This window comes from Schistocerca americana, chromosome 11 (assembly GCF_021461395.2).
Source record: "Schistocerca americana isolate TAMUIC-IGC-003095 chromosome 11, iqSchAmer2.1, whole genome shotgun sequence".
Taxonomy (NCBI): Eukaryota; Metazoa; Arthropoda; class Insecta; order Orthoptera; family Acrididae; genus Schistocerca; species Schistocerca americana.
The window spans coordinates 147630834-147756482 of NC_060129.1; the positions used below are offsets into that span (position 1 = coordinate 147630834).

General features: G+C 40.4%; 1 protein-coding gene across 2 annotated transcripts; it reads left to right on the forward strand.

Annotated features, from left to right (window-relative positions):
* The first annotated feature begins 19130 nt into the window (after positions 1–19130).
* Positions 19131–94128, forward strand: LOC124554024. 2 transcript variants are annotated; one of them, XM_047128049.1, is made up of 6 exons: positions 19131–19798; positions 25002–25657; positions 47304–47592; positions 73399–73589; positions 82396–82607; positions 93647–94128. In XM_047128049.1, the coding sequence occupies exons 2-6, from the start codon at positions 25010–25012 to the stop codon at positions 93789–93791; spliced, it is 1485 nt and encodes a 494-aa protein (XP_046984005.1). In that variant the 5' UTR covers positions 19131–19798; positions 25002–25009; the 3' UTR covers positions 93792–94128. The 2 variants fall into 2 exon arrangements, with proteins under 2 accessions (XP_046984005.1, XP_046984006.1); XM_047128050.1 differs by having other exon boundaries at positions 19131–19354.
* The last annotated feature ends 31521 nt before the right edge of the window (positions 94129–125649 follow it).

Consider the following 125649-nt stretch of genomic DNA (forward strand, 5'->3'; position numbering starts at 1 on the left):
ATCAAGTTCCAAATTTCATAAATGAAAAAAAAGAAAAAAAAGCAAAGTCCCTTTGGGAATAATGTTGCTTGAATAATAGCACGTAGATAGAAAAGGAATTCAGTACCAAGTAGGTTAGCGTTTTGAAAAAGAAAGAAATAAAAAAGATAGAATCCCATTAGTTTCAAAATAAAATCATAGTAGACCACGAAGTGCAGTCATTAGAGATCACGGAGTAGGACGAACCATCTCAAAGAATACTCCTTATGATTACTCTGAGAATCGCGTGTAATACCTAAGAAAGGACCGTGCACTATTACTGCGTTACGAGAGTTTGCCGGAGCAAGGCGTACCTCAAGCCGTCGGCACACGGGCCGTGCTATCGAACGTTAACGTTGAGCGTGCCAAGTTCAACGTGCTGCTGAACGCTCAGGAACGATGCGACTCGTGCACACGGTACGTGGGCCCCAACGTGGTATACCCGATCGCAACGTACTCCAATGGCGCCGGCCGCGGTGGTCTAGCGGTTCTAGGCGCTCAGTCCGGAACCGCGCGACTGCTACGGTCGCAGGTTCGAATCCTGCCTCGGGCATGGATGTATGTGATGTCCTTAGGTTAGTTAGGTTTAAGTAGTTCTAAGTTCTAGGGGACTGATGACCAGAGATGTTAAGTCCCATAGTGCTCAGAGCCATTTGAGCCACTCCAACGGCAGTTGAGGGATGTTTTTAGTTCGTAAATCACACTGTTTACTCAAAGGGCGCGCGTAAAACTCATACATTAGCTCTATTAAAACGCACATTTCCTCCATCGTCCACGAAAAGGAAATTACCATGTCCAATCAATAAGGACACAGATTTATAATAGTTCCATTAAAAACAAATTTGGAATACTTCTCCGCATAAGAATAACATTATTTCATCATTCCCACATTTTAGTAAAACCCCAAGGTCAGTCTTACTTGATCAGTGTTCCTACTCAGTAGCAGAATCTTTGCAATATGTGAATTACGAAGCGTAAAAGAAGGAGCAAAATACCTTTATACAAGTAACGCAAGCTGTCCTGTAGATTAAGCCAATCGAACAAAGTCACCCCTCAAAAATTGGTGAATTTATATGTACATAACTTAAAATATTATAGTATATAGTTATATTAAACTAATAATAAAGTACCAGAACCTAATAAAAACGCGAATGTTACGAAAAAAATTTGGAAGTGGCACGACGCGAGCGAACGCCCAATTAAACTCTTCTGTAGCGTGCAGAGACGCTAGTCATTACGCTACAGCAATTACTTAACGTGTCTAATCATAGTATGTTAGCTCTTACAGAAAACCTTAATCGTAGATATGTTACTAATTGAAGTTTAATTATAACCAGTTGTACCAAGAACAATGCGTTTTGGGTAGATCTTCAGTGTGTCGCTGGCTTCAAATAGGCTACTCTCATAATACGCAAGTTACAGTAATTCTTTTGCCAGGAATATGATGTTTCTCATTATTTTATTGGAACGAATCACACTGTTAATAACAGGTTTTCCAGTGATTCTCAATTTGCTGGTGCTCAGAAAAGGCATATATACATATAGGCTTGAAATGAATGCCAATATGGCGCCTCAAAACTCTGTACTGAAGGAAGATGGCATGAGTGTGACGTAGGTGGCGTTGTGCTATTTCATTGGTCAACGCTCAGACGCACGCTCAGAATATCTGACATGCCAGATATTGCTCTGCACGTTCGGAAAGACTCCCGAGCGTGCCCTTCCACGCTATGACGTCAGAAACTCGGCACGCTCAACGCTCAACGTTCGGATGCACGGTCCGTGTGCCGACGGCTTCAGCATGTGCTCGTATACGTGGGCGCGACGAGATTTTTTTTTTTAACGCTAAAGATTTGCGATGTACCACGACACACTGCACTTGTAAGAAGTAAATCGGTAACTTCGAATAGGATATCACGTAGAATCCAGATAGTGAAACATTCGAAATTGACTTAAATTGAATATTTTCAATAAAAGACTGGACATCACCCAAAGTTAGAAACTATTAATAATGGACCGATATAGGGACTAAACTTTGAGACCGAATTATGAGAAAAGAATTAACTTTTGTAAAATCAGTTATGGACTCTGGAACTTGCATAATATCTTGGACTGAAGCACCAGGTGATCAAAAAGTCAGTATAAATTTGAAAACTGAATAAATCATGGAATAATGTAGATAGAGAGGTACAAATTGACACACATGCTTGGAATGACATGGGGTTTTATTAGAACCAAAAAAATACAAAAGATCAAAACATGTCCGACAGATGGCGCTTCATCTGATCAGAATAGCAATAATTAGCATAACAAAGTAAGACAAAGCAAAGATGATGTTCTTCACAGGAAATGCTCAATATGTCCACCATCATTCCTCGACAATAGCTGTAATCGAGGAATAATGTTGAGCACAGCACTGTAAAGCATCTCCGGAGCTATGGTGAGGCATTGGCGTCGGATGTTGTCTTTCAGCATCCCTAGAGATGTCGGTCGATCACGATACACTTGCGACTTCGGATAACCCCAATGCCAATAATCGCACGGACTGAGGTCTGGGGACCTGGGAGGCCGAGCATGACGAAAGTGGCGGCTGAGCACACGATCATCACCAAACGACGCGTGCAAGAGATCTTTGAAGCGTCTAGTAAAATGGGGTGATTTTTTGATTCTAATAAAACCACATGTCATTCCAAGCATGTGTGTCAATTTTTAGCTCTCTACCTACATTATTCCGTGGTTTATTAAGTTTTCAAATTTATACTGACTTTTTGATCACCCAGTATATGTATTTAATTCCACCCAGATAGGAAAAACTATTTCCTTACAGCAACGTTAGGATGTGGAAATAGTGCAATAAACCAGCATTCAGAGTTATTACTGCGACAATAACTTCTTCCAATCCGTTCAATATTGTGTATTCAGTAAATAACTATCTGTATGACGACATTGATCGTCCAAGGAACGCACCGTGCGTAAGTACTCTTTGCTGCATTAACAGATTATCGTTCTGCTACGAACTATTAGGCTCTTGTAAACTGGAAAACTTTAGTGGAGATATTAGTGTTGTGCATGTAATGAAGCTATGATTAATACCGGAATAGAAACTGATATATGCCTACCTGTCGCTGTGTTTAATTACGCTGGGGAGCACATACACTACTGCCCATTAAATGTGCTACACCAAGAAGAAATGCAGGTGATAAATGGGTATTCATTGGACAAATAGATTATTCTAGAACTGACATGTGATTACATTTTCACGCAACTTGGGTGCATAGATCCTGAGAAATCAGTACCCAGAACAACCACCTCTGGCCGTAATAACGGCCTTGATACGCCTGGGCATTGAGTCAAACAGAGCTCAGATGGCGTGTACAGGTACAGCTGCCCATGAAGCTTCAACACGATACCATAGTTCATCAAGAGTAGTGACTGGCGTATTGTAAGCCAGTTGCTCGGCCACCATTGACCAGACGTTTTCAATTGGTGAGAGATCTGGAGAATGTGCTGGCCAGGGCAGCAGACGAACATTTTCTGTATCCAGAAAGACCCGTACAGGACCTGCAACGTGCGGTCGTGTATTATCCTACTGAAATGTAGGTTTTTGCATGGATCGAATGAAGGGTAGAGCCACGGGTCGTAACACATCTGAAATGTAACGTCCACTGTTCAAAGTGCCGTCAGTGCAAACAAGAGGTGACCGAGACGTGTAACCAATGGCACCCCATACCATCACGCCGGGTGATATTCCAGTACGGCGGTGACGAATACACGCATCCAATGTGTGTTCACCGCGATGTCGCCAAACACGCATCCGAACATCATGATGCTGTAAACAGAACCTGGACTCATCCGAAAAAATGACGTTTTGCCATTTGTGCACCCAGGTTCGTCGTCGAGGACACCATTGCAGGCGCTCCTCCTCATGTCAGCACGTTGTAGGTGTCGCCACCGTCGCCAACCTTGTGTGAATGCTCTGAAAAGCTAATCATTTGCATGTCACAGCATCTTCTTCCTGTCAGTTAAATTTCGATCTGTAGCACGTCATCATCGGGGCGTAGCAATTTTAATGGCCAGTAGTGCATTATTGCTGTGTCAGAGCCACAGATGGCAACAACACTCTTCAACACATTTTCTTTTGAAGCGAAACTAATTACTTCTACAACAGTATTTATGTATTAGAAAGTGGAGTGAAGCATAAAACTGCGAAACATTACGCTCCCTACAAAGTTTTTTTTGTGTCAAGGTAAGTACCTGACATAATAAGGACAACAAAAGAACTAGATTCATCTTATGCGCAAAATATGTGTTTACGTTCCCTTGTTTTCAGCGGAGTAAGCTGCAGTTATACAAATATTCGAAAGTATTTGTTCATCGTTAAGTTATAGCTAATGTCACTCAATCAGGGAGATTCGGTTGTTTTTACATGAATCTCATGGTCATTCATGTCTTTTGATAACTTATTAACGCTTGGAGCGCAAAAACGTAATAACTATTTCGCGAATTAACTAGAAAAATATTGAAAAACAAACTTTAATTTTACGGCTGCTTTCTCGCCACTTGGGGCGCTACTGTCGCACCAACTGTCAGACAGTAACAATTTACACAGTAGTTACACAGTAGTTACACAGTGCCACCAATATTACGTCTCCCGCCGTTTTCTTACAACAAAACGTAGCAATAACGATGCATTTTCGAGAGATCCTTGATGTACTGATGCTTTGAAATAGCATGTATTTATAGGACATAGGTTACAAAATAAAACACACCAACTATGGGCTTCAAACAATTAGGGCGAAACCGAATATGGCGTCACCTAAGTTCCGCTTTTGATGTAGACCTGATGGAGCGTGCATGAGGCCCTTAGGAGCTGTACTATGCAGAAGCCACACCCCCAAACCTCTGCTAGATAGAGCTAAACAGCGTTTCAAGGTGTAACCTGTTTCAAAAGCATCACATGATATAATAACAGTTCCCTGAACTTTGATTATGATTATGTAGATTTGTTCCAGAAATAATTTAAAAGCGCCCTTATAATTTAACTTCTGTCGTCCATTAAAGAGAAATGTGTTTTAAGGTATATTTTGGGGCAGCACAGCTTCAGAGCCATTAACTCGGAGCCACACCTGCCCTGTATGCAAATTTCAGACAACATCATGCAAAACCTTATGTTTTTACAAAATTTTTCAAACAGTTATGTAAAGGGAAGCTGTATTCACATTGTGCATTTTTCCTCAATTCTATAATTTTTGTGATTTTGTTTCGAGTAATTGCTTCTGGAAGTGTGCTGTTTATCAAAACAGATATTTCACTATGTCTTACTATTTGCACTGAGGAAACTGATAGTGAAATTCCTTTGAATTAGGGGACTGTGCAACAACATTTGTAATAGTACAGAATTTCGGAATTTAGCTGAAATAAATTAGGAACTTTTCTGAAACGCTTTAGAATTGAGGAATTTTCTGTATCCTTGTTGTTTATAAATAAGCAAGTGTGCATACAACTAATTTTATTAGAATTTTAATAATACTTTAACAGAACAAGAGCACTTTAAAAAGCTGTTGTTTGTATGTCGTTTTCCAAAGGTGTTTCACAGAGGACGACTGCACTGTAGTTCCTTCTGTAGATTGTCGCACAGGTGAGAAAATGGTAGATATCGAAATAGATGAGAGTGGGATAGAAAAACAATTAAAATCGCTCAAAATAGGAATGGCCTCTGGACCTGATGGGATACCAGTTCGAGTTTACACAGAGTACACGAAGGAACTTGCCCCCCTTCTTGCAGTGGTGCAACGTAGGTCTATAGAAGAGTGTAGCATTCCAAAAGATTGGAAAACAGCACAGGTGATCCCCGTTTTCAAGAAGGGACGTCGAACAGATGTGCAGAACTATAGACCTATATCTCTAACGTCGATCAGTTGTAGAATTTTGGAACACGTATTATGTTCGAGTACAATGGCTTTTCTGGAGACTAGAAATCTACTCTGTAGGAATTAGCATGGGTTTCGAAAAACACGATAGTGTGAAAGCCAGCTCGCGCTATTCATTCGCGAGACTCAGAGGGCCATAGACACGGGTTCCCAGGTAGATGCCGTGTTTCTTGACTTCTGCAAGGTGTTTGATACAGTTCCCCACAGTCGTCTAATGAACAAAGTAAGAGCATATGGACTATCAGATCAATTGTATGATTGGGTTGAAGAGTTCCTAGATAACAGAGTGTAGCATGTTATTCTAATGGAGAGAAGTCTTCCGAAGTAAGAGTGATGTCAGGTGTGCCACAGAGGAGTGTCGTAGGACCGTTGCTATTCACAATATACATAAATGACTTTGTGGATGACATCGGAAGTTCACTTAGACTTTTTGCAGATGATGTTGTAGTACATCAAGAGGTTGTAACGATGGAAAATTGTACTGAAATGCAGGAGGATCTGCAACGAACTGACGCATGGTGCAGGGAAAGGCAACTGAATCTCAATGTGGACAAGTGTAATGTGCTGCGAATACATAGAAAGAAAGATCCTTTATCATTTAGCTACAATATAGCAGGTCAGCAACTGGAAGCATTTAATTCCATAAATTATCTGGGAGTAGGCATTCGGAGTGATTTAAAATGGAAGGACCATATAAAATTAATCGTCGTTAAAGCAGATGCCAGTCTGAGATTCATTGGAGGAATCCTAAGGAAATGCAGTCTGAAAACAAAGGAAGTAGGTTACAGTACACTTGTTCGCCCACTGCTTCAGCACTGCTCACTGGTGTGGGATCCGTACCAGATAGGGTTGATAGAAGAGATAGAGAAGATCCAACGGAGAGCAGCGCGCTTCGTACAGGATCATTTAGTAATCGCGAAAGCGTTACGGAGATGATAGATAAACTCCAGTGGAAGACTCTGCAGGAGAGACGCTCAGTAGCTCGGTACAGGCTTTTGTTGAAGTTTAGAGAATATACCTTCACCGAGGAGTCAAGCAGTATATTGCTCCCTCCTACTTGTATCTCGCGAAGAGACCATGAGGATAAAATTAGAGAGATCAGAGCCCACAGAGAGGCATACCAGCAATCTTTCTTTCCATGAACAATACGAGACTGGAATAGAAGAGAGAACTGATAGAGGTACTCAAGGTGCCCTCCGCCACACACCGTGAGGCGGCTTGCGGAGTATGGATGTAGATGTAGATGTATTTAGATGATAATCTTTTTTTTATTCGCCAGTCTTTTGAGTGGTTTGATATGACCCACAATGAATTCCTTCCTCTCCTGCACCAACCTCTTCATCTTAAAATTGCACTTGCAACCTCCAGCTTCAATTGTTTACTATATGTATTCCAATATCTGTCGTCTGCTTCAATATTAACCCTCTACAGCGGCCCCTAGTAGTATAAAACTTATTCCCTGATGTCTTAACAGGTGTCCTCTCATCCTGTCCCTTCTTGTCAATGTTTTCCCTATATTCTTTTCCTCATCAATTCTGAAGAGAACCACCTCATTCCTCACCTTATTAATCCACATAATTTTCAGCATTCTTCTATAGCACCTCATCTCAAATGCTTCTATTCTCTTCTGTTCCAGCTTTCTCACAGTCTCTGATTCATTGCCATATAGTGCGGTGCTCTAAATGTACATTCCCAGAAATTTCTTCCTCAAATTAAGGAGCATGTTTGACACTAATAGATTTCTCTTGGGTATGAATGCCCTTCTCGTGATTACTAGTCTGCTTCTGAAGTCCTCCTTGCTTCGTCCATCATGGGTTATTTTGCCACCTAGGTAGCAGCATTCCTTAACCACATCTACTTTGCGATCACCAATCCTGACGTTAAATATCTTGCTGTTTTCATTTATACAATTTCTCATTATTTTCGTCTTCCTTTGATTTACTCTCAATCCATATTCTCTATTCATTAGATTATTAATTCTGTTCAGCACAACCTATAATTCTTCTTCGGTTCCGCTGAGAGTAGCAATGTCATCAGTGAATCTTGTCATTGATACGCTTCCACCTTGAATTTTAATTCTACTCTTGAACTTTTCTATTGTTCCTGTTATTGGTTCTTCGATGTATAAATTGAGCAATAGGGATGAAAGATTACATCCTTGCCTTAAACAGGTTTTAATCCGAAAACTTCAGTCTTGGTCTTCCACTCTTATTGTTCTCTCTTGGTTTTTGCACACATTGTATGTCACTCATCTTTTGTTATAGTTTACCCCTACTTTTCTCAGAATTTCGAACATCTTGCACCAATTTACTTTGATAACGCATATTCCATGTTGAGAGATCTTATGGACATGTCTTGATTTTTCTTTAGTCTTGCTTCCATTATTAACTACAATATCAGAACTGCCTCTCTAGTGCCTTTACCTTTCCTACATCCGAACTGATCTTCAGTTAACACATGCTCAGTTTTCTTTTTTATTCTTATGTATATTGTTCTGGTCAGCAACATGGATGTATGAGCTGTTAGGTTGATTCTGCTGTAATTTTCGTACTTGTCAGCTATTGCAGTCTTTGGAATTGTGTGGATGATGGTTTTCTGGAAATCAGGTGGTACATCGACAGACTCATACCTTCAACATACTTACACGAATTGTCGTATTCTTGCCACTTTCTCTAATGATTTAAAAATTCTAATGGAATGTTATCGGTTCCTTCGCTTTATTTCATCTATGTCTTCCAACTTTATTTTAAATTCTGATTCTAATACTGGATCTCCTAGCTCTTCTATATTGAAACCAGTTTGTTCTTCGCCAGCCGGAATGGCCATGCGGTTCTAGGCGCTGCAGTCTGGAACAAAGCCACCGCTATGGTCGCAGGTTCGAAACCTGCCTCGGGCATGGATGTGTGTGATGTCCTTAGGTTAGTTAGGTTTAATTAGTTCTAAGTTCTAGGCGACTGATGACCTCAGAAGTTAAGTCGCATAGTGCTCAGAGCCATTTGAACCATTTTTCTTGTTTGTTCTTCTATCCCATCGTCATACAGGTCTTCCCCCTCGTAGAGGTCCAATATACTCTTTCCGCCCATCAGATCTCTCCTCTGCATTTAACAATGGAATTTCCATTGCACTCTTGATGTTAGGGCCCTTGAAGGTCGTTTTGACTTTTCTATATGCTGAGTCAGTCCTTCTGACAATCATTTGTTTTATGATTTCTTCACAATTTTCATGTAGCCATTTCGCCTTAACTACCTTGCATTTCCTATTTATCACATTCTTAAGTGATTTTTATTCCTGTACTCCTGAATTTCACTGAAAAGTTTTGTACTTCCTTCTTTCATCGATCAACTGAAGTATTTCTTGTGTTACCCATGGTTTCCTCACACTTACCTTCTTTCTACCTATGTTTTTCTTTCCAGCTTCTATGATTGCCCTTTTTAGAGTTGTTTCTTCCTCTTCAACTGAACTGCCTACTTAGCTATTCCTTATCACGTTGTCTATAGCCTAAGAGAACTTCAAGTGAAGCTCTTCTTTACTTAGTTCTTCCGTATCCCATTTCTTAGCGCAATGCCTGTCCTGAACTAGTCTCCTAAACCTCAGCTACTCTTCATCACTACTAAATTGTGATCTGAATATGTATATGTTCATGGGTATGCATTAAAATCCAGTATCTGATTTCAGAATCTTTATCTGACCATGACGTAATCCAACTGAAATCTTCCTGTATCTCCTGGCCTTTTCCAAATACATCTCCTCCTCTTGTGATTCTTGAACACAGTATTACTAGCTGAAATTTATAACAGAATTCATTAGTCTTTCTCCTCTGTCACTCCTAATACCAAGTTCATGTTGTCCAGTAACCCTTTCTTCTACTCTTTCCCCTACAACTGCGTTCCAATCTCTCATGACTATTAGATTTTCATTTCCTTTTACATACTGGCTTACTCTTTCAATATCCTCATATACTTTCTGTTTCTCTTCATCGTCTGCTTGCAGCATCAGCATGTATACCTGAACTATCATTGTTGATGTTGGTTTGCTGTTGATTCTGATAAGAGTAACCCTATCACCCTATCACTGAACTGTTCACAGTAACTCACTCTCTGCTCTATCTTGCTATTCACAATGAATCCTACTTCACTTATACCATTTTCTGCTGCTGTTGATATTATGCTGTACTCATCTGTCCAGAAATCCTTGTCTTCCTTCCATTTCACTTAACTGGCCCCAACAATAACTAGATTGGGCCTCTGCATTTCTCTTTTCAGATTTTCTATCTTCTCTACCATGTTCAAGCTTCTAACATTCCATGTCCCAATTAGTAGAATGTTATCCTTTCGTTGGTTATTCAATCATTTTTTCATGGTCACCTCCCCCTTGGCAACCCCCTCCCAGAGGTCTGAATGGGGGGACTATTCTGGAATCTTTTGCCAATGGAGAGATCATCATGACACTTTTCAATTACAGGCCACGTTCCTGTGGAAGCGTATTATGTGTCTTTAATGCAGTGGTTTCCATTGCCTTCTGCATCCTCATACCACTAATCATTGCTAATTCTCTGCCATTAGGGAAGTTTCCACCTCAAGAGCAAAAGAGTGCCCATATCTCTGCTCTTCTACCCTCTTTGACAAGTCTGTTCACTGGAAGTCTTTGGCCGCCATTGCTGATGATTTTCATTCCAAATTAAAGCAGTGAAAGAGTTCAAACCTGGGACCAAGGACCTTTTCATTACTAATCAATGATGCTGCCTGTGGATCATGGGTGCAATGATGTCCTATGTATATTCAAAAAGCTGCTTCATGTTTTTATTTGTTTGGTGTACTCCTAAGATAAGAGATGGTGTGTGACAGCAGAAATCTTTAAATTCCAGCTAGAGCTACCACTGCTGTACTGAGTTCCAAGGAGGACCTCATAGTATATCGAACATATAATTCCAGGAGTGTGAAAAACCACAATACTAACGAAAAATGTGATTTATTAAAATTTTTCGTTTAGTACAAGTTTGGCTACTGCTCCATGCAGATATCTGTACCGCTTAAATTTAATAACAGTTCATCAACATTTAGAAATGGAGGGATTATTTCAGTCAATGAATAACAGAAAAATAAGAAATTACTGCATCACTATTTACGTAATCTGAATATTGAAAATGTTAAAAAGCGAAGCGGTATTAATTTGAGAAATAAATTAAACAAGATGTCTGATTTTGATGTGCTACACAGTTGTTGTTTCTGATAATGCGGAAAAGAGAAGAGATTTATTGAAAATCAAATGTTAAACCATTAACTCTGATGTTCACCTTTCACATTACAAACCAATTGGCACATATTACAGTTAATACAGAGTCGTGAGACACAGTCTGAAAAGCTTGAAAGTGTGTTGCAGAGGATGTGCTGAGAAATAATTGTTAAGAAGAAATGGGTATGTTTCTTCGTTTCTGAGTTAACTAGCATTAAAGTTCACCAATCAGGCCGTTTTTCAGGCTGATTCAAGTGGCCCAGCAGATACAATTTATGTCAGCAGTTCTCATATCATAGATTATAACACATGTGACTGTTCACAAGTTGGCACAGATTCCATATTTCCTATCGCCTCCTGTCCAATTTTTGTATCACTCTCTTGTTTCGTTTTAGGAAACCAAATGAAGAACACAGTCTCTGGCCTTACTGCTTGAATTAGTGTGCACAGTGGTCTGATTGGCGATTTTAATTCTAATTGAATAGAATTTTTTCTTAAGAGTTATTTCTCAGCACAATCTACCCTGAAACACCCTTACATCCTCTTCAGACTGTTTCTGACCTCATGTCTATGTTGAAATTCAAATTCGAATGTGGTAGTTCAACCGTCTCTCTCACAGGTGTGCGATGTTTTCATATTGAAGGCTCAGAGCTCAAACTTGTGTAGAGCAGGCTACAGTGCAGACTTCGATTTTTGTCGACAATAGTGGACTTGTTGTGTTGAGTTATTTTAGTAGCTTCATTTTCCGTTTTTGTGGTGTGAGTGCGCCAGATATATATGTTCTTTCTGTGTGTGGCCATGTTCTATGACATTATAAAATTATATCTTTGTTTTTTTGTTTTGTTTTTATGATTAAGGTGTAACTTTTTTTGCAATAAAGAAAGAGCAATAAATTATTTTTACTGAAATTTACCGTATTTTGCTCTGTGATATTCAGCCAAACATAATTAAAGAAATCAGGTTATGGGCCCAGGCAAACGCATACGTATAGCATCTGTATCTGTTCTGTGAATTCATTGCTTTTGATCGGAGTTTTATTCGCATGAACCGTGACGCTCAAGCTATGGAACCATCGTATTTCATTGGTCTGTTGTGGAAAACCTTTGTTTTCGTTTTGAAATGGGTATTTTAAGTTTGACTTACATTCAGCCTACACGAAGATGAGTAAATTGAAAACATACAGTATCCAGAAATTTGATGGTAAAAATTTCCAACTGTGAAAATATCAGTTGCTGAAAAAGTGCTCGATATCGTGGAGGGGAAAGCGAGGCCAAATGAAGTAGATGAGAGTCAAACCGCTTGGGACAACTTAAAGGCGAAGGCGATACTCATTCTATATTTTGCGATGGAATTTGACCAATTGCAATTTGTTATGACGTGCACAAATGCAGTGGAAATGTGTGCCAGACTAAAGACGATTCATGAACTGTGATCCGCAATTAATAAAATGGTCTTGAAGCAGAAGTTTTTTGATTACAGAATGTCGCCAACAGACACAACTTCACAACACATCAGTCCAGTTGAGTCCGTGGTACAAGAATTAGCTGATGTTTTGAAACCTGCTACAGAATTTGACAAAATGGCTAAAATTTTGGGAAGTCTGCCAGTAAAGTTTGAAATTTTTTCAACTGCCTGGGACTCATGTGCTAAAGATCAACAAACGTTTGATAATTTGACTTTAAGGTTATTGAAAGAAGGACAAAAAAACTTTAACAATGTGATGAAAACTCAACAGCCTTCACAGCCGTTAATGTGGACAAAACGCGCAAGTTCGGTTCAAATATCGTCAACAACTGTGCGTCTGACATGGTCAGTAGAAAAGACGTTGAATGTTATTACTGTCACAAAAAGGGATGTTTTAAATCTGACTGCAGAAAACTTTTAGCCAAACTTAATCCGCAAACTGATACCTCTGAGCAACAAGGTTTGAATGCAGAACATGTATATGTTTTTGCTCCAGGTTGCGAAAACATTAGCTGGCAGGGCTGCATCAAAACATATGATGTCACACAAAGAGTGGTTCAACACACTTAAGCCATTTCAGTCGGATGACTGATTTGTTCAAATTGGAGACAACTCTATCGTCAGCATTCTTTACAGACGAATGGAAAAACTGGTAGAAGCGGACCTCAAGGAAGACCAGGTTGGATTCCGTAGAAATGTTGGAACACGTGAGGCAATACTAACCTTACGACTTATCTTAGAAGAAAGATTAAGAAAAGGCAAACCTACGTTTCTAGCATTTGTAGACTTAGAGAAAGCTTTTGACAACGTTAACTGGAATACTCTCTTTCAAATTCTGAAGGTGGCAGGGGTAAAATACAGGGAGCGAAAGGCTATTTACAATTTGTACAGAAACCAGATGGCAGTTATAAGAGTCGAGGGGCATGAAAGGGAAGCAGTGGTTGGGAAGGGAGTGAGACAGGGTTGTAGCCTCTCCCCGATGTTATTCAATCTGTATATTGAGCAAGCAGTAAAGGAAACAAAAGAAAAATTCGGAGTAGGTATTAAAATTCATGGAGAAGAAGTAAAAACTTTGAGGTTCGCCGATGACATTGTAATTCTGTCAGAGACAGCAAAGGACATGGAAGAGCAGTTGAACGGAATGGACAGTGTCTTGAAAGGAGGATATAAGATGAACATCAACAAAAGCAAAACGAGGATAATGGAATGTAGTCAAATTAAATCGGGTGATGCTGAGGGGATTAGATTAGGAAATGAGACACTTAAAGTAGTAAAGGAGTTTTGCTATTTAGGCAGTAAAATAACTGATGATGGTCGAAGTAGAGAGGATATAAAATGTAGACTGGCAATGGCAAGGAAATCGTTTCTGAAGAAGAGAAATTTGTTAACATCGAGTATAGATTTAATTGTCAGGAAGTCGTTTCTGAAAGTATTTGTATGGAGTGTAGCCATGTATGGAAGTGAAACATGGACGATAACCAGTTTGGACAAGAAGAGAATAGAAGCTTTCGAAATGTGGTGCTACAGAAGAATGCTGAAGAAAAGGTGGGTAGATCACGTAACTAATGAGGAGGTATTGAATAGGATTGGGGAGAAGAGAAGTTTGTGGCACAACTTGACTAGAAGAAGGGATCGGTTGGTAGGACATGTTTTGAGGCATCAAGGGATCACAAATTTAGCATTGGAGGGCAGCTTTGAGGGTAAAAATCGTAGAGGGAGACCAAGAGATCAATACACTAAGCAGGTTCAGAAGGATGTAGGTTGCGGTAGGTACTGGGAGATGAAGAAGCTTGCACAGGATAGAGTAGTATGGAGAGCTGCATCAAACCAGTCTCAGTACTGAAGACCACAACAACAACAACAACAACAACAACTATCGTCAAAGCAGAAGGCATTGGATCAGTTGAAGTATTGTCATTAGTTGAGGGTAAATGGCAATCTCACACTTTGGAAAACACTTTATATATTCCTAACCTGAAAAAAAAAAAATTATTTTCAGCGGGAGCAGTCACAAAAAGAAGAATGAAAGTTATTTTTTGCGACAAGAGGGTGGAAGTTCGCGGTTCAGGTCTAACTGCAGCAGGAATTGAGATGGACAATCAGTGTTATCAAATGTTGTTTAAATGCCCAAATGTGGAACAGGCAAATCCCTGAATTCCACCATGATCTGGCATGGGAGACTTCGGATCATTAATTTCGGTAGTCTCAAGAATACTACTAATCTGAACTTAATACCTGGTTTCAGTATGAAGAAAGTTGAAAATCTTCATGTGAACCATGTCAGTATGGCAAGAGGAAAAAAAATCTTTTAATTCAAATTTGCAATCAAAATCCAAAGTCCCTGGCGAATTTATTCATGTAGATTTGAGTGGATTGATGAGAAAACCGTCTCTTGGAGGTGCACATTTGTACATAGTTTTCAAGGGTGATTGCACTACATACATGTTCGTGTATTTTCTTAAAAGGAAGCATGATACTTTCGCTGTGTTTTTGGAATTTCAGAGACTGATTGAAAAACAAACTGGAAAAAAATCAAAGTTCTGAGAAGTGACAATGGAGCCGAATTCATAAATAAGCAATTTGAAGATTACTTCAAGCAAAATGGTATAATACATGGGAAAACAAGTCCCTATATACCACAGCAGAATGGCCTAATTGAACGAGAAAATAGGTCCATCGCTGAGTGTGCACACACTATATTATTAAGTATGATGTGTCTCACGAATTAGGGGCACAGGCAGTAAATTGTGCTGCATGTATCTTAAATCGCCGACCATGTAAATCAAATGACAGTGTTACGCTGTGTGAAAAATGGTTTGGAAAACCTCCTTCCTTATAAGTTTAGATCAAAATGGTAGAGTAAATCAAAGAAATCGATCATGATTGAATATGATGGGTATAGAACCAATTATCGCCTCTACAATCCTGAGTCAAAGAAAATTACAATCTCCTGCAATGTATCTTTCAATGAAGAACAAACCCATAGCTTAAACATAGAACAAAGATATACTTCTACGGAAGATGTTCAAGAGGAATCTGAAGAGGATGATACTGGTGAACAAATGAAAAAATCAAGAAGATGTTCGAGAGGAATCTGAAGAGGATGATACTGATGAACAAATTAAAGAAAATCAAAGGATGAATCTTAGAGGTCAGTCTAATCTGCGAGCATCTGCTCGTTTTTGGGACCAAGATATAGCTTGTTCTACCATTATCTTTGAACCTCAAACTTTTGAAAAAGTAATAGTGTGGAAACAAGCAATGGAAGAGGAAATGACATCCTTGAAAAAGAACATAACTTGGGATCTAGTACCATTTCCACACAGCTGCAAGGCAGTTTGATGTAAGTGGGTCTATCGTGTGAAGCAGAATTATGACGGAAAAATTGACGGCTTTAAAGTTAGATTATGTGCAAAAGATTATTCACAACGAGAAGAAATAGATTGTGAAGAGACATCTTTCCTGTGGTCCGATATGATTCAATCAGAGTTTTATTAGCCATAGCAGCTTCACGAGATATGGAAATTAGGCGGTTTGATGTTAAGACTGTATTCCTGAAAGGGGATTTAAAAGAAGAAGTTTACATGGAACAACCGAAAGGTTTTGTTGTAGAAGGCTCAAATTATGTTTGCAAACTGAAGAAGTATCTATCTGGACTCAAATGATCACCACGTTGTCAGACTAAAAAATTTGTACATTTTCTGACAATGTTTGGCTTTGTGCAACTGAATGCAGACAAATGTGGCTTCGATGCTTTAACAGATGGCACTGATGTTTATCTGATGCTTTATATGGATGATTGCTTGCTTATTTGTAAATCTCGAAAAATACTGCAAAATGTTTTGACAGCGCTGGGATCAATGTTTGAAATTACTCTGGGCAATAGAAAATAATTCTGCGGATTGGAAACTGAACAAAGCCCTTCTACAAAAGAAATCTACATAGTCCAGCAAAGATAGATCAATTGTTTATTTCACAGGTTTAACATGGATGAGTCAAAAAATGGTTCAAATGGCTCTGAGCACTATGAGACTTAACATCTGAGGTCATCAGTCGCCTACAACTTAGAACTACTTAAACCTAACTAACCTAAAGACACCATACACATCCATGCCCGAGGTAGGATTCGAACCAGCGACTGCAGCTGTCGCGCGGTTCCAGATTGAAGAGCCTAGAACTGCTCGGTCACAACGGGCGGCTCATGTATGATTCAAAACCGAACTTCACTACTTATGATGTTGGAATCATGTTGCTCACCGGGCAATCTCCCGCAAACCAACATGAGATAAAGGGGATGGAAAGCAGATCATATCGGCAGGCAGTCGGTAGGTTAATGTTTGCACCAACTGTCTCACAGCCAGCCACCGTGTTCGCTGTGAGTATGGTAAGCAAGTTTTTTACGTAATCTGGGTCTCAACCACTGTCATGCTGTTAAAAGGATTATGAAATACCTACAGCGGACCAGGGACGTGACCATAAGGTACAAAGCTGACTCTACTGGACTGGTGGTCTACCCAGTTGCCGACTTTGCTGGTCTACTCAGATGCCGACTTCGCTGGTGACTGTGACACTCGTCGGTCAACGACAGGCAATGTGAATTTGTTAGCAGGTGGGTCTGTGACTTGGTGTTCACGTCGACAGAAATGTGTAAGTAGATCAACAAAGGAGGCCGAGTACATAGTAGCTTCAGATGCTGGTGCTGAAGATATTTGGTTGCGTGGTTTTCTCAATGAACTTGGTTTTCAGTTAGACAAACCAACAACACTCCATGCTGACAATCCAAGTGCTATTCACCCGATTAAAAACACAGAACACCACAAAGATACCGAGGACATTGACATTAAATAGCATTATATACGTGATCATGTTGAAAATAATGAGACTGAAGTTTATTATGTTTATTCTAATAAACAGTCGGCAGACTTATTACAAAACCTTTAACTACAGACAAATTCATATTAAACAGAAAAGCTCTGTTAATGATCTCAAAACAAACTCAATAAAACAAGACTGGGAGTGTTGACAGCAGTGAGGATGTTGTACCTAGTTCTTTTTTTTTTTTTTTTTTTGAGGGGGTTTCATTTTCACTTTTCGTGGTGTGAGTGCGCCAGATATTTATTTTCATCCTATTCGTCCACGAGACTCAGAGGGCCATTGACACGGGTTCACAGGTAGATGCCGTGTTTCTTGACTTCCGCAAGGCGTTCAATACAGTTCCTCGCAGTCGTTTAATGAACAGAGTAAGGGCATATGGACTATCAGACCAATTGTGTGATTGGATTGAAGAGTTCCTAGATAACAGAACGCAGCATGTCATTCTCAATGGAGAGAAGTCTTCCGAAGTAAGAGTGATTTCAGGTGTGCCGCAGGGGAGTGTCAGAGGACCGTTGCTATTCACAATATACTTAAATGTCCTTGTGGATGACATCGGAAGTTCACTGAGGCTTTTTGCAGATGATGCTGTGGTGTATCAAGAGGTTGTAACAATGGAAAATTGTACTGAAATGCAGGAGGATCTGCAGCGAATTGACGCATGGTGCCGGGAATGGCAATTGAATTTCAATGTAGAAGAGTGTGATGTGCTGCGAATACATAGAAAGAAAGATCCTTTATCATTTAGCAACAATATAGCAGGTCAGCAACTGGAAGCAGTTAATTACATAAATTATCTGGGAGTACGCATTAGGAGTGATTTAAAATGGAATGATCATATAACGTTGATCGTCGGTAAAGCAGATGCCAGATTGAGATTCATTGGAAGAATCCTAAGGAAATGCAATCCGAAAACAAAGGAAGTAGGTTACAGTACAGTTGTTCGCCCACTGCTTGAATACTGCTCAGCAGTGTGGAATCCGTACCAGATATGGGTTGATAGAGGAGATAGAGGGGATCCAATGGCGAGCAGCGCGCTTCGTTACAGGATCATTTAGTAATCGCGAAAGCGTTACGGAGATGATAGATAAACTCCAGTGGAAGACTCTGCAGGAGAGACGCTCAGTAGCTCGGTACGGGCTTTTGTTAAAGTTTCTAGAACATACCTGCACCGAAGAGTCAATCAGTATATTGCTTCCTCCTACGTATATCTCGCGAAGAGACCATGAGGATAAAATCAGAGAGATTAGAGTCCACACAGAAGCACACCGACAATCCTTCTTTCCACGAACAATACGAGACTGGAATAGAAAGGAGAACCGATAGAGGTACTCAGGGTACCCTCCGCCACACACCGTCAGATGGCTTGCGGAGTATGGATGTAGATGCGGATGTGGATCCAGTATACGGCTGTCTTTCGTGACATTATAAAATTATATCTTTGTTTTAACTTTTGGTTACAATAAAGAAAGGACCAATAAGTTATTTGTACTCCAATCTACAGTATTTCGCTCCAACATAATTAAAGACATCAATTTTCGAATCGAGTAAGACTTCGAGAAGATCGTCGAGATTTACCATAGAATATAGATCTAGTTTCTGATCGACTTTGAAATGACAAGATGTCAGAGCGAAATGGATTGGAATCTTTGGCCAAATTTAGGAGGGAAGTCAAATGGGGATTTTTGTGAAGTGCCGCATGTGTAATTGTAGAAAGTGAGCGAGAGAGTTACAGTTGTGGGAGGTTGACAAATCGATGTTTTTTATGGTATTGCGATGTGTGATATGTTATAAAATACCACGCGTTCTAGTACGCAGAAAAACAAGATAAATCCACACGGGCGAGTATAATTGTAATTTGTGATTAGCGTCTTATCAGTGTTCGGTAGTGAAAGTTTCATAATTTTGATTATAGATCCACTTTTTGTCTGCGTTTCAGTGTGGTGGATATGAATGTAGTATATGCCAATAACTTTAATCGCTTGTGAACCTCTGTGTTTATTTTACCCTTTTGCATAGTAATACGAATAGAACTGTTCCGTTCATAACCACGATATGCTTGTGTTGTCCACTTTTTATTAATGTTTTTTGAACCCACACTCAAACGCGTTGCTAAATGTACGTTTAGGATTAGATTGGGTTGGAAGGTGATCATTTGTGACATGGGGACGCCAACGATTGTAATCAAGTAATGATTGTGAATGTCAAGTAACTGTTGTGACACAAACATTAACTGGAGCATTCCATTTATTAGTCCATCTGCGACGAAGCTGTTTGAGTTACAGGTAATGACATTAATGTAAACGTGCAAGTATAGGTTATAGTATATCTGCAGTTTGAAACCCGTACTCGTTCCCTTCTAAATCATGAAGGAAATTTTTTCCGTCCTTGTATTTCTAAATTTCAGTTTTCTACTGTGGATAGTGATGTCGTACTGAACAAATTTATAGTATTTTTGAGTAAGATTGTCAGCGGTAATTCTGTTTGGTGGATTGTAAATGTTGAGTGCATAGGAATGGACTGAAAAGTATTGGCTCCCGTTGGTACTAGTTGCCAAGTCCTTGGTGACATTGTTGGCATTTATTGTGGATGTAGAGTGGAGTCCTGTTAAAAAGTGCTCCACTTTCGTAGAGCGGTACATATGGGCCATAATGTGACTGAATGTTGTATTTCATTCATAGTTGTAGAACGCCTGAATCGGTGCTTCAGTAGTGGATCATTTTGTGTTTATGTCTGCACATGTGGACGCGTTTGGAGCGATACATTTAGAATAAGTCACATAAATTTTAATGTCGAGAATGGATGACACCCTGAACTTACAATTGAAGAAGCCACAATCACAAACGTGTCATGTACATTGTGGTAATTGGATTACCAGTATGCCTCTTTGTTACAGGTGTGACAAATGCACATTACTTTGCCAATTCAGTGTTAAACTGTGAATATGTAGGTAGTATATGAAGTTTGTAATACACTAGAAACTTCACACATCTTGTATAAACAATACAGGAACTGCATTTTTCAGAATAAAAGACATTACATCATTATAATCCTGTTGGTGTGACAGCACACTAAAATTGAATAGTTAGTGAACTATTTGTTTTATACTAACGTAAGAAATATAATATTCATGCAGTTAAAAGTTGTGATATCTTTCTGACCACAATTCGGGCACATCATATTATTTACCCACCTTAGTCATCGCTGTGACATATGCTCTCCAGTATAAAACTTATCAGATTGTTGGAGATGCCTTGATAAACGAATGTTGAAGATTGTCACTTTTTGGCATTTTTTTTGTTCCGGTGGATGAAATTGACATGAATACTTTAATGTTTTGTATGGAGACCCTGAATTGCTTGTATAGTCTCCCATAGTTCAGAGGTGGCATAAATAAGTGCTGTTACGGTTGTGACTCCTTGAATGTTTGTTTGCACACAGAAGTTAATGTGTACATATGTTAAACTATCATCTCATTCTGTACAGATGAAACATATTATTCAAAATGTGGAGGCTTCTAAGTCACTTCGCATGTCTTGCACAGTTCAGCTGCATGAAGGTGCTGGAAGAGATTATTTTATATTGTTCCAATACAATTATAAAATTGGTTTGAATTTATCTTCGAAACGAGTTACAATGTAAATGTAATCAGTATACTTTAGTTAACACATCTTACATAAGTCATAATATACTGCTGTTTTAATGTTAGTGTGGCACAAAGCTAGTGACAAACATTTACATCACTACATTTACATCACTTGCTTTACAGAAGTATTGTCACAATTTGTACAGACAAATGTGGTAGGGGAAGCTGCAGTTGTTGATCCACCTGCCTTATACTTACGAACCCTTTGTTTTCTTAGTACCTGATGAAATTTGGTTGCATTCTATTAGCAGAGGCCTCTCTAGAATGCTTCTGATAATATTAAGCATACCACTGAATTTCTGTATGGTGAAGTGTTGTGTGTTCAACCTCAGCTAATTCATAGTTAGATTTGGAGTTAAAGTTGACAGGGTACAGAAGCCATAATTGACATCATTACTTGTAGAAAGCACATTAACTAGCACAACACTCATGTTTTATGATCAAATCCATAAGGAATGTTGTAAGCATTAGTACAGTGTTAAGTATTATGATCTTTTCCCCTCAATACCTTTTTTTTTTTTTTTTTTTTTTTTTAAAAAAAAAAAAAAAAAAAAAAAAAAAAGGGGGGGGCCTTAGTTTAAGTTAGTGAAACTTCAAAAGAAAGTAGTCAGAACAATTTTGACAATTTTATTCGAACACCAAAGAGAACCATGCGCACCACTATTTAAGAAGCCAAATATATTATCCCTTTCATGCCAATACATACTAGAAATACATTTCACTAAGGAAAGCATTAACAGACTTCAGAGGTATGGATCACCACCCCATGAAAAAAGTTGAAAAACCTCTTTAAGACTAATTCACCCATCCAACAAACTTATACAATAATGGTGTTAAATGTATGGGAATAGAATTATGCTATCACCTTGCAACATCAATAAAAGGAATTTGGGAAGTGAAAAAATTTAAAATGCATGTAAAATCTCTGAATAAAATACTGTTTTTACCCCATCCAGGAATTTTTGGAATCTGACTTGTCCTAGTAAATAAAAGTAAATCAAAACAGTCATCACTTAAGATATTTTCATGCGTGTCTTTATGCCTTCTGTAGAAATTAAAGTAAACAGGTTAGAAACTGTTACTGTTTGAGCATGTCATTTTGTCCACTCCTGCAGCACATAAGATGATAAACTACATGATGTTGTAGAATTACAACCTTTGCTATCCAGGTAAAAATAACACAATCAGCATTATAGCGTTAATGTCTGCTGTTTTAAAGAGCTCTTAGCTAATTTTTTTTGAAAATGCTGTTTGATATTCCTCGTGTAGGCTATTTGTTGTAATATGCATTTTTGTATTGACTTAACGCGTCAATTGTACAAGTTACTGTACTGATTTTATCCACAGGACTAATAATAAAAATAGTAAATAATAATATAATAATAATAATAAATAGATTGTCATATGATCACATGAGATCCTTTTTTTCTTATACTCATGTACTGTGATTATTCTTGATGTTGACTTTGTCTCCATAGACTGAAATCTTGAGGCTGAAAACTTAAGTGCAAACTCTCTCTCGAATACACCGAATAAAGATAGGGGGCCTATATCTTTTTTATGAAATGTTATATGTTAACTCAAACAGTGAAAAATCTGTGGTGGAATAATGACACTGTTATGAAAAGGATAGAGAACTGTTGCTGGCAGCCAGATGCAGTGGTCATGTATGTGGTAGAGCTGCTTTTGTGTGAATGTGTGTGTATGTTGTCTATTTCAGAAGGCGGCCTTCTGTCTGAAAGCTAACATGTTTGTTAGTCTTTTCGTTGTGCCTGTCTGCGACTCAACATCTCTGTATATGGCGAGTAGCAGTGTATCCTTTTCATAATATTGTATGTATTAATTCGAAATAACTCGGGGAAACACACACTGTAATACATTTCTGTCATTAAATAGAACATCGAAGACACTGAGCTGTTCTCGTGATTTCATCCTTTTATCAACACCAGTGTCCGGAGTGCTGTGTATCTCCGGGAAAGGGCCTACCTCCATGGAGCTACTGCTGAGCCGGCAAGTGATGACCTGTGATAAACTATTATCGGATGCCCTGCCTTGTAGAAATGCAGTGTCCAGCCTCCCCATTTCACCTACACACAAATGAATTTTCGAACAATATGCGAGTTCACATTTATTAGCCACTTGACAAAATTTGTATGTGCAGGTGATGATCGTAGTTTATCAACAGATACAGGTAGTAACTTATTGCTTGAAACTTGCCCACGAAAGGCAAAGGTCCCGAGTTCGAGTCTCAGTCCAGCACACATTTTTAATGTGCCAGGAAGTTTCATATCGGCGCACACTCCGCTGCAGAGTGAAAATTTCATTCTGGAACTAATAAGTTGTATGAAGTGGTTACTTACACTTCAATGGGACTATGTTTGGAATTTTATTAATTCTCACTTTGTTCATTCCAGAGGCACTCCTCTTTCTTTTAAGGGTGTAAAAAGTTCAAAAATTACTGGAGTCTGCTACTCAAAGTTAGTCAGAACATATACTTGTGCCATATAGTGGCATTTAATGATTACCAGCCATAAACAATGTTTTCTTAGATCTGTGCTGAACTTGTTGCCAAATGACAAACTGCCTATTGGCTTCTGTCTCGGGTTCTTCGGCCGACGTTCATCTAATGATTTTTATGATATTTTGCCAGCACGAGTGGTTGGCATTGTCAAAGCTTCACCCTCCATTGCCAGTGGTGAACTGGAGCCGAGCTAGCGGCCGCAGACTATATGTACCTGGTGCGCCAACGTCCGAGGGCTTCTCCGCGGTCATTTCTGGTGCGGTTCTCCTCTTGCTACCTGCGACGGTCGTTCACTGCAATACGGGAAGCCAGGATCCGTTTACCTTAAGGCTTTCCTCTTTCTTGTTCAAACTGTTCGCGTGTTTTTGTATTTCTACAGCTTCTCTGAACAAGCGCGTGTGATAGTGCTTCTCTACAGCCAGAACTTCCATGTCGGCAAGTTTTATTACGTGGTCGGTCTCATTCAGTGCGTGCACTGGAAATGACCGCGGAGAAGCCCTCGGACGTTGGCATGAGAGCTCGGCTCCAGTTCACCACCGGCAATGGAGGGTGAAGCATTTGACAATGCCAGCCACTCGTGCTGGCGAAACGTCAGAAAAATCATTAGATGAACGTCGGCCGAAGAACCCGAGACAGAAGCCAATAGGCAGTTTGTCAACAAGTGGCCACGAAAGCCTTAACAATTTTGTTGCCAAATGTTTCACACTAGATGTGATTGTGGCGTAACAGTTCCAAAAGTGCTTTTTGTGTTCATGAAATAGAAATATTTCTTCTATTTGTGCTTAACAGAAATGAGCTACTGCTATAGTAATTTAATTCTTTTTGAACACTATTGAAAGATTTTTTTTTTAGAAAATCATCTGTGTTGACTGGAGCTTTCAGGTTCTTTTTTCTTTTAAACATGAAACGTGATGTGCCATTAGACGGGTTCAGGAAGCTTTCTCAACATCTGAGTGACAGTATGTCACCACACACCCTTTGATGGTCTGTATGTCATCGGTTTGAAATTATAAATGAACATGCCGAGGCCACCTCTATACCCATTGTAGGGTAATACAATAAAATTTTCAAATCTCACATTTGGAATTTCAATTAAGGCTCTTTTGTAAAGAAAATGTAATAAAAAGGTCAAAAATAGTTTACATTCCAAAATATGTGTCCTTCGACTTTCGCAGTATATTCCCATTAAAATACTGATCTTCATCCTGGCTCGGTACATGCAATATTTCAGACATGCGTGTTAAAAAAATTGGTTGTAATGATTTTTTGGAGAAACAGTTTTAGTAACATTACTCCCGAATGAAACATTTTTCTGTTTTAGATACCAGTATGTATTCAGATGTCGAGGACATCGAAGTGGAGGACACCTCGACAATCCTCGCGAGGAGACAGAGGGAAGACGAGCTTTCTGCCAGGATGCAGGAGCTGATTGCTAATTTTGACAAATATTTGGAGGAAAAAGAAAAGCGCGTCACCGAAGACGATAAAAAGGAAGTGGATTCGCTGGTGGAGAGTATCTGCAAGAGTGGGCCGAGTGACATTCAGGAGAGCTGCACAATCGATGCCGCCTCGTGGAAGCCACCGGAAGAGGTCGTGTGCGCGCGAGACTGTTTCCGCGTCTTCTCTGCGGACACCCTGTCACTGTCGTGCTTCCCGGAGGTGGGGGCGGCGCGCTGCAAGTACTGCGAGCATCTGACCGGCCCGGGCACCTGGCAGCAGGTCTTACCACACGTCGAGGCCTTCGCCCAGCAGACCCACGTGCACCGATGTGCTGTCGCAGACACCTTCCCCAAGTTCCTCTTCTACCAGGTGTCCGTCTGCGACGACGTGGTCGCTGTCAGGCGCTTCTACCACGCCCTGTGTGCGTGCCGATTCGAGCCACCCTTGATGCTGGACGATATTTTGACAGTGTTCTACAACTGGGGCTTCAATAAGAATCTAGTGGATTACAGTTTTGAAACCAACGCAAATGTGCAGGTTAGTTATTTTCATATTCTGTACGTGATAGTTGCAACCTCTCTCTAAAATGACTCGGGATTACAATTCCAATTGTAAAGATCGTGCTCTCTTGTAAGATGTGATCAGTTTTTTAAAATTTATTGGTACTTCACATATTAGGCCAACCCGTAAATTGTCTGTGCCGTGCCTTTTTTTTCTGTTGCAATATGCGTGTACGCCGAAGTTTCCAATAGCACAACTACGCTTGTGTGTTTCTGTGTGCATACTTACCTAAAAATGGGGGGCTGTGCATGCACATTCCTTCCCACCTTTGTTTCAGTAGGAATCTTTGTGCTTTTTCAGCAGATGACTGGCAGGTGGGGCCTGTGTGTGTTTCATTGTGTAATATGTTAAGGTTATGCCGAGAGGCAATTTGTGTGTGTTGGTACGTGTTGACTCGAAAGGAAGCCCGTTTAACTTGGTAGATGCTTACAGACAAAAAACAGCCACATGGAATGCAGTTACCAAAGATGATTTGAATAAAAATTTGGGATATGATGCTCTGGGTATCAGTTGTCAGGTAGAAGGCTCCAATCATAAAAAGTTACTGTAAGTTTCAAAATGCAAAAAAGGGAATGAGAAGTTAGAAATTTATGAAAAGTGTGTATGACAACTGTGGATGAATATTTGAGCTTTGGTGGCTTAACAACACGTGTCTGAAGAAAAGAAATGATAGGGTCTGTGTTGCTCCGCAACAAACTATTAGAAATTTAAATGAGATACAAAATTGGAGAACAGAACTTTGGCACCTAAGCAATTCCTAAATATAATCTTTCATGATTAAAGTGGAGTAATCATTTTTTTATAAAATAAAATACAAATGAGACACTGAAAGTTAATTAAGCTTCACATAACGTTTAAAACTCTTTGTTAAATATTTCTCAGTTTCAGAAATAATCACTAAAATGCTTTGTTTTGAAATTTAAATTAAATGGTACTAGCTAATGAAAAATTGCCAGACTTAGTGCTACAGCTTCCGCAGCTGAAAGACTAAAATCTTCCTGTGACTACCTCATGAAATTTGCAAACAAAATATAGTCACTTTTTATTTCTTGTACCTTTGTTATTTAGCTACTTCTTGACCCACACTAGCTTTTGCAATTTTTTTTTGTCACCTTTTCATCTTAGCAGATCCAGCAGAAGCTCCCAAGAAAAGAAGGGGATCCACAGTAGACGGCTTGGGTAATGAGGCAGTGTATGTACATGGGAATGTCCATGCGTACATGTGTTCTTTCCACAACTTTTTGTGCCTGTCCTTCCATTCCCAGGTATCTGTGATTGCACATGAGGAAAGTGACCTTGTGTAGACATACCATTAAGTTATGTAAGTTTGCAGGGTTTCGTGGCTGTTATCACTGAAGTTAAAATGTTCTGGGTTATTAGGCCGCATCATGTTTCATCTAAAATGATAGACGCTTCGACCCCTCTGCTGGTATCTTCCTCAGGATCTTCTGATGTCCACTACTGTGTTCTAGCAGTAGTGGACACCAGAAGATCCTGAGGAAGATCCCAGCAGAGGGGTCGAAACGTCTATCATTTTAGAAGGAACACGACGCAGCTTAATAACCCAGAAGATTTTAACTTCAATAGTGTTAAGTTGTTAACAAGTTCCTTTAACTGACAGGAAAAATAGTTTTGTAGCTGGAAATGATTCATTAAAATATTGATACTTTTCTTTACTTATTGATGGTGTCCATTGTTGTTAAGAGATAGGACATTGTTCTCGTTTGCTGCTAACGTTCTAGGCTTTTAGCTTTTTGGACTGCAGTGCATTTATTCGTACACAAATCTCTTACATTCTGAAGTAATACTTAACACACACGATTCTGTAATTTTCCACACTTATTCATTAAACAAATTAAGCCAAGAGCGCACAAAAACTGGGCAGATACTGTTACCATGCAGCCACAGCTGCGGACATTGATGTAATCTTTTAATTAGAAGAATAAGGCTTACTTCTTTGTTGAAACTTGATTGTATGAATAGTAGTTTTACCTTCCCTTTAAATATGATCAGAAGTTTGCAGAGTGAACTGTTAATCATACTTATAACCTTGTCACAGGTGGGACAGCGAATGGATATAGCATTGAACATTGAACCAACATTTTACAAGAACTCTGTGAACTTTGCACTTACTTTCTTTTGAAAACACTAAATTCACACTATTGAAGCAATTCTCTGTGATGAAACATCAATAAAAACAAAGGTATCTATAAAAGTAGCAGTCAAAACAGTCACGGATGGGATGAGGACTTAGCACGGGTGGGACTAACGCAAAGTAGAATCTGGTTTTGTAAGTTAAAATTAATTTTATTATATTGACTTATAGGAAGGGCAAGTTCCCATCTCCGGAGTTCTGACAGGTTGGTGTTAGTGGGAAGTATCCAGATAACCCGGACGGTGTAACACTGTGCCAAGATGTGCTGGCCGTGCATCGAGGCGTGTTTAGCCACAGGGTGATCCTCATTACCAACAAACACTGTCTGCCTGTGTCCATTCATGCGAATGGACAGTTTGTTGCTGGTCATTCCCACACAGAAAGCTTCGCAGTGTAGGCAGGTCAGTTGGTAAACCACGTGGGTGCTTTCACACGTGGCCCTGCCTTTGATTGTGTACACCTTCCGGGTTACAGGACTGGAGTAGGTGGTGGTGGTGGTGGTGGTGGGAGGGTGCATGGGACAGGTTTTACACCGAGGGCGGTTGCAAGGGTAGGAGCCAGAGGGTAGGGAAGGTGGTTTGGGGATTTCATAGGGATGAACTAAGAGGTTACGAAGGTTAGGTGGATGGCAGAAAGACACTCTTGGTGGAGTGGGGAGGATTTCATGAAGGATGGATCTCATTTCAGGGCCGCATTTGAGGAAGTCATATCCCTGCTGGAGAGCCACATTCAGAGTCTGATCCAGTCCCAGAAAGTATCCAGTCACAAGTGGGGCACTTTTGGGGTTCTTCTGTGGGAGGTTCTGGGTTTGAAGGGATGAGGAAGAGGCTCTGGTTATTTGCTTCTGTACCAGGTCGGGAGGGTAGTTGCGGGATGCGAAAGCTGTTTGCAGGTTGTTGGTGTAATGGTTCAGGGATTCCGGACTGGAGCAGATTCGTTTGCCATGAAGACCTAGGCTGTAGGGAAGGGACCGTTTGATGTGGAATGGGTGGCAGCTGTCATAATGGAGGTACTGTTGCTTGTTGGTGGGTTTGATGTGGACGGACATGTGAAGCTGGCCATTGGACAGATTGAGGTCAACGTCAAGGAAAGTGGCATGGGATTTGGAGTAGGACCAGGTGAATCCGATGGAACCAAAGGAGTTGAGGTTGGAGAGGAAATTCTGGAGTTCTTCTTCACTGTGAGTCCAGATCATGAAGATGTCATCAATAAATCTGTACCAAACTTTGGGTTGGCAGGCCTGGGTAACCAAGAAGGCTTCCTCGTAAGCGACCCATGAATAGGTTGGCATACGAGGGGGCCATCCTGGTACCCATGGCTGTTCCCTTTAATTGTTGGTATGTCTGGCCTTCAAAAGTGAAGAAGTTGTGGGTCAGGATGAAACTGGCTAAGGTAATGAGGAAAGAGGTTTTAGGTAGGGTGGCAGGTGATCGGCGTGAAAGGAAGTGCTCCATAGCAGCGAGGCCCTGGACGTGCGGAATATTTGTGTATAAGGAAGCCCTTTCAACATCTTTGCCTCTTCCGCCTCGACTGACATCTCTGCCCAAACTCTTTGCCTTTACAAATGTCTGCTTGTGTCTGTGTTTGTGCGGATGGGTATGTGTGTGTGTGTGTGTGCGCGCGCGAGTGTATACCTATCCTTTTTTTCCCCCTAAGGTAAGTCTTTCCGCTCCCGGGATTGGAATGACTCCTTACCCTCTCCCTTAAAACCCACATCCTTTCGTCTTTCCCCATCCTTCCCTCTTTCCTGATGAAGCAACCATTGGTTGCGAAAGCTAGAATTTTGTGTGTATATATGTGTCTGTTTGTGTTTCTATCGACCTGCCAGCGCTTTCGTATGGTAAGTCACATGATGTGACTTACCAAACGAAAGTGCTGGCACGTCCTTTTGTCTTTCCCTCTCCTTCCCTCTTTCCTGACGAAGCAACTGTTGGTTGCGAAAGCTAGAATTTTGTGTGTATGTTTGTGTTTGTTTGTGTGTTTGTGTGTCTATCGACGTGCCAGCGCTTTTTATATATATATATATATATATAAAATCAAGCTCTTTTTAGGCGTTTGTGTGATCATGAGCCGTTTGAGAAAGACGAATGTGCAGGGAGTCAGTGAACTGTGCCTACACCAGACTAGATTCTACAGGATGTAGAGAAGAAACCTAGTACAAGCTCCATGAGTGGCCTGCCAGTGTGGTGTAAGCAAAGTACAATTATTTGTATCCTGCATGACTACTACTACTATCCCCATCACATGCTATGAGTGAGTGCAATTGGTTATCAGCAGTGGATTTACCTTTATGAGGAGGATTTTGTCATTGGTTTTTGCACCAGAGCATCACGATCACGGGATTTCAGTCATTGGTGCCCTTTACTGACAGAGCTGCTTTTACCAGACCTGGCATCATGTCTGCATAATTGTCATTTGTGGGCTGTAGACAATCTTCGGGGAATGGTTGAGATGACTCGTCGACATTGGTTTAGCATCAGCGGATTCTTGTGACCACCTAATTGAGCCAGTTCCGCACTGCACGTCAACAGAGGAATGTAAGTGGAATAGTCTACCTTTGCCTTTGGCAATATGACAGGTTATGATGTTTATGCATGATAGAGCACCACCCTACTTCTGCATTAGTTGTAGACGTATCAGCATCAACTTTCCTGGGTGTTAAATGGGATGTAGAGGTGGTGTAGCATGGCCTGCTAGATCACTGGACTTATTTTAAACCCCCTGGATTTTTACCCCGGAGAGCATCTGAAAAGCATAATGTATGCTGAACCAGTTCTTGATGTACAGATCCTTCAACAGTGTGTTCGCAACACCTGTGACACTGTTTGGAGAGAGGCTGGAATGTGCAAAAGAGTGTGGCACTCCGTGATGTAACGTGTGAATGTGTGCATTGCATCCTGTGAAGGCACTTTGAACATCTGTTACGATTTAGGTGGGGTCACAGCTCTGTATCTTGTTCCAGGGTGATTTGTTGTTGTTGCACGCACGCCGTTCGTTTCCAGACTCTTATTCTTAGGACCTTCTTTCTTCTATTTCCACTTAAGAATCTGCCTGAGCAGTTAGTTGGTTTTATTAATGTTCATCCTGTGTACATAGAGGGCGAACCTCGACAACACAGACAGTTTATCTGAGTTTGTTCATGGATATTTTCTATTTGCATATGAGATACCTGGGGTCTCAAGTGGCTCACAGCTGGCTTACGACATAATTGTGATTTATTCAGTTTATTGCACAAGTTTCCTGTGTTTCAGTCTAATTACCTGCACAACAGTGATCCTGCCCTGAAATTTAGCATTCCATGACATAATATTCTGTAGCATAATCCAAGGTCTAGGTCAAATTGGTAGGTGGTATTTCAGATGAGTTGATAACACCAACAAATGTAAATGTGAGATAAAGGTTGTGGCAACAGATTGATCTGTAGTGTAGCCTGATATCTACATTCATTCCATACTCAACACACTGTCCCATACTTGGCACATTTTCACTATAAAAGCTAAAACAGATTAATTCCAATAACTTATCTAATATTAACAGATGTTGCCAGCCGGGATGGCCGAGCGGTTCTAGGCGCTACAGGCTGGGGTCGCAAGACCGCTACGGTGGCAGGTTCGAATCCTGCCTCGGGCATGGATGCGTGTGATGTCCTTAGGTTAGTTAGGTTTAAGTAGTTCTAACTTCTAGGGGACTGATGACCTCAGAAGTTAAGTTCCATAGTGCTCAGAGCCATTTGAACCATTTATAGCAGATGTTGACAAGTATTTTGATGCTTATGTACATACATCATACATAAACTAAGGTGAATTCTGGGGAAAATGAACACACTACAGTGATAAAACAACCCTATACTATGATATAGTTATTATCACTGTGGGAATAACTCCATATTGTGTTGTCTTGCTGCTCTTGTATTGCATTCGGTGAACTTGTGTATGAGGTTCATTTTGGCCAACACTTCATTTGTAAATGTATCGGTCTTGCAGGACTCGCTGTTGACATATAGCTGACCTTGTAGTGGAAAACAATCCCCATACACATCCAAGCAATACTGAATGCAAGTTTAAGAGCAAAGTGGGCATTACTGTTGTCAACAGTAAGTACAATGAGTGAATGGAACATGTTTGTCTCCAAACAAAACATACAATGCATACTCTCAGCATTTGAATTGTCGTTGCAGGTGTTTTAAGTTCATTACAGAAACAAAGATAAATGGGGTAAGAAATCAAACGATATGAAATTACATAATGAGCCATTGAAGACCATGGGTTGCGTATACTATTTTGTTGTAGTGCTCTTCAGTCCAAAGACTGAGTTGATGCAGCTCTCTGTGCTGCTCTATCCTGTGCAAACCTCATCTCCCAATAACTGCTGCAACCTACATCCATCTGAATCTGCTTCCTGGATTGATCTTTTGCGCTTCCTCAATGATTTTTAATCCCCCCCACCATGCTTTCCTCCAGTACTATGGTGAGCCTGTGATGTCTCAGAATGTATCTTATCAACCGATTCCTTCTTCTAGTCGGGTTGTCACAAATTTCATTTCTTCCCAGTTCTCCTCTGTACCTGTTCATTAGTTAAGTGTTCTACCGATCTGATATTCAGTATGCTCCAGTAGCACCACATTTAAAAGCTTCTTCTCTCAGCTGTTTATCGTCCATATTCACTTCCATACAAATACTTTCAGAGAAGACTTCCTAACACTTAAATCTATAGTCAGTGTTAGCAAATTTTTCTCCTTCAGAATCACTTTTCTTGCCATTGCCAGTCTACATTTTATATTCTCTAAACTTTGGCCATAACATCTATTTTGCTGCCCAAATAGCAAACCTCATCTGCTATTTAGTGTCTTGTTTCCTAATCGATTTCTCTCGGCATCACCTGATTTACTTAAACTGCATTCCATTGTCCTTGTTTTGTTTATGTTGATACTCATATGTTCCTTTCAAGACACTATCAGCTCTGTTCAACTGCTCTTCCAGGTCCTTTGCTGTCTTTGACAGAATTAAAATGTCATCGGGAAACTTCAAAGTTTTCATTTCTTCTCCCTGAACTTTAATTCAAATTTTTCGTTGTTTTCCTTATTGCTTGCTCAATGTACTGATTGAATAACATCAGGGACAGGCTACAACCCCTGTATCACTTCCTTCTCAACCATTGCTTTCCTTTCATACTCCTCAGCTAACTGTTGTCTGGTTTATGTGCAAGTTGTCTACAGCCTTTTGCTCCTTGTATTTTATTTCTGTTACCTTTAGAACTTAAAAACATGCACTAGTCAACATTGTCAAAATCTTTCTCCAAGTCTACAAATGCTATAAACATAGATTTCCCTTAACCTCTCCTCTAAGGTCAGTCATAGGGTCGCTATTGCCTCCTGTGTTCCTACATTTCTCTGTATCCAAACTGATCTTATCCGAAATTGGCTTCTACTAGTTTTTCCTTACTTCTGTAAGGAATTTGTCAGTTTTGACCACCAACATACTCGGAAAATATCCCTAAACAACATTGGAAGTTTTCTGTGTGTTTACCCTGCATACAAAACTCAACTGTAGGGCAATCTGGTTATCATCTGAATTCATGATATTCACTGCAACATATGCTAGAAATGATTTTTTTTAAAGACATATGTGGGATAGCATTTAGTAATGGGTTGAGCTCTGTGAATATGTAGAGTGGCAGAATTTCATTTGTGATGCATCATGACATTACCGCTATGATGATATGAAACTAAAGCATAGCTATAGAGCCAAACTTTTATGAAATATACATAAAATATTTTAGTTGGTTTAAGCCGCTGGTCTACTCTGTCCCTTCACTTGTGGCATATTTGTTTAACACATTTATTTCAGAACAACACAACACATATGTCACAGAGTAAGTTGACAAGCAAGACATGTGTACACATTAGCATTCGAATAAGCACTGAGTCCCAGTCTAGCGGCCGCTGCTCGGCTGGCCGCATAGGTGGCGCAGCTGCTGCATGGCTGGCAGACAGCGCCGCATGTAGAGGACGCGCGTAATTGCGCGGCGGCACTTTGAATAATCGGCGAGTCACAATGCTTTTCCCCCCTTTGAAATTGTTGCACTGGTCTTGATGGAGGTGTCCTGGAGGTGGCTAATATCCATAGGCGTTGTTTGACTCGCCGTAAAGTCTCGAGGAGGAGGCTTCCCGTACTGACGGAAGTGTCCCCGATGATAACGGGTCGAGATGACAGGAGACGTAGGGGCGAATCTGCTGGGGCCCCATGCATCAATCTGCCCGTTGCGGCAAGTCCAGTTAATATGACAGGAGACGTGGGCGATGTGTCGGCATCCGTTGGAGGAGGGGGAGGCGAGTAGATTTGCTCTGACAGAGGATGGTCATCCGGTTCCTGCATGGGCACGTCTCCTGGTGGCGTCCATTCTTGCGCTGGCATCGCGATGACGGTGAGAGGGCTGTGTTGTGAGTATTGAGAGATGCCAAGATCCCGAACGTCAGGTAGGGCCAAAAGTGGTGTAGCGGCATTCGGAACAGGCGTTGCTGGCACACGAGGCCGAAGCTGGTCCGAATGACGCACTGCAACACCCGTGTCCGTCTGGATTTCATACAGGCGTCTGCCACGGTGTCTTAGATGCGGCCCGGGCTCCATTTTGGCCACCTGCCATATCCCCGTACCCAGACGAGGTCGTCGGCGGTGAACCGGCCAAGTGAAGGTACCCGCGGCCGTGAGGTGGAAGGCGGCAGAAGATGAAGTAGCGTGCGGGGATGTCGGCCATGTAAGAGCTCAGCCGGGCTGTGGTCGCCCATGGGGGTGAAACGATAAGACGCCAGAAACTGGAGAAGCGCATCGTCAGCAGCAGAAGAAGTCAGAAGTTTCCGCATCTGAGCCTTAAATGTGCGGACCAGACAGCAGAGGGACAGAGTTACTACTACTACTTGCTCACCTATTGCTCATTTAGTATTTGCTATCAATAATGTATTTTAATTTTGGACACATTTCTACTGTACTAATGATTTATTTAGTCATAGTTATTAAAAGCTACACCACAAGGCCATTTCGACATTTTGCTATTATTAAGCATACATCGTAGCTGGTATGATGTGGTCCATATTTTGTTTGTGTGTGTGTGTGTGTGTGTGTGTGTGGGGAGAGAGAGAGAGAGAGAGAGAGAGAGAGAATATTTAGACTCAAAGCTGCAATATGGACCTTATCGCACCAACTATGACTTGTGCTTCATAATGGCAAAATACCAAAATGAGCTTGCAGCAGAAAGCTGTACAAAAAATAAAATGGTCTTTGATCTCATGCAAGCTGTGGGCCCAGTATATTATATTAAAATTACTTGATAGTTGACACTTTGTGTTGGAAGGGTCTCCCTCCAATCAGAGCACTTAACGTCATGCTCAAACTGTTTGTCGTTGCCAAACTGTCCCATCAACTGGTCAGGTCACTTCCAATTCCTTATCTGGCTTTTTCTTCTAGTTGTGTTTGGATCCCAAATCCTGGGTCTAGCCTTTTTATTTCACATTTCATCACACGTGATTAACATGCCCAAAACAACACATACAAAATTATGTTAACGAAATAACGCACATTTCGTACACACCACTAGCCAAAGGCTACTGGATTGAATTGCACAAGGTGAGATTTGGCTTCATGTATTCAATTATCATCACAGAGATCGGCTTGCAGCAGCTAAACTTCATATGACATGTAATGAAACCGAACTTTTTGAAGGCAGCAAATGATCATTGCAACTGGTACTTCAGACAAGAAGACCATAGTTTGACAGTTTACTGTAGCATGGTGGTAAAATCATAGTTTAAGCTGTAGGAGGTCATGGGTTTCAGTCTTGTCAGGTGATAAATTTTTTTCTTACAATTGTATTGACCAACTAGAATTATATTAACAACTTCAGTTCCTCTTCTTCCTTTGTTGTTGTTTTACTATTTTTCCAGTATTCCCTCATTTTTTCCCCATGGAGTCTCTTCCTTTTCTTCTGTCCACATTGTTCCTGTTTTTTTTTTTTTTTTATTTTTTTTATTTCTTCTGCTTTGAAAGCCTTCCAAATTTAGTATTTTATTTTTAAAAAGGTTTCTTTCTGCTATTTCTGATTCTTTGTTGTTGTTTCTTTCTCAATCTTCCCTTACTTCTGTAATCCATGCTATTGTTGATTTCTTCTTCCAGAAATATAGGAATATTTGTTTTGTTAGTCTGTTTCCATCCATTCGATAGAGGTGTCCAAGAAAGGTTAATCTTCGTTTGGCTGTTACTTCAGATATTTTCTCTATATTTTTGTAGATCTCTTCATTATTTCTTATTTTCCAACCATCTGCAGTTTTTACTGCACCCATTATTTTTCTAATAATCCTTCTTTCCAGTACCTCTAGTTTGTCCATCTTATAGTTGATTCTTAGACATTCAGATCCATATAAACATTCTGGTCGTACCACTGTGGTGTAGTGTTGTAGTTTTGTTTTTCTAAATATACGTTTCTTGTATATATTTTTGGTCAAACCATATGCTCTTTCCATTTTGTTAATTTTTACATCTATTGCAGATTTTTCTAGTCCAGTCCATTCCATTGTATAGTTTCTCCAAGATATTTAAATTTATTTACTTACTCCATTTTGCCTATTTGTGTTTCTGTGAAATTTTGCCAATTTTTATATCTGTCATGAATTTTGTTTTTTCATCTGAAATTTGGAGACCAGTTCTGTTTGCTATTTTTTCCAGAAGGTTATTTTTTATTTTTGAAGTTTTATCAAAATGACTTTCGTTATCATTACTTTCAATTACTTGGTTTCAATGTAATTGTTTTATTTCTAATCTTTCATGGCATCATTTTCATCATAGTGTTCAGTTTTTTATTTGCTCCTATTTTTCTTGCTATCGTTCTTTTTTCATTTGGAATCTGCCTGGGTCACCCATAAATTGTAAATGAGTTCAAACAAAGACTGTTAATCAGTTGGTACCACATCACCTTGCATAGAAAAAGCGATATGTTGCAGTTCATTTGTAGCACTGAAACCGAATTTTCTCTGTCTTGAGTTTGCGTGTATAGGTCAGCCTTAATTGCCAGTAAATAGTGTGGAGGAGAAACGAGTTACTTGTAATGGAGAAAATTGAAACCATTCGTTTGTTTGTATGCCATTACTGACAGTAATTATATATATTTTTTCTTTAAGTGCTCATGATTTATCAAGAACACATTTGAGGGAACCACCCAAATTGTTCATTTCATGTGCAGGTCTAATTTCATCAGAATTAATTGTTAAAGACATAGTTTCCCAATGACTAATAATTTAAGAAGTATCACAAACACACACAGAGAGAATTTGGAGTGAACTAATAAATAAATCCAAATGTAACAATAATTCTGAACTTCAAGTCCTGTGGTTCCTATTTCCAAGAAATATTTCGTTTCTCGAAAACCTCTTTCAAAAGTTTTTCCTAATTATTTTCGTCTTAAGAATATTCCATTTTTAACTAGTGCATATTTCCAAAATTCAGTGATATAGTTTTGTAGCCCTAATTATTCAATCTGGAAAACTACACATATTAGCCAATGTAGGCAGGAACTGAGAATCCCCATGGGGGTAGACATTGTATTCACAATGTAGAACCTGCACTTTTGTCAATTTTCCCATTATCCATTCCATAGTTAACCAGATTTCTTCTTTCATTGTAAATCTTGTGACCACTAATTTTGCTTGCTTATTCATATGCTTTTCTGTATGTGGGAGTTCTGGATAATGATCCAGGCAGTACCTGTTCAGTTGTCAACATGGGAACACCTCTGTGTCAGAGTAACATTTATGTGGTAACTTCATTGTGCGGAGAATACCTAAATGTACTTTATTTTCCATTTTGTGTTTTATCTAAACTGCATAGAAAAACTGAATTTAAAAATTGCAGCTACTGTAAAGTATTTCATAGCAGAATGTGTGTGTTCACACATGATGAATATACTATACAAATTAATTGGACAAGTTTAATGTAATGTTAATACTTGACAGTGGTCAAGTTAAGTAATGCAGTGTTGTATTCATCATTTCAAAATTGTCACTAATCCAAAATTGCCAAAATGCCACTGATCAGGTGAGGGACATTGCAGACAAATAAAAATGAGTGGTAGCAGCAGTGATACTGTTCAGTATTCTGTAGACAATTCTAGTTGCAGCTAGTGATTGGACAACAGACTGTTTCTAGCAATAGATTAATTGGTTGATTGTTTTTAAGTTGAATGAAACAACCGATTGAAATTAGTCTCTGTAGCCATCTACATCTACATGATTACTCTGCAATTCACATTTAAGTGCTTGGCAGAGGGTTAATCGAACCACAATCATACTATCTCTCTACCATTCCACTCCCGAACAGCGCGCGGGAAAAACGAACACCGAAACCTTTCTGTTCGAGCTCTGATTTCTCTTATTTTATTTTGATGATCATTCCTACCTATGTAGGTTGGGCTCAACAAAATATTGTCGCATTCGGAAGAGAAAGTTGGTGACTGAAATTTCTTAAATAGATCTGGCCGCGACGAAAAACTTCTTTGCTTTAATGACTTCCATCCCAACTCGCGTATCATATCTGCCACACTCTCTCCCCTATTACGTGATAATACAAAATGAGCTGCCTTTTTTTGCACCCTTTCGATGTCCTCCGTCAACCCCACCTGGTAAGGATCCCACACCGCGCAGCAATATTCAAACAGAGGACAAACGAGTGTAGTGTAAGCCGTCTCTTTAGTGGACTTGTCGCATCTTCTAAGTGTCCTGCCAATGAAACGCAACCTTTGGCTCGCCTTCCCCACAATAATTTTTTAACACCCAGGTACTTAGTTGAATTGACAGCTTTGAGAATTGTACTATTTATCGAGTAATCGAATTCCAACGGATTTCTTTTGGAACTCGTGTGGATCACCTCACACTTTTCGTTATTTAGCGTCAACCGCCACCTGCCACACCATACAGCAATTTTTTCTAAATCGCTTTGCAACTGATACTGGTCTTTGGATGACCTTACTAGACGGTAAATTACAGCATCACCTGCGAACAACCCAAGAGAACTGCTCAGATTGTCACCCAGGTCATTTATATAGATCAGGAACAGCAGAGGTCCCAGGACGCTTCCCTGGGGAACACCTGATATCACTTCAGTTTTACTCGACGATTTGCCGTCTATTACTACGAACTGCGACCTTCCTGACAGGAAATCACGAATCCAGTCGCACAACTGAGACGATACCCCACAGCTTGATTAGAAGTCGCTTGTGAGGAACAGTGTCAAAAGCTTTCCAGAAATCTAGAAATACGGAATCAACTTGAGATCCCCTGTCGATAGCGGCCATTACTTCGTGTGAATAAAGAGCTAGCTGTGTTGCACAAGAACGATGTTTTCTGAGACCGTGCTGATTACGTACCAATTGATCGTTCCCTTTGAGGGGATTCATAATGTTTGAATACAGTATATGCTCCAAAACCCTACTGCAAACAGATGTCAATGATATAGGTCTGTAGTTCGATGGATTACTCCTACTACCCTTCTTAAACACTGGTGCGACCTGTCACTCGTTCAGGGGGTTTGAGTGGTTTCATTCAATGCAAGAGAACCGACTGACTTTTCACTCAGTCTCTGGGTTTGAGTGATTCTTTACTTACACACTTTTCCACCTTTTTCCGTGGGGTCGTTGTGGTGGGCACACGGTGTGAGTGCCAGTGCCAGGGTAACAGCTGGTGTGACGAGGTCGCACAGTAGCTTGCGCGACTGCGCCACTGCTGGGACGTGCGCTAGTGGCAGCTGGCCACTGCGCCACCTCCTTGTGCCAGCTGTGATCCTGGTTCCGGCGGCTGCAGCATACTGACACGAAGCTTGTGCAATGCAGGCACTCTCAAATTTTCATTTTATTTATGGATATCATCTCTTTTGAGTAAAACATAACATACAGTCACACAAATGTCAGTGTTCCTTTCTCCTTCGTATACCCCTAAGAGAACTCCTTTGCTTGCTCAGTTTTGTACTCCCAACAAAACTTTTAATAGTTAGGTGTTAATCGCACATATAACAGTTTAATGCACAACTATCTATTTATCAGTTTTAAATGGTGGAAAGAATAATTAAGCTTTCAATACATAATGAAATGCATGTGTCTATTGCTTGTCTTCGCAGGCACCTGTGGATGTGTGTATCCCGGTTTGTATTACATATCAGTGCTTTGCTTCACCTGATAAAAGTACCAATAGACTGGTTTCACTCAGAAGAATAGATAGATAACTCGCTCAGCTGAAGTGCCAAACAAGCTTTCAATTGAATGAAACAAAAAATGCAAGCTCTGACCAACAGAAAAACTAGACTGCTTTCACCTCAAAACGAAAAAATGAATAACTCATTTCGGTTGCTACCTCAGACTGGTTTCAAATGAAAGAAATGAATGAAGAAAAATCGCATCAATGTGTAAAACCTACAACCGACTGATTCGATTGTTTCCGTTCGGTTGCTTTCATTGACTGGTTTCACTCAAAAGAATGAATGAATAATTCAACCGATATGTCAAGTCAATTGACTTCAACAACAGATTTAAAAGAAATTTGCAACACAGAGGATGACGAAGAAGAAGAAACAAAGGAAGAAGAAGAAGAAGAAGAAGAGCAAAATGATGTTCCTAGAAAAATTAATAAGCTTGAAGTAGCCATTGCGTGCATAAACGATATATGCAATTTACAGCACACACAAATTCTCCCAACTTGTTGGAAACAGGAAATTAAAACAAGTTTCCCTCCTTGATATGTGGCAAAAAAAGTGAAATGTAAAGCAAATAAACATGGGAATAATATGTATGTACATAAAATAATAAACAAATTTAAAGTTTGAGCAAAAATAAAGAAATGCCCTGTTATTTATCAATTAGTGTAACAGTCCAGTGTTCTAGAGTCCAATACACGGTAAATGAACATCTACTGTGCTGGAGTGAAGGTACGTAAATACAATATATGCATAATTAAAAATTTTAATTGCACTTTTGTGCATCATACCTGACAAATTTTATGTAGCCCAGTCAGATTTGTGTAATCCGAAAACTTGTCCAATTTGGAAAATTATTTTAGTCCCAGGCGATTCTGTTTTGAGCAAGTTTTACTGTACGATGATTACACTGATGTGACAAACAATAAGAAATTAAAAAAATACATTTAAACAAATTAATTGAATAAAAATAATGGTAGTCATTTCGATAATTATTTAAAAATACAAAAATTTCACACCTCGTGAGATTTGGATCCACAATCTTCTGCACATCAGGCTTGTATGCTAACCACTACACCATAATGTATCTGAAGTAGAGCTGACTATTTGAAGGTTCTAGAACATTACACAAAATAAGACATTCTTTTTTCGTCAGTTACTCGCAAGTGAGTGCCCACCAGAGTGAATGGCTGCAGAATGAAATACCTGGGACCCTGCCTAACCTACATGAGCTTATAGACAGTTTCTAAAAGTCGGTCCTTCCCATGGAGGTCTCTCCTTTTAAGTTTCCATGTTTACTTACATTAACTTAAGATTTTTCAGTTCTCATTTAAGTACCGCATACTGCATTTTTTTTTATTTCAATCTAGCACATATTTTCATGGTGAACATTAATTGCTTTTAAAGTGAGTAATTATTAAAATGTTTGACATATCCTTAGGCTCCAATGAAGTGTCATGTCCAATGCGATTTCAACAACTTTTCATGAATTTGAAACTACATCCAGTTCCATTAAACACTCTTTGTGAACCACAAAATATAGTAAGGTATCATTTTCCTTTCACTAAATCACATTTAAGAAAAGTGAAAACAAAATTGTTTGGAATCATGATCACTACTTTAGTATACACAGTTTTCTTGTTAGATCATGAATTCATATTAAGAGAGATTCTCAACTTTCCCATGGTACTCTGCATTTTTCAGCGGTAAAGAACTGAGGTTGAGGCTGCAGCGAGCGATGAGAACAACCGAATGTAAACAGTTGATTGAGTCGGTTGTTGGAAAACAATTCACTTTGAAAGAAAGTCTTCACTTCAAATGCAATCATCTGCACTACATGAAATGTTTCACATTTTCATTAATTCAGCAATTGCTGATGCATTTTCTTGAACTTTGATGGCCACTGAAGTGTCTTGTTCTTGACCCCCCCAAATCCCACTTTGTTGATGCATTTGGTGATAGTTTCTGGTTTTATTTCCTTTATTGCCAAGCGAATCCAATTTACTGTGTCCAGGACAGAAACTGACTGTGCAAGAGCAAACACTCTTTTGGCTTCTTCAACACTAAGAGGCAGCATCAGTCATCATCTATAATGGCTCTCGAATGTGTAAATAACCCCTTCGGTCCACGGGTTGTGTGAGGCTGGCTGAATCTGGAGGGAAGCAAGACAATTTCACATTTGATAATATTACTTTCAGGTGGCAGGTTGCATTGTCTAGAAAAAGGTGAACTTGGTGAAATCCTCTCGTTATTTTGGCATTGAAAAAAACCAGCCTTTCTTCCATAAGACCGCTCACCGTCCACGCCTTTTTATTGCTTCGTCATGTGACTGGAAGCTTACTGACATCTCTGTTTTTGAAACCATGTGGTTTTGCCACCTTTCCAATCACCAGTGGCTTCTCCATTTCATCTAACATGTTTCCACACAGCAGTACATTGAGTCTTTTTCTGGGACAGTTTTCTGACGGTGCATTTTTCACCTTGAATTGCTAGCGATTTTGAAGGCAGCGCACAATAAAATTGTCCTGTTTCATCAGCATTGAACATGTTTTTCAGGTCAGAATTCACAGTTATGTTGGACTGTATTGTTTACCATTCTGTTGCTACACTTTCGTGCACATCCTTAGCTTCTCCAAACACTTCATTCCACACGACTTTGTGCCTAGCTTTTAAACTGTCCAGCCATCCTGTGGATGCCCTAAACTCGATAATTCTAAGCTCTTTAGCGACTTTCAGGGCCTCACTCTGCAATGTGGATCTAGATAAAGGTAAGTTTTTTGTCCGCGCACATATGAACCGTTCCCGCACTATTTCGTTAATTTCTCCATTTCCGGTCTTCTTCGCCTTTCTTTTCATCAGCCCGTTTCCTTTCATCCATTCGCCCTGAATCTTATCCTTGTTTCTTAATCTCATAAATTTGTGACTTGCCACATTTGAAACGCACAGAGAGTTTCTCTCTCTCTCTCGCCTCGATTACATTAAACTTTTCGTTAAGTGTTAACAACATATACCGTTTGTTTGACATCATGTTACTGTATCTCTTAGTGCTACTAGTAAACTGAAACTTGCAGAAAATAATGACCTTGCTGGGTAAAACCAATGTTTAACGGAAAAATACCCATCTCTTTCACTGCGCACATTGCATGTGTTGGTAGATGCGCAACAATGATTCCGTATGCACCAGAATGCGTCAGTAATGAGGAAAGCTTGAAAGCTTACAGTGTGTTGATGAATGAAATGTTTCCTTTGATCTATGGTCGTTGTTGCATAGAGTGGCACGGTTTTAGGTCCACACCAGCAGCGTCGTGCTGCGCTGGACCTATTTTCTTTGTTTTGTGCCACTTTTAACAGAGGTGTTAAAAGTAACATCCTTGAAGAGTCATGAATAACAAACCGTAATACAGTAGTACTGTATAGGCTCTTTTCTGCAGTATACAATGAATTATTAAGTACGTTCTAAGATTTGCTTTCCGTTTCTATGTTTGGCACATTCTGCTTTATACAAAATATCGGCATTTAAAAGTGCACTGAATGTGTTGGGACTGAAATACTTGTACGGTTTGGCCAGATTTCCAAATTATACACGTGCCAATTTGAGCAAGTTTTACTGTATTCTCTTTATTTGCTCTTATTTTTTCTCCCAAGCATTGTTTTCATTTAGAACTTCGTGCATGTGATTTTAATTACTTTTTTACCTATCGCAATATTCAAGCATTTGAAAATGCTTATCTATTGGTTAAAAAGCAAGACAAAATAATCCGTTTATATTGACTGTGCAATGATATCAAAAAGTATTTTTTGTTATGTACAAAGTGTACATTTTTTATACATTAATCATACAAGCATTTGAAGCATAAATTCCTGTTGGCATTGTGAACAAAATAATGCAGTTGCAGATTTAAATGAAACTTGGGATTATAAATAAATGTGCAAAATAGTAAATGCAGTAATATGGCCGAAAATGTATTTAACACAATGGTTAAAATAACATGACAAAGGGTTAGAAATTTAAAGACATTTAAGACAATTAATTGAATAAAAACAGCGATAAGTCTTACCCCTGTTAACTACAACGGGTACATTTATTCTGTAGTGAAATTTGTTCTCAAGAACATAGACCAGTTTAAAAACAACAGTGGCATTCATGATTATAGTACCAGAAGACAGACAGACTTACACTATGCTTAACCTATTGTTGGCACAGAATGTGTAAAATATACTGCTGTAAAACTTTTCTATAAATTAACAGATGAAATAAAATGTCTGACAGCAGTAATAGTTTCAAAAACAAATTGAAATCATATTTTCTTGACAACTCCTTCTGTACTACAATAGATCAGTTAGTGAATAGGAATAAATAAATCTTTAGGTATAATATATGCATTTTATGCCATTTAAGGGAATGGAGTGGGTGATAAAGCTTTTAAGCACAAAAAAGACCATGATTAATGTGTTCATTTCTTACACACTTGACACGCTCCACATCATAATTGTTACTGTGTGATTGATCAATGGAACACATAACTAAGTCCATCTTGTTTGACAGTTCCTCAGAGAATCATCATCTTATTAGGCTGTTGCCTGTTCTGAACTCTCGAACAAAATCATGCCCATCTTTTGCGAGAGGTCTTCCAGTGTGTCTTTTTTCCCCATTGAATGACCTGACATTCTCGTGAAATGGTGTCTACAATTCTCATGATACTGTTGAACTTTTTCATTCATGTTGAAAATATTAATTCTGTTCTAATATAGTCATTTCCAATTGTTTCTCTTCTTGTGCAGACTGATCTTTGGAAGTCGCCTTCATTCTTTTTGAAAAATATCATCCTCAAACAAAAGCATGTTCAGTTACTCGTCATTCACTACCTTAAATTCCTTGGTTTACTTTACATTTCGATTTGTGAAGAACGAAATTGATGTAAATATTAAAGACTAAGTGATAATCCACACCATTGTTTTACGGATCGGTTAATAACCATTTCTTCTAACTGATTCCTACTTGTGTTTATTACAGTGCATATGAGCTTTTTTTATATAAAGACTTCCCTCTTTCTCTATTTGATGATACAGGTATCCACATTTGGACGTAACCTCCTACTGGCTGTAGAGGCTCATTTGGTCGAAAATCATCTCAGGGTCAGTAAAAAAGACTTGGTTCTAGATTAAATTCTCAGAGAATGAATGCATCATGTAACTTGAATTTCAAACCTACATAGGATGCAAGTACTATCTGGCTTATGAGTTGTATTCATAAAGTTTTAATTATCGTCTCAAAAAAATAATTTTAACTAGGTGATAATTAGAACTTGACTTTCCCTCATAGTTCTGTGAGTTCTAGAAGGAAATGTGTGTGCGTAAGATGGGGGTAGTGTGTGAAACTAATTTAAAAAATCTGAATTATAAGAAGTGTCACTGAAGAAACCATCCACGCAATTCTACATGTACATATTGTCAAGGTGGCGATGCGGATAGCCTCTGTTGCTGCAAAAGTATTGTAATTTTAGTAATTAACAGTATTCTGAGTGTCTCTTCGGTGGTGTTGAACTACAATTTTCGCACTATGGTCATTGTCAACTCTAAGCAAGGTAGTTCGCATAATCGTACCTTGCATTGATATCAGTAAGAAAGAACCGAAGCTTGAAGAATTTTGATGTGTAACCCTGTGTTGGCCTCTGACTAATGATACTCGCAAACAATACGAGGGTATAATGAATTACTATATAGAAGAGTACAATTACTGCACAAACTTGTCATTTACTTGTTGTGTGAGAAGTCATGTCGAGGGATGAAGTGTGCCTTCCAGATAGTGTTGAGTGCAGTAGCTTCGTGAGCTCTGCAGGCACTGTTGGTATGCTCCGTGTACACCTCTCCTATGATGGGGTAGTGCATCAGCCTAGGAATAAATGCCAAAAGTATTGAGTTTCGAAGACTTACAAAGATTGTCCTGTAAATTTATTCTTAATCCCAATTTTGAATCCTGATGTTCTTGCAATGTTCTCAATTTTGTTGTGAGGCTGATAGCATTTTTAATGTGTGGATGAAAACCTTACATCAAAATTGCAAATTTTCTTTGTTCATTACCAGTTCCAGCTCAATGACGAACAGTCTTCAGATCAGTCTAAAACGATGTTCAGTGTGTTCAATTATTACCCATCATAATATTCTCAGAGCGAAGTACACCTGCAAAGGTGAAGGGAGATTGTAGAAAACTGCTTGAGGGTGACTTAGCTCTAAGCATACAATGTACATCACAAGTAAATGATAAGTTTGCACAGTAATTGTAGTCTTCTACATAATAATTCATTATACCATTGTATTGTTTGCGAGTATCATTTGTCAGGGAGGCCAACCCGGGGTTACACATCACAATATTTGGGCTTCAGTTCTCTTTTACCGATTTCAGTGCAAGGTACTACTATGCCAACGACCATACTTAGTGTTGACAATGACCATGGTGCGAACAGTGTCTGCTTTGAAACTGATACATTGCTGCTATCAAAACCTGTTGGTACTACAGTCCATTGACAACAGTTGAAAGAATGTTCCTGTGAGTATTTCTCGTACGTGCTCTAGGTTGTCCCACAGTGACGTAATGTGGTGACTGACTACTGAACAAAGGAATGTCTTATATGTTAGAGTGCAGGTTCTCAAACTTTTCCTTTGACACTATGAGAATCCCGATACTTTGATGGAACACCTTGTTTATTTTGAAGGTTCCTGAAACTAATAATTAAAAAAAAAAAAAAGAGAGAGAGAGAGAATTTGTTTTATTCACGATACTTCTATTTTAGATCGTTACTGATGACACAGAAATCATACAAATTTTAATAACTTAGAAAAACTTGGAAAAAAACACCATGTTAGTAATAGTTTTTTGTGAAGCACTTATTCACTTCCCTTAGGAAACCCTGCCTTACAGAGGTGCTGATAAAATTGTAAATCCTAACTGAACTCTAAGTAATCACTAATAAGTGATGCAGCAACTAAAAGAGAGAGAGAAAGAAAGAAAAAGAGGTAGTGGTATAATCATTGATCTTACATGCAATAAACATTGGGTTAGGGAAATCTAGAATTTAAACCTGTAAGTCTCGGGGACATTCTTTCACTAAACAGTCACCAACTTGTAGGTTCTATGTCTCACCTGTGCTTTTGCCAAATTATAATCATTTAATTTTTTTTGACACAGAGAAATTAAATGAATAGAAATTGTACAAATCTTAGTATTAACTAATTAATGGCGCAGGTACTGAAATCAAAATGCGGACACGAAGCTGACAGCGTAGCAGCTGCGAGTGCCTCGGAAACGGATCCTGGTGGCAGTGTGTCGGGCTTCCCAGTCAGCTCCCACACTGTGAATGACACATTGAAGTTCGTCCTGCTGAAACTGCCTCATCTTGGCGTATCATCGCAGGACGAGGGCAAGGTGCTTGCTGTCCTGCGGGTGTTCGCTGCCGCTCTGGCAGACAGTTCGCTCGTCTTTGCCGGCATCTACCTTCGTCCGTTGATGTACAAGTTGTTGGACTGCTTGCACAGTAAGTGTCAGTACAGTGTTGTGTTAGCAGCACTAGTGGGCAATGTAGTAAGCACTGGATGGGAAATACTAACACAAATTATTTACTGAAGAACGGAAAAATGTATGGAAACAGACCTCGGGGAAGGGTACTTTGTGTTCTTGAAACTGACTACTGAATAGAAGACAGGTCTATAATCTGTTTATAATTTAATTCAGTCTGTACACTGAGCAATCAATCAGTCTAGGAAATGGAGGACAAATATCAGAAGGGATTACGGTTCACTGAGGAATGGGAAAAAAAGCTTTGATGTTTGATGACAGTATTGTCCTAGTCAGACTGCAAAGGACGTGAAAGGGCATTTAAATGGTGGTGTCTTGGAAAACGATATGAAATGACTATCAACAAAGGTAAAGGATATTGGAATGTAGTCAGATGAAAGTAAATGATGCTGAGGGAGTTAGATTAGGAAATGAGATACTAAAAATAAGGCGAGTTTCACTTTTGGGGCAGAAAAAACTGATGATGGTTTAAATGAAGGCTGGCTATAACAAGAAAAGCATTTTTTTAAAATAAAAATTTGTTAGCATGTAATGTAAATTTAAATGTTGGGAAGCCTGTTCTAAAGGTATTTTTCGGGTGTGTAGCCATGTACAGAAGTGAAACATGGATAAAAAGCAGTTCAAACAAGAAGAGAAGGTTTTGAAATACAGTTCTACAAAAGAATTTTGAGACTGGATGCGTAGATCAAATAATTGAGGAAGAGGTACTGAATCAAATTTGTGAGAACATAAATTTATGTCAAAAATCTGAGTAAAAGGAGGGATTGGTTGATGAGAGACACCCTGAGGCATCTTGAGGAATTGTCAGTTTGGTAACAGTAGGAAATGTGGCTAGGTAGAAATTGTAGAAAGAGACCTAGACATAAATGCAGCATGCAGATTTAATTGGGTGTACATTACAGTAGTAATGCAGAGGATAGACTAATGTGGTGAGCTGCACTGACCAGGTCTTTGTACTGAAGACTACCACAAGTGGACAGTGACAGTCCAGGGAATAGTACGTCGTTGAGCTGTTGTACTTAGCTGTAAAATCCTATTGTGAATTCTGAAAGTGAGTTTATTTATGCTGTTAGGTTGGTGCATAAGTTTGTAGCGGTTTTGTTCTGCATGTTGGTATCCTGATTGCTGTGGGTTTATTTATTATCATTTTTTTTATTTGTAGTTCACTGTTCAAGTTTATGTAGTCATTTTGTCATGTAGAGATAGTGAGTGGAGCTGTGGATGTGAGAAAATGGAATGCCAAGTGGAGAAATATGAATGTGTTCGACATGTTGTTCTGTTATTTCAGTAGAGGGATGACAGCAGTGGAGGCAACCAGAAACATTTGCCCCATTTTTTTGTTTTTTTTTTTTGGGGGGGGGGGAGGTTTTGTAGTGCCATCATACACCGTAGGGCAAGAAAATAGTTTTCTCAGTTTAAGGAAGATAGTTTTGATAGTAGTGCACTCCACGTTCAGGAAGATCCTCAGGGTTTGATGGAGATCATTTAAATGCATTAATCCACAATTATCCACTTCATTGTACTCGAGAACTGGTGCACGTGATGAACTGTGATCGTTCCACCATCGTGACACTTGCTTGCAATGGGGAAGGTTCAAGAATGAAACATATTGGTACTACATGCTCTCAGACAAACTCACAATAATTAGCATGTGGCCTTTGTGCATCTCTGCTTGATCATCAGTTGCCTCGTGAACAACACCAACCATTCCTATGCCGCATCATTACTGGTGATGATAAATGGTGTCTTTATGCTAACATAAAGAAAAGGCAGGAATAGTTGAGCCCAAACTGTTCTTGCTTGATGAGACACTTGTAACTAATTCACTTTACCTGTATTGTTGCTCTCGGTAACTGGCACCTCTTCTCTCGATCTTTATAACCGACTGAAAAGTGATGGTGACAGGTGGATAGTTCGAATAATGTGGCCCACACTGTATGTAATGTTTGATATTAGTCACTTCTAATGCCACTTTTGAAGTGTTAATGGTTAATAGTCAGTTCAGAGTTTATAGTTCTTTTGTGAATGCAGATAAAGGAAATTGACACACTATGATTGGTTACAATTCTTTCTATACAGGTTTAGTGCAGAAGACCTACTCTTGATTAAATAATTAGCAATTGTTTATAGTGTGGTGAAACATGAGTCACAAGATTAACCACAGTGTTGAGGTGAAGAATAATTTCATCAGGATAACAGTGTTTCACATTGAGCAAAAAAAAAAAAAAAAACACCTATTAAATGAGGCTGCCCAGGTATATACATTAGCACTAGTTACCATTGCCTATTGCTTCATTAAATTGTTATAGCAACAGTATCCATTGACAAAATTAATCACAGTCATCTAAGTTGAATGCAGATTTACAGTGCAAAGTAATTATAAGATATTTTCATTGAGTTTATAAATGACACACAACAGGGCACAGAATGCTACTCGAAAACAGAAAATTTTGTGAGCTGTTAAAAGTGTGGTGAACTTTCCTGTACCGACCAACATAATTGTAGCTTCTGTGATTTCTGGCTCCAGACTACAGATTCCAGGGCCCATATGGCCTTATGAAGACTAGCATAAGAACAAATTATTTTGTTAACTGCATGATAATTTGAAAATGGGTAGGTTAAATTTGGCTGTTTTAGGTGAACTGCAATGTTTTTCTAAAATCTAGATTACAAAAAATGTTACTGGTTAGAAGTTCAGAAAAAATGTGTATACTGTTGTACTTCTGTGCATAGTAAATTACATGAAACTAATAATGAGTGCTGTTCATCACATCCTTATATATAATATTCTCATGCGACAGTGTTAGTTGCCATACTCCTCTGATACGGCTTGATCGATTCTGATGAAATTTTGCATGTACATTCGGTAGGTCTGAGAATCGGTTGTAATCTATTTTTCATACCCCTAAGTGATAAGGGTGGTCCACCCTAAAAAGAAATTTCTTATTTTTTGGATAGAACTTTTTATTTTTATTTTTTTACAACGCCTATTTTTTAATAGCGGTTTTAGTAATTTAATAATTTTACCCCGATTGATAACTGATCAATTATCACTTGATCAGTTATTCCCGCCAGGCGTCTACCAGTGATAGTCTTTCACTATTCAGTAGATAGGTAATTGAAGAAAACGTACCAAAAGCGGCGACTTGAATATCCCTCTTTCAATTGACGTAACTAGACCGAGAAGTTTTAGGTAGCATGCGCCATTTGCCAAACCGACATTTAGGCCTAGTGCACACTCATCGATTTTTATCGTACCGAAATATATTGTACGATCAAATTATTTTAGTGGAACAAAGAAGTTCCTATGCTCTCCTTTGTTCCTCTAAAAGAATTTAATTGTACAATATTTTTAGGTATGATTAAAAATCGATGCATGTGCTCTTGGCCTTATTCATAATGCTGGCAAACACGTTTAGACACAAACATGTTTGTATGTTCATGGACGAGCTGTGTATCGGCTGCAGTTGTTAAATCTGCACGATCTGCTGTAGAAACGCTAGACCTAATAATGGCAGATACTGCCGGACTTCCCCCTAAGCCTTTTCTCGCTCCCTACACAGTTTTCGGCCATTGTTGTTGTTTGTGTCATGAGCTTCTGCCAAGAGCAGCTATTGTGTTACATGTATACATTATTCTTATAGACTAGAGATAATTTATATGGCAAAACAACGTTCGACGGGTCAGCTATAACATATAAAGATTTTCAGAGGCAGAACGAAGTTTGCCGGGTGTAGCTAGTTGTACAGAAAAATTAAGGTAGTAAAAGGTCAAAAATTTAACTGTGGTTAGGGCAAAATCTGCAATAAAAATTGGTAATAGGTCAGAATTTAATTATTTCAGAACATATTTAGTTTCAGGTAATTAGAAATGTTACTGGGAAGTTGGAATGCTTAGTTTTTGAATGGTGTTGGTCATTATTGGATTCTGTCAATTAGCTTATCGTTTTTTCCACTTAATGGACTCTGGTATAATCTTCAATTAACTACACACATCAAAAAAGTTTATCTTCAATTAACTACACACATCAAAAAAGTTTTGCATCACCCTGGTTCCCAGAACTCCTGAAAATAAATGTTGACTGCAGATATTGTATCACAGACCCAGTCCCTTTGAGTGTTCAGAGATGTCACTAAACCCGTCCAAAGATGTAAAAAACAATGCTTGAGCAATGCCTATTAGATGGAGGAGCTCCGACAGCCGATCAGTTCCAGTCATTCCACCAGGAAGGAGGTACATGGCTCATGTTGTCTGTAGTTAAACCATGGCTAGATGGTCAATACCATGGTTCGATCACGTCCGCATTGTTACTTTGTGCCAGGCAGGGCTCTCAACAAGGGAAATGTCCAGACGTCTTGGCGTGAACCAAAGCGATGTTGATCGGACATGGAGGAGATACAGAGAGACAGGAACTGTCGATGATGCACCTCACTCAGGCAGCCCAAGGGCTACTGCTGCAGTGCGTGACCGCTACTTACAGATTATGACTCAGATGAACCCTGACAGCAATGCCACGATGTTGAATAATGCTTTTTGTTAAAGCACAGAACATCATGTTAAGACTCGAATTGAAGACAGCAGGCTGCAGTGATACGCAACTTCACTCCCAACGTCCATGGTGAGGTTCATCTTCGTAACCACAACACCATGCAGCGCGGTTCACATGGGCCCAACAACATGCTGAATGGACCGCTCAGGATTGACATCACGTTCTCTTCACCGAGTGTCGCATATGCCTTCAACCAGACATGTTTGGAGGCAACCCGGTCAGGCTGAACGCCTTCGACACACTGTGCAGCGAGATGGAGGTTCCCTGCTGTTTTGGGTTGGTATTATGTGGGGCCGATGTACTCTGCTGGTGGTCATGGAAGGCGCAGTAACGGCTGCATGATATGGGAATGCCATCCTTTGACCGATACTGCAACCATATCGGCAGCATTTTGGTGAGGCATTTGTCTTCATGGATGACAATTCGCACCCCCATTGTGCACATCTTGTGAATGACTTCCTTCAGGATAACATCATCGCTCGACTAGAGTGGCCGCATGTTCTCCAGACATGAACCCTATCGAACATGCCTGAGATAGATTGAAAAGTGCTGTTAGTGGACGACGTGACCCACCAACCACTCTGAGGAATCTACACTGAATCGCTGTTGAGGGTGGAACAATCTTTACCAATAGTGCCTTGATGAACTTGTGGATAATATGCCACGACGAATACAGGGATGCATCAGCCACAATGAATACAGGGCTGCATCAATGCAGGAGGATGTGCTACTGGGTATTAGAGGTACCAGTGTGTACAGCAATCTGGACCACCACCTCTGAAGGTTTCGCTGTATGGTGGTACAACATGCAATGTGTGGTTTTCATGAGCAATAAAAAGGGCGGAAATGATGTTTATGTTGATCTCTATTCCAATTTTCTGAACAGGTTCCAGAACTCTTGTAACCGAGGTGATGCAAAACTTTTTTAGATGTGTGTATAACTTTTGATTAACATAATCTACAGCCAAATCAATGTCATCAATGGAATCAGTGCAGTAAGAATAAACTGTGTAATAAATTTAAACTGATTGCAAGTTTTCATGTACCTGTCACATGTTACACAAACAACTATTTTGGAGGTATTATAAATTTGGAAAAAAAAATATTAAATTTTAGGAGGCCAATGACGTGAGAGAGTACTCACTTGTTACATCTGACTGAAGATCCTGTATTGTATGGATTTATTGTGATTAAACCAGGACTATGAAATTGCACTCATTAAGAGTTGTATGTAAAGGTTTAAAGTATTATGATGCCTGGATGGTCAGTGTGTTGTTGTTGCTGTAGAAAGCCAGTAATGACATCAGCATATTGGGGTGGGCGGCTGATGTGAGAAACCAGTTTCTTCGCTGCCGTCGAATAGTAAATGCAGTGGTAAAGACAACACATTTTATTCGGCAGAGTCCATACAGCCAATGTGGGTGCATTCCCTATCATGGTCAACTCCAGGCAGCAGTGTCGGTCCCAGTGGCTGTCTGGCTCACAGTGCAATGTTTCCCTTTCGTGTGTATATATGAGGAGTTGGCTGCCACACCATGAGTAGGGAACATTCGTATCTCAGAAAATGCCACAAGGGTATGAGGAGTAAATATTCTCTTTACATCACTTTGTTATTAGATGTAGACAGAAAACCACTGTGGAACTAAGCTAAGTAGCGAATATAGACGGAACTCCTCATGTGCCAAGTGACAGAACTGTTGCTATGAAAGGTGCTGAAACTATAAAAATAAATGGACAAGAAAAAATTCATTACACCGTTGTCCTTTCATGTTGTGCTGATGGTATTAAACTTAATCCAGTGATCATTTTTGAGTGCAAAATGATGCCAAAACCTTCTGAAATGCCACCAGTTTTTGTTCACATACATGACAAAGGTTGGATGGATAAGGCTGGTATGACGAAATTATGGTTCAACAGAGTGCAGGATACAAGGAAAGGTGCTTTATTGAAGAAGAGTTCTCTTCTTGTGCTAGATCAGTTTGGTAGTCATTTGAAAAATTCTGTGAAAGAGAAATTGAGACAGGGAAATACAGAGCTTGCTGTTATTCTGGGAGGACTCCCTTCACAATTGCAACCCCTATATGTCTTGATAAATAAGTCGTGTAAAGTGTAAAAGATGTGATTCAGAAGTTTCAAGGCTGATTCATTTCCGAGTAGAGGAGCGCGCGTGGACCAGTTCCGCCGGGTGGGAGAAGTATTGGGGGGTCTCAGGGAACAAACTGATGCTGCGGCAGTTGGCTCCAGAACTGTGGAGAGTGCGCATTGCTTGTAGGGTGAGTGCGTGTCATTGACCTCGGCCGAAAAGTGGGAGAAGGGAAAATGGAGCAGCACTCAGAGCAGCGTTATGCTATTAAGTTTTGCGTGCAACTGAACAAAACTGCTACGGAGACTCCCGATATGATTCGAGAGGCCTTTAAAGAAGATAGAGTTCGCCACGTCCACCCGGCAATCGAGGGCGATCGGATTCTCCACCACGACAACGTCCCCGCTCACATGTCGCGTGCTGCCATCGAAATTTTGGTCAAGTTCAACATGACAACACTGCCGCAGCCACCCTATAACCCCGACTTGGCTCCAAGTGACTTTTTCCTCTTCCGCTGAATCGAGACAGGCCTAAAAGGGAAGCGATTAGACACCATCCAGCAGGCTTCGACGAGAGCCCTTGACAGCATGGTGCCTTCCAGAAGGGCTGCGAACAGTGGAAGACATGCAGGCAGTGCTGTGTTGATGCTGAAGGATCATATTTTGAAGAATTTTAGTGTGCTGTACTTAAATGTCCAATAAATTTCTAGTTCTGAGTTAAGTCTTGAAACTTTTGAATCACACCCTGTGTATGTGAGAAGAGTGGAACAAATGGATGATGGATGAAACCAACATCAATTCACACTGAAGTGAGCTTTAAAACATCCTTCAGTGTGTCAGTGTATGAAACAGTCATGGTCTAAAGTGAGAGAAGACATTATTGTTAAATCTTTCAAGAAGTACAGCATAAGTAATGTTCTTGATGGCAATGAAAATCACCTTATTTATGAAAAGGACAAGTAAGGGAGGGGGGGGGGGGGGTAGGAGGAGATTTGCAGGGTCAGTTCAGTTGTATAAACTAAGACTTCTTTAGTCTAGCTTTGCAGTTTAATAATAAAAATGGAAAAAGTTATTTTTTCAGAAAAATTCCTTCAATATTAAGGTACGTCTTATAGTCTGTAGCATCTTATAGTCCGTAAAATAAAATATATTTTTCGCATTACATAAAATGTTTATAAAAGACACGACTGTCTTTTGCTGGCATGAACATCTTCAGTGGAACATTGATAATACTCTTGAATAACCCATGTTACATTAAAATGGAAGGCACAGACAGCAGATCACTGTCACAGCAGAGATGCGTCAGTTGTCACAGCCTCGGTGTTGTCAGGATGGCAGTGACAACAGGCTCGTCTGTAGGCTGGCCGTGCCGTGCCCGTGTGTGAATGCAGCAGTCAGCCAGTGCCTCGCCGTAGGGTCTGATGCTAGAAGCGTGCAGGTATGAACTGCGAACCCGGACCTCTCGGTGGTGTCCCACAGTCGGTCGAAGGCAGTTTGCAGCAGGCCACAGCCGGAGCCTGCCAGTCCGGGCCCCGGTAGCAGCAGGTCCGGGCGTTGTCTGTAGACTGGTAGCTAGTTGAGGTGGCGGCTAGTTGGAGACGAAACTGGACAACCCACATTGGGTCGACGGCTGTCGAGGAGTAACAGTCCTTGTAGACAGAGTTGACAACAGGTACAGTGAGGTTGAAGCAGGTACTATTTATATTCATTTGCCCACTCCTGTTTTGATGATTCTCTTATTTGTCGTGTAGAGGGGCCCTGACAGTGCGGCACAAGGTAACCTGACGCCTACGTGAATGAACCGTTCATTGAAGTCTTTTGCAAAAGTTTACAGATATTTAAATTAAATTCTTCTCGGTTCATGTAATTTAGATTTATAAATAGTGATGCCAATCATTTTTTAGTCTTGTTTGTTTGTAAGTTCAGTTTGAATGAATTTTACTATATGATGTTAAGTTCTTTAATCTTATGGACTCGCAGCCTCAATGAATGTCTTAAAATAGGTCACTGTATGTCAGAGATAGCACACAGTTGCAGTTTGGAAAATATGCTATTTTCCAGTGCTGCTGGATGGTAGACACTTAATAGACACTTAACATATATACTGTCAGTAGCAGATAAATTTCAGTAAAGTGTGTGTGCAGCGTACTCTCTCTCTCTCACTCACTCACACACACACACACACACACACACACACACACACACACACACACAGTGTGAAACAGCGCAAGATGGATAGGTTGTATTAGATAAATTATTGGTAAGGCGAATTGCCGACTAAGGTTTAATCTGGGAGTTCTGGGTAGCTATAGTGGACCTGTGATGGAGACCATGTACAGAATGCTTTCCAGTCCATTTCTTGTGTCAGTGTGATTTCTTCATCTACTCTGCCATTCTTATTCCCAAATTTTATAGCATACATTTTGCCCACCATATCAGCACTGCAACTGTTACTTGTTACTACGTGTTTTAGTACGCACAACCCTACGGTGATTTCGTTTTGTTGTAAATGCAGGTTAACAGTTCTGTTGTGTGTGGAGCAAGAAAAAGCACCCACAGTTACCGATTCTACTATCAGTGATTGTTTTAACTGTCTTGTTTTACTATTTTGATGAGTATGTCCTGTATATTCTGCTTCCTGCCTTACTGTGTATGATAGCTCTTCATTTTTAATCTCATGTTATGTATGTTACATGGTTTATTAGCTATCATTATTTACCACAGTTTAGTTGTTCAACGTAATGTTATCCACACAAGTGGTGTGCAGTTTGAGTGCCGAGTGTGCTGTTGACCAAATATAAAGTGCTGTTGACTAATCAGTCTTTGATGCGTATACCTCTAACATTACATTTGTTGCGCGTTGACTTATTGTGTACAGCTGCAGTTGTATTTCAACCTGAGTGTGAATAAATGTGTTCGTACACACACTATTCATGTCAGTGATAATTCATTCCGTTGTAAGTACTCTGTGCTCACAAGCAGTTTCAGTCCATGGCACTATATGTGATGTATCTGTCTTCTATTTATTTACCGATTGCCAAAGGACACAAAGCTCCACAAGGCCATTGTTATTATTAAACTGTTTGTATGGTGTAACATGGCATCAAATTTTTCAAGTAAGTGAATGTTGGCAAATTGCAGATTTTATAATTGGGTTGTTTTCAAAATCAGCCTTATGCAAACACAATTAGTTTGTTTTCTGTTTTAACCCAGGCATGTTTCAACACCTGTGTGTCATCTTCTGTGGGTCAGATTATTTGTTTCTGTAAAGTATGATATGTAATTTATAATAATTTAACTGGCGTAGGCCTAAGAATTAAAATATGTGCAATTTGTTTTGTTTAGACACTCACCTTAAAATTACATCGCTAAATGAACTGCATTATTATACACCGGTGTCTGTGTACCTTTTCATTCTTTTTTTTTTTTACAGCATGTGCAAACTAGCCATGAAGAAAATTAATGCGTATTTATCAAGAACTGTTTCGTTGGTAGGGGTTATGTGTGTTTCTGTACTTACAAAACAAAAAACTCCCAAGAACACAAGCATCACCAGAGTACACACTTGTACTTACGACTGGGGCAGAGTGTAAAAGAAAACAGAAGAATTTATAGAAAAGAACAGCATTGTCAAATTACTCAAGATTGTACCATGAGGTACCAAAGAAACATACAAAACTCTGAGTCACCATCACAAAACTTGAGCCAAATACATGACGCAAGAATCTGAAAGCACCCAGATTCAATAGTTTACCAAAGATACAAAAAAATAACTGTCCAGTTAGGCCCATAATCAGTTTCAAAAATGCTCCATCTTACCACCTAGCTAGACGCCTACATACATTACCACAGAAATTATACACTTTCACAAATGACAGAAACCTAAAAAATGCTAGTGAACTCATAGAAAAGATAAGATACAGACATACCATCAGGAGCAACCCTTGTATCTTCTGACATCACATCCATGTACACAAATGTGCCAGTAGAAGAAACAGTTAGCATTGTTAAAAAACAGCTGCAGTATCAAGGAGGTATAAGTGCACAAATAGGCGAAATAGAAGCCACCCTAAAGATTATAACAGAACTACTTCACTTTCAGGAGTTCTGTCTACAAAAAGGTGGCCTACCAATGGGCTCCCCCATCAGCAGTCTACTTGCAAACATATTTCTAGACCACATTGAAAACAAAATATTCAGTGAAATAATACATCCAAAACAGTAAAAGATTATATACTGGTAACGATATGTGGATAACATCATTTGCTTGATTGATGAAACAGATACCCGAGTGAAACAATTACACAATGACATAAATACAGTTCACCCTAAAATAAAAGGCACCGTTGAGACAGAAGAGGAAATGAAACTTAAATTTCTTAGGCATCACCATACACAGAATCAACAACAAACATAATTTTGGAAACAGAACTCCACTGGACAAACTCAGCTACACACAGGAACTAAACACAATACACCAAATAAAGAGAATGGGTACAACACACAAATGATAGACAAACTGAGCAACAAAAAAAATTAAAAGAGAACAAACCATGAACAAATCACCAGCCATGACAAAAAACCAAGAACACAAACTCCAGACACACATACAGTAACAAAAGGTCCACAGGATGAGAAACATACTGAAGAAACAAGGGCTACAAATATCATTCCGCACAATAACACAGTATAGAAAAATCTAAGCACTAAGAACAACTCAGCAGACAAATTCTCCAAAGCTGGAATATATCAGTTAACTTGTAGTTCATGCCAGTCGGTCTGCATAGGCCAAACATGCAGAAATTTCAAAATGATGTACCCTGAACACCTCGGAGCCCTAATAAGTGATAGTACACACGCCATGTTTGCATATCATTTAATACCAGGAAACCACCACCGAAATAACATGAACATTGATCTTAAGATCCTAAGAGAAAGCAACAGTCTCTATCAAAAACTGGCAATAGGGGAGAACTACCACATACAAAAAGCAATAATACAAGGAGAGTGAGTCCTGAATGAAATTACAGCACTGTACAACAAAACACTGTTTGGAACACTCAATGAACTATACAAGGGCTCATCCCCACATAAAGCATAACACTCAAACAGCCTAAAACAAAAAACTTCTGTTTTCTCAGTTCCTTCCCCACCCCCTTTTTTCCATCTCTCTCTCTCTCTCTCTCTCTCTCTCTCTCTCTCTCTCTCTCTCTCTCTCTCTCCTCCCTCCCCCCCCCCCCCCCACACACACACACACACACACACACACACACACACACACTGTCCTGTCCCAGCAGCTACACCACACCAGCTCTGACAAAACATTCAAAATTAGAGCCACAACAAACACAATACCAACAATGAAAAAGTGAGCAGTGCCAATAACATAACACCTCTCACTGAGAATGGAGTCTGAAGTATCTACTCAGATCATATTTCGCCACATTTTGTGTAAGTGCAAGTGAAGTGAACTAGTGAGTGAAAATTTTGTGAAAAACTGTGTGGAAGACGCCACCCATACACGCAAGAGGGAGGAAGTACAGAAATGCACATAACCTCTACCCACGAAACAATTCTTGATAAATTACGCATTAATTTTCTTCATGGCTAGCTTGTATATAATGTGCTGTCAAAAAAATGATGAAAAAGATCACAAAAACCAGTGTATAATAATGCAGTCCGTTTAGCGACGTAATTTTTAAGAGGAGCGTCAAAACAAAACAAAACAAAGCAAATTGCTCATATTGTAATTCTTAGGCCTACAAAATTTAAATTATTATAAATTTCATAATGTACTTTACAGAAATAAAAATTTGACCCACAGAAGATGAGACATAGGTGTTGAAACATGTCTGGGTAAACACAAAAATAAACTAATTGTTTTTGAGTGAGGATAATTTTCAAAACAACCCAATTTTAAATCTCAAATATGGAAGAACATTAAGAGAAGCTTCAAACTTTAGCAAAATGAGTATACAGATTTTATTGTATGTACCATTCCTCTGCCATTACGTTTCCTGTTGATTTGTTGTATGTTTGTAGATGCTTGACACTGGCACATGAACCAAGATTACTGTACCACTATAAGAATAGTTACAACTAAAACCAGAAAATGATAAGGAACCCCAGTTTCACCTTGCTTTATGGCTGTAAATATGTAGAGTCCTAAATTGAAAATTGTTCATAACTGTTCTTCAAAAATTATTAACATATGCTTGTTTATACAGTTCATTTGAAATTAATTTTAATTAATAACATATTGCAATAGACACAACTTTCCTTCTACATTTGTGTGCCTTTTTAGATATTAATTTGAAGTACTGGATGAAAAATAAATTTATGGCACTTGAGTAAAAGAAGAGATCAGCTAATAGGACACATTCTAAAGCATGAAGTAATATCAGTTCAGTGATAGAGGAAAATGTGTGGGGTAAAAATTGTAGAGGGAGATCATGGCTTTACTACTATAAGCAGGATCGTGTGGTGTAGGGTACAATAGTTATGCAGAGAAGAGGAGACAGGGACAAGATAGGCAACTGAAGACGTGCATCTGACCCGTATTTGGACTGAACTGAAGGCCCCACCAAGAGTGGGGGAGGGGGGGCTGGGGACAAGGATGGAGATTCATCAGGTCCTGCACTATTGATTGGGGTTTAAGTGGAATTTAGTATTAGATTTTAATATAAACAATTAAATCTTTAAACGAAAATATCTAGCAAATTGCAGCATGTCATTTAAAATGATACACTTGTGCAGTCAGGAAACGTAGTTCCCCAAATCAGTACAGACTGATTCTCCGGCAGATGTTTGGTAGTGGGGCTGAAATTATGTTGTCGCCATGTATCATGAAATTGTAAGTATAAAAATGTCCTGTAAATTAAAAATCCCCATAGAAGCACCTTAGGAAACAACTAAACATAAATTTTTATCTGAATAATAATTATTTTGGAAACACATACTGCACAGTAATTTTAATATTTGCTAGGTAATTGTTGTTGCAGATAATGTAGCCAATCAAATGCAAATATCCCTGAGCCCATAAAATTTGCCAACAAAATGCTGCAGAGTATGTTAGACAAGTGCAGCCGCATATCAAAAATAATTTCATAAATACTACACAAGTAGCTCATTGTGTGACTACTGAACACAGTCCAGAGCAAACTTACATTTACTAAGAAAGGATAAATGTCAAACTATAAAAAGCCTTTTCTACTGAGGAATAAAACAGTGTCATAAATTACTTGAGGAGATAAGGGATTACTGAAAGGAATTATTGAGTCATTTAGAAAGTGTCTGTCGAGAAATACGTTCTATACAGTGAAGGACTGCCTGCGTAACACAGTATAGGAGATCTGTAAAAAAGTAACCCTAGTAAATAAAACAATGGGAAGTCCAGGATTGAATAACAACAATATTTTGAAATGAAAATACTGCTACTCAGCATATAGGGTACATGTTGAGTTGCAGATGGGCAAAAAGACTGCTATACATTTAAGCTTTTAGCCAATACATCTTCAGAAGTAGCGCACATGAGCCCCCCCCCCCCCCCCCCCCCCCCACACACACACACACACACACACACACACACACACACACACACACACAAAGTGTCTGGCCACTGTTGTTTTTTCAGTTTGGCTGTCTGCGACTCTGTGTCTCGCCCTATATTCTAAGTAGGAACCTTCTTCATAAAATTGTTGTCAACGCAAGTAAATAATAGTTGAAAAAATTATCGTTTCATGATACAATTTCATGCTATAATGGTTTTTCTTTTTCTCTGGAAAATCTTTCACCAAAACTCTGCCATAGATATTGCTGACATTAATCTCTTTCTAAGTTCAACATCACTCTTCGTGTAGAGAGATACTGACACAATTTTTCAGGTAGGGAAGTTACAGAACACAGTGGAAACTGGAAAATAATAATAATAATAATAATAATAATAATAATAATGGGTGGTCCAATGAACATTCAGCTGTCCTGAATAAGATTTTGCATGGTTTCCCTGAATCACTTCAGGTAAATATTGAGTTCCTACTGTATGGCCACAGCCTACTACGTGTTACACCCTTGTTAGGCTTTACCTCAAAAGATGCTGCTGTTGTGGTCTTCAGTCCAGACTGGTTTGAATCAGCTCTCTATGTTGCTCTATCCTGTGTAAGCCGCCTCATCTCAAAGTAACTGCTGCAACTTACGTCCTGAATCTGCCTACTGTAATCATCCCTTGGTCTCCCTCTACGATTTTTAACTGCCACACTTCCCTCCGTACTAAATTGGTGATCCCTTGGTGCCTCAGAATGTGTCCTACCATTCATTCCCATGTCCTAGTCAGGTTGTGCCACAAATTTCTTTTCTCCCCACTTCTATACAGTACCTCCTCATTAGTTATGTGATCTACCCAACTAATCATCATTTTTCTGTAACACCTCATTCCAAAAGCTTCTATTCTCTATTTATCTAAAATGTTTATCATCTGTGTTTCACTTCCATACATGGTTACATTCCATACAAATACTTTCAGAAAATACTTCCCAACACTTAAATCTGTCTTTGATGTTAAATTTCCCTCATTAAGAAATGCTTTCCCTTGCCATTGCCAGTCTACTTCAGCTATCATTAGTTATTTTGCTGTCCAAATAGCAATCTCATTTACTGTGTTTCGTTTCCTAATCTAATTCTGTCAGCACCATCTGATTTATTTCAACTGCTTTCCATTATTTCCGTTATCGTTGTTTTGCTTTTGTTGATGATGTTTACCTTATATCTTTTTTTCAAGATAACTGTCCATTCCATTCAACTGCTCTTCCAAGTCTTTCACTTTCTCTGACAGAATTGCGATGCCATCCGCAAAGCTCAGTTTTTGTTTATTCTCCCTAATATTTTGTTACTACTTCACATTTTTCTTTTATTCTCCCTAATATTTTGTTACTACTTCACATTTTTCTTTTGTTTCTCTTGCTGCTTGCTGAATCTACAGACTGAATAACATCTGGGATGGACTACAACCCTGTCTCACTCCCTTACCGACCTTTGTTTCCCTTTCATGCCCCTCGACTCTTTTAACTGCTGTCTGGTTTCAATAAAAGTTATAAATAGCCTTTCGCTCCCTGTATTTTACCCCTGCTACCTTCAGAACTTCAAAGAATGTTCCAGTCAATATTGTCAAAACCTTTCTCTAACTCTACAAATGCTACAAATATAAGTTTGCCTTTGTTAACCGATCTTCTAAGATGAGCCATAGGGTCAGAATTGCTTCCTACATTTCTCCAGTGTTTTCATTCTTCTATAAATAATTCATGTTAGTATTTTGCAACCGTGACATATTCAACTGATAGTTCGGTAATATTAACATGTCGGCATTTACTTTCTTTGGAATTAGAACTGGAATTATTTCATTCTTCTTGAGTTCTGAGGGTATTTCACCTCTCTCGTACATCTTGTACACCAGATGCAAGAGTTTTGTTGTGGCTGGCTCTCCCAAGGCTATCAGTAGCTCTGACGGAATGTTGTCTACTCTCGGGACCTCGTTTCAACTTAGATCTTTCACTGCTCTGTCAGATTCTTCTTGCAGTATCGTATTTCTCGCCACCTCTTCATTTACATCCTCTTCAATTTCTACAATATTGCCATCCAGTACATCTCCTTTGTATAGATCCTCTACTCCTTTCACCTTTTAGCTTTCCCTTCTTGGAATTCATAGAGTTGCTCATCTTTTCTTGAAACTCCTCTTTAATTTTCGTATAGGTGACATGTATCTTTCCGTAGTGAAATATGCCTCTAAATCCATTCCCTCCCCCCCCCCCCCCCCCCCCCCCCTATAGTCACTCCTGCTTAGGCATTTTGCATTACCTGTCACTAATTTTTTGGATGTTTCTATTCTTTCGCCTGCTTTATTTGCTGCATTTTTGTACTTTCTCCTATCGTCAGTTAACTCCAGTGCCTCCCTGCACACATTGTGCTAGCAGGTCTTTCATTAATGCCTTTACTCGACAGTCCCCGTCCGTCAGTACACGACATCTGCCGGGGCTCGGCAGTTCAGCTATGGTCATCCCTTGGCTTTTCCACTTCAGTCACATCACTGACAGTTGAGCTGAGTAACTTTAGAAGGTATGAAATGTCTGTGATGGATTTATTATTCAGCTAACATTCAATTACCAGTCCATGCTCAAAATTACTGAGCTCTCAAGCGACTCATTCTGGTGTTACTGTTTCTCTACTGGCAATGTAATACTCGGCATCCTTTCTACTGGAGGGTCCATCTTTCACAAAGTCTTAGTGGTCAGTTCCGCATTACGTAGGGGTGTGCAGGTTCTTTTCGTCAGATAGGGCACATGTGTCAACAAATTTCATAGTTTGATGTTTTTGTTGTTATCTCTGCAGCATATTTCCTGATGTGTTGTACAGCAGTAAAGACTGTGGTATAACACCAAAACTGCATTAACATAGTAAAAAAAACATCTATACCTGTTGACAGAAAATGGTGTCCCTTAAACAGTTCGTACAGGCTGCACGCACCTATTGAGAGTAGTTAAAGATATTGAGATGTGTCCAATGAAAATACATAAGTGCATTACGGTACCTGTAATTGAAAGAGCATTCAGGGGCAAAGAGAAATCCAATGTGAAGTCCGTATGTTTGCTGGGAGGCCTCATCTTAGATGTGGAGGGAACCTGCCTGCAGCCATTGAGCATCCAGGGTGCAGTCGTCTACAGGTTGTGGCTCATGTTGGCACTAGTGACGTCTGTCAATTGGGTTCTGAGGCCATCCTCAGTTTGTACCAGTGCTTGGCAGAAGTTGTGTAAAGATCTTGCGCACAGGCAGTAAGCAGAGCCCACAATTTGCAGCATTGTTCCCAGAGTTGATCGGGGTCCTTTGGTTTGAAGACGAGTAGTCGGTCTCGACTAAAGGCTTTGTCGACTCTGACTGTCTCAGCTGCAGATATCTGGACCTGCGTTGTCACGTGTGGGGTTGCAGGACTTCTCTAGATACATCGTTGGTACGCTATTCAAAGGAAGCAGCTGCACATGTAACACAATACTTGAGGGGAGTGTACATGAGGGTTTTCTAGGCTAGATGATAGTTTGGGGTTCTCTGACACACACACTCCAGTCAAAATGCAGATTTGCAAAATTAGATTGCTTTCACAGTAAAGACACTTTAACTGTTAAAATTTTATCAGCAAATTGTCGAAGTTCCACGATTTACTGTCCTGCAGGAAATTTGTCATAGTCAGATTGATTTCAGGATGGAGAGCTGTCTGAAACCAAAGTAGAAAGCTCTGAAATATTTAGCGAGACACAGAACGAATAGCCAGAGACAGGTTAGATGCCGTAGGTGGGGGCTGTGTTCATTGCAATCGATAAAAATATAATCTCTGATGAGGTCAATTTTTAGTCTCAATGTGAAGTTACCTGGGTACGTATAACAAGTCTAGGTGAAATAAAGTTAATCGTTTGATATTTTTACCGACCATCGAATTCCGCCGTGACAGTTTCATTCATTCAAAGAAAGTCTACACTCAGTAGTGCAAAAATACCCAGATCATGCAATATTAAGTGGAGGCTACTTTAACCTACCTATTACAGTCTGTGATGTCTATGGATTCATTGCAGGGGGTACAGACAGGCAGTCTTGAAAAGTTCTTTTTGACACAATTTTCCTGAAAAATTCTTAAGCAGCTAGTTAAACAACCCACATGCAGTGGAAATATTATAGACTATATAGGAACAAATAGTCCTGGTATTATCAATTATCAATATAGGAAAAGGGATTAGTGATAATGATGTCATCATAGTGCCAATGCTGGATGGATATCATTTAGTTCCAGTATTGTGGATGTAGAGGAAGTGTGGGCAAAGTTTAAATGGATTCTAAATCGTGCTCTGGAGAAGTATGTGCCGAGTAATGGATTAGGGATGGAAAAGACCCATTGTGGTTTAATAACAAAGTTCAGAAAATTCTGAGGAAGCAAAGGCTGTTGCACTATTGGTTTAAAAGAGAAGGCACAAATGGTGACAGGCAAGTTAGTAGAGATTGTGCATCTGTAAAAACTACCACAATCATACCTTACAGTGGAGAACATTAAAAAATTCTGGTCCTACATAAAATCGTTAAGTGGGTCTAAGGCTCCCATTTAGTCACTTGTTGCCCAGCCTGGTGTGGCAGTAGAAGACAGAAAAATGAAGCAATTGAGCGGTGATCTGAAACTGGAGAGTGCATCCTGTCAGATGTTCAAAACGACCTTAAACCTCTGTTGCCATTGATATTGGCTCTGCTGCATACACTGCACCAGACACAAGCACAGTGTATGGAATGCTGCTCCTGAGATAGGAGGGAGAGGATATACATCATCTACATGTCACAATCGGCATCTCCCTTCTGGTTACCCTGACTTTTCATTGTTTGCTCGAGATTATTTACAGCGACACTCCAGTTATCTGGGTTAATGTGTAACCAGACTGCACAGATAACTGATGAAAGCGGACTCCAAAATACTTTCTTTTCACTGGAAACTGCTCTGTACTGTATTTACAAAACATGCTGCTGCCACATTTGATAGCCTACAGCATCACTTCAGTATTGCATGCTGGTAACTCAAGACTTATTTATGACATTACACTTGATACACACAGTTTTTCATACGATTTTCTCTCAGTTGAATTTCAAGAAGTATATTTTTTCCACTTTTTCCTCATGACTGTTCTTATTTTCCAGAGTAAAATTCAATTTAGTTAAACAGATTTTGTCGCGCATACTTTAATAACAGAACAAAGCATTTCAGTGTGTCGGTGTGTGTGATACGGGGTTCCCCGGTCACACAGTTTTTTCTCTCTCCCTCTGCCGAGGACTGCAGTAGGTTACTTTCGTGCTTATCTACGGCATGCTCATTATCGGGGTACAGATCGAAGCCTGCACTATTTCTGATCGTTCTAAATGAAAGTACAGACACAGTATACTTCAGGCTCCATTTCTTATTTTTTCAAAACATGGCCAAATTATGCACTGATAATCCACAAAACAATAGACTGGATGGGTGAGATTAAGATATGTGAACACAAAATAACCAGTCTCGCATATGCGGATGACTTAGTTGTGATGGCAGATTCGATTGAAAGTTTGCAAAGTAATATTTCAGAGCTAGATCAGAAATGTAAGGACTATGGTATGAAGATTAGCATCTCCAAAACGAAAGTAATGTCAGTGGGAAAGAGATATAAATGGATTGGGTGCCAAATAGGAGAAACAAAGTTAGAACAGGTGGACGGTTTTTTATATATATATATATATATATATATATAATGGAAGGAAACATCCCACGTGGAATGTTTGTTTTTGTCTTTAAATATGTCTGCTTGTGTCTGTATGTGTGGATGGATATGTGCGTGTGTGCGAGTGTATACCTGTCCTTTTTTCCCCCTAAGGTAAGTCTTTCCGCTCCCGGGATTGGAATGACTCCTTACCCTCTCCCTTAAAACCCACTTCCTTTCGTCTTCCCCTCTCCTTCCCTCTTTCCTGATGAGGCAACAGTTTGTTGCGAAAGCTTGAATTTTGTGTGTATGTTTGTGTTTGTTTGTGTGTCTATCGACCTGCCAGCGCTTTTGTTCGGTAAGTCACCTTATATATATATATATATATATATATATATATATATATATATATATATATATATAGAGGGAAACATTCCACATGGGAAAAATTATATATAAAAACAAAGATGAGGTGACTTACCGAACGAAAGCGCTGGCAGGTCGATAGACACACAAACAAACACAAACATACACACAAAATTCAAGCTTTCGCAACAAACTGTTGCCTCATCAGGAAAGAGAGAAGGAGAGGGAAAAACGAAAGGATGTGGGTTTTAAGGGAGAGGGTAAGGAGTCATTCCAATATTTAAAGACCAATATGTCTGCTTGTCTGTATATGTGTGGATGGACGTGTGTGTGTGTGTGTGTGTGTGTGTGTGTGTGTGTGTGTGTGTGTGTGTGTGTGTGTGTGTGTGTGTGTGTGCGTGCGTGCGCGAGTGTATACCCGTCCTTTTATCCCCCTAAGGTAAGTCTTTCCGCTCCCGGGATTGGAATGACTCCTTAAACTCTCCCTTAAAACCCACATCCTTTCGTCTTTCCCTCTCCTTCCCTCTTTCCTGATGAGGCAACAGTTTGTTGCGAAAGCTTGAATTTTGTGTGTATGTTTGTGTTTGTTTGTGTGCCTGTTGACCTGCCAGCACTTTCATTTGGTAAGTCACATCATCTTTGTTTTTAGATATATTTTTCCTACGTGGAATGTTTCCCTCTATTATAACATATCATTATATATATAGACACACACTCCTGGAAATGGAAAAAAGAACACATTGACACCGGTGTGTCAGACCCACCATACTTGCTCCGGACACTGCGAGAGGGCTGTACAAGCAATGATCACACGCACGGCACAGCGGACACACCAGGAACCGCGGTGTTGGCCGTCGAATGGCGCTAGCTGCGCAGCATTTGTGCACCGCCGCCGTCAGTGTCAGCCAGTTTGCCGTGGCATACGGAGCTCCATCGCAGTCTTTAACACTGGTAGCATGCCGCGACAGCGTGGACGTGAACCGTATGTGCAGTTGACGGACTTTGAGCGAGGGCGTATAGTGGGAATGTGGGAGGCCGGGTGGACGTACCGCCGAATTGCTCAACACGTGGGGCGTGAGGTCTCCACAGTACATCGATGTTGTCGCCAGTGGTCGGCGGAAGGTGCACGTGCCCGTCGACCTGGGACCGGACCGCAGCGACGCACGGATGCACGCCAAGACCGTAGGATCCTACGCAGTGCCGTAGGGGACCGCACCGCCACTTCCCAGCAAATTAGGGACACTGTTGCTCCTGGGGTATCGGCGAAGACCATTCGCAACCGTCTCCATGAAGCTGGGCTACGGTCCCGCACACCGTTAGGCCGTCTTCCGCTCACGCCCCAACATCGTGCAGCCCGCCTCCAGTGGTGTCGCGACAGGCGTGAATGGAGGGACGAATGGAGATGTGTCGTCTTCAGCGATGAGAGTCGCTTCTGCCTTGGTGCCAATGATGGTCGTATGCGTGTTTGGCGCCGTGCAGGTGAGCGCCACAATCAGGACTGCATACGACCGAGGCACACAGGGCCAACACCCGGCATCTTGGTGTGGGGAGCGATCTCCTACACTGGCCGTACACCACTGGTGATCGTCGAGGGGACACTGAATAGTGCACGGTACATCCAAACCCGTCATCGAACCCATTGTTCTACCATTCCTAGACCGGCAAGGGAACTTGCTGTTCCAACAGGACAACGCACGTCCGCATGTATCCCGTGCCACCCAACGTGCTCCAGAAGGTGTAAGTCAACTACCCTGGCCAGCAAGATCTCCGGATCTGTCCCCCATTGAGCATGTTTGGGACTGGATGAAGCGGCGTCTCACGCGGTCTGCACGTCCAGCACGAACGCTGGTCCAACTGAGGCGCCAGGTGGAAATGGCATGGCAAGCCGTTCCACAGGACTACATCCAGCATCTCTACGATCGTCTCCATGGGAGAATAGCAGCCTGCATTGCTGCGAAAGGTGGATATACACTGTACTAGTGCCGACATTGTGCATGCTCTGTTGCCTGTGTCTATGTGCCTGTGGTCCTGTCAGTGTGATCATGTGATGTATCTGACCCCAGGAATGTGTCAATAAAGTTTCCCCTTCCTGGGACAATGAATTCACGGTGTTCTTATTTCAATTTCCGTGTGTGTGTGTGTGTGTGTGTGTGTGTGTGTGTGTGTGTGTGTGTGTGTGTATATATATTAAGGAAGTCAGTACCGAGACTAAGTTATCTGTGCACCGTCCAATCTTTTGACCAACTTTGTTGTATGGGAGCGAAAGCTGGGTGGATTCAGGTTACCTTATCGATAAGGTTGAGGTTACGGATATGAAAGTAGCTAGGATGATTGCAGTAGATGGGAACAATGGCAGGAGGGTGTCCACAATGAGGAAATCAAAGATAAACTTGGGAATGAAGTCTATAGATGTAGCAGTCAGGGCGAACAGGCTTAGATGGTGGGGTCATGTTACACGCATGGGAGAAGCAAGGTTACCCAAGAGACTCATGGGTTCAGCAGTAGAGGGTAGGAGGAGTCGGGGCAGACCAAGGAGAAGGTACCTGGATTCGGTTAAAAGAATGATTTTGAAGTAATAGGCTTAACATCAGAAGAGGCACCAATGTTAGCACTGAATAGGGGATCATGGAGGAATTTTATAAGGGGGGCTATGCTCCAGACTGAACGCTGAAAGGCATAATCAGTCTTAGATGATGATGATGATGATGATGATGATGATGATGATTATTCTACAAACTGCATAATTGGCACACAAATAATATGGAACTTGCTGTACTTAAATATATTTTTATGCAGCATTTGTGCTTCATATCATAAGGTTGTAGCCAGTTTACAGAATATTTTACATAACTGCAATTAAATACAGCTGCGTGCTGACCACTCACAGGTTAGTTTATATAACAGTAAAAACATTTAGTTTAGGAAGAAGCAATGCGTATTTTTTGTGCTGCAGCAGCTAAAAAACTTGAAACAATAATTCTATGCAATAGCAAGAGCTGATTTTGAGAAACTTTCATCAGGTTTAGCTTAATTCTGTCAGGCATTTTGTATAACTGCTTAAACAATCAAAGTTTTTACCCCCTTCTGAGCAAGTCATTTATAAGCGTGTGAATTTTTTCATCCAGAACTATAATGTAAACAGTTTACTATGTTCTGAATAACAGTAAATTATTTCATAATAGAATTACTAGGGGCATTAAATAAGTAATGCAACTCTTTTATTTTGCAAAAGCAAGTTGGTCGTATTCAGGATTCCAATACACGATATTATTCCCCATTCTTATAGTTAAAAAAAACCCTAATCTTCTACCCAATCTCCAATCTCCATTCGGCGTGACAGCATTGTGCCACCTTACTGCGAGGGCCCGTACGTCCGCACGGTACCACGTCAGAGCTGACGTCTCGCTGCATCGGTAACCTCCCTGTCGTCGACAAACTGCTTCCTGTGGAGTGCATCCTTCATTGGGCCAGAGAGATGGAAGTTGGAAGGTGCGTGATCCGGGCTGTAAGACAGATGAGGAACAGTCCAGTGAAGTTTTGTGCGCAGACTCGGGGGAGGTCTCGTGTTGTCATGGAGGAGGAGGAACTAGTTTGCACTTTGGGGTGACAAAAACGCTGAAGTCATTTTTTCAATTTTCTCAAGGTAGCATAGTACACTTCAGAGTCGATCATTGCACTACGAGGGAGAACATCGAACAGAATAATCTCTTCGGATCCCAAAAGACTGTTGCTGTGACTTAACTGGCTGAAGGTGTGGCTAATTTCCAATTTGAAGTGACATACCCACGTTTATTCACCTGTGATACTGATCGACAAAAAATTACCACAATCCGACTCATTAAATTTGCGAGCAATTCTGCGCAAATAGTCCTTCGTTGTTCTTTACGGTCTTCATTTAGGCGGAGAGGAAGCCGGTGGGCTCACACCTTCGTGTACCTCGACTGGTGGATCAGTGTCAGCACTACCGATAGATGTCCAGTTGTGCAGCAAGGTTTTTGACTGTGATTTGTCAATCATCTGAAATGAAAGTGTCCACAAGTTCCGACATTACAGCAGTCGCAGCTGTGTGTCGACGGATGGCGCACTGGTGATCGGACAGGTTTGTGTGTCCTTGTTGCAGTGATGGCTGATAGCTTGTCGGACAACTTGGTGTGCTTTCATTCACTGGCGTGTCTCCTTAGACACTCTGCAAGAGTCCAAGAGTCTCATAGACTCCGTAATGCACTGGTTTTCCGTGAAAAGAAGCTCGATGACAGCTCTCTGCTTAGAATGCACCTCTGTAACACACACCATTTTCAATGCTACGTATAATGCCGCCGTGTAGCAGAACTTTATGAAACTGTAGGGGCCGAAGTGGGAATTTTCCACAATGTCCTACAACAAATTCTGCAGTTTATCAACTGAAATTGGCGAAGGAAAAAAATGTTGCATTACTTGTCGAGTGCCCTTGGTATTTACTCTGGAGCTGTGGTTAAGATGTGTAACTTGTTAAGTAGGGGTAAAGTTGACTGTAGGAGACTGCATTTGATTCTTACTGTGTTGCTGTATACTGCGCACGTATTATTTTTTAATAGTGGCTTAGCTCAGAATATAATTCTGTGTATTACCAATTGAAAATGAGCAAAAATATGGTAACTTTCCAATTTGCGACACACATTGATGCACAGTTTATAAGTGGTTTTGATCTGACAATGTAAGGCTAGTATGAATCTGCTTGCTCTGTTGTTTTGCCTCCATTTTGGGTACAGACAAGAACTGGCATATTTTATCTTACAATAGTATTACTGATAACGTAATTCCATTGATTGTATTGACGTTTTTGGAAACCTGCATCGGAGTTCATTTTTTAAATAAAGAAACAGTGCATCAATTTCATTGTTTATATCACAAAGGACTACAGATTTTCAATGTGGTTATGTGTCTGTGTAATTTCAAAATCAATCTTGTGAATTAAGTACAATCAATAAAACAGCTGAATTGATTCTCCAGTAGCAGTATACTAAAAAATTACTGCTGAAGACATCTCAGGTTTCATTCACATGGGTGAACAGCAAGAAAACTTCATCAGCTATTTTCAGATTAGGTTTATTATAAAATTCCTGCATGTTTGCTTGAATGATTGGCAGTTGGTATATGAAATACTTTGTGTCATCAGTTTATCTTTGTTAGTGGGAGAGCTCTGTGGTTGTTTAGAGTATCTCAATAGCCAATGTGTTGTGCAGATGACATTCAATATAATTTTAGAAAATATATTCTTTCTACGTATGAAGTGCAGTACGTATAAGTACTGAGACATGGAAATAATTACAGTTAAATAACTAATTTGGTGTGCATTATTGTCATAATCATAACTGTAAATCTAAATGCGGGCAAGAGCAGCCTGTGATGGAACATTTCCTATAGCCATAGATTGTTAATATGTTTTCTGGAATACAATTTAACTTTAAGCAGACTGCATCTCTTCCTATAGATTGGATGTTATGTGGTGCTGTCTGAACCATTTGCTCGTATCTTTTTACAGTCGAGACGTGGCCCGAGGAGAAGTACCTGAAGCTCGTAAAGACGCTGCACATTCGCGAGTTCAGCGTGTTCGGGCAGTACGCGTCTGTGAGGGCGCTGGTGGATCGGCCTGTGCGAGATGACAGGAGTGCCCTCAAAGGGTGCGTGGCCTGGGCTATCCTGCAAGTGCTCCACGGTGTCGGGCCCGACAAGGTTTGTCATTCTTTGGCTTCTCCCGCTGTACGTCGGTCTCGAGGCGAATCTCGGGTACTCGGTGTCGGACGGGCACAGTATTTCGACGAGCGATCCTGTCGCCACCACAGTGTGTGCAGACTCGTTGGTCTGCTTGTTGTGGGCAGGTGATTTATATCCCCTTCCCACATCTCCAGAATTATTCCATACACTGGTGTGACTACAGTTATGTTCTCGGTGAAGTTTGGGCCTTGTGCTCAGTATAATAGAGGAGGAGAATGAGGTACTCGGCTGACACGACCAGATGGTGGCAGTGGCGGGTGGAGTGCCATCGGCCGTGCCATCGATGTTGCCTCTCCCGCGAACACTGCACTGAACGTGACCACAGCATACGGAGCCACTCCTGAGTCCAGAGGGAGAGGATTTGTAACCTGTATGCCCCCGTAGGTGATCTAAGTAGTGCACCTCGTAACTGAACGTTCCTGGTACCTGACAACATTACGTACTCCCCCTGCCATTTCTTAATTCTCTGCCTGTTTATAGTACCGATTTAGTTGTTCTTCACTGGCCAATGCGTGGAACAATTTCAGCATTGTGTGTGTTATTTCAAGTACGTGTGGACACTTTCCACTGAAGCAGCTTTGTTTCACAGCTTCTGGTCGCATATTATCCAATATTTGTCTTGTGGTTCCGTGAGCCATTGTGACTTACACAGTTTGCATGAGAATGACTGTGGTCAGGTAATCAGTATTCTACCATCCTTCATTCAGAGCCCTGTTTTGTTTCACGTTTTTATTCAGCCTTGCAGCTTGTCCTGAAGGCAGTTCAGTACCGATGAATGACCATGAGATACACAGAATTGCCATCATTACAACACCAAAAGAGCATAGAAAATTCAACTGACTTTATTTGCACATATCTTAAAGACTGAACTATTAACAGTTCAAGTTAGATTATTACTTTTGCTACTTGTGGGCCCCAACTCTTCACACTGTCCCCTACGTTGATCTTCTTGCATCTTTGTAAACACTAGTGGGTGATCAGTTTTTCAATAGGGTGCCCATTTTCTATATTAAATTGTATATATTATGAATTCTTATATCACTATAGTATCTGTTTTATGATAACTGTTGTGAACATTTTTAAATACGATAATATTCATGTCATTAGCTGTTGGGAGGCTGAGGCGACTGCATATGTTACAATCGGCATTCTCTTCTCTCAGTGTGTTTTCAGGCAGGCTGTGTGTTACCTCAGCCACTGCTGGTGGCATCAGTAGTCTTGTAACCGGAATCAGACACGATCGAGAGACACAGGCCGACTGGCAGTGGGCGTTGACGGTGAGTCGCAAAAACCCACAGACAGACAGTTATGGACAACAACGAAGACAACAACCGTGAACAGATGTGGCTCTATACAAGTCGGAAGAGTAGACCAGATTGCAGAATGCCATTGAGCTTAGCCGCTGTGGTGGTGGATACCGTGCTGGGCACCGAGGGGTAGTTGGAATAAGTGTCCACAACAATAAGCCACATTGAGCTGAGGGAGGGGCCAGCGAAATCTAGATGAATGCAGACCCAAGGGTGACGGTGAGTAGGCCAGGGGGTGAAAGACAGGTGGAGGAAGGACTTTCATCTGAGACATACCCCAGTGCCCGTGACAGAAGAGTTTCGAGGCTTGAGTGAATAAAGTATTCAGGTGACAATATGGTGGGTACCTGCTTCTGCATCAAGCAGGAGCACATTGGAGATGGACTGACAAACGATGAGAGAGGCAAACACAGGCGTAGAGCTCGGGACCATATGACTTTAAAAAAAAGTGGGTCACCCACGGAGGACACAGTGTGCGACATGCCACAAGATGGTCACAGCACATGTCCACCACCACACGAGTAGCAGTGATGGGAAACCCATCCGAGGTGTGTTGTCATTCCACATCGATGGAAAACAGGAGAGCTCCAGTTGGTTAAACACTGCATCTGGTCCTGGGAGTAAACGTGAGAGGAAATCTGCATTTGCATGTTGTTCAGTAGGCTTGCATGTGATGGTGTAATTGTCCGTCCGCTCTGGAAGCAGAGATTGTGACCCAAAGAGTGCTACGAGCAGTTTATGGTCTGTAACGAGTGTATACCGCGACCCAAATACGTACACTTGGAATTTCTTCAAGGCAAAGATGATTGCCAATGCCTCTTTCTCGATCTGGGAATAATTGTGTTGGGCAGGCATCAGTGTTCTGGGTCATAGGTGATAGATTGCTCCGTACCATCATCATTACGATGTGCCAGCTCTGCACCAATGCCATAGGGAGAAGCATCCGCAACCAAAACAAGGGGGTGTGATGAGGGAAAGAGGGGTTAAGGCAGTGTGCAGAAGTAACATGCGCTTCAGCTGTGTGAAGGCCCGCTCACAGGCCGCTGACCACTGAAATGGAATGTCTTTCTTTCACATGTTTGAGGGGCTGCACAATGTGTGCTGCCTGCAGGAGGAACTTAGAATAATAATAATTTACTCCTCCAAAAAAGCCTGCAACTCCTAGAGGTTTTGGGTATGTGGGAGAGAGTCGGTAACAGAAACGTTATGGCAAGTGGGCTGACTCCCGTCTATGGGGAGCAAGTGGGCCAGGTAGACCACATGTTCCCGGAAAAACTGGCATTTGTGCAGACGGTACTTGAGCCCTGCATCCCAGAGTGTAGTAAAGAGGGTATGTAGGTTACACAGGTGGTCTTGGCACCTAGTATGTGTAACAATTAAGTCATCCAGGTAATTGGTACAAGCTGGGATGGACATGGTTAACTGTTCCAGGTATCTTGGGAAGATCACTGGAGCGGAAGAGATCCCAAAAGGCAAATGCTTGTATTTGTATAAGCCAAAAGGCACATTTATGACTACAACATGTTGCGATTTCTCATCTAGTGGTATCTGTAAGCAAGCTTCAGCAAGGTCTATTTTAGAAAAACATTAATATCAAGAGGAGATCCTTTTCGTGTGGTATGGGATAGGTTTCTCCTAGAGCTTGGTCATTGATTGTTGACAAAAAATCTCCACAAAGCCAGAGGGAACCATTTGACTTTGGACTACGACGGGGGGTGTGGCCCGAGCACTAGTTTTGACCAGTCCTATGACCCGAACGTCGTGAAGGCAATAGAATTAGAGCTTAAATGGCTGTCCGTAAGGAGACTGGAAAAGAGTACGTGCGTGACAGAAATGGGCACCACATCGAAACGTAAAGAAATATGTGCCTCAAAATAGGTGGCGCACCTCAAGCCAGGCTCAGATTCGGAAGAGGCACAAGGGTCACCAAGTTCCTGGAAGGGGACTGTGTCCGAGATGACCTGAACTTTGTGATGGAGAACCCAAACAGTGGGACAGCATCCAGGCCGAAAATGGTGCCAGAGGAATGACTGTTGACAACACGCAGCATTAGCAGCTGTGTAACCCTCTTGTAGGTGGCCGTAGTGCTGAATTGACCTCTGAGGAGACTAGTGCAGTCACCACACGCAACCAACTTGCGAGAGGGCAGGACCGACGCCGAGTAATGTCGGGAGATTGACCGGGGAAACTGGCGCTCCTGTGTCTAGTTGGAAACGAACGTCCTGACGAGTAGTTGAGAGATCAGTAAACGAGTTGTGGGTGCAAGGATTGTCCTGGCCAGCGGTGGCCTGAAGCTCGTGCACCATCCGCAGACACAAGTAAGAAGTAGGGTTAGACTGATCTGATGGCAGACAGTTCGGAGACGTCAATCCTTGCTACACAAATGGAGTGTACCCAACAATTGGGATAGTCTGCCATTGGTGCCTCACAAAACATCAGGACAAGAAGGCAGACCTGGTGGTTGTGCCAACACGGCTACACTATCTGCTCAGAGGTCATTGGCACATCCAAAAGTAATGAATCACGCTGCCACCGTCGGGATGATGGCTGGCGAGAATTCTGTCCCTGTGGCAGCAGTTGAACTGCAGCGATCTGGGTGCAGGTCTTAAGATGTTCATTTGCTGCCTGCACCATCTCGAAAGAGAGTCCGATTTTCAGTATGTCGTCAAAGAAAACTTGAGGGCTTCAGTGCAAACGTCTGGATTGGGAGCCAATTGAACCGCTTTGTCACAAATCAGGGAATCGCCATATGAAGTTTTGCAGGACGGGTTGGCAAAGGTAAAATCGCAATGATGACTCGGACCTTGCATATCCGTCACCCACTATCGATAAGACTGGTCCACTTGTTTCTAGTACTGATGTAACTCTAGGTGCAATGAAACCACATACAACAGTTATGAATTATAGGGCAACAATAATGAACACATTTTCTCGAAAGTGAGTGCAACAGGGTGTGGGAGGGGAGCTAATTTCTTAAGTAAGAAAAAGGTCTCCGGGGAAGCCCAAGAAAGGAAGAGCAATTGTTGGAGATGGTCATCAGAAACCTGAAAAGTGGCGCAGTGTTCCAGCCCCTGTAAATACGTTTCCCAATCCTCCTCGGTATTGTTAAATAGTGGAAATAAGGGTGGGCAGGACTGTCTGGGACGTGACCACAGTTGCAACCAGCCGAGGGCATCGACGGTGAGTTGCAAAAACCCACAGGATGACAGCTATGGACAACAACGAAGACAAAAACCAGGAACATATACGTCGGTGTAAAAGTCCGAAGAGTAAACCAGATCGAGAGTCTAGACTTAGCGAGACCAGGAACCAACAACAGTGCATACTATGAACAACACAAGAGTGCAGTCAAAACAGGACTGGCTTCTGAGCCACTGCGCTGCCGGCTTTCTAGGGCCCCCATGAGTGCCAGTAGGATAGCGTGGAAGTCGTGGCCCACACGTAGAGCAGTGACGGCGACAGCAGCACTCGCAGGTTATAGGGGCACCACCTAGCGGCTGTTGTCTATGTCCATGTCTTCGGGCGGGCTGTCCAAATTATCGAGCCGGTATACCAGTTGTAGTTCATCTTTTGCTCAACCTTTGACTCGCTCACTTGCGGTGAAGATGACTTGACCAGTCACAGTAACTTTTTAATTAAAATGATCGGAAAGGAACATACGGTTTCTGAAGGAGACATCGGAGCCTGATGATAACAGGGTCACTTAAGGAAATATTGTGCGTATCCGAAACAGCACCGACAGTACGCCTGTGGACCTCTGTTGTGTGAGGGTTGTTTCTCAACTGTCTGCAGTCAGCGGTTGTTATGCTTTATGGCAGGTCCAGGTGTGGTAATAAAGTCTCTCCCTGTCTCATATCCAGATGGTGACTTATCTGGTAAACTGGGAATTCTTCAGGAAATTTAATTTGACAAACTGCCTATTGGCTTCTGTCTCGAGTTCTTCAGCCGATATTCGCCTGATGATTTTACTGACGTTTCGCCAGCAGGAATGGCTGGCATTGTCAAAGTTTCACCCTCCATTGCTGGTGCTGAACTGGAGCTGAGCTCGCGGCCGCAGACTGTATGTACCTGGCGCACCGACATGCGAGGGCTTCTCCGTGGTAATTTCCGGTGCAGTTCTCCTCTTGCTACCTGCGACAGTCGTCGCTGCAGTATGGGAAGCCAGGATCCGTTTACTTGAAGACTTTCCGCTTTCTTGTTGAAGCTATTTGTCTGTTTTGTATTTCTACAGCTTCTCTGAACAAGCGGGTACGATAGTGCATTCTACACGCAGAACTTCTGTGTCGGCGAATTTTATTACGTGGTCGGTCTCTCTCAGCGCGTGCTGCCATAGCCGATTTCTCCACCTGCCCCAACCCGCAGTGTCGCTTATGTTCTTTGATCCTGGTGTTGCTTGATCGTCCAGTCATTCTGACATAAACTGTTCCACATGTGCGTGGTATGCGGTTTATTCCCGACAATGCAAGTGGTCCCTTTTCTCCTTTGCCGATATAAGACACTCTTCGATCTTCCTTGTCGGTTTGAAATTCGTCTTTAGCCGTGTTTCCACACTATACGGCCGATTCTGTCCGTCACTCTGGGAATGTGGCAGAAAGGCCGTTTCAGACATTTATTTTTCTGATTTCTTACTTTGCCGAGTGTTTGGCTCTGTTACATTTCTAATATAATTTGTGGAATACCTATTGCTCCTCAGAACACTTTCCAAGTGTTGCATTTCACATCTGAGGTGCAGCGGCTCACATATTGCTTGTATTAAGAGCATATTAAATCATACCTCTTTCCAGGCTCTTGTGGTGGTTTGATAGTTTCTGCAGGTACCAGTCCGTGGATGTCAGTTTTTGATACATGTTGTGTCCCAGGTTTTTGCCATCCCTTGTGACCAGAACATCTAGAAATAACAGTATTTTGTCCTTTCCTACTTCCATGGTAAATTTTAGCTAGCCACATTACCTCCTTAGGTAGGGAAAAGCGGTAACTATTTGTCTTCAGAAAAATGAGTAGTTCTTGTAAATTATTTTCCTTTTTACTAAAAAGTATGTTGTGTGATATGTAATATGCAGATTCAAAATTTGTACATGGCGAGCTATCAGTTATCATGGTGTCGTGAACTTCAATTTTCCTTTGAGTGGCCGCTTTACCCCAGTTTAAAGGTAGAATTCTTCTCTGTTCACTGGCATATTATAATTTTCAGGTTAGCCATTATATTGTAACAATTACAGTAGTAGTTTGTTAGTAAGTTGCCTTGTGGTGAAAGATATGAGCAAGACCAAGATGGAAAGTGGAAATGACAACTTTCCTAGTTTTCATTTTAAAGTTATTGTTTTGTGACCATAATTCTGATACCTCAGGCTGTTGCTATTTTGTTAATTTGGTTAAAACTGTGCTGTATTCAAACACCATGTAATCCTGTTTTCCTGAAACATTTAGACACGTCATATTCAGTAGGTCTCATTTTATGTCTTAAAACTACATTAATTGTAAAGATTGAATTGTTCACTTTGGCTTTTTTTATCTGTTCATAGCTTGGGAGCATGCAATTTTATTTGCCTTTGTAGCTCTTTTTTTTTTTTTTTTTTTTTTTTTTTTTTTTTTTTTTTTTTTTTTTTTTTTTTTGCCCTCACCCGGTATCACACAAATGAGAAATATAGCATTTAGTGAGTGCAGCAACATAGGTTTTTCCTAAAGCTCGGTTTTTTGTATGAAAACTTGGGAATTGTGGGCAATATTCCAGCAAATTTGTGGAATATGACATACTTTAAAGTTGGAAACAAACACAGAAACCAACCTGTTCAATTTCAGCTTTACAGTTTATGTACTGTCTTCTTGTGTGTGTGTGTGTGTGTGTGTGTGTGTGTGTGTGTGTGTGTGTGTGTGTGTGTATGTATGTGTGTTAAATACATCATGATTTGTGGAAAGTGTAGGTTTAAAAACCCACATTTAATTTGCAAATACAGGAAAAAATGAGCAGGAGCTTCCAACCCCACCAAGGTGGTGGTTGTTGTTGTTGTTGCTGCTGCAGTTGTTGTGTGTTCACAAGTTCCAAGTGGTCTTGGCAAATGCTGTGTGGGAAAACTGATATCCATTTTAGTATCAAGCAAAAGATTGGGAGTGACACTGCAGTTTCTCACGATCTGAAGAAGCTACGAAGACCTAAAAGATCAGCTACTTAATTTTGTGTGTTGGGTTGTGTAATCCCTGAAACATGTCATGCCAGTCTCTTACATGAACAGTGAGTGTGCCACTGTAGTGGTCGTATGACAAGTTGTTCGATGCAGCTCTCCGTGCTAGCATATCCTGTGGAAGCTGCCTCATGTCTGTGTAACTATTGCACCCTACATCCACGTGAACCTGCTTTCTGTAGTCAAGCCCTGGTCTCCCTCTGCAATTTTTACCCCTCCCCCTTCCTCACATTACCAAACTGGTGATGCCTCAGGATGTACCCTACTAACTGACCCCCTTCTTTTAAGTCAGATTGTGCCACATTGTTCTTCAAGGGGACATTCGTCATGAGCTATTAAAGTGTCTTCAACTTGGCCCCTTTTCAATTGGTGAAAGTTAGTAGAGTTCATGCCACTGCAGAACGTTTATGCTCGTGCCCAAGCTTGGGTACGTAAAGGTATAGTGCACTATAGCAGTAAGCCGGCTGGTGTGACTGAGCGGTTCTAGGCGCTTCAGTCTGGAACCGTGCGACCACTACAGTCGCAAGTTCGAATCCTGCCTCGGGCATGGATGTGTGTGATGTCCTTAGGTTAGTTAGGTTTAAGTAGTTCTAAGTTCTAGGGGACTGATGACCTCAGATGTTAAGTCCTGTAGTGCTCTGAGCCATTTGAACCATAGCATTATGTAACCATTGTAAATCTAGTGGGGTGTTGTGTTGTGCATAGTCTTGTTGATACAACTTACAAAAGTAAGCAAAAAGGTTGTATTGTATCCCAATGATTTGCCAACAACTTTTGTGTCACTTCTGTGATGCATTAATTCATTAAAAGTTTGTTTCTTTTATAAGCCATAAGTGGGCTGCTCTGGGAGGAGGTGGTGGGGTTGTCTCAGTGGCCAAGTTAGATATGCCGTTGTTAGCCTCATTAACAAGTACTTAAATCCATGTGCTGTCATGTCATGTGCTTGTACAGTGTGTGTGTGTGTGTGTGTGTGTGTGTGTCATGTAAGAAGTTTTAGCACAATATTTTATGTTTTATTTTAGTACAATTTTTCTATTTCTTAATGCTTCGAAACACACATACCAGACTTCAGAATGGGCCCTATACACCACAGATTTGTACATGTGAATAGTTGTCACCACTGCTGTCAGAGAGAGAGAGAGAGAGAGAGAGAGAGAGAGAGAGAGAGAGAGAGCGCGCTACGTGTTGCTGACCGTACGCAGTGCAGCCATCTGGATGTGAGAGGTGACGTACAGATGGCATGACTTGATTCATACATATTGTAATGTGACATTGCAGGTGAAGTACGTGACGCGTCTACGGCCAGAGTGCTTCAACAAGTTACCGCCGGGCCCCGTGTCGTACTCGGAGCTGCCTCCCAGGCAGCTGTACCTGTCGCTTCAAATGCTGGGAGACTGCGCGTCCTCCGCAGCTCGGGCCGACGCCGAAGACCCGGCCTTCTACGGCAGGCTGCTGCGTCACATCTACTGTCTGCAGCAGGAGCTTCCCCGGTACGTAGGCTGCCACCTATCTCCACGCTGTCTTCGGGAGGCTCCGCACCTGCCACAGACAGAGATCGGTCAGGTGTAAAATGCAAAACACGGTGGAAGCGGTCACTGTATACAGCGATCAGAGTGAATGACAGTCAGACTCATTCAAATGTGAGAGCAAACATGGTTACTTGCACATTCAGTGTAGTCGTCATCTTAAATGCTGTGTTATATTGAGATCACTTTAGGGCATTGTAATCTGCTACCTTCAGACTTTATAATGTCTTACATGTAGAAACAATGATAATTGTGACAGATAACCATCTGCAAGTGTCAAGTAACTTGACACCTGAGGAGCCATAGCTGTATGCTGTGGTGTAGCCAGGAAATGGCAGCTGGGATGAGTGTTTTGGGCACTGTTTCAGTGTGTGTGTAATTTTTGTGCCATGGAGAAAATGAGGTGGGGAAAATGAAATAAAAAGGGAAGAAGTTGGAGAAAAAGAGGGGGAGAGGAGGAGGAGGAATTGGAAAGGATTAAAATGGAAAGGCTGCAGGGATGTAGGAAACAAAATGACGGGGATATTCTGATTGGAGTGAGTTGAGCAGCAGTTCTGTAAGACCTCCCTCTCCTTAACTTGGTATGTAGATGCTGGATTTTTTTTTTAAAGCTACTCAGTGAAGCCTCTTGCCATTATGCTCAGTGAAGTGATGCAACCAAAGTCCTGATAGTATAATTTGTGACAGTTGCAGCTTTGTATTCATAGGTGATGAGCAATGTAAAAGGAATTGTGTAGAAGCAGTGCAGCTTTAGATTGTGGTTTTTTTCCATGTTTTGTACTGAATCTCACAAAAATTTACTGAAATATGTATTTTATACTACATTACAAAAGATATTGATCTCATTAAATGAGCAAAAAGGTTGAGTAACACTGAGGTTTAAAAAGTTGGTTTCCCTAGACACCAGTTATTTTACTGGGGCTGTGTAACAGTGTTGAACTGAACAAAAGGCGTGGGTGAACTAATTGTGATCAGTTGTGGCTTTGATGGCAACCCCGTTAACAACTAGAAGTCTGTCACTTTGTGCTCCAGATGGCTGTTGTTACTAAGTCACGTGTCTTGTTTTATGTACTTTCCTTAAGCTGGCCACTCCCATGTCATTCCCTTTGGCTTCATGTGCTAAGCAAGTGTTTAATTTCTAGTGACTTTAGCATTAGTAAGCTGTTCCACTGAAGTGAGCTGTGGTAACACTCAGTACATGACAGAGGTGAAAAAAAAAGAAACGTGGGGTAACTGAACAAAAAATCAGAGCAGGAAGTGTGTTTGTAGATGATGAGACTAATCGAGGGGACAAATTAGACCTTGAAATAGGGTCAGTACTTGCAGCAAAACTTACTGGAAATAGGGTCCGTACTTGCAGCAAAACTTAGTGATTGTAGAGGAACTTACACAAGACGGGGGTCAAAAAGAAACAATCATTATTCTATAGATTGACACATTTTCGTTTTCTTGTGGTACTGGGGCTGGCTGTATGGGTGATGTCAAAAGCTATTAAAAAAGCTTCCACCTCAAACTACACTCAGTTCAGGCTGTCGCCACAATCTATAATCCTAAAACTAATACAAAGAAGAAATATTATTAGTGTTCTGTTCTCTTGCTGTGTGTGTACGTGTGACATCACACACCGCATTGCCATTAGATTAAGTGGTGAAGCCGACATCCAGTATCGATAAATTTAGTTGCCTCAAAAGCTCAGTATTCGTGAGTTAAACACCTGAAGGATTACACTTAAGGTTCTGTCCAGATGTAGGGGAGTAATTCTTCTGAATACACCCTCACCAGACTGATGACAAGTTGAATTAATTGAACCTTATTTCCGATTTAGTGCCAGTGATCTGCCTCACTCCCTTGACACCCTCTTTCTGCAACCACTATGTGCAGCTCTGCACCTAATGATTATATTGACAGTATACATTCCCAGAATTATTGGTAATGTTTCTACTGGAGTGGAACCAAATAGTCCTGTTAATGTTGAAAGTACACGTCACAGTTTTCATCTGTGTTTTGCTTTCACACACCGGAGTTGCAACTGCTGGGCCTGTACACTCGCTGCAAATCTTACAGAGGTAATGAAAATGGCACTATGGTGTAAACTGACTGCTGGCAGTGGTAGCATATGTCAGCAGGATCGTTTGAAAACAGAAGGTGATTTATAATTATCTTTATGTTACAAGCTCGACTTTTGAAGGCTTTTATATAAACGAACTCTTAGCTGCGTAAGTGTAGTTGAGCTGTAATTATTGTTCTTTTTTCTACACCTTTCCATCTCAGTTTTCCTTAAATAATACCAGAAAATTCCAGAATAGATTTGACAAAAGGCTATAGTTGTAATTTAAGGCTTTCCAATCCGAAGGCAAGTGGTGCTCGGCATTGCAAATTTTGTTTTTTCACTCCGATGCTCAGCTATATTAGACACGATTTTTTGTAGCGCTCATGTGCTCCATTCTCAAATCTGACTGTGCTAGGCATGAATGCTGCATGGTCTGTTTTAAGTCACTGTTGAACTGTAGCAGTTGTGTTGAGGTAAAGGTTGCAATTAGTACATTCAAGTTGCTAGGTGTGAAATGGCTAGCTCTTCACACATAGCCCTTTATGAGGAAGAGATGTAGAGCTATTAGAGGAATGTTTGAGTGAAAATGAGAATGACTATGATGTTGATGATGATGACAGTGACCCTTTTGTAAACAACTTGAGTGAAATGGCATTGGAAACAGTCTGCCCTGAAGAGTTCCAGAAAATATCACACAATGAAAGGTTTTGTATTGTAATGATTAATGTGTAGCCTAATTGTTAGTCAGCAGTCTCACTGTTTCCACAAAAACTCTCAAGAAATTCTGTGGCATGCTTACCACCCTGGTGGCAGTGATTTAAATAAGAGCACACTTAAATGCCCCGTGTCTGCACTACAGACTGCAAAATATGCTCTGGCAATTGCCCTCACAGGTCAGGGGAAATGAAAGAGTAAGGGAGTAGAGAGCTCCAGAATGACTAAGGAATGTATATACTGGAGAGTAAGTACACTATCTGATAAAAAGTATCTGGACAGCTGATTTGCCAATGTAAAAGGAGGTGGGAGGTAGAGAAGTAGTAACAGCAGAAACGGTCAGTCAGGAAGGTCAGTGACCTCAGTTGGATGTCTTCTCAGCAATAAGTCCATTAGGGCATTTCAACCCTTCTGAAACAACCCAAGTCGACTGTTACTTACTAGCACAATGACTGTGTGTAGTGAATTAAAAGAACAGAGTAAAATTGTTGAGCAGCTTTCTGTCGGAAGCTGAGTAAGGCTAGAGATAGTGCAAAGATCAATGCCATTGGACAGTGAATGACTGGAAATGAGTGATTTGGAGTGACAGATCGTGCTATGTGACAATAAAGTGAAAGGGTTAGGATTTGAATGCCTGGAAAAAGTTGCCTGTTATTGTGTATAGTACAGAGGTGGTGGTGGTGGTGGTGGTGGTGGTGGTGGTGGTAAAATATGGGTGTGTGATTTTGTGGGTAGGGTGTGATCCCCTTATTGCACTTATGGAGACAATAAAATATGGGTGATATGAACACAATTTACCTCATTGTGTACAGTAATGGTTCCGGGAGTATTGTATCAGCATGTCACTACACTGTCATAAAACAGCTTCTCTAAGGCAGTGGTTTGTGGACAGTAACATTGTTGAAATGGACTAGCCTGCCCAGTGTCTCGACTTGAATCCAGTGGAACTGCTTTGGAGCAATTTAGAATTTCGCCTTTGCTCCTGACGCTGACATCCAACATCACACGTCTTTGCTCCAGACCCTAGAATCTGACATAACTCAATATCTTTTCTAGTTTTTAGCTCTTTAGAAAGAACGGGTTGCCATTCCACCACAGACATGTTGAGGTCTCATTCAAAGTGTCCCTAGTAGAGTTCAAGCAGACATAAAGGCAAAGTATGGGCATACCCCTTATTAAACGTCCACTAACATGTGGGTAGATCATATAACTAATGAGGAGGTATTGAATAGGATTGGGGAGAAGAGAAGTCTGTTGCACAACTTGACTAGAAGAAGGGATCGCTTGGTAGGACGTGTTCTGAGGCATCAAGGGATCACCAATTTAGTATTGGAGGGCAGTGCGGAGGGTAAAAATACTAGAGAGAGACCAAGAGATGAATACACTAAGCAGATTCAGAAGGATGTAGTTTGCAGTAGGTACTGGGAGATGAAGAAGCTTGCACAGGATAGAATAGCATGGAGAGCTGCATCAAACCAGTCTCAGGACTGAAGACCACAACAACAATGTGTGTTCACATGCTTTCGGTTAGGTTGTATATAAGAAATCAAAGATCCTTGAGTCGTGTTGGCAAGATATGTGGCTATTTCATTTACACAAACTTCATTTTTAATGCTGGTATGTGGTATCTCAAAAGAGCCTTTTCAGTGTTTGCAGAGGCAAGTCATGATTGCCCAATCTTCTCTTGTAGCATTAGCGAGGGTAGTCTTGCTATGTTTGTACTGTGAGTGACTCAAGGGAAGGGGAAACTACAGTCATTATATTTTCTGATGACATGCAGCTCCACTGTACAGCTTGATGATGATGATGGTATCCCGCTGGATAAAATATCCAGGAGGTAAAGGAGTCCCCCATTTGGATTTCCAGGCAGGTACTGCTATGAAGAAGAATGTTGTCATTTGGGGGTGAGGGGTTATGTGGGCTGTACTGCGGATATTAGAGACTTTGATCATTTAAGTAGGTCAGAGAATGTAAAAAGATAATAGAAATTGAAGTTGGTAATAACAAGAATTGAAGTGTGGTGGCAGGAAGAACATGATTTCTAGTCAGGTGGGTACAGAGTTGTCAACAAATTGTCAAATAATGAACATGAAAATAGCGATATAATTGAACTATTGCAAACAGCACTGTGAATGGATCATCATAGCCAAGATAAGCATTTAGTCAATACCCACTACAGCAGGAAAAGTAAAATGTTTTACTTTACATATAGTAATACCTTTTGGGTTGTCCAACATTTCTTTGTGGCCTTGTCTTTCTGCCTATTTCATCCTCTTCTGCCTTGACTATTTCAGGTCCCAAAGATACATCATAACCTCTGTTTCTTTCAGTTTATTCAGGTGTATCTCCTTAATTTCGTACCTTTCTCCAATTTCTTCACTTTTATTCTCCAGTCATAACCAGTAAATTATCATCAGTCCACATCTACTCATCAAAATGTTTTGCAGTGTAAAGTTTGATTTGCCCTGTACAGAATTCTGTCTGGCGACTTACTCTTTTTTTTTTTTTTTCTGTCTGTGTTCCATTTTTCCTTCTTTGTTGTCCTACTATCAAATTTCTACTGTATCTAACTTCGACCTACCTATTACCCTTTAAATTCACAAATCAACTTACCTAATTAGGGGGCCTAATATTTCAAGCTCCAACCCGTGGAGTACCATATCTGTTTTTCTTGATAACATGCTCTTGAAAGATCTAAATGGGAAAATATTTTACCTCTGGAATACCCGAGATGATGATGCCATCAGTTAAAATTGTGCAGTGGAGTTTCATGTACTCAGGAAATATAACAGCTGTCGTTTTCCCTTTATTTCAGCCGTTCACAGTACCAACATAGCAAGGTTATATCTGCTAATGTTAGGAGGTAGTATCAGCCAATCGTGCAGGTGTCCTCGTTTCGAACAGCTTCCTCGTCTCCTCGAAGTACTGGTGGAAGTAAAGCTGTCAGGATGGGTCGTGAGTTGTGCTTGGATAGCTCAGATGGTAGAGCACTTGCCCATGAAGGCAAAGGTCCTGAGTTAGTCATGGCCTGGCACACAGTTTTAATCTGCCAGAAAGTTTCAAATAAAGTTTTGTAAAACAGTTTGGCTTATTTAGAAAATAAAAATATCAAACAGATAGTGTAGGTGGTGCTGTGGCTAGAGTCTTACTGAGGCCAGTTCAGAACTGGTGAGTAATAATTTTACAGTTTAAAATTCGTGGACTTATTGCAAAACCATTGTCAGTTTCAACATGGACCCTTAGGAACCATATGTAAATCTCACTCTACTGTGATAAGTATCTGTTATAGGGAAGATGGCTTTAGACCTTATGCCTTTCTCTGCAGAATTTTAGCTTTGATAAAGGCCAAGTGGTTCAGGTCATCTGCCTTGGCCTCTTGTGCCATTTTATTTCTTCTTCTTTTTCTACATATGAGCTGCTATGGACTAAATTTATTTTGTTTCTTCTTTGTTTTCTTGCACATTTCTCTCATTATTTCTTGATATTTCTCTCATACCTTTTCTGTCCAAGTGGCTCCAATGTTCTCTTGGGTTTTTCATGGCGACCTTTGGAATCTTGCAGTTTCTTTCTGAGTGGCAGTCATGGAGAGAAACGGGGTTTGCTTATGTGTCTTCCAATGTCTTTTCCATCTTTAATTTACCAAAATAAGTGAAGTCTTATTGTCAGTCTGTTGGGATTCATTATTTCGATGTGGCCATAGAAAACCATTCTTCTTTTCCTAATCACGTCTTTAATTTTTTTCACTGTGTTTATAACGCTCACTTATGTCATCTGTTGTGTAGTTATAAACTCCCAAAATTTTATATATTATTTTCTTTCAGTGGTTTCTAGTGCTTCCAGTGTCACCTTTTTGTTCAGAGTTAAATATTCTGCTGCATAAAGTGTGTATGGGCGAATCATTAAAGTGTTAAAATATTCCGGTCACTGCCCTTAGAAACTATGAGCGCACATTTAATGCTCTAACAGTTGGCACTCGGAGAATTTCCGAGTGCTGCCTCCTTGAGTTTTATTGCAGGTTGCTGCACATTATATCTGTGCGATGACGTCTGGAATCGAGTTTTTTGTACTTGCAGTACATCGGACGACTGCTAGATGGTGTTTCTGCCTCCTGTAAGCACTATGTGACTCAAAAAAGGCACCAAAACAATTCCGCGCATTCGTTGTTGCAGTGTGCTTCTGTAGTTCTCTTTAACACAAACGTTTGTTGTAAAATGGGGGACAGTTTGACTGAAGAGGGAATTCTGAGGCTGATCGAAGAATCTGGATCTGAAATTGATGGTGGTGATGGGTTTGAAACTGAAAATCGTTCTTCTGGAATAGATGGTAATTATAATGCTCAGTCATTGTGTTTAGGAATCACAATTACATTATTGGCAGTTTCACTGACTCATATCAGTTATTTGGAAGGTAATGAGTGCTACGAAAATGAAAATGGGCCATCAGATGTATTAGAAGAGTGTGAAGCTCCCATTCAACAAGGCAGAGGCAGAATACAACAACAGCAGGAGTCACAAAGCAATGTTGTTGTGTGAGTAAATGATGATGATCAACATCAGTTAACGCTCTTCGAAGGCTTAAGTGATGTCTTGGCACCTTCGAACGTCAAAAACACTGAATTTGACTGTTGAAGTGTCTTAATTGACGCAAATGTCATAAACAGAAACAGAAATGAACCACTATGCAGCAGCAACAATTTCCAAATTGTGGAGGCAAAATAAGATAACTTCCAGGGAGACCAGATGGTGGTGTGAAGAATGTAGTGTAGGATTGTCTACCTGACTGTTTCAAGCAGTACCACACAGACAAATTTTGCTCAATGAAAAAAATTGTGTAAATTCAATGAAATAGTTTTCTACATTTATTTTATAATAAATTCTGATTTATTGCAATTACAAACTTTTTTCCTACTTCTGAATTTTCCAGTTTTCAAAATATAATGATTCTGTTAGTATGTGATATCTTTCAAAAAACTTTAAACAAATGTTGAGATTATCTTTTGGTCAGGAGCCATGCAAAAAAGGTGCAAAAATGTAAGACTTATAAGGGGTTGCAGCAGTCCCTGTGGCCCGACTACAATTTGTTAAGTTTTGCATTGAGGTACACTGCTTTCTTGTTACACACAAGTGTACTGAGGTAGTACGCTGTTTCCCTCTTATGAACTTTTGCTTCAATGGGTTCTTTCTTCAAAATCTCTTGTTCAGTTACTTCTCCCAGTTTTTACATATTTAGTTTTCACCATCATGGAGGCAGCCTTAATGTTTGTCATAGATCAGTCTTTCTTGAAGGAGCTCCGTAAGCCTACTTTTTCAGTAGTTCTATCTGTCTAATGGTTGTTTTCATTAAGTTTGGAAAATATCTAGGTCATCTGCGAATGCTAGATAGTTTATTTGTAAGCTGTTCCTTTCGTAACCTAATCTAACTCCCTCATTAATTTGGCTTTCTCTTAATGACATTCCCCATTCTCTTATACTTTTTCCGGAAAATAGTTTCAGAACAGTGAGGAGAGACCATCTGCCCGTCAGTCCAATTTCGATCTCAAAACCTCTAGAAGTTTCACCTTTAAATTTTACTTTAGAATGGGTGTCTTTTAGTGTTTGCTTAATTAGAGCAGTGGTTACACTGTCTAAACCCAGTTCATCAGAATTTCAAACAGCAGCTTCATACTGACTGAGTCACAGGCTTTTCTGAAGTGAGTAAAAGTGATTTAATAATTTTTAGGGTTTCTTTTCAGATACATTATGTTGACTTAAGTTGAGAATCTGCTCTGGATGTAATCTGTGTCTTCTAAAATCATATCGATACTCATTAATTGGAGAGTTGTCATTCTGCCGAAATAAATAGTGCTTTTGGTGAGATTTTATAGGTAACCGGTATAGTTGTCGTGGTTGTTTTGTTGTATGAGGCCATTTCAGAAAGTAACTGTCATTCTAACGTGGCACTAGTATTTGTGCGAGAGTGCTACCATCATCACATCTGCATGTTCTTTGATTCAGGAAGTGTCCAGCTGTGAAACTATGAACCTCTGTCTTACGTGGATTAGCTTGTTATAACCTCAAAATACAAGCACTGTAATAATAAATCCTGCGCAGTATGAACAGTAATCAGATTTGTTTCAGTGCAAGATGTTACAGTAGCAGACATTCATCAGCCGTGAACTGTATATGGTCCAGACGAATGAGTGAAGGTGCTGAGTGGCAGTGGGACAGACTTTTTTTTTTATTTTGTGGTAGAACAAACTTACCGGATGAACGGATGAAGAGAGGAGAGGTAGGTCTTCTGTTGTGAGAAATGATCTTTTCAAGAAAATTTATAACAATTCGTGAAAATCAAAGATTCACCATCTCTGAATTGTATGAACAATTCCTGCAAATTTATCATATTGTTTGTACAGGGTTGTCCCCAGTAACTTTGGCTATCGAAAGTTCTGTACTCGGTGGCTACTGAAATTTCTCATAGAAGTTCGCAAAACCAAATGAATGGGCTTTATCTTGGACTTCCTTTCATGGTACAACACAGAAGGAGATTTTTTGAAGAGAATTGTAAAGGATGACTGGGTGGCATACGTAAGTGCCGGAACGGAACAGCAGTTGATGACATGGGGGGATACAGATTCTCCGCGCAAGCCAAAGTAAGTTTGCTAAGCTTTGTCATTGAGGTATACTATGACGGCTATGCTTTTTGGGATGCCGAGGGTGTGTGGAATGATGATTGCTTCAGTTGTATACTGTGAAACTTTGAAGACACTTCAGCAAGCCATTCAGAATAAAAGTCACTGTACACTGACATATGGTGTTACGTTTTTGCATGACAATGCTTGTCCCCACAGTGCTCAAAGAACTCCATAGGGATTTTGAAACAATTCAAATGGGACATTTTTGATCATTGCCACACAGCCCAGACTTTGTGCCAAACGATTTCGTCTCTTCGGTCACATTATGTGGCACGCATCGCAGAACTTCGCCAATGACAGCAAACTTGGAAAGGCACCCAAGTGGCAGAATTTTGTGAATGACAATTTGTAAATTAGTGAAATGCAGTGACTAATGCTGAAATTTAAATGGTGACTTTGTTGAAAAATAGCAGAAAGCTGTAGTTTCAAGGTGTGTGTGTATATATGTATATCCCTTTCCATGCAAGTTTTTGTTTACAGCCAAATGGAACTTACTTTCAAATCACTGTAGTAGTGGTAGTAGTAGTAGTAGTAGTAGTAGTAAAACTGCCAATATGAAGTTGACACTATAGTGCTTTTATAAGCGTTGTCATATTGCCTTCTTTCGCTCTCTGAACTGACTTCCCAGCTACTCGAGGGAGCCCTACAGTTTAATGTGGACTCCAAATTATGGCTGACCTCATTTTAACCCTCAAGCAGGTGTGCCTATATAAAGTGCGCCATCCACAAACATTTTCTTGTATCATTCCATTGTTGTTTTACAGTTGCAAGCCAATACCTTTTCTTTCATCATTGCTTCAGTTAAGAAAGTGCTAAGTTGTGCTGTCATATGTCCAAGTGCGCAGCAGTAATATACAATAAACGGTGAACTAGGTGAGAAACTTGTGCTCCTGCAAGAAAATGAACCGGACTCCCATCTAGCAGCACAATCTTACAATGAGGCAGTTGTCTACAAGATAATTAGTAATCAAATAAGTAGATGGCTGGAATCTGATGCAACTGCACTGTTAAATCCTTCAAGTGGGTCACTGCTGAGAGGTAACACTTGTACATGGCAACAGAGTGAGATAATGTAAGTTAATTTTATTGTTGTTTAATTAAACAGTGACTTAGCTCATGTAAGTTATTCACTATTTAACTAAACTAAGATTAAACTGTGATTTTGTTCGTACATGTTTATCTTGGTAACATAAAGATAGCTAAAGTTTGTGTGTGTGTGTGTGTGTGTGTGTGTGTGTGTGTGTGTGTGTGTCCCATGCCTGCTCGAGGGTTAACAAACACCGGAACAGGTGAAAGAAATAAGTGACAGAGAAAACCTAGGAATGGTTTAGGACTGACACGCAGAACTTTGTATTTGTAGCCCCCACTCAGCAATCAGGCTGTTATTATTATTATATGAACTGAAAAAGGTAATCAGTCTCTAAATATAATAAAAGTGTCACATTGTGTAAACAGAAAAATGTGTTATTACCTGTTACGGGCAAATAGGGAAAAGATCATGTAAATTGATAGCTTCAATAGATGTTTGGAAAAAGTATTGGATAACATGTGCAAATATTTCATTTTCAGAATGTCGGTAATGGACAGCAACATCATCAAGTGTCAGCTCGTCCACCTGGATTTCTTCTGGAAGTCAATAACAAATGACTTGCTGGAGAGGCAGGGGCGCCCCAACGCATTGCTCTCCTACATGCGGGACCTCTTGCAGCAGTGATGGCCTGCACTCACTTTTGGATTCAAACGCAATAAATAAATATTAAATGGCAGTCTTCAGCTGAATACAGCTAAAACAATGAACACCTCTTTATCTCCCATGCAGCAAATAATAATGCACTGCAAATCCATTCCAATTTTTTTCGCAAACAGTTGTTGTTTATTTTATTATTTTTGAATTAATTAATACACTTGAGAATTTATTGCTTTTAATTTATTAGTGTTCATATGCGAGTATTTAAATCAAAGTTCATTATTTGTGTGTGCTGTAACCTGAACTTGTTTTTACCAGTGGAAAAAAGCACCATTAGAAATTAATTAAAAAATTACTAACAGCAGTTCTTGTGTATGCCAATGAAAATACTTTACCAAGAAACAGTGAAAATAAACACAATAAATACTAAAAATGGCCCAAGTCTTCAGCTGAGTACAGCTAAAACAATGAACAACCTCTTAATTCCCATGCAGCAAATAATAATGCACTGCAAATCAATGCCAATTTTTTTTTTTTTTTTTTTTTAAGAGCAATTAACTTAATTTTCTGAGTGCCCTTGTGATCTCTGGAAACTCCATAAGAATTAGAGTAGTCCATCTCTCTCTCTCTCTCTCTCCCTCTCCCTCTCCCTCTCCCTCTCCCTCTCCCTCTCCCTCTCCCTCTCCCTCTCCCTCTCTCTCTCTCTCTCTCTCTCTCTCTCTCTCTCTCTCTCTCTCTCTCTCTCTCTCCCTCTCTCTCTCTCTCCACTGTTGTGTGTTGTACAGTGATATAATTTTGTAGGAACATTGAGTAGCATATGTGGACACAGTCTGCTAAATGTGTTACGAACAGAGTTGGCTGTAAAGAAGTAATAAATTTAAATGTCATGAATTTTTAGTTTCACTGCATAAACAGCAAAAATGTAGTGAGTGATAAACCTTTTTCTCCCCCCCCCCCCCCCCTCCCTTTCATTGCCTTGTGGGGGGTGTAAAGGAGAAATTTTATATAAAGGTTTGATATTGTGTGGGAAGTTTGTTGCACGTCACTAAATGCGCTTCTTCTCAAATACTGGAGAGAGTGCATAGCTGTACATTGTGTAACAAATAGTGTGGCAGTATGGGTTAAACACATTAAAGATTTTATAAGCTTTGTATTCCTTACTTTGCACTGTATCATGTAGCATTGTATCATATAGCATCAACTAATAAAAGCATTTTCACAAGTATGATAAAGTTCAGACATAACATTCCTCGAACATACTTCCTCAGGTTTCAAGCTGTCTCACTACCAGATTTTATAGAAATTATTCCAGCTGGTTAGTTATAATGAACTGAAATGCCATACATGTTGCTGCAATTATTCACACATCTCATTGTTTTACATGCTATCTCCTGAACTACGACAGGTGGGGTTCTTACCCTCATAGCGATTGTTGCCTGAAAGTAAGGGACGTGTGTGGTAAGTTTCATTGAAATCGGTCAAATGATTTAGGAGATATGGAAAAAACATACACAATTTTTACAGTATGTATTGATCCTATTGTTATATGGAGAGGGTGAAACAGAAGATCGGAAACTCATTATCTCAGTTACGTGTCAAAACTGAATCAAAGTTATTAGTGGTGCCATTATCTGCTTCAGCTTCTCCTGTGTTAAGACACAGAATGATTATGAAATTCTCTCTGTCTCACCACAACTGTGTATTAGATGTCCGGAAAAAAATTACCTGCTCTACTGTAGGATTCGTTAATGGTAAAGAAATAAAATAAGTTGTTTGTACCCCATGTATATCTACATTATTATTACGCACTGTCTATTTTCTATGTTTTTGATTCCGTTTGAATACACAGATGATGTGGCCTTATCCACAACCGGGTGAAGTGGTGCAGGGATTAGCACAGTGGACTTGCTTTCAGGAGGATGAAGGCTCAAACCCGCTTCCAGCCATCCAGATTTACCTAAATCGGTCCTGATTTCTTACCTCATCCTTGACACAATCCAAGCTCGTGCGCCGCCTCTAATGGTCTCAGTGTTGACGGGGCATTAAACCCAATATTGCTTCCTTCATCACCATGGGCCGAGAGCAAACACACATACAACACCTTCAGATGTTTTTCGAACGTATGTTGATGGCCTCGAGTGTGTAACTCTGCAGACACGTAGGAGGTTGTACAATCTATCTTCTCGCATTCATTACTGTAGTACACCACCCTTGGAGTTCAGCTGTGTCAGTCTCGAGGAGCATGTTTTTCGCAGTCTGGTGCCGTTGACGGAACAGTTTTCGGAGAAATCCTCAGTGACTGCTTGGGGTCGGTAGTAGGTGACGAGCAGCATTTCAAATGTGGACTGCCTTCAGATGTGACACACGCTGCACACATTCTGATCAAAAGTATTCGGACACCTATTAGTGCGAATTTCCATCCTTTGCCTTTATGACAGTTTGAATTCTGTTTGGGACAATTTTAATAATGTGTCTGAATGTTGTTGAGGAATGGCTGCCCATTGTCTCCTAAGACCTGAAACTGGGGAAGATGGTGACGATAGATCAGTGATCTCTATACTCCCCGGATGTAGAACTCTGAGATCAGACAGCAAACTTCGGAGTGTGAAAAAAATTCCCATCCAACTGTACGTGATAAAGATTTCATTTATTTCTTGCTTAGAATTTTATATTAATATGCAATATAATAGATGTATTTTAATCAAAGAGCGTTTTCATTTTCCATTCTCATGATGTTTTGTGTCGCTCATGTTGCAGTTTAGCAAGAAACAAAATACAATCAATCATCTTTGACTGATACACTCGACAGTTGAAGCTCGACATCCGGATATTATAGAGATAAATGTGTCGGATGCTGTGTCTAACCCATTGCAGTGGTATTACATTAGGTTCACGTTGTGACACTGGGTAAGTCAATCCATTTCAAGAGTGTTATTGTCCAGAAATTGCCTCGTGAACAGTGCTTCATGACAGATTGCTTATACAGTCAGTCACCATCTCAAGATGGTTCTCTACTGTATACAGTGCACAGAGGTGTAAAATGTATTTGTAGCCTGCATATAATAATTCCAATCCCAAAGAAAGCAGGTGTTGACAGATGTGAAAATTACCGAACTATCAGTTTAATAAGCCACAGCTGCAAAATACTAACATGAATTATTTACAGACGAATGGAAAAACTGGTAGAAGCCGACCTCGGGGAAGATCAGTTTGGATTCCGTAGAAATGTTGGAACACGTGAGGCAATACTGACCTTACGACTTATCTTAGAAGAAAGATTAAGGAAAGGCAAACCTACGTTTCTAGCATTTGTAGACTTAGAGAAAGCTTTTGACAACGTTGACTGGAATACTCTCTTTAAAATTCTAAAGGTAGCAGGGGTAAAATACAGGGATCGAAAGGCTATTTACAATTAGTACAGAAACCAGATGGCAGTTATAAGAGTCGAGGGACATGAAAGGGAAGCAGAAGGGAGTAAGACAGGGTTGTAGCCTCTCCCCGATGTTATTCAATCTGTATTTGAGCAAGCAGTAAAGGAAACAAAAGAAAAATTCGGAGTAGGTATTAAAATCCATGGAGAAGAAATAAAAACTTTGAGGTTCGCTGATGACATTGTAATTCTGTCGGAGACAGCAAAGGACTTGGAAGAGCAGTTGAACGGAATGGATAGTATCTTGAAAGGAGGATATAAGATGAACATCAACTAAAGCAAAATGAGGATAATGGAATGTAGTTGAATTAAGTCGGGTGATGCTGAGGGTATTAGATTAGGAAATGAGACACTTAAAGTAGTAAAGGAGTTTTGCTATTTGGGGAGCAAAATAACTGACGACGGTCGAAGTAGAGAGGATATAAAATGTAGACTGGCAATGGCAAGGAAACTGTTTCTGAAGAAGAGAAATTTGTTAACATCGAGTATAGATTTAAGTGTCAGGAAGTCATTTTTGAAAGTATTTGTATGGAGTGTAGCCATGTATGGAAGTGAAACATGGACGATAAATAGTTTGTACAGGAAGAGAATAGAAGCTTTCGAAATGTGGTGCTACAGAAGAATGCTGAGGATTTGATGAGTAGATCACATAACTAATGAGGAAGTATTGAATAGGATTGGGGAGAAAAGTTTGTGGCACAACTTGACTAGAAGAAGGGATTGGTTGGTAGGACATGTTCTGAGGCATCAAGGGATCACCAATTTAGTACTGGAGGGCAGTGTGGAGGGTAAAAATTGTAGAGGGAGACCAAGAGATGAATACACTAAGCAGATTCAGAAGGATGTAGGATGTAGGTTGTGGTAGGTACTGGGAGATGAAGCAGCTTGCACAGGATAGAGTAGCATGGAGAGCTGCATCAAACCAGTCTCAGGACTGAAGACAACAACAACATCCTGCATTTAGAGTTTTCTTAAGCACGATAAGGGGACCACACCCTCACCACGAGAAACGCAGTTGTACTACAAGACCATTTTCTCCATACTTCACTGCTGGCATAACACACAATGTGTGGTAACATTCTCCAGGCATTCACCAAACTTACACCCTTCCTTTGGACTGCCACCGGCTTAAGTGTGATTCATTTCTCCAAATCGCTCATTTTCACTCGTCTGTTGTCCAGTGGAATCACCCTCTGCAACACTTCAAGCATCACTTAGCACTTACGACAGAAATTTGTGGCTTACAAGGAAGGAGCCGCTCGACTGTTGCAGCCGTTCTTTTTATATACAGTTGTTGTGCTAGCTGGAACCACCCTCGACAATGCTCAATGTTCCCTTTGCCAGTACGTGAGATTTGCCTAGTTCCTTTTTAGTGGGGGTTGTTGAAAAGCTGTTTACTGGTACTTAGATATCTCGACTGATGATGAAAGTCAAACAAGGGCAGTGTATTGTTTTATAATTTATGCCTTAATTGTGGTGTTTGAAAATAAATGAAGCTTTGGACATTAACAGTGTTGTAACACTGGCATGTCAACACTTTTACATACAATGTATTACTAAGATTTGCTTCTTTCATTGCCCTCTACTTGCCCCTTTGTTTCTACCAGTATCAGTAAAACACCATGTGTAAACAAAATATATGCTTTGATTACAGACACACAAGTATTCTCAGAGAAAATGACCAGAAATGTACCATTTGCATGTAACATAAGACTGAAGATCAGATCACATTCAAATCTCCCACTTCACTTTATGCACACAACAGAGACAGTGAGCTCTGATGTATGCACTCTACAGGAGCTGTGGCACGAGCACTGTTTTGAGTACACAGACAAGGATTCCTCATCAAAACTTAATCTACCAAGTCCTCTCTCCAACTGCTAGAAGCCCATAATAGGAATTGTGAAACGTACTGTATGTACACGAATAATCTGCACATTCTTTTTTTTCCGAGTTCAAGGACAAGAAACTGGGGTGCATGGATTAATTGTAATAAGGTCGATATTGCTCTGCCTCCAAAATAGGTCCCGTTATACTATAGCGTTGTTGCAATATGAGTCTGCGACAAACCAGTAACACGTTAGAAGTAAAGTGTTACCACATGTTAATTTGTTAGTTATGGTTTCAAGTTCCCATTATCAATCGTAATATTGCAGAAGCAGAGAACACATTGAAAACTGTGAAGTGGGAAACTATGTAAGTGAGGGTTGTATTCGCAAAAAAACTATGTCGCTTCAAGAATTGAACAGTAATTGCTGGGCATTTAATGGCCAAAAAGCAAAGCAGCTAGTAACACAACACTTTTTTTTTCCTTCTGAAAGCAGGTTTGTTAATGTAGTATTTCAGTAGACTATAGTATTGTCCATTTGTTTAGCTACAAAATCCTATTTTTGAACGTAATCTCCATTCAACATGACAGCCTTACTGAGAGCGCCTGTATTCCTGCATGGTACCAGTCAGATTCAGATCCAACATCTTGCTGCATCAATAACCTCTCAATCATCGACGTAATGCTTCCCATGGAGAGCATTCTTCATTCGGCCAAACAGAGTGAGTGAGTGCGTGTGTGTGTGTGTGTGTGTGTGTGTGTGTGTGTGTGTGTGTGTGTGTAATATTTCCAGTGGTAATAGTTTAAAGAACTGTTTGTCCCAGAAATTAATTAATACTTGCTGCCACCCCCTCCCCCGGTATAACTGTGGCTTAGAGACAGAAGTTCTTTTGATAAGTATGACAATTGCATCTTTTTAAAGGAACCTGTGGACCAATGATGCAGCTGCTTAATGGGTTTGAATGTAAGAGGTTTCAATTTTGTCTGCTAATTATAAAGAAAGTAACTGAGATACCAGTGGAGGTAAGTGAAGTTTCTGGGTGTATGGAGCTGAGTGCAGCACTAAATAAGCAAAGTGTGGCCAAGATACCAGCAGCCATTTTGGATCTAGAGTGATTCTGCTGCTGTGTTGATTGCTACAGGATATTACATAGCTATTTTTATTAAAGAAGTGAGCTGAACTACCTCACTTCAAACTGGCAAGCAGAGAAAGGTAAGCATTGTTAGGTCAGAAAAGATTGTTTTTACAAGGAAAAATCAAAGCTGAGGACAAAGATAAGAATTATGCAGCAGTTTTCATTAAAAAAAAATTAATTTGGAATAAAGTAACAGCACCAGTTGCAGTTTACCTTAATGGTAAATACAATGACCAGTTTTTGCTCCCAGTGCCATTATCCAGTGGTTGTGTGTCACGCATCCTGAGAGAACGTAGAAAACTGGTAAGATATGCAAAGTGGTGGCTCTTGGAGGAGGGGCAAGTTACATTGTGTGGCTGCTGAGGGCAGAAAATGTAAGCAGAGTAGTGTCAGCTGCTTAGGCAGTATCCGTCTTGAGTTGAGCCTCTATGGACTGTGGTAACAACCAATTTCATTTTAGTGTACAGGTCTTGTTCTTGTTCCAGCTTTGTCTTCCTGCCAGTATCTTCTGAGCCCACCAAGAAGCGCCTGTTTTTGCTCTTCAAAGGTTCTCTCCGTCTTTTGGATGTTGATGCCATTTTAAAACCTCGGTAGTTGTCCACCAATCTTCTAAATTTGTTCCTGTCAGGAATTTCTCTCTGGGATACCAATCTGCCTAAGATCTTTTTCACATTCTTCGAACCATCTCAGCCTTGTTTTCTTAGATTGGATGAAATTCCATATTCTTTTGGTTGGTCATAAAATAACCATCGTCGCTTCTTAATGGATGCTGTGAAAGGTTCTGTCCTGCTGTACAAGTCCTCATTTGCCCTCATTCGCCATTGTCCATCAACCCATCTAGTACCTAAGATTTCCCTTAATATCCTACACTCTCGCTATTCCAGCCGCTCAGCTTGACCTCTTCTGTTCATGGTCAAAGTTTCGGGCGCATATAAGCCCTCAGGTTTTACAACTGTATTATAATGTTGGAACTTGGCCCCTATACTCATAGACTTTTTGCTATAGGCTTTCTTTGTCAGTTGATATGCCTGGTCTAACTTCCTCATCCTGACATTAATTGCTTCTTCTGCTAATCCATTCTCCTGAATGACTTAACTGAGATACCTGAAATTCTTAACTCAGCCGATTTTTCCCAGATTGGTTACCATCCATTCAGGTCCATCACAGATGTTAGTCATATATTTTGTCTTTTGAATAGAGATCTGGAGACCAACTTTTTCAGCAATTTCTGACAGCCTATTGACCTTGTTGACCGCTGATTCTCTGTTGTTAGCAAAAATGGCCAGGTCATCCGCAAAGGCCAAGCAGTTAATGTACACCTCTTTGTTCTTAGGACCAAGTCTGAACTGCTCTTCATATGTTTCTTCTTGGGCTAACAACTTTCTCCACTCTTGAATGACCTTTTCCAAGATGCAGTTGAAAAGGATTGGGGGAGTCCATCTCCTTGTCTTACACTTATTTATTGTAAAGGGTTCTGAGATCTCACTCATAAATTTTATTTTTGACACTTTGTTAGTGAGTGAAAAACAACAAACGTGACCACGTAGTTATTTCCTCCAGTTTTTTTGTACCTGATGATGTTTTTCCGGTTAAAGATCTGTTCTGGGCAAGAACGGCCCTTTCAGAAACCAGCTAGATATTCCCCAATCAGTTGGCCAAGATGACCTATTCTGTTCTGTATTGCTTTGGAGAGAATCTTATATGGAACAAATACTAATGAGATGCCCCTATAGTTACTGACATTCTTTTTATTGCCTTTTTTGTGTAGAGGATGGATTAAACGTGATTGCCATTCAGTTTGTATCATCCCAGTTCTCCAGATCTCCTCAAAATGTTGGACTAGTACATCTAGAGTTTCATTATCTGCCAGCTTCAGTAGTTCCACCACTATTGAATCCTCTCCAGCTGCCTGATTATTCTTACGGTTTTTGGTGATCTCTCTGATCTCCTCTTTACTAGGTGGAGATGAGTTGGGTTGATTGGGGCACATACAGGGAATCTTTCTTTCAGTTCATCACAATTAAGTAGGTTTTCAAAATGATGAGACATGATCATGCATTTTTCTTTGTTGATCAGCCTGAGCTTTCCATTTTCATCTCTAAAATAAAGACTAGGGCCTTGGTATCCTTTCAAATTCGACTTTTGAATGTCTGATAAAAGTCTAAGGCATTGTTTTTCCAGAAATCCTGATCAATCAGTTGTAACTGCTGTTTCTCATACAATTGCTTAGCCCTTCATAAAGTTCTGGCTGCATATTTTCGAAATTCACAGAATACATCAAAATTTGCAGGTCTCTTGGTCGATTTCCACTTTTTCCAGGCATTTGTTCTTTGGGCCACCACCTCATCACACCATCTACTTTTTAGCTGTCAGGATTGCAGTATTAGCTGCTTGTTGGATCTTGGGAGGCGATGTCCGTCCATTTATGAGATTCAAATGTCAGTTGCTGGTGGTTTTGTTCCAATACATTTTGATCGATTTTCGGTTTTCATGGCCTTATCGAGAGGGATGAAATTCATTTTGATCTTGGAGAAGTAATGATCCAGATCAAACTGGGCACCTCTCTGTACTTTTAACATTCATTATTTCCTTACTTGCTGTCCTAGAGATTGACAATACTACTGTTTGCTAATAAAATAAGTTCTAGCTAGTGTAAATAAGCCTTCAGGGTGCACACAAGATGGCAAAACACTCAATGACAGCACAAAAAAGGCTAAAACTGTAAAAGAATGTCCAGTACATAACCAATAAAATAGAATATGCTGATGAATTTCTAAGAGAGGGAGAGAGCAGAAACTGCACTTATATATTGTTAATGGACTTGGATGCAAGACTTAAGAGAGACATGATTACAAAATTGTGAGCGTGTGTTGTAGAAAGATACACAAGGATGGTGGGATAGGCATGTATATCCGAAATAACATTCAGTGTGAAAACATTGACTGGTTTGATGAACTCGCTGTGGAGGTGCCTTTGAATCAGCAGCAGTAAAAATTAACTGTACATCTCACCAAATAGTGATGTAAATGAATCAAGTAGCAGATGTGAACATTTAAACTGTAATGTAAATTATCTTACATATTCTGATGTGTTAACATTGCTACAACCATATCTATAAAAATTCATTACCAACCAATAACACCTGATTCATAACCTTGCATTCACCATGTTTAAATTTAAATAGTGAAAAATTAATGGTAAGAGCTATTGAAAGCTATCTCATAGAGCTCTGTGTGTAGAGATTAATACAGACCACAAGATAAGTTCTGCATAGTGACTTATTCCCATACAAAAGAAAAATTGGCCGTAATAAGCTCAAGAGAACCTTGCTCCCAGAGTCTGGCAAAAGTTGTACAAATTGAATGCCATTGATGAAATGTGGGGCTATTTCTATGAGAATCTTAAAATTCCTCCAGAAATCCACAAATTAAAGGAAAAATGGGAAAGGCCTGTTTAGAGACTGAAATCGCAATACTCTGTAACAAAGTAAAAAACGAAAGAGCAGAAAAACATACAGGGAATTCCTGAAACTCTAAAAGCATGCTATTATGCTGAACAGGTAAGTGAATCCAATAACGTTAGAAAAGTGGCCTGGAAGATAGTAAAGAAAGTGAAAATAGAGATTATCCAGACTGCAGTAATTAGTCAGCTAGAGACACTATGTGAGGCCTTCATAAAACATTTTAGTGTGGCATGCAGAAAAGAAAGTGATGAAACAATACTACAAATAAACTCAGTTGGGATATTTCTGTAATTCATTTTTCCTAAGGAGTGTAAGAATATGAAATTATGAAAATAATCGCAAAACAAAAATAAAACCAATAACACCTTTAATAAATTGGTCAGGGGGCCTTTCCTAAACTTTAACAAAATTACTGAGATATGACCAAAGTATGAAAAGGGATGAGCCACAGATAAAATTTTTACAACCAATTTCATTGACTTCAATACTTGGCAAGGTGCTTGGAAGAGTAATTCTAGATCAAATCCAATCTTTCTCGTGCAACAACTTGTAGTATGGGCTCCGAAAATAGTGGTCCACAATAACAGCAGCAGCAACTGTTTTTCATGAACTGCAAACAGACTGGATGAAGGGAACACAGGGACTTTTCTAGATTTGTCTAAGGCCTTTGATTCTGTGAATCATGCAGTACTGCTATACAGATTAGAAACTTACAGTATAAGAGTAGCAGCACGGAACTTTTTAAGTTTATACCTCCAAAATAGAAGTAGTATACTAAACTATGCTGTAAGAATGAAAAATCCTAACCATAAAATGAGCATACAAAACCGTTGACTCTGGAGCCCTTCCTGTCCTGTCTACATTTGGTGTAGCCAGTAATCATAAGGTTTTAGGATTGTGGTTAATGAACATCTTACATGGAAAGAGCATATCAACTAAAACTGTTAAAAGATTAGTTGCAATACCTACTTACTAAAATGTGTCTCAAATATAATAACCCTTCCTGTCCTTAAACAAGTGTACTTATCAATTAATCCACTTGCATTTGCGATATGGAATATAAAATTGGGATGAGAGACCCAGTGTCTACATGTATAGGATATTTGGGCTTCAAAAGAGAGCAGCTAGGAAAATTACTAATATGAGCAAATGACAGTCCTGTAGAAATTACTTAAAAAATTATAATTTATGACAGTATTCACTGAATGCCTTTCAGACTATTATGTTTGTAGGAGAGAATGATGAAATGATTGTAATGAATAGAGACATTCATAATTACAATACATGAACTGGATATAATTATCCTAGGATACTGAGCTGCAGATCACAGTCCACTTCAGAAGACAATTCTAAATTAGTTTGACAAATAATGTCGAGCAACTATGCGGAACTCTTTGACGGGAAATTGAAACATTTGTTAATTGAAAGACGGTTATACTCGTGCATAGAAACCCGAGCTGCATTATCGACTGTTCTACTTCTGTATACTGCAGTATATTAGTGGTGGAAATGTTTATACACGATGTGCTACTTGCATATATTCTTTACAGTACGGCACGATATCATTGTAAATGTACAAAAAATGACGATGTACGAGACTGTTAAGTTTTACGGACAAATAAAGACGATGACGATGATTACCAAGTATTAATGAACCTGATACCCTCTGACAGAGTAAAAAAGCCATACTGTTACATAACCTAATTGAAATATTTAAAAATCCATTTCTCTCTCATTTCCACTGTCCAGTCAAATTAATGGGGTCACCTGTCACAAGCCTGAATAGCCACATTTTGCAGTGCAGACTGCTGCAGGACACACAGGAAGAGTGTCGGTGAGGTTCTGGAAGGCGCCACGCAGACTCCAGTGCTGTCGCCAGCTGCAGTGGTGTACCGTACGTCTCAAGAAGAGCGTAGCGTTCCAAAAGATTGGATAAGGGCACAGGTCACCCCGTTTCCAAGAAGGGATGTCGAACAGATGTGCAGAACTATAGACCTATATCTCTAACGTCGATCAGTTATAGAATTTTGGAACACGTATGGTATGATGATAGAGTACAGGGTGATTCAAAAAGAATACCACAACTTTAGGAATTTAAAACTCTGCAACGCCAAAAGGCAGAGCTAAGCACTATCTGTCGGCGAATTAAGGGAGCTATAAAGTTTCATTTAGTTGTACATTTGTTCGCTTGAGGCGCTGTTGACTAGGCGTCAGCGTCAGTTGATGCTAAGATGGCGACCGCTCAACAGAAAGCTTTTTGTGTTATTGAGTATGGCAGAAGTGAATCGACGACAGTTGTTCAGCGTGCATTTCGAACGAAGTATGGTGTTAAACCTCCTGATAGGTGGTGTATTAAACGTTGGTATAAACAGTTTACAGAGAATGGGTGTTTGTGCAAAGGGAAAAGTTCTGGACGGCCGAGAACGAGTGATGAAAATGTAGCACGCATCCAGCAAGCATTTGTTCGCAGCCCAGGAAAATCGACTCTCAGGGCTAGCAGAGAGCTGCAAATTCCACAATCAACTGTATGGAGAGTCCTACGAAAAAGGTTAGTTATGAAACCGTATCGTCTGAAATTGGTTCAAGCACTGTCTGCAGCTGATAAGATTAAAAGAATCGATTTCTGTGATTTTTTCCTTGCTAAAATGGAAACAGATGAATCTTTTGTTTCAAAGATTGTGTTTAGTGATGAAGCAACTTTTCACACTAACGGGAAAGTCAACCGTGACAATGTTTGTATATGGAGCACTGCGAATCTGCGAGAAACAACTCAGTATGAACGTGATTCGCCTAAGGTGAACGTTTTCTGTGCCATTTCAGCCAATAAAGTTTTTGGTCCCGTTTTCTTCGAAGGTGCTACTGTAACTGGACTACAGTATCTGGAGATGTTAGAGAATTGGCTGTTCCCTCAGCTCGAACAAGAAGCACAACAATTCATATTTCAGCAGGATGGAGCACCACCACATTGGCACTTATCTGTCCGTAACTACCTGAACGTCAACTACCAGAGGCGATGGATCGGCCGCCAGGCAGCCCGTGACAGAGCACTTCATCACTGGCCTCCAAGAAGCCCTGATCTTACCCGCTGCGATTTTTTCTTATGGGGGTATGTTAAGGATATGGTGTTTCGGCCACCTCTCCCAGCCACCATTGATGATTTGAAACGAGAAATAACAGCAGCTATCCAAACTGTTACGCCTGATATGCTACAGAGAGTGTGGAACGAGTTGGAGTATCGGGTTGATATTGCTCGTGTGTCTGGAGGGGGCCATATTGAACATCTCTGAACTTGTTTTTGAGTGAAAAAAAAAAACCTTTTTAAATACTCTTTGTAATGATGTATAACAGAAGGTTATATTATGTTTCTTTCATTAAATACACATTTTTAAAGTTGTGGTATTCTTTTTGAATCACCCTGTATAATGACTTTTCTGGAGATTAGAAATCTACTCTGTAGGAAATCAGCACGGGTTTCGAAAAAGACGATCTTGTGAAACCCAGCTTGCGCTATTCGTCCACGAGACTCGGAGGGCCGTAGACACGGGTTCCCAGGTAGATGCTGTGTTTCTCGACTTCCGCAAGGCGTTCGATACAGTTCCCCACAGTCGTTTAATGAACAAAGTAAGAGCATGTGGACTATCAGATCAATTGTGTGATTGGATTGAACAGTTCCTAGATAACAGAATGCAGCATGTCATTCTCAATGGAGAGAAGTCTTCCAAAGTAAGAGTGATTTCAGGTTTCCCGCAGGGGAGTGTCGTAGGACTGCTGCTATTCACAGTATATCTAAATGACCTTGTGGATAACATCGGAAGTTCACTGAGGATTTTTGCGGATGATGCTGTAGTATATCGAGAGGTTGTAACGATGGAAAATTGTACTGAAATGCAGGAGGGTCTGTAATGAATTGATGCATGGTGCAGGGAATGGCAATTGAATCTCAATGTAGACAAGTGTAATGTGCTGCAAATACATAGAAACAAAGATCTTTTATCATTTAGCTACAATATAGCTGGTCAGTAACTGGTAGCATTTAATTCCATAAATTATATGGGAGTAAGCATTAGGAGTGATTTAAAATGGAAGGACCATATAAAACTCAAAAACTGGTCACAGTATTTGTAATGAAAGTGCAATTGGTGCCGTCATTTCATACCTGATCATCACTACAGTTGAGAAACGTACTTCACTTCTTTACTATCTTCCAGGCCACTTTTCTAACGTTATTGGATTCACTTACCTGTTCAGCATAATAGCATGCTTTTAGAGTTTCAGGAATTCCCTGTATGTTTTTCTGCTTCTTCTTCTTTTTTTTTTTTTTTTTTTTTTTTTACAGAGTATTGCGATTTCAGTCTCTGAACAGGTCTTTCACATTTTTCCTTTAATTTGTGGATTTCTAGAGGAATTTTAAGATTCTCATAGAAACTCATCGAGCTGTGGGAAGTCCCTTGCAGAAATATTGAGCCACGCTGCCTCTACAGCCATCCACAATTGCAAAAGTGTTGCCAGTGCAGGATGTTGTGTATAAACTGACCTTTTAATTACGACCCATAAATGTTCGATGGGAATTACGTCAGGTAATCTCGGTGGTCAAATTATTTGTTTAAATTCTCCAGAATGTTCTTCAAACCAATCGTGAAAAATTGTAGCCCGCTGACATGACATCACTGTTTTTGAATGTGAAGCCCACGAATGACTGCAGATGGTCTCCGAGTAGTCAGCTGGACCAGCGGACCCAGTCCGTTCCATGTAAATACAGCCCACACAGCTACCACCAGCTTGTACAGTGCCTTGTACTTGGGCCCAGGGCTTCGTGGGGTCTGCACCATACTTGAGCCCTACCATCAGCTCTTATTAACTAAAATTGGAACTCATCTGACTGGACCACGGTTTACCATTCGTTTAGGTCCAACCGATATGGTCACGAGCCTAGGAGAGGTGCTACAAGCAGTGTCATGTCATTGACAAAGGCATTCGCGCATTAATGCAAAATTTCGCCAAACTTTCTGAACGTGCATGTTTATCGTACATCCGATATTGATTTCTGTCATTTCATGCAGTGTTGCTTGTCTGTTAGCACCAACAACTCTAAGCAAACACTGCTGCTCTGCATTGTTAAGTGAAGGCCATCACCACTAAATTGTCTTTAGTGAAAAGTGTGAGTAGGGCCTCCCGTCGGGTAGACCATTTGTCGGGTGCAAGTCTTTCGATTTGATTCCACTTCGGTGACTAGCGTGTCGATGGGGATGAAATGATGATGATGATTAGGACAACACAACACCCAGTCCCTGAGCGGAGACAATCTCCGAATCAGCCGGGAATCGAACCCGGGCCCTTAGGATTGACATTCTATCGCGCTGACCAATCAGCTACCGGGGGCGGACTAATGAGAGGTAATGCCTGACATGTGGTATTTCTGGCACACTCTTGACACTGTGGATCTTGGAATACTGAATTCCCTAACAGTTTATGAAATGAAATGTCCCATGTGTCTAGCTCCAATCACCATTTCGTGTTTAAAGTCTGTCAATTCCTATCGTGCAGCCACCATCGTGCCAGAAACCTTTTCACATGACTCACGTGAGTAGTACAAGCACTCTTATCTGGTGGAAAGGGGGGGGGGGGGGGGGGGGGAGAAATCAGCATATCTTTAATATTACATTAAATGTAGAGCTCAAAATCCTACACTTAGGGACTTGCACAATGTGAGACCAGCTTCAGACGACCACAGAGCAAGGAGCCCATCAGCTTCAAGAGAAAGTAAGAACGTAAAAGGACTTGCATCCCAAAAAAGCTGAAGGCTAAATACATTTCACACGAGAAGGCAAGAACTCTTAGTGGGTTATTTGCAGAAAACTTTACCAACACTTATCTGAGTGAAGGCTTGTTGCATGAGGCAGTTGTGGACCTACAACCTTTGCAACGTATGTGAACGCACAGCAACTATGCCCTAATTGAAATAACAAAGTGATTGACACGAATGCACGGTCTCGTGGCACTGCGAGTTAATAAAATATTATTGGGGTCCGTTTACCACTTGACAATGAGCGAGGAAAACTAGTGGAATTTTAACCACGTGATATGGCTGGTAACCTGAGAAGATTTTATGAAAGTGATTGACAGTCGAATCTGGCAGGGGGCGACATCGCTGCTTCACGTTTGTCTGAGCACACAACACGGTTGAGCCAGTAACAGATGGGCATTTCTGCTGTGGACACTTTCACATAGTGTCCATTAATTGGTAGACTCAACTTTGCTTAGCAGGGCAGTAACAGTCTTATCATTTTTCTACACGCTAAATTAAGACAATCTGTCTGTAAACACAGCACACAGATAAATAGTGAAAATGATGAAAATTAATCACAACTGTTATTCTACCAGCTAAGTACTGTGGTAGCAGAGTGATCTGAGAATGGTGAATGAAAAATGATCAAGGTCTTCTTGTCCTGTAAATGAGTGGCTGCCAATCAATGACTTTGTTATTTTGATCCAGGTACATATTCATTATGCATGAGCATAACTGTGCAGGACTGCCAAGAAATAATGTCTCGCTTGCAGAAATTCCTGTGAACACTGCCTTCAGGTGTGAATCCTAGAGTGGCAAAAATTGTAGCAGACAGCTGTAGATGTCACACAGTTTAGAGAACACGGGTTTGAAGCTCGTATGGTGAAAGAAGTGGTATTTGTTGATTTAGCAGCATATGACAGTATTAATCACCAGCTATTACTAGCCAAGGTCTACAACCTGAGCACAGACTTTAAGCCAAACTAGGCTCACAGACACTATTTTGCAGAATCACAGATTCTTTCTTGACTTCCGAGCACAGACTAGCTGACAGACACTACAGAAAAATAGCCTCTTGCAGGGGCTAGTTCTAACTGACCAACCCGTAGCACCCATTAGCAGGAGCTTCTGGTATGCTGATGACATTGCTCTAACTACACAGAGCACAGATTTATAATCAGTGGAGAATATCTCCATGACTGCCATTAAACAGCTTTCCAAGTACAACAATACAAACCAACTAAACCAGATCCCACAAAGACAAGTATGTGCTTTTCACTTGAGAAACAAGAAAGCTAGACACAATTTAAAGATAGTACGTTCATGTTCTGAAGTGGAACTCCAAAATATCTAGGGGTGACACTTGAAAGGTCTCTCACTATCAAGAAGCACTGCATGAACTGCAAGTCAGGTCAAAAGTTTCCAGCAGGAACAATCTTCTATGGAAACTGTCTGGATCACAGTGGGGTAGTCAACATGAAACTCCTGTTTTATCCTAATCATTTGAAGGGTCTTTTATTCAGTATAGTTTTACCCCCCATTCTCATAAATGAGTGGATAGTCAATATATTTAAACTAGTAATTTTGTACAAGAACAGGTTTATAAAGATAGGAGAAATGAGTGAGTACTTATGGTGTAGTGATGATATAAATGTTAGACTTTAGTCGTCCAAGTAAGTGCGTGATTAGGTGTTTCAGTGATTGTTGTTAACTAATGTCAACCGTTGACTAGATTATGTATAACAATACAAGAGTTATACTTTGTATGCCTTACTGTGTACTCTTCTTTAGTAATTAGTTATTAGAGGAACTACAAGTATTTTACATATGTGACGAACTGTTTTGACTGACAACACCCTGTTTATTTCTATTTGGAGCATTGTTATGTACTTGATCGTTCTTTTGCTAATACGGGCATATTAGAATTAGATTACCTTAGACCTGGGTTACAACCTTAAATGAGGCACCGACATTGAAATGGTATATTTTGGTGGCATGTTAGCTTACATTTCTCTTGTTGGAATGAGTAGATTAATGAATTGACTCATATATATTTATTTTACACCACTGAATACCTTTAAATATATTAACTGGGTTCCATACCATGCTTCCAGTTCCTCCTCACTTTTGTTTCGTATCGTTATGAATGATGTTGTTTCAGTAACCTGTTTCACCTTGTTACTTTATAGTGACGACGATACAGTGTTATGCAAATGTAACTCCTTTCCACATTTCCCACCTTTCACTACTTATAAACAATGGAATCATACCTTACGTAATTCTGATTGACAATGCATATTTTTCTTCCTGTTAGTTAAACTGTGCACACAAAGAAGGGTTTAGGATATTATTATTCACTTTTAACACAATTTTAGTACTGATTTATGCCTATGTTATTATCTCTAAGAGTAATGGCATGTCACCTAGACTTATATACACTCCTGGAAACTGAAATAAGAACACCGTGAATTCATTGTCCCAGGAAGGGGAAACTTTATTGACACATTCCTGGGGTCAGATACATCACATGATCACACTGACAGAACCACAGGCACATAGACACAGGCAACAGAGCATGCACAATGTCGGCACTAGTACAGTGTATATCCACCTTTCGCAGCAACGCAGGCTGCTATTCTCCCATGGAGACGATCGTAGAGATGCTGGATGTAGTCCTGTGGAACGGCTTGCCATGCCATTTCCACCTGGCGCCTCAGTTGGACCAGCGTTCGTGCTGGACGTGCAGACCGCGTGAGACGACGCTTCATCCAGTCCCAAACATGCTCAATGGGGGACAGATCCGGAGATCTTGCTGGCCAGGGTAGTTGACTTACACCTTCTAGAGCACATTGGGTGGCACGGGATACATGCGGACGTGCATTGTCCTGTTGGAACAGCAAGTTCCCTTGCCGGTCTAGGAATGGTAGAACAATGGGTTCGATGACAGTTTGGATGTACCGTGCACTATTCAGTGTCCCCTCGACGATCACCAGTGGTGTACGGGCAGTGTAGGAGATCGCTCCCCACACCATGATGCCGGGTGTTGGCCCTGTGTGCCTCGGTCGTATGCAGTCCTGATTGTGGCGCTCACCTGCACGGCGCCAAACACGCATACGACCATCATTGGCACCAAGGCAGAAGCGACTCTCATCGCTGAAGATGACACGTCTCCATTCGTCCCTCCATTCATGCCTGTCGCGACACCACTGGAGGCGGGCTGCACGATGTTGGGGCGTGAGCGGAAGACGGCCTAACGGTGTGCGGGACCGTAGCCCAGCTTCATGGAGACGGTTGCGAATGGTCCTCGCCGATACCCCAGGAGCAACAGTGTCCCTAATTTGCTGGGAAGTGGCGGTGCGGTCCCCTACGGCACTGCGTAGGATCCTACGGTCTTGGCGTGCATCCGTGCGTCGCTGCGGTCCGGTCCCAGGTCGACGGGCACGTGCACCTTCCGCCGACCACTGGCGACAACATCGATGTACTGTGGAGACCTCACGCCCCACGTGTTGAGCAATTCGGCGGTACGTCCACCCGGCCTCCCGCATGCCCACTATAAGCCCTCGCTCAAAGTCCGTCAACTGCACATACGGTTCACGTCCACGCTGTCGCGGCATGCTACCAGTGTTAAAGACTGCGATGGAGCTCCGTATGCCACGGCAAACTGGCTGACACTGACGGCGGTGGTGCACAAATGCTGCGCAGCTAGCGCCATTCGACGGCCAACACCGCGGTTCCTGGTGTGTCCGCTGTGCCGTGCGTGTGATCATTGCTTGTACAGCCCTCTCGCAGTGTCCGGAGCAAGTATGGTGGGTCTGACACACCGGTGTCAATGTGTTCTTTTTTCCATTTCCAGGAGTGTATACCCCCATTTTTATTCAAATATCTGGTATTGATCTATAATGGAAATAAACATGTATATTTAACATCATTTATATTTGTTTTTAACATCATTTATATTTGTTTGTACCATATAAATTGTTAATGTCAAGGTAAACTGCATCTTAGTAAAAATGAATGAAATGTAACTACTTTTAATGAATTCATCCTTTATATAATATGTTTATACTATATTTATTTTGTACACTAGCTCACAGACTACTGATGTGTCACATTTTTTGTTTTATGTGTGGTGTTGTTATATAGAGCCTGAGGATGGCGTTGACGCAGCGTTGAAACTAATGGCCAAATAAATACAAAATCTTAAGTACAGCTGGAGGGGTTTCATTTTTAATAAAAAATTATACCAGCTGTGTCCCACCATCATCCAATTTAAATATGGATGTACAAAGATGAAACTATATAAATCAATGCAATCATACTGTACTATTCTGTGGCAGAGTATACATGTCCCGTATGGTATAATTTAACATGTGCCAAACAGGTGGACATAGCGCTCAATGACACCTGCAGAATCATAACAGGTTGCTCAAAATCCCATCCAGTTGTTGGCTCTACCGTCTCACAGGTATAGCACTGACTCGTGTTTGCTGAGAAATTGCTGCAAATGAGGAAAGAAAGAAAATGGAGCACAAGAGAATGCATCCTATATATGGGCATGAACTGCACTCGCGATGACTGAAGTCAGTACCTCCTGGCTATGATGAGAAATGGAGGAGTTAGAAGCCCCTGAATAGACACAGATCTGAAGTTGGACAAATTGAAGGTTAATTTGGCAAGATGGGACTACACTGATGAAGATGATATTCAGTTTGACAGTGGAGAAGACCAGACTGCTCATCATACGCTTCCATGACGATTGTGTCCAGCATTCTGCACAGAAGACAAACTTCATCAACGAACAGAAAATGATTTGGAAGTGGCCAAGTTTTGGGCAAAAGTAATGTAGTCTATGTATAAATATGAATGTTTCTGATACAAGAATAGAATAACAAAATAAAAATTACATCTGTGATAAGACAAAACGAAAGCTGTGATTTCTCGAGCTTTCTTCGCATTGCTGATCAATGTTGTGCAGTCGGTGCACGGCCTCCGACTAGACTGTGACCTGTCATTGGAGTCGCTTTGCTATTTATAACCGAGTTCAATTTCCAGCACCTACTACTGCCTCAGATGCTCTTTTGCTTTTCAGAGACCTCACTTTTGTTAATGAAACACAAATTCTCTCTGTTTTCCAACTCTGGTGGATGTGATGGCTGGCAAGATCTTAAATTGAGTGCTAGGCCCCAAGCCATCAGATCATTTATGTACATAGATAATGGACTACACCATCAGTTTGTTCATAATATTTTCTGCCAACCAGGAAATAAGAAGACATCAGAATGTGCCTAAAATGTCGATCACAGCAAAACTCACAGCACCTGATGAAGATGGCTGGGTCTGATGTTGAAATATTGTCCATAAAATGGAAACACATACTAAGTGCATCAGAAAGAATATTTCATGTATGAGGGGTGCTACCTGTGCTGCATTGTGGGTATAATTGAAGTCTCGATTCAAAAATAATCATCAGAGGCCCGAGAACAATTATCCCACTGTTTCCAGAATTCCTGTGGCTGTGACAGGAACCAGACCTCCAATGTGTCCTTCAGTTCATAATCGGAGCACTTCCCTCTGAGATGCTTTTTTTACTGGACTAAACACATGAAAACTGCAGGAGGACACGCTTGAGCTGCTCCCACTTTAACTTGTTCATTACATTTTGTGTGACTCAGGTACATATGGATATGCATTATAGTAGAGCAGAAACACCCCGTCTGTGAGCAGCCCAGATTGTTTGCTGTCGATGGGCCCCTGAAGGCTACAGTGTGTGTCAAAGTACGCATCAATGTTAACGATGTTCTCGAGCTCGCGCAATTTGACGAGTATCAGACCCCGAAAAAGACTGAGTGCCACCTTGTCTGCTGAGGGCACAGCTTGGAACTTGTGCACAACCACACCGGACACTACACTCGTGTCCCTAGATGCCTCGCTACGTTATCCCAATGCAGCGTATGCAAATTTCAACCAGTTTGGATGTTACAACATTGTGAACCTTTTCATTTGAACACTCCTTACACATTCTGTCACATTTTGTTGTAACCTGAATGAATGTATTAGTGTAAAAGGCATAAGGCTAAATGGAAATAAAATAAAGAATTTAACAGCTTACTCCTAGAATTATCTGTCACTTATCACTTCTTTCATCTCGGGCGGTGTTTGTTGATGTGAAAAATGCTGAGTTGCACCATTGTTAGGAATCCTCGTTAAACTGTGTATTTATTCTTATTCTTGTGGCTCCACAACCCTGTATGGTTCTTTGGATTCTTAACAGCTTCCTTCCATTCTGCCCTCTCGTTTACCATTCTCTGATTCCTACAGGTTTGATGTTTCCCTTCTTGTCATCCAGCTATCACCTATGTGGTCTTCCTTTTAACCTTCTTCTTGTCAGTTTCCACCAGAAAACTGATTTTTACGTTTTTGTGTCCCCCACCTTTAGGACATGCCCCAGCCAGGCTATTATTTTGATTTTAATTAACCTTACAACATTGGCTCCTTGTCAGAGATGATCCAAATCATAATTGGTTCTCATGCTCCAGGTAGCACCATTATTTCAGATCCCTCTATGAATTTTCCATAGTATTCTTCATTCAAATACTCCAAGTTGTTGTTCATCAGTGCTGGTTAGTGCCCATGCTTCACATCTATATGCAACCATTGGCCTAATCATAGCGTTATGTATAGTCACTTTGAGCTGTTGGTTTACCATCCTACATGTCACTAGCTTTTTAAATGTGTGATGATACTTATTACTATTTAAAATTTAGGCTCTTAGTTCGGTGGACATGGAATTTTCTTTATTAATATTAGCCCCTTGGTATTCAAAATCCCCTACACGTTGAAAATTAAAACCAGCTGCTGACAAGTTATCCAGGTTATTGTACCGTGTTCTATAGAATTTCAGTACCATCAGTACTCTCTCCAGTGACACCCTTTGTCTACTAATAACTGGAATGCCATCAGCATATGTAGCCAACTGTTTGGTCCTTATACCCATGTGCCCAGGTATTTGTAGTTTCCGGATAATTGCTCCTAAGGCCAAATTCAAAAGCATTGTGGGAAGACAGCTGACTTTGTTAAACCGGAGGTCTCCCTGTAACTGGCTGGGTGAGTCAGTTGAGAGATGGGAGGAAGGCAATTGTAGACCACAGGACCGTGCATAGTGAATCACAGTGACGTTTGAACGAACCCTCAAATCAATGACAACTTTACTTTTTGCTACCAATACTAATTTAGAAAAGAATATAAATATTTAAGAGTCACCTTTCATTACAAAGTTCCAATTTGCCACAGCTTATACTGTAGAGCGAGTTGCCGGTTGCTGTTTGTTGCAGGTTGAAGGCTGGGGATGATCAAAGCCACTGTTATGTCCCAGAAAGAATGCATTCTCATGCATCATTGGAAAGAATATAGTTAAGATCAGAAAGGAAGTAAAACTAGACTTTATTATTGTCACTTCTACAAGGAACAGAAATGAATTGTCAGAATGCATTTGTCATTTTGTATGAGGTCAGATGTTAAGTCTCAATCTGATATTGAAATACAGGAAATCTTCAAATTTGGTATGACATTTATGATTTTATTTAAGAACTATGGGAGTAAATATTTCCAGTACCTTGAGAAGCAAACTATTAAAAAATTCAGTGACTTTAATGTAATGGACAGATTTAGTTGGCAAGGAGAGATTTGATCTTTTCTTTCAAGAAGAAGCACAATAAAATATAATATTATAATATTACTGTAATACAACTAGCCTTTTTGATGAAATGTCAACCCTCTGAGAACAATGTACCATTTAGGGCAGGAACGGGGAATTTTGAGTAATTGTTCGACATGAAAATTAGTCTACTTTACTTATTTTCATTTGCTTATGTCATATGGTATTCTATTTTGGGGCAACTCTTCCACTCTAAAAGGGTATTTATTGCTCAGAAACGGGCGGTTCAGGCAATAAGTGGTGTAAGTTCAAGAACCTCTTGTTGACCCCTGTTCACGAGTCTAGGTATTTTGACATTGGCCTATAAATAATAGAGGGAAACATTCCACGTGGGAAAAATATATCTAAAAACAAAGATAATGTGACTTACCAAACGAAAGCGCTGGCAGGTTGATACACACACAAACAAACACAAACATACACACAAAATTCAAGCTTTCGCAACCAACGGTTGCTTCATCTGGAAAGAGGGAAAGAGAGGGAAAGACGAAAGGATGTGGGTTTTAAAGGAGAGGGTAAGGAGTCATTCCAATCCCGGGAGCGGAAAGACTTACCTTAGGGAGAAAAAAGGACAGGTATACACGCGCGCACACACACACACACACACACACACACACACACACACACACACACACACACACACACACACATATATATATATATCCATCCGCACATACATAGACACAAGCAGACATTTGTAAAGGCAAAAAAAGGTTTGCTTTTTTTGCTTTTACAAATGTCTGTTTGTGTCTGTGTATGTGCGGATGGATATGTGTGTGTGCGCGAGTGGAATGACTCCTTACTCTCTCCCTTAAAGCCCACATCCTTTTGTCTTTCCCTTTTTCCTGATGAAGCAACCGTCGGTTGCGAAAGCTTGAATTTTGTGTGTATCATTTCTTGTTAAAAATATTAGCTTATTCCCAAGAATAAGCATAAGCAACTTTCACCCAGTTAATACTCGGCAGAAATCAAACCTGCATTTGGATTGGACTTTCTTAACTCTTGTGCAGAAAGGTGTGCAGTGTACTGCTGCACCCATTTTCAATAAGCTACCACTCGAATTGAAAAATCTTAGCAGTAATCCACGCACTTTCAAATTGAAACTGAAGAGTTTCCTCATGGGTCATTCCTTCTATTCTGTCGAGGAGTTCCTTGAAAAATTAAGCTGATTCTTGTTGTATTGTTTATTGAGTTTACTTAAATTTATGGATCGACTTTTTCGGGTTCGTAAACATTTTATTTTTATCTATTATTACTTTTATATTGTAATTTCATGTACTGACATGTTGCATGACCTTCAAGATTTGCTCCTCAATTTGGTCCTACAGAAGTTGACGTGTAAATAAAATAAATAAAAGGTATCACTATGCCATTCTGAATGTAGGTGGCAATCAGTTTTGTTGTCGTGGTCTTCGCTCCAGTGCAGCTCTCCACACTAGTCTTATCCTGTACAAGTGTCTTCATTTCTGAAAAACTGCTGCAAATTACATCCATTCGGACCTGCACTCTATTCAGGCCTGTACCTCCCTCCATTACCAAACTGATGAGGCCTTTATGCCTCAGAACGTGTCCTATCAACTGAATGCTTGTTTTTGCCGAGTTGTGCTGTAAATTTCTTTTCTCACAAGCTTGATTCAGTACTGACCCACAATTTACTCAGTTGACCCACTTAAACTTCAGAAATTTCCAGCAGCACCACACTTCAAAACCACGTATTCTCATCTTTCCTGAACTGTTTATCATCCATGTTTCACTTCTGTACAAAGCTACACTCCAGATCAATACTTTGAGAAAAGACTTTCTAGCACTTAAATCTATATCCAGGCTTAAGAAATTTCTGTTTTTGAAAAACACTTTCTTGCTATTCCTAGTCTGGATTTTAAATCTTCTCTGCTTCTGCCATCGTCACTTATTTTGGTGCCCAAATAAGTGAACTGATCTACTACTTTCAGTGCCGCACTTCCCAATGTCATTCCTTTAGCATAACTTGATTTAATTCAAACACACTCCATTGCCAATGCTTTATTTTTGTTGATGCTCATTTTATAACCACTTCTCAGAACACTATCCACTCCATTCAACTGTTCTTCCAAGTCCTTTGCCGTTTCTGACAGTATTTCAGTGTCATTACCAAAGTATAAAGAATTTTTTTCTTTTTCCTGAACTTTAATTTATCTTCTGGGTTTCCTTTACTGCTTGCTCAATGCACAGATTAAATAACACTGGGAATAAGCTGAACATTGTCTCACTCTCTTCTCAACTACTGCTTCCCTTTCACATCCTCAACACTTATAACCACAGTTTGCTTTCTGTGCAACTTGTATATAACCTTCTGTTCACTGTATTTTGTCCTTCAGAATTTCAAAATGCTTAAAATGTAGCTTTGCACTTCTCAAATCTATCTTCTAATAGAAGTCCTAGATTTCTCCGGAACCCAAAGACATCTCCTCTGAGGAGTGATTAAAAAGTAATGGGAATTTAAGAATTTTTAACATCATGCAGCCCTGTCAGCAGCTTTGATAGTTAAACATATAACACGTCAGTCTCAGTTGCAAATAGAAACCAATCTTTACCTAGGTTTCAGCCAAAATAATTTGGCCTTCTTTAGAAGCTATTGACACTAAACTATTGCATGCCAAAGTTTGGCCATGTCAAGTATAAAACTATAGCACTGTAGTACCCAGTCATAAAGCTACATTACTTATCTAAAGAGAAACAGCAGGGCCCTCTATGCGTAGGAGGTCGGTAGGGCACGAGAGCTGCGCGGGAACTAATCGCAGCGAGCAGCTATGTACCGAGCACCGCTGGTGGTCATGTGCGAGCGCGCATCGAAATATAGATGCTTAACAGTAGCTCCCTTTATGTTAGGAATTGGATCAATATAAACATTATAACTGTTAATGGCATAATATGTAACCGAACTTACTTCTGAGGAGACTGAGAACCCTATAAAAGGATTTGGAGCCTGTAAGGAAGACTAGCTATTACTCGGCGAAATTATTCCTCAATTTCGAATACATTAGTATTCGACTAAAGAAAGTGGGTTTAGGCATTGGTGGCTGTGACTCCCTTTAAACACCTGTTGCTTGATAAAGAAAACCTGCTTAATGGCCAGCTACAATTGAGAAATAAGAAGTTTTTGAAGGTTTTCAACATTTGCTTCACCGGCCCTGATGTTACGTTGCCTTTGCAGTCGCCAACTGCAGGGAGCATTGTAGCGATAGTGGAGGGGATTGTATAGAGGATGACTAACTAAATACACTACTGACCATTACAATTGCTACACCATGAAGATGATGTGCTACAGAAGTGAAATTTAACTGACAGGAAGAAGATGCTGTGGTATGCAAATGATTAGCTCTACAGAGCATTCACACAAGGTTGGTGCCAGTGGCGACACCTACAACGTGCTGACATGAGGAAAGTTTCCAACTGATTTCTCATACACAAACAGCAGTTGACCGGCATTGCCTGGTGAAACGTTGTTGTGATGCCTCGTGTAAGGAGGAGAAATGTGTACATCACGTTTCCGACTTTGATAAAGGTCAGATTGTAGCCTATCACGACTGCGGTTTATCGTATCGCAAGACAACAATCATCTGCACGAACAGTTCGACAACGTTTGCAGCAGCATGGACTATCAGCTTGGAGACTGTGACTGCAGTTACTCTTGACGCTGCATCACAGACAGGAGCGCCTGCAATGGTGTACTCGACGACGAACCTGGGTGCACGAATGACAAAACGTCATTTTTTCAGATGACTCCAGATTCTGTTTACAGCATCATGATGGTCGCATCTGTGTTTGGTGGCATCGCGGTGAACGCGCATTGGAAGCGTGTATTCGTCATCACCATACTGGTGTATCACCCGGTGTGACGGTATGGGGTGCCATTGGTTACACGTCTCTGTCACCTCTTGTTCGCATTGACGGCACTTTGAACAGGGGACGTTACATATCAGATGTGTTACGACCCGTGGCTCTACCCTTCATTCGATCCCTGCGAAACCCTACATTTTAGCAGGATAATGCACGATCACGTGTTGCAGGTCCTGTACGGGCCTTTCTGGATACAGAAAATGTTCGAATGCTGCCCTGGCCAGCACATTCTCCTGATCTCTCACCAATTGGAAACATCTGGACAATGGTGGCCGAGCAACTGGCTCGTCACAATACGTCAGTCACTACTCTTGACAAACTGTGGTATCGTGTTGAAGCTGCATGGGCAGCTGTACCTGTACACGCCATCCAAGCTCTGTTTGACTCAATGCCCAGGCGTCTCAAGACCGTTATTACGGACAGAGGTGGTTGTTCTGGGTACTGATTTCTCAGGATCTATGCAACCAAATTGCGTAAAAATGTAATAACATGTCAGTTCTAGTATAATATACTTGTCCAATGAATATCCGTTTATCATCTACATTTCTTCTTGGTGTAGCAATTTTAATGGCCAGTAGTGTACTTCTCTACGCAGTTGAGAGAGCCAAAGTCGAAGGAAATATAGTTCTGAGAATGCATAGGCAGACTCTCATGATGCGCTGAAAGAATACAACGTCTACAAAACGAAATCGGCAAACTAAAGGATGAAAATGAAAAGCTGCAGACGCCATTAAACAACCAGATTCCCTCCTTCGCTTCTGTAGTGACGGAAGCAAAGAGAAAGATACAGGCTAAAGACGATGCTAAGGTTGAACAGAAAAACCACCGCAAGGCAACTACCCTCTTTACAAAATCTCATAACAACGTGGACGCAAGGACGATAAGTGAAATTCTAACCAGCCAACTTGACCCGCGGAAGGAGAAGCTAAATATAAAGGCTTTGCACAACACTAAGTGTTCCGACTGTGGGAACTGAATATATGCCAGATCCAGAGGCTCTACATCTACAAAGTCATACATACTGTACCGTGAGCGACGGGAGAACCCTGTACCACTACTATTCGTTTACCTTCGTATTCAAAAAATGATTCAAATGGCTCTGAGATCACGTGTTGCAGGTCCTGTACGGGCCTTTCTGGATACAGAAAATGTTCGAATGCTGCCCTGGCCAGCACATTCTCCTGATCTCTCACCAATTGAAAACATCTGGACAATGGTGGCCGAGCAACTGGCTCGTCACAATACGTCAGTCACTACTCTTGACAAACTGTGGTATCGTGTTGAAGCTGCATGGGCAGCTGTACCTGTACACGCCATCCAAGCTCTGTTTGACTCAATGCCCAAGCGTATCAAGGCTGTTATTATGGGCACAGGTGGTTGTTTTGGGTACTTATTTCTCAGGATCTATGCACCCAAATTGCGTGAAAATGTAGTCACATTTCAGTTCTAGTATAATATACAGGTATTTGTCCAATGAATACCCGTTTATCATCTGCATTTCTTCTTGGTATAGGAGTTTTAATGGCCAGTAGTGTACGTAAGTTTTTTATATAAAATGTTTTACAGCAACATTATATTATAGCCAACTCTCATGTAATGCAGGCTTTCAAGACAAAAATCTATGTCCTTTGTCTGTTCTTATGATCAAGAAACTAATAAAAGCCTCTTCAATTTTTTCTGTTCACAAGAAGAATGTTATCAAATCAGAACCGATGCCACAAAATTGTATGATTTACCAAAATTCCATTAGGATATTTTGTTGGTGCTCCTGATTGCCTGACCTATGGGATTTCCAAACACTTGGCCACTCTGCTACAGCCATTTATTGGAAAAACTGGCACTCACATGAAAGATTTTTTCTGTTAATGAGCTGATGTCACAATTGGAAAACATCTTCCCGAAGGATACGGCAACTCTCTTCAACCCTCCTAGTACCACTGGGGTCAATGAGACCCCATTAGCACTTCTGAAATACATATCTCCCTTGTTTTCAAAAGGATTATTTTCAAAATTTATGACTTTGTGTCTCTAAGTTGCTTGTATGCAATGACATTGTTCAGCTTTACATTTACAACATAGTAAGATTTATTCATGGGCTATGCACTGAGTACCATTGGGGTCAGCATGACTTGAATCTAAATTTTTGATTTGTTTCTTGAATCTAACATTGTGAAAACAGAATGACGAATGTTACATTGAATAGATGTTATACAAAACAGCTGCAACAATGAAACTACCATTTCCCATTTATTATTTATACCCATTGTTGCCATTTCTTGCCTCAGCAGTTGTTGTGTATTGCCTCAGTTGTTGCTAGTGTTTTGCCTAAGGATGTGCAAGAACTACATTATGACTAGAAAACATTTGAGTAGTGCTGAAATACAAGCAATTTTGAATGAAGAAGAGGAATTAGGAGATATACCGTCTGATGACGACGAAGCGATTGATTCTATTATTTCTAGATGTAGTGACTCAACTGAAAATTCTGATGATGATGTTGGAGATGTGAAAACTGTACTTCCTGAAGTTGCTGACACTTCAGATCGGAATGTTTTCAAGTAAGTTTACATAATCTACCATATGTTTGCAAAAACTTTAATGATATTACTAATAATAATAATATGTAAGAAACATCCTGGCAGGCTAAAACTGTGTGCCAGACCAAGACTCGAACTTGGGACTGGCACACAGTTTTAATCTATCAGGAAGTTTCACATCAGGGCACATTCCTCTGCAGAGTGAAAATCTCATTCTGGAAACATCCCCGAGGCTGTGGCTAAGCCATGTCTCCGCAATATCTTTTCTTTTAGGAGTGCTAGTTCTGCAAGGTTCACAGGTTAGCTTCTGTAAAGTTTGAAAGGTAGGAGACGAGGTACTGGCAGAGGTAAAGCTGTGAGAACGGGGCGTGAGTCGTGCTTCGGTAGCTCAGTTGGTAGAGCACTTTCCCGTGAAAGGCAAAGGTCCCGAGTTCAGGTCTCGGTCCGGCACACAGTTTTAATCTGCCAGGAAGTTTCACATCAGCGCACACTCCACTGCAGAATGAAAATCTCATTCTGGAAATATGTAAAATTTTCCCGAGGGAATGCAGCTTTACTGTATGAAGCAAAACGAGGATAATGAAATGTAATTGAGTTAACTCGGGTGATCCTGAGGGAATTAGATTAGGAAATGAGACATTTAAAGTAGTAAAGGAGTTTTGCTATTTGGGGAGCAAAATAACTGATGATGGTCGAAGTAGAGAGGATATAAAATGTAGACTGGCAATGGCAAGGAAAGCATTTCTGAAGAAGAGAAATTTGTTAACATCGAGTATTGATTCAAGTGTCAGGAAGTTGTTTCTGAACGTATTTGTGTGGAGTGTAGCCATGTATGGAAGTGAAACATGGACGATAAATAGTTTAGACAAGACGAGAATAGAAGCTTTCGAGATGTGGTGCTACAGAAGAATGCTGAAGATTAGATGGGTAGATCACGTAACTAATGAGGAGGTATTGAATAGAATTGGGGAGAAGAGGAGTCTGTGGCACAACTTGACCAGAAGAAGGGATCGGTTGGTAGGAAATGTTCTGAGGCATCGAGGGATCACAAATTTAGCATTGGAGGGCACCGTGGAGGGTAAAAATCGTAGAGGGAGACCAAGAGATGAATACACTAAGCAGATTCAAAAGGATGTAGGTTGCAGTAAGTACTGGGAGATGAAGAAGCTTGCACAGGATAGAGTAGCATGGAGAGCTGCATCAAACTAGTCTCAGGACTGAAGACCACCACCACAACAATAACAACATGTAAAATAGTGATCCCATTTTTTTTCAGGTTGAGAAATGGAAATGAAATGGGGATACAATGCTGTTACATTACATGGGAGACAGCCAGCATGAAATATATTGAAGATGGCTCCAGGTCCCACGAGGCTTACTGTAAGGAACATAATTATTTATGAAGTCCAGCATTTTCCAGATTATTTTGAAGTGGACCAACAAAGGAAGGTAACATTAGTTTTGGTAACAAATTGACAGATCTTGATAGAGAAGAATTTGAATGCTTTCTTGGCCTGCTTATTCTTGCAGGAGTGTACAAAGGTCACAATGAGGGCATAATGAATTTATGGAACGTAGAGCATGGTCGACCTATTTTCAATAGTTCTATGGCTAGGAACTGCTTTACAGAAATATCACACTGTATTTGGTATGATGATGCTCAGCATCAGTGACAGAATCATAGCCCTGATAAATTGGCTCCTATAAGGGATTTATTTGAACAGTGGGTAAGCACATTATATGATGCATACGAACCACAAGAGAATATTACAGTTGATGAACAATTGGTAACTTTTAGGGGTACATTTTGCCAGTACATCCCCTCAAAACCTGGAAATTATGGTATAAAGATATGGGCTGCATGTGACAGCACTAATTACTATGTCACACACCTGCAGGTGTACACAGGAAAGGGCGAAGGCCAGCCTAGAGAAATAAATCAGGGAAATAGAGTAGTGTTAGAATTGACAGGATATTTATCCAGGAGTGGTAGAAATGTCACAACAGATAATTTCTTTACAAGTTTAGAGCTGGCAAAGGAACTAGAACAAAAACAAATGATTCTGCTACATACACTAAGAAAAAGTTGTCATGAACTACTTGCAGAATTTAT

Bases quoted from the DNA above. Each gene is read 5' to 3' on its own strand.
- LOC124554024 (XM_047128049.1), top strand. From the start codon at position 25,010: ATGTATTCAGATGTCGAGGACATCGAAGTGGAGGACACCTCGACAATC. The intron at 73,590-82,395 runs GTTTGTCATTCT...GTGACATTGCAG, and splicing joins ACGGTGTCGGGCCCGACAAG to GTGAAGTACGTGACGCGTCT. The intron at 82,608-93,646 runs GTACGTAGGCTG...TTTCATTTTCAG, and splicing joins CTGCAGCAGGAGCTTCCCCG to AATGTCGGTAATGGACAGCA.